Genomic DNA, 140,781 nt, shown 5'->3' on the forward strand with positions numbered 1-140,781 from the left:
TTGGGGGAAGGAGGAGAAGGGGACAACAGAGGATCAGATGGCTGGATGGCATCACTGACTCGATGGAAGTGAGTTTGAGTGAACTCCGGGAGTTGGTGATGGACAGGGAGGCCTGGCGTGCTGCAATTCATTGGGTCGCAGAGAGTAGTACACGGCTCAGTAACTGAACTGAACTGAAAACAAGTCAGCACACACACACCAGCCTGATTGACTTAGAGAACAACAGGAAAGCGGGATATTTTCCTGGAGAGGAGATCTCCCCTCAGCAGAGCTATGGTGACAGCTTTCACTTCTGCATTCCTTAGGCTATAGATGATGGGATTCAGTGAGGGGGTCATGACCCCATAGAACAATGCAATAAACTTATCCAAGTTGGGTTCTTTGGCTTTGGGCTTGAAGTACATGAAGAAGATAGTCCCATAGAAAATCACCACCACTGTGAGGTGGGCAGAGCAAGTAGAGAAGGCTTTGTGCCGGCCGGCAGCAGAGGGCATCCTCAGGATGGCAGTGAGGATGAACACGTAGGACAGGAAGATGAGCAGCAGTGGGGGCAGTGTCACCACAGCTGAAGCCACCATTAATATCAGTGCATTGAGAGAGATGTCCCCACAGGCTAGTTTCAGCACTGCCAAGATCTCACAGAAGAAGTGGTTGATGATATTGTGGCCACAGAAGGGGAGGCTCCAGGTGAGTTTGGAATTGAGAAGGGAGTTGGCCAAGCCTGCCCCCCAGCTCAGCGCCACCATCCACGTGCACGTCTGCCGGTTCATGAGCTCTGAGTAGCGAAGCGGCTGGCAGATGGCCACGTACCGGTCACACGCCATCATGGCCAAGAGCACACACTCCGTGGAGCCCAGTGCCTGGGTCAGGTACATCTGCAGGGCACAGCCAGGGAAGGAGATGGTGCTTTGGGTTTCCAGGAAGTTGACCAGCATGAGAGGCACGAAGGAGGATGTGCCAGAGATGTCCACGAGGGCGAGGTTGCTGAGGAAGAAGTACATGGGGGTGTGCAGGCGGGGGTCCAGCATGTTCAGCCCGATGAGGAGGGCGTTCCCCAGCACGTTCACGGAGTAGATGCCCAGGCAGAGCACAAACAGGACCATCTCTAGGTTGTGGTGGTCGTGTAGCCCCAGCAGGACAAACTCTGTCATGACTGTCTGGTTTGCCCCATTTGTCTCACTCTCCATCCGTCTTGTTCTCCCTCTTTTCCCATCTGCACCAAGAAGGTGTTGGATTAAGCACCAGTGGGCCTGGGAGCCAAGCAACGTGGATGTGTGACCTGGGACGGGTCAGCCCTGCCTCTGGAACTCAGTTTCACCATCAGTACAATGAGAGAGTAGACTTCAGGTCTGCATTCCAGCCCCCTCAGTTCTGTAGTTCTGGTGTAACTTACAGGAGATGCGATCCATTCTAATCATCTAGGCTTCTCTCTTTTCCCCAGGAGGGCTCTGTGGAGACAATAGACTGGTATTCAAGTTACCCCATACTCCTTTTGAATCTACAGTGTTCTTGGCTGTTAAGTGGAAGCACATTTACTAGGTTATGACTTCATGTGACTGAATGATGCCCAAAGGATTTCAGATTCATTCACTCACTGAAGATTTGTTGAGTGCCTACCTTGTGCTGGGTGTTGTTTAGATGTTGGGCTATAGCAGTAAGTAAAATACATGGACAAAAAGATGCCACAATTGTAACAAGTGCTGTTCCTCTTTCTCAAATTAAGTGGGATGAGCTTGGAAAGGCAGGTGGGTGATGAGTGATGGTCACCTCATTCCTTTGGGCATAAAGGTTGAACATTTCTACTGCATAGGATGTACAAGTGTTATTCTAGTATCCGTCCGTAAGATCAGACACCATGCATTGGTTCTTAAAAGAATATACTAGAATATACATATCCCAATAGAGCCACAGGTCACAACATTTAACCCTGGATCTAAAAGTCAAGTGAGTCTCCTCTTGGCTTACATATAGCTTTTTAGGATAGATGATATTGACTATAATATTACACAGAAGGGAAGGGCAGGTTCTAGTCTGGTAGAGGTGTCCTGGGTCACTGACCCTGTCTATAAAGGGAGGGTGGGAAGAGACCACAGTCTTTGCCCAGGAGCCTCCATGTCTCTTCTGAGCTGGTCTCAGCCCCTTGGGAAATGCCAGTGACAGGAGGGAGCCAAGTGTCAAGTGCTGGATGGAAAGCTGTCTTGTGGCCCCTGTGATCCCTGGTCTGAGGGACAAATAGGAGCTGATGGGAAACCTTAACTTGTCAGAAGATCAAATCACCCGTCCCTCAGTCCCTTCAGAGCTACACTGGCTGTGAGGCCAGGTTCCTGTAAGCACTAGAGTCCTACCGTCCTAGTGCTGCATCTTTCCCCGTCATGTGCCTGCTCAGTCACTCAGTCATGTCAGACTCCTTGTGACCCTGTGGACTGTAGCCCAGCAAGCTCTCTGTCCATGGGATTTTCCAGGCAAGAATACTGGAGCAGGTTGCCATTTCCTACTCCAGCTCCCCTCCTCTTGGTCAATGGCATCTATCATCGTGTGGGCTGATGGGCTCTCCCTCTTCTGAATAAACCATGTCTTTTCCCAGAGCTACAGCTTTGCCCACGAAGTTCCCTTCTGTAGGCAGGTCCTTGGTCTCTTACCCAGTGGAGGTGCTGCTTCTCTTCTTCAGAGCATGGTTCATCTCTTCTCCTCTCCCTCTTGAGCCCTGCCGAGTTACCTCTCCCTTCTTCCTCCCACGGCCCTTGGTCATCGTCTTTGTTCCTGTGCTGCACACCTGTCTCCTCTGCCCCACTTGAGAGCAGACTCGGTCACGTTCCTTCCAGCATCTCATACAGTGAGTGCTGCCAAGGGCAGTCCCTCAACAGGTAGTCCACACATGATTCAAAAACCCAGCATTGCGTAACAGGATCAGCACTAACCAGATGTGTGATGTTGACCAAGTCACTTGGTTTGAGACTCAGTTTCCTTTTGAAAAATGGGGATTCTGTGCAGTCCAGATGGGACTCACAGAGGAAAGGTCTGATGAGTCTCCTAGCAATGCTGCAGATCAGAGACGACACCTTCAACCATGGGCTCAAGCTGTATCTGTCTCCCTGCCTCCTAGACAAGACCTCCGATATCTGTCATGACCCCCTTCTGCCCAGAGCCTGTGCTGTTTTTTCCTCTCCAACCTAAGTCAAGATCATTGTTAAGGGAGTTTATGAAACTCACTTATGAAACAAGGGTAGTTGATTAACCTGGGTCAGGCATTAACCATAAATCTAATCCGTGTAAACATTTTAAGGTAGGGATTTTCTTGCTGAAGTTTGGCAAAAAGGAAAATAACTGCCCGAGTGTGATGGCTTATTCATTCAGTCTTTCAGGAAATTATTATTGAGCACCTACTATGTGCTGGGTGCTGGGAACACAGAAGAGGCAGATGTGCCTTCTACCCTCGGAAGTGTACAGTCCTCCGTGTTTACAATCATCCCCTTGTCTGTTGGTGACCTTGGTCATATCCCTCTCTCTGGGCTTTAGAAACATCTAGATTTTCTTTGAATCTGGCATATAAAGACAAAATAAAACTTGAGGTCAGAGAAACAGAAGTTAAAGGAAGCATCTCTCCTAGGTCATGACTTCATGTGGCTGGATTAAGCTTGCAGCTTAATTTAAGATTTCAGTATAAGAACTTGGTGTTTATTGGGTATGTTGCTACAGAAAGAACTGGCAACCTCCAATTGTGACCCAGGATACAGGTGTGGGGAGAGTTTTCAGGCAGATAAAAGGCAGGATACCACCTGACTCTGCTTTTCTCTTCCCCGCTCTTGTCTCCATCAGAGAGACCAGTGGGAATGGCATGGACATCAGAGGGCTTTGTCCTCGGCCTCTGGCCTGTGCCTGCACTCAGCTCCTACACATCCCTTTGTGCTGGCCTGCTGCAGCCTCAGCAGACCACTCCCCGCTGGTGAACAAACCCCACAGGCCCTTGTCCTCTCCCTTTTCTCCTGCTTTCCTCAAGCTGGAGCACCTTTCTCTCTATACTCATCCTCCGCTCAGCTCACACCTACCTCCTTCCTGGCGCTGCCCTCTCAGAGGTCTCCAGAGCACTGGCCATCCTGACACCGTGACGCTCACACAGCCATTAGCACAGTTGGTTTGTTGTGTGTCTCGTTCCCTCTCACACAATAGACCGCGAGCCACGGAAATCAAAGGGCTGTGTCCTATTTACCCCCAACCTATCCACTGCCCAACACAGGAGCCGCCATTTGAGATCTTGTGCTTTCCTTCTGCTAAAATCCTGATCCTAGATTTCTTACCTTCAGATCACCCTCCTTTCCTTTTCCCCACATGCACACACAGGATGTGATTGCTGGGAGGACTAAAACAACAACCTTTCATGAGTGCAGGTTCCCACAGCACTATTGCCAGGATACACTCCATTTCACGGCCCAGGATGCCCATGTGGAGGTCACAGGGTCACAGCCATGGGGGTGCTATCTCCTGCATGCTAGAACACCTCTCTGAAGAGCTAAAAGAGGAGAGCTGTGGGTTCCCTTGCAATGTAAGTGTCTTATAAGAACACATTCATTCAGAAATTAGGAACAGCCCACGAGGCAATGGGCTTATGACCCCAAAGAAATGAGATACTGTGTTTAGGAAATACCATGCTTCCTTGTTACTGACAGCTTGGGCAACATGGGCTCAGTCAGGGATCACAGAGAGCAGCTCTAGTTCATTTAGTCCATCAGTTGAGATGAACTGAGTTTTGCCTGTATTCAAAACGGATAACCAACAAGGACATATTGCACAGTACATGGAACTCTACTCAATGTTATGCGACAGCCTGGATGACAGGAAGGGGTTGGGGGTGAATGGCTACATGTATATGTATGGCCGAGTCACTTCCCTGTTCACCTGAAACTGCCACAGTATTGTTTATAGGCTACACCCCAATACAGAAGTTTAAGGTCTGAAAATAAAATAAGATTTTACAGTGGAGAAAAAAAAGATGAGCAGAGTTTTCCTAGTGTAACACACAACGTCATGATTTTAGTGACTTACCAGGACAGAGGTTTAGTTCTCAGCCTTTGTAGCACTGCAGGTTTTCAGGGGGCTCTGTTCCAGGTTGTCATCCTCAGAGACCCTGGCTCCACCCTCTGGGGCATCACCAGTTCTCACAGCTGGGGAAGAACACAGCAGAACATCTCACACCAGCAGATCACTGCGCTGACCCAGAAGCGAGATGCGTCCCGTCTGTCCACAGCCCACTGCCCTGTGTAAGCCTACCGCACGCCCAGAGGACGAGCAGACACACTGCAGGGCGTTTGGGCACGATGGTGTTTTGCACCAGACTCAGGAAACTACTCTTGCATCTGTCTGCCAGGTCTTACACTCCATCATTTCCTGGATAATCTGGTTTACAGAGTGATAGGATATTGAGTGTCTCTGAGAGTCACTAATTCTCTCCCCAGTTTTACTCCTCCTGAGAGGCAGGCTATGCCATGGAAGGAGCCCCAGCCTGGGAGTGAGGATCCAGGTTTGATTCTTGCCCTTGTTCCCTTTTTCCTGTTTGACCTTGGTTCAGTTTCTCCTTATGTGATATGGAGCCATTCAATATATATGATCTCTGGTACTCTGTACCATCTCCAAAACATTCCCTCATCTTTCTAGGAACCTCCAACCCAGGTAAATATCATGTCAGGTTCGCCAGCTGGGAAATCTAGTTTGAACAATTTCATACTAATTTTAAGCTTCAGACATGATTTTAAAAGGAAGGTGAGGGGCACAAGAAGAATAAGCTCCTGTTACTGTGTCCCAGAAGTGCCCATATCTGGATTCCTATGTCACTCCTCCTCACTGTGATGGCAGAGCCGGTGAGTGTGGGCTTTGGAGTCAGACTGCCAAGCCCAAGTCTGAGATCTGCCACTTGCTAACGGCGTTCTCAGCCTCAGCCTCCTTACCTGTAGAAATAAGAGTAGCATTTTCTTATGGAATGATTGTGAGGATCCAGTGAAAGGTCTTAGCACAGAGCTTGGCACAGGGTGAGTGTTCAGTAAGTGGCAACCGATATTATGAATATCATTATGTTGCCTTCTCCAAGCAGATATTCTGGTTTCTGTATTTTTAGAAAAGATTTCATGAGAATAGTCAACATGTTAGATGGATACTCCTTGCCTCCTACCTGTTGGCCTAGTGACCTTGGTATCAGCAGGTGGCTGAGCAGATGACAGGTGTGGTGACCCAAGGCTTGGGAGAGCAGAGTGAGGGAGTGCTGAGTTTATTACCAGCAGACACACTGTGCTGGCTTGGGGCAGGATAGAAGCCCCGAGCCCCCGAGGCCCAGGGTCCTTGTCCCCTGACACGTAGACATCTCTCCTGCTCCCTGCCCTCAGGGACCTCGCAGTCCCTGCCCAATTTAAAGTTCAGACTCTGCAATGACACAGGTTTGCTGACTTGGCATGATGGGACTTCAGAGACCCTAGGTTTCCTGTGGTGTCCCAGAAGGGCCTGGCTGGGTGATGGGGGCACAGGAGAGACCCTGGACAGGAATCTGAAGACCAGGTCTCACTGCAACCCTGCTCCTTGGACCTGAGGCTCAGGGGCTGTGACCCTCTGTCCTTCAAGTGGGCGTCCTGAACCAGGAAATGGAGTGTGTCCTCGCAAGAGTGCTGTGGGAACCGGCACTCATGAAAGGTTGTTGTTATAGTTTAGTTGCTAAGTTGTGTCTGAGTCTTATGGGACCCATGGATGGTAGCCCACCAGGCTACTCTGTCCATGGGATTTCCTCCACAGAAATACTGGATTGAGTTGCCACTTCCTTCTCCAGGGGATCTTCCCAATCCAGGGATTGAATCTGTGTCTCCTTTATTGGCAGGTGGGTTCTTTACCACTGAGCCATCAGGGAAGGTTAAGGAAAGTGAATGTTATACAGGGTGAGGCCTGGACACTTGTGACAGATGTGGAGTCAGGAGTTTAGCTGGTTGTGTGAGTTTCTGCAGGTCCGCTTTTCTGTTTCCCTTCCCATGCCATTCTCTTTCCTTCACAAGAAACAATGACAGCTTGACACAGCTCAGGGACTAAAGAATAGCCTTAAACAACACAGCAGCTGTTGCAGATTTTCCTGTTATACTATGATTTGTCTCTTGGAATATTTTTCAAGAGCACAGGTCAAAATAAAATATTGGAAGATTGTCACCACTTATTCTCCAGGTGCTCAGGACTGGGGCCGTCTTGCCACCCTGTGGATGCCCCAAACATGCTCTCTCCAGTCCTCCCACCTCCTCCAACCTGCTTGTCTCATCTTGCCCATCTCTCAGAGTGTCTCTCACGGTGGTGCGATATCCACCCAAACAACCCAGAAGCTCAAGCACCAAACCACAGTCTCCTCCTTCCTCAGCCATCTCTGCCATCAGCCCAGTGTCCCCAGGAGGTGTCAGCTCCGCGCTCTCTGCCTGACCGCCCACCTGGGTCAGGCCCCATCCGTGCTTCCTCACTTCCTGCCCTGGGGCATGGGCGCTTCCCCTCTGTGCTGTATCTGGAGCCTGTGATCTTCCATTTCTCAAAAATAATAGTATGTTTTAAGTTCAAAGTCATGTTCATTTTAGAACTATTGAACAATGTTGGAAAGAATAATTAAGAAAACAGTATTTACCTGTAATCCCATCTCACAGAGGAAATAATTGTCAGCTATTATTTTGTCCTATTTTTCTAGGATTTTCTATATACATACTTATTCATATATCCTAAGAAAAATACCTTTAAAATTAGGATTATACTGAGTACAAAGTTACATGTACTACTTTTTTCTATTAATTACTATGTGAGCACTTCAAAATTATCAAATATTCTTCAAAAAGTAAGATTTCTAATGGCTCTGTCACAGTCTATCATGGGGCTCCATCAGGATTTATTTCAACATTCCACTATGGATGCCCTTAAGAGTTACCAATTTTTGTTACCACAAATAACTCTGTGGTTAACATCCATGTATATGCTTTACATAAATCTTTGCACCTCTAGTAATTTTCTCAAAGAAACTCCTAGAAGTAAAGGTGTCAAGTCAAAAGGTATGAAATTTAAAATCTCTTGATTCATACCCATAATTTTAATAGCTGGGATTCAGGACACAGTCAGCAGAGCACAGAAGGCCCTGAAGAGGGAGACAGAGCTGAGAAAGACCCCGCCCAGGAGGGGGGGATCAGAAGGGGCTTTCTGGAAGGGGGCTGGGGTGGAGGCATTGAGTGAGGATTGAATGTGTGGTCATAATGCTACGATGCTGGGGGACTGGTCTCTGTGGTCCCCAGTGTCCCTATTGCATTCCTCACCTGTGATTTCCATCACCCCATCTGATCCCCAGCCAGGAAAGCTCTCAGAACTCTGGCATAGTGCCTAGCCTGGTGTGTGATAAGTGTCCAGTATATGTTACCTAAAGGTCCAGAGGTGTTTGAACATGAGAGACAACAGCAAGGGGGTGACAGAAGCATAGGAAAGACTGATATTCATGAGGGAACTGTGTCTGGAATGTGTGTGTGGGTGGAGTGGGGTGGAGATAAGCAGCCAGTGATGAGGTTGGGCAGGTAGATGGGATCTGGCTTTTATCCTAGGAGAGATGATCAATGGTGACATTTGAGGGATTTAAGCAGATGAGTAGTAATATTGGATTGGTGTGGTTTTTGTCTTCTTTTCTAAGACAGGTTTTTTCTTTTTTTTTTTTAGTTAGTGCAGAGGGTGGATGTTAGAGTCTGGCACAGCTGTTGCACTATCTGAGAGAGAGAGGAGGTGATAGTGGCATCAGAGGAAGGAGAAACTGACCAGGAGCTGCTGTGAGGTGGACGCTCTGGGCCGTGGTGATGGATTGGATGTGTGGGGTGGTGAGTGTCAGATATATACCTCTCTGATGACTGCCCGGTGTCTGGCTTGATGACTTAGGGAGTGCTGGTGCTGTTCCCTGAGAGGGTGACAGACCTTTGTGGGCAGAGGGATGAGTTCAGCTGTGGGTAGTTTAAGTGTGAGGTGCCTTTGGGGTTCCTGGAGGGGAAGGGCCAGCAGGAAGACCTTGCGGGGAGAGCAGCTGGACCAGGTCTGGAACCCTGGTCTCCTGGCTCCACAAATGGTGGTTCCTTGCTGTCTCCTGACTTGTCTCGGTGACTTCCTGGAAGGCAGGGTGTGGCCACAAGACACTGCTGCTCCCCACTCGTGTCCATCCACATGTTTAGACTAAGCCCCTGACTGCCTGGAGCAGTACAGGATCCAGTCCCCAGCGGATGTGGGGACTTAAAAGTGATGGCTTCTGAGTGACAGTTCAGTTCAGTAACCCTCTATCGGGAAAGCTCTGTGTGAGCTGAGGAGACAGGACCCCACAGAGTCCTGCCCTCATAGTTCCCACATTGTTGTGAAATATCATGGATGCAAAGGAGACAGGGATAGATACCAAGGGAAAGTGCTGTGGGACGCAAAGGAGAGAACGCCTTTAAAGGGCCAGGAAACGCTGTATCAGAAAGATGGTGTCGAAGGTGCCTTGAAAAAAAGTCCCAGGTCTCCCCAGAGAACAGCATGAGCAACAAACCAAGATGCGATACAGTATAGACACTAGCGATGGGTCGACTGTATGAGAGGTGAATGGAATATCGGGCTGACAGAGTGGATAGGCGGGTTTTCGAGTTTTGAAGAATCAGCTGAAGAATGTGGTCTTCCTGCTCTGATGATGGGGAGCAAACATATGTTCTTGAGTGGCGAAACAGCCAGGATCTGGCCAAAGAGGCAGGACCAGTGTGAGTGATTAAGGCTTTGTTGTGGAGAACAGCGCTGTCATTCGTGGGAGCTGCAGGAGAAGCCTGTGCCACGCTCGGCCTCTGCACTTGGTGTCGCATCTGAAGCGGCTCTTGAGTGGCGTGAAGGGGCAGGTGGGGACAGACCAGCACCCAGGAGGACACGCTGGAACCCGTGTCTGGCCCTCACTGCCTCGAACTCAGTGACATCATGACCCCAGGAGGAGCTGGCACTCTCTGCATTGGAGCTCCCTTTGCTCGGGCCTCAGAGCGGGTGCAGGTGGCCTGGCAGGAGCCCGAGGGGCTGCACTGACAGCAAGTGAGGGCTCCACCACCTCAGCGTGGCCTTGCCTCTGCCTTTCCATCTCTTCCAGATCTCTCCTGCTCAACCTGAATCCAGAATCTGAGAGCAAAGGAAGCTCTTGGAGGGCCGGTGGAAACCTAGCTGGATACTCCAGTCCAGAGTCACACAGGCCAGCTAACCAGTGCCTCCTGGGTTGATTAACCTGGAAGCAGCCAGTGAGGCACAGCTGGCCAGAGAATGGGAGCTCTAGAAATCTCTTGTAGCTCCTGGGTTGACTGTAGGGTGGTGACATTGTCACCAGGGTCTTCAGGAATTCCTCAGTCCTCCCCCTCCTTCCAGATGTGGGGTAGGTGGGCATCCCCAACCCTTGGTGTTAGCGCTGGCCTGTACCTCACATTGGGCAATGAAGTGAAAGTGGAAGGAAGAGGTCATTTCTGAGTGGAAGCTGCAAGAATCCACACAGGCTTTGTCATCTTCTCTTCTTTTGCTATTTGACCATCAGTGTGCCATATAGCAGATGCTTTGTCATCTTGAGGCCCACAGGATGAAAAAGATGAAGTAGATCCCCGATCCAATCACTGATGGGCCTGCAGCATAAGCAAGAAAAAGAACTTTTGTGTTTTTAAGCCTCTGCAGTTATGAAGTCACACCACACTATAACTAGTTCCCCAAGTGGTGCCTGTGGTAAAGAATCCCCCTGCCAATACAGGAGACTTAAGAGATCCTGGTTCGATACCTGGCTCAGGAAGATCCTCTGGTGTATTCTTGCCTGGAGAATGCCAGGGACAAAGAAACCTGGTGGACTAGAGTCCATAGATTCCCAAAGATTTGGACAGGACTAAAGCAACACTTTATGTTGGCAGAAAGTGAAGAGGAACTAAAAAGCCTCTTGATGAAAGTGAAAGTGGAGAGTGAAAAAGTTCGCTTAAAGCTCAACATTCAGAAAACGAAGATCATGGCATCTGGTCCCATCATTTCATGGGAAATAGATGGGGAAACACTGAAAACAGTGTCAGACTTTATTTTTCTGAGCTCCAAAATCACTGCAGATGGTGACTGCAGCCATGAAATTAAAAGATGCTTACTCCTTAGAAGGAAAGTTATGACCAAACTACATAGCATATTGAGAAGCAGACACATTATTTTGCCAACAAAGATTCATCTAGTCAAGGCTATGGTTTTTCCTGTGGTCATGTATGGATGGGAGAGTTGAACTGTGAAGAAGGCTGAGCACTGAAGAATTGATGCTTTTGAACTGTGGTGTTGGAAAAGATTCTTGAGAGTCCCTTGGACTGCAAAGAGATCCAACCAGTCCATTCTGAAGGAGATCAGCCCTGGGATTTCTTTGGAAGGAATGATGCTAAAGCTGAAACTCCAGTACTTTGGCCACCTCCTGCGAAGAGTTGACTCATTGGAAAAGACTCTGATGCTGGGAGGGATTGGGGGCAGGAGGAGAAGGGGACGACAGAGGATGAGATGGCTGGATGGCATCACTGACTCGATGGACGTGAGTCTGAATGAACTCCGGGAGTTAGTGATGGACAGGGAGGCCTGGCGTGCTGCGATTCATGGGGTCGCAAAGAGTCGGACATGACTGAGCAACTGATCTTATCTGATCTGAAAGCAACATCTGCTGGATCATTGAAAATGCAAGAGAGTTCCAGAAAAACATCTATTTCTGCTTTATTGACTATGCCAAAGATTTGACTGTGTGGATCACAATAAACTGTGGAAAATTCTAAAAGAGATGGGAATCCCAGACCACCTGACCTGCCTCTTCAGAAACCTATATGCAGGTCAGGAAGCAACAGTTAGAACTGGACATGGAACAACAGACTGGTTCCAAATAGGAAAAGGAGTATGTCAAGGGTGTATATTGTCACCCTGCTTATTTAACTTATATGCAGAGTACATTATGAGAAACGCTGGGCTGGAGGAAGCACAAGCTGGAATCAAGATTTCTGGGAGAAATATCAATAAACTCAGATATGCAGATGACACCATCCTTATGGCAGAAAGTGAAGAGGAACTAAAAAGCCTCTTGATGAAAGTGAAAGAGGAGAGTGAAAAATTTGGCTTAAAACTCAACATTCAGAACATGAAGATCATGGTATTTGGTCCCATCACTTCATGGGAATAGATGGGGAAACAGTGGAAATAGTGTCAGACTTTATTTTTTGGGGCTCGAAAATCACTGCAGATGGTGATTGCAGCCATGAAATTAAAAGATGCTTACTCTTTGGAAGGAAAGTTATGACCAACCTAGATAGCATATTCAAAAGCAGGGACATTGCTCTGCCAACAAAGGGCCATCTAGTGAAGGCTATGGTTTTTCCAGTAGTCACTTATGGATGTGAGAGTTGGACTGTGAAGACAGCTGAGCGCCAAAGAATTGATGCTTTTGAACTGTGGCCTGGAGGAGGCTCTTGAGAGTCCCTTGGACTGCAGGGAGATCCAAACAGTCCATTCTAAAGGAGGTCAGTCCTGGGTGTTCTTTGGAAGGAATGATGCTAAAGCTGAAACTCCAGTACTTTGGCCACCTCCTGCGAAGAGTTGACTCATTGGAAAAGACTCTGATGGTAGGAGGGATTGGGGTCAGGAGGAGAAGGGGACAACAGAGGATGAGATGCCTGGATGGCATCACTGACTCGATGGATGTGAGTTTGAGTGAACTCCAGGAGTTGGTGATGTACAGGGAGGCCTGGCATGCTGCAATTCATGGGGTCACAAAGAGTCAGACAGAACTGAGTGACTGAATTGAACTGAAAGCAACTGAGCACACACACACACCTGCCTGATGGACTTAGAGAACAACGGGAAAGCAAGACATTTTCCTGGAGAGATCTCCCCTCAGCAGAGCTATGGTGGCAGCTTTCACTTCTGCGTTCCTTAGGCTGTAGATGATGGGGTTCAGCGAGGGGGTCACGACCCCATAGAACAATGCAATAAGCTTATCCAAGTTGAGTTCCTTGGCTTTGGGCTTGAAGTACATGAAGGAGAGAGTTCCATAGAAAATCACCACCACTGTGAGGTGGGCAGAGCAGGTAGAGAAGGCTTTGTGCCGGCCAGCAGCAGAGGGCACCCTCAGGATGGCAGTGAGGATGCACACGTAGGACAGGAAGATAAACAGCAGCGGGGCCAGCGTCAAGACAACTGCAGACACCACTGTTAGCAGCGTGTTGAGAGAGATGTCCCCACAGGCTAGTTTCAGCACCGCCAAGATCTCACAGAAGAAGTGATTGATGATATTGTGACCACAGAAGGGAAGGCTCCAGGTGAGATTGGAATTGAGAAGGGAGTTGGCAAAGCCTGCCCCCCAGCTCAGCACCGCCATCCACGTGCACGTCTGCGAGTTCATGAGTTCTGAGTAGCGAAGCGGCTGGCAGATGGCCACGTACCGGTCACACGCCATCATGGCCAGGAGCACACACTCTGTGGAGCCCAGCGTCAGGGTCAGGTACATCTGCAGGGCACAGCCAGGGAAGGAGATGGTGCTTTGGGCTTCCAGAAAGTTGACCAGCATGAGAGGCATGAAGGAGGATGTGCCACAGATGTCCATGAGGGCGAGGTTGCTGAGGAAGAAGTACATGGGGGTGTGCAGGCGGGGTCCAGCATGTTCAGCCCAATGAGGAGGGCGTTCCCCAGCACATTCACAGAGTAGATGCCCAGGCAGAGCACAAACAGAACCATCTCTAGGTTGTGGTGTTCGTGTAGCCCCAGTAGGACAAACTCTGTCACGACCGTCTGGTTTGCCCCATTCGTCTCACTCTCCATCCATCTCATTCTCCCTCTTTTCCCCTCTGCACCATGAAGGTGTTGGATTAAGCACCAGTGGGCCTGGGAGCCAAGCAACGTGGATGTGTGACCTTGAGCAGGTCAGCCCCGCCTCTGGAACTCAGTTTCACCATCGGTATAATGAGAGTGCACTTCAGGTCTGCAAGCCAGCCCTCTCAGTTCTGTAGTTCTGGTGTAACTTACAGGAGATGGGGTCCATTCTAATCATCTAGGCTCTTCTCTCTTCTCCCCAGGCTGACCTAGGGGAGACAAGAGAATACATTCTTTTTTCTTGAGCTCCTTTTGAATTTGCAGTGTTCTTGTGTGTTAAGAGGAAGCATGTTTTCTAGGTTATGACTTCTCATGGCTAATGACACCAGTAGGATTTCAGATTCATTCACTCACTGAGGATTTGTTGAATGCCTACCCTGTCAGGGTGTTTAGGTGCTGGGCTATAGCAGTAAGAAAACTACGTGGACCAAAAGATGCCACATTTGTAACAAGTGTTGCTCTCTTTCTCCAATTAAGTGGGATGAGCTTGGGAAGTGAGATGGGTGATGAGTGATGGCCACCTCATTCCTTTGGGCATAAAGGTTGAACATTTCTACTGCATAGGATGTACAAGCCTTATTCAGGTGTCTCTCCATAAGATCAGAGACCATGCATTGATTTTTAAAAGAGTATATAAGAACGTATGTATCCTAATAGAGCCATTGGTCACAACATTTAACTCTTGTCCTAAAGGCCAAGTGAGTCTCCTCTTGCCTCCATTTTTAGGATAAATGATATTGACAATAATATTTCACTGGAGGGAAAGGTAGGTTCTAGTCTGGCAGAAGTGTCCTGGGTCACTGACCAGCTCTATAAAGGGAAGGTGGGAGGCAGCCACATTCTTTCCCCAGGAGCCTCCATGTCTCTTCTGAGCTGGTCTCAGCCCCTTGGTAAATGCCAGTGTCTGGAGGGAGCCAAGTGTCAAGTGTTAGATGGAAAGCTGTCTTGTAGCCCATGTGATCCCTGTTCTATGGGAGGAACGGGAACTGATGGTGAATTTTAACCTTTCAGAAGACATAATTACTCTTCCCTCTGTCCCTTCACACCTAGATGACTTGAGGCCAGTGTCCTGTGAAAATATTAGAGCCTGGTCGCTCCTTCAGGGCTGGCTATATCCCTGAATTCTCCTGCTAGATTGTATCTATCATTCTTGTAGGCCAATGGACCCACCCTTTTCTGAATAAACCATGCCTTTTCCCAGAGCTACATCTTTGCTCAAGAAGTTTCCTTTTGAAGGCATGTCCTTCCTTTCTTCCCCATTAGGGGGTCTTCTCCTCCTCTTCAGAACCCAGTTCATCTCTCTTCCTCTCCCACCTGCCCCCTGCAGAGTTACCTGCTCCCTTCTTCCTCTCATAGCCCTTGGTCATCCTCCCTGTTCCTATGCTGCACACCTTTCTCCTCTGCCACACCAGAGAGCAGACTCTCTCTGTATACCTCCCTCCTGTGTTTCATACAGTGAGTGCTGCCAATGGTAGTCCCACAAAAGTCAACACATGATTCAAAAACCCATTGTTGACATAGAAAACCCTAAAGATAGTATCAGAAAATTACCAGAGCCTATCAGTGAATTTAGCAAAGTTTCAGATATAAAATCAATATGCAGAAATCACTTGCATTTCTATATACTAACAACAAAAAATCAGAAAGAGAATTAAGGAATCAATCCCATTCACCATTGTAAGAAAAAGAATTAAATATCTAGGAATAAACTTACCTAAGGAGACAAAAGAACTGTACACAGAAAATTGTAAGACACTGATGAAAGAAATCAAAGATAACATGAAGAGATGGAGAGATATTCCATGTTCCTGGGCAGGAAGAATCAATATTGTGAAAATTATAATACTACCAAATGCAATCTACAGATTCAGTGTGATCCCTATCAAATTACCAATGGAATTTTTCATAGAACTAGAACAAAAAATTTTACAATTCATATGGAAACACAAAAGACCCCAAATAGCCAAAGCAGTCTTGAGGAAGAAGAATGGAGCAGGAGGAATCAACCTTCCTGACTTCAGATTATATTACAAAGCTACGGTCATCAAGACAGTATGGTACTGGCACAAAAACAGAAATATAGACCAATGGAACAAGATAGAAAGCCCATAAATAAATCCATGCACCTATGGGTACCTTATTTTTTACAAAGGAGGCAAGAATATACAATGAAGCAAAGACAGCCTCTTTAATGACTGGTGCTGGGAAAACTGGACAGCTATATGCAAAAGAATGAAATTAGAACACTTCCTAACACCATACACAAAGATAAACTCAAAATGGATTAAAGATCTAAATATAAGACCAGAAACTATAAAACTCTTAGAGGAAAACATAGGCAGAACACTCGATGACATACATCAAAGCAAGATCCTTATGACCCACCTCCTAGAGTAACAGAAATTGAAATAAGAACAAAAGTAGACAAGTGAACCTGATTAAACTTAAAAGCTTTTGCACAGCAAAGGAAACTATGAGCAAGGTGAAAAGACAACCCTCAGAATGTGAGAAAATAATAGCAAATGAAACAATTGATAAAGGATTAATTTCCAAAATATACAAGCCACTCATACAACTTAATACCAGAAAAACAAACAACCCAAACAAAAAGTGGGAAAAAGACTAAACAGACGTTTCTCCAAAGAAGACATACAGATGGCTAACAAACACATGAACAGATGCTCAACATTGCTCATTATTCAATTCAGTTCAGTTCAGTTGCTCAGTTGTGTCCGACTCTCTGCGACCCCATGAATCACAGCACGCCAGAGCTCCCTGTCCATCACCAACTCCTGGAGTTCACCCAGACTCACGTCCATTGAGTCAGTGATGCCATCCAGCCATCTCATTCTCTGTCGTCCCCTTCTCCTCCTGCCCCCAATCCCTCCCAGCATCAGAGTCTTTTCCAATGAGTCAACTCTTCGCAGGAGGTGGCCAAAGTACTGGAGTTTCAGCTTTAGCATCATTCCTTCCAAAGAAATCCCAGGGCTGATCTTCAGAATGGACTGGTTGGATCTCCTTGCAGTCCAAGGGACTCTCAAGAGTCTTCTCCAACACCACAGTTCAAAAGCATCAATTCTTTGGCGCTCAGCCTTTTTCACAGTCCAACTCTCACATCCATACATGACCACAGGAAAAACCATAGCCTTGACTAGACAAATCTTTGTTGGCAAAATAATGTGTCTGCTTCTCAATATGGTATCTAGGTTGGTCATAACTTTCCTTCCAAGGAGTAAGCGTCTTTTAATTTCATGGCTGCAGTCACCATCTGCAGTGATTTTGGAGCCCCCCAAAATAAAATCTGCCACCGTTTCCAGTGTTTCCCCATCTATTTCCCATGAAGTGATGGGACTGGATGCCACAACCTTCGTTTTCTGAATGTTGAGCTTTAAGCAAACTTTTCCACTCTCCACTTTCACTTTCATCAAGAGGCTTTTTAGTTCCTCTTCACTTTCTTCCATAAGGATGGTGTCATCTGCATATCTGAGGTTATTGATATTTCTCCCAGCAATCTTGATTCCAGCTTGTGTTTCTTCCAGTCCAGCGTTTCTCATGATGTACTCTGCATATAAGTTAAATAAGCAGGGTGACAATATACAGCCTTGATGTACTCCTTTTCCTATTTGGAACCAGTCTGTTGTTCCATGTACAGTCCTAACTGTTGCTTCCTGATCATCCATACAAATTTCTTAAGAGGCAGGTCAGGTGGTCTGATATTCCCATCTCTTGAAGAATTTTCCACAGTTTATTGTGATCCACACAGTCAAAGGCTTTGGCATAGTCAATAAAACAGAAATAGATGTTTTTCTGGAACTCTCTTGCTTTTTCCACGATCCAGCGGATGTTGGCAATTTGATCTCTGGTTCCTCTGCCTTTTCTAAAACCAGCTTGAACATCAGGAAGTTCATGGTTCACATACTGCTGAAGCCTGGCTTGGAGAATTTTGAGCATTACTTTACTAGCGTGTGAGATGAGTGCAATTGTGCGGTAGTTTGAGCATTCTTTGGCATTTCCTTTCTTTGCGATTGGAATGAAAACTGACCTTTTCCAGTCCTGTGGCCACTGTTTTCCAAATTTGCTGGCATATTGAGTGCAGCACTTCCACAGCATCATCTTTCAGGATTTGAAATAGCTCAACTGGAATTCCACACCTCCACTAGCTTTGTTCGTAGTGATGCTTTCTAAGGCCCACTTGACTTCACATTCCCGGATGTCTGGCTCTAGGTCAGTGATCACACCATCATGATTATCTGGGTCGTGAAGATCTTTTTTGTACAGTTCTTCTGTGTATTCTTGCCATCTCTTCTTAATATCTTCTGCTTCTGTTAGGTCCATACCATTTCTGTCCTTTATGAAGCCCATCTTTGCATGAAATGTTCCCTTGGTATCTCTAATTTTCTTGAAGAGATCTCTAGTCTTTCCCATTCTGTTGTTTTCCTCTATTTCTTTGCATTGATCGTTGAAGAAGGCTTTCTTATCTCTTCTTGCTATTCTTTGGAACTCTGCATTCAGATGCTTGTATCTTTCCTTTTCTGCTTTGCTTTTCGCTTCTCTTCTTTTCACAGCTATTTGTAAGGCCTCCCCAGACAGCCATTTTGCTTTTCTGCATTTCTTTTCCATGCTCATTATTATAGACATGCAAATCAAAACTACAATGAGATACCACCCCACACCGGTCAGAATAGCCGTCATCAAAAAGTCTACAAACATCAAATTTGGAGAGGGTGTGGAGAATGCTCTTGCAATGTTGATGGGAATGCAAATTGATACAGCCACTATGGGAAATGATAAGAAGATTCCTTAAAAAAAACTAGAAATAGTACCACCAAATGACCCAGCAATCCCACTCCTAGGCATATACCCTGAGGAAACCAAAATTGAAAAAGACACATGTATCCCATTGACCATTGCAGCTGTATTTACAATAGCTAGAACATGGAAGCAACCTAACTGTCCATCAACAGATGAATGGATAAAGAAGTTGTGGTACATATACACAAAGGAATATTCAGTTCAGTTCATTTCAGTTGCTCAGTCGTGTCCAAATCTTTTGACCCCAAGAACCGCAGCACACCAGGCCTCTCTGTCCATCACCAACTCCCGGAGTTTACCCAAACTCATGTCCATTGAGTCGGTGATGCCATCCAACCATCTCATGCTCTGTCATCCCCTTCTCCTCCTGCCTTCAATCTTTCCCAGCATCAGGGTCTTTTCAAATGAGTCAGCTCTTTGCATCAGGTTGCCAAAGTACTGGAATTTCAGCTTCAACATCAGTGCTTCCAAAGCACATGTTACTCAGCCATCAAAAGGAATGCATTTGAGTCAGTCTTAATGTGGTGGGTGAACCTTGAACTTATTATACAGAGTGAAGGAAGTCAGAAAGAAATATAAATATCGTATTCTAACACATATATATGGAATCTAGAAAAATGGTACTGAAGAATTTATGTACAGAGCAGCAATGGGGAAACAGACATAGAGAAGAGACTTATGGACATGGGGAGAGGGGAGGAGAGAGTGAGATGTATGGAAAGAGTAACATGGAAACTTACATAACCATATGTAAAATAGATGACCAACAGGAATTTGGGTATGACTCAGGAAACTCAAACAGGAGCTCTGTATCAACCTAGAGGGATGGGATGGGGAAGGTGATGGGAGGGAGGTTCAAAAAGGAGGAGATATATGTATACCTATAGCTGATTCATGTTGGAGTTTGACAGAAAACAACAAAATTCTGGAAAGCAATTATCCTTCAATTAAAAAATCATCGCATAACAGCTTCATCACCAGCCTAACTGTGTGATGTTGACCAAGTCACTAGACCTTTGAGACTCAATTTCCTTCTGAAGAAAGGGGATTCTGTGTAGTGCAGATGAGACTCACAGAGAAAAAGGCTGCTGATCCATCCAGCAGCAAGTCTCCAGATCAGAGATCGCGCCTTCAGCTATTGACACCTGTTGAACCTGTGCTCCCTGCCTCCAGGACAGGAGCTCCAGCATCTGCCATGACCCTCTCTCTCCCCAGAGGCAATGCTGATTTTCCCTCCTCCAGCTTAAATCAGGATGATTGTTAAGGGAGTTTATGAAACAGACAGGGGTAGTTGTTTAATCTGTGTTAATCATTGACCATAAATCTTATCCATGTAAACATTAAAGGTAGGAATTCTCCTGCTGAAGTCTGGCGAAAACGGTGAAGAATTGCCTGAGTACGATGGCTCATCCATCCACACATCCAGCAAATTATTACTGAGCACCTCCTATGTGCTGGTGCTGGGAACACAGCAGAGGCAAATAGGGCCTTCTGCCCTCGCAGTGTTTATAGTCATCCCTTGTCCCTTGGTGACTTGGTCATATCCCTTCCTCTCTCAGGGCTTTAGAAACCTCTAGATTCTCTTTGAGTCTAGGATGTAAAGACAAAATAAAACCTGAGGTCTGGGAAGCAAAAGTTAAAAGGGCGCCTGGGTCATGACTTTATGTGGCTAGATTAATCCTGCCGCTTAACTTAATTCATTTATAAGAACTTGGTCTTTGTTGGTGTGTTGCTGCAAAAAGAACTGGTAACCTCCAGTATTGACCCCAGATACATGTATGGGGAGTGTTTTCAGGGAGATAAAAGGCAGGATACCACCTGACTCTGCTTTTCTCTTCAACACCCTTGTCTCCATCAGAGAGATCAGGTGGGAATGGATGGACACCAGAGGCCTTTGTCATCAGGCTGTGGCCTGTGCCTGCCCTCACCTCCTACACATCCCTTTGTGCTGGCCTGCTCCAGCCTCAGCAGACCACTCCCCGCTGGTGGACAAACCCCACAGGCTCCTGTTCCCTCCCTCTTCTCATGCTTGCCTCAGGCCAGAGCACCTTTCTCTCCGACCCATCTTCCAAGGCTCGGCTCACACCCACCTCCTCTGTGGGGTCAGCTTCTGAGACGTCTCCACAGCACTGACCATCCTGACAGCATGATGCCTACAGCTGTTAGCACGATTAATTTGTTGTGTGTGTGTATCATTCTCTCTCACACAGTGAGCTGCAGAAATCACAGGGCTGTGTGCAACTCCCCCCCAAACCTTCCAGCACCCCACACAGGAGCTGCCATTTGAGATGGTTCTTTCCTTTTGCTAAAATCCTGATCCCGGATTTCCTAGTCACCCTCGTTCCCATTTCCCCCATGTACACAAACAGGATTTGACTATAGGGACAAGAGATTTGGGGGTCCATTTTCTCCATGCAAGAACAACTGCTCTCTCTCAAGAGCTAAATGAGGAGACAGGTGGTTTTCCTTGCAATTTAAGCATCTGATCAGAACATTTTCATGGAAATCAGCAGCAGCCCATGAAGCTATAGGCTTGTGACCTCAAAGAAATAAGGCTGTGTCTAGAAAACACCATGCTGCCAGGTTACTGACAGCTTGGACTGCAACATGGGCTCAGGTTGGCGCCACAGACAGCAACTGTAGTTCTCTCGGCCCATCAATGGGATGAGCTGAGTTTTGGGTGTCTCCTGGAAGGAGTGCTATGGGAACCTGTGCTCATGAAAGATTGTTGTTATAGTTTAGTCGCTAAGTTGTATCTGACTCTTTTGTGTCCTCGTGGTTGTAGCCCACCAGGCTACTCTGTCCATGGGTTTTCCTACACAGAAATACTGGAGTTGCCATTCCCTTCTCCAGGGGATCTTCCCAACCCAAGGATCAAAACTGTGTCTCCTGCACTGGCAGACAGGTTCTTTACCACTGAGCCACCAGGGAAGGTTAAGGAAAGGGAATTGCTGTACAGGGTGAGGCCCTGGGCCCCTGTGACGGATGTGAAGTCAGTGATTGCGCTGGGTGTGTGAGTTTCTCCAGGTCCCCTTTCATGTTTCCCTTCCCGTGCCTTTCTCTTTCCTTCACAAGAAACGATGACAACTTGACAGAGGTTAGGACTAAAAACAGCCTTAAATAATGCGGCAGCAATTGCACATTTTCTGAATAAACTGTGATATGTCTCTGGGAATATCTTTTTGTCAACAACACAGGTCGAAATAAAACATTGGAAGACTGTCACCGCTTGTTTTCTAACTGCTGAGGAACGGGACCATCTTGCCACTCCGTGGATGCCCACAGACAAGCTCCCCCCAGCCCTCCCGCCATCTCCTGCCTACTCTTCTTCCTTATCTCTCAGGGCATCTCTCAGGGTGATGCGAATTCCACCCAAAAAACCCAGAAACTCAAGCACCAAACCACAGTCTTCTCCTTCCTCAGCCACCTCTGCCATCAGCCCGATGTCCCCAGGACATCAGCTCCACGCTCTCTGCCTGACCGCCCACCTGGGTCAGGCCCCATCCCCGCTTCCTCACTTCCTGCCCTCAGGCACGGGTGCTTCCCCTCTGTGCTCTATCTGGAGCCACGTGATCTTCCATTTCTCAAAAAGAATACTTCTTTTAAGTTCTAAGTCATGTTCATTTTAGAAGTATTGAACAAGGCTGGAAAGAATAATTCAGAAAGCAATATTAATCTGTAACTCCATCACCTTTAGGAAATAATTGTAAGTTAATATTTTGTCCTAATTTTCCAGGAATTTCTATATACATACTTGTTCATATATCCTTAAGAAAATATCATTAAAAAATTGAGATTATATTGAGTACAAAGTTACTTGTTCTATCTTTTTTATGTTAATTACAGTGTGAGCATTTCCCGTCATCAATTATTCTTCAAAAAATAAGACTTACAATGGCTGGGTCACAGTCCATCATTGGGCTCCACCAGAATTTATTTACACATTCTGCCCCAGTTGGACATTATGAGTCTTAGAATTTGTTGTTACCAAAAATACCTCTGTGATTAATGACATATAGATAGATAAATAGACAAATCTTTGTACCTGTAACAATGTTCTCTAAGTAATTCCTAAAAGTAGAGGTGTTGGGTCAAAGTGTGTGAAGTTTTCAAGTCTCTTGACTGATACCCACAACTTACTTGGCAGGAAGTTCATATAAATTTATTCACACCCTCACCTGCTGTGTATGATATTACCTGCTTCACCGCACTATAGTTAGTGATATATGTTAGAAAAATTCTTTGCCAGTTTCATGGGTGAAGTATGGTGTCTAATCAGTGACCCTGCTAAAAGGAAGTGTGATTGTAAACTCCTGTCCCCACAGCATAAAGTCGAAACTCCTGTCATGCATCAAAGGCCTAGCAGAGCATCTCTGCAGAAGCTTCGCCCAGGCTTGGTCAGCTGTGGGCTGCGGGCTGCGCTGCTCTCCTCTGTGCCTCTGTTCTGACCAGCAGAGGAAGCAGGAAGACAGACTGGAGGGTACCTGAGGGCTCAGACAAGCACTGTGCTTACCTACAGGGCGCAGGAGAGCTGGCCTGCTGCTCGGCGGCTGAGCTCTCCCATCACACAAGATGGTACCACTGAGGCCAGAGGAGGCAGGGAATGGAGATGCTCTCAAGCCTGAGTCCATTTCCTCTGTGTGTTCAAACCTGGGAAGAGGCTGAGCTCCAGGAAGAGGTGGAAATGGCAGGGTCTTAGTAGGTGGGTTGAGGACGGGTGAAGCAGAGTCTCCCCAAGGCCACATGAAGCCTGGACGCTCGGCAGGGAGGCAGTGGAGCGGCTGCTGCTAAAGCGACAGAGGAAGCCAGACCCTCAGCTGCTCCGGTGACCAGCGTCCCAGGGCCTGGGCTGGGCTGGAAATCGTGGAGGCTGGGCCTCGGCACTGCCTCTGCTGTGTGCTCCCCAGGCGCTGGACTGTGCCTGTCATCTATGAACTTCATCTCAGCTCTTCTCGATTTGGGGAGGACCCCAGGCTCTGCCCTACATTGATGTATTTTCTGTTTATTTAAGAAACTGGTGTGGGCTTGGGGTTGGGCAGGGCCAAACCTTGGGACAGAGCGAAATCCGGTATTACTGGCTCTTAGAGCAACACTGAAATAAAGCAGGAGGAGCACAGTGAGAGGTGCAGAGTGGGGAGGCTTCCTGGAGGAGGTGTCATTCAAGATGGGCCTTGAGGTGGGGGAGGGGTAAATCAGGAGTTGGGGATTAACAGATTTACAGTACTCTATGTAAAATAGGAAAACAACAAGGACCTCATGTGTAGCGTAGGGAATTACATTTTAAAAATAAAAAGACAGGCCTCGAGGATCAGACAGTCCTTTTACACAGGGAGCTGTGTGCTGGCTGGGGGCTGCCTTGTGGGAAGAACCAAGAAGGGCACAGAGCTGGGCATTGCTGGGCGCACGAGGCTCCTGCCGGGTTGGTGTGTGCAGCTGACAGGAGGGAATCTGTGGGGTACAGGGCGGGGAAGGGGATTGGTCATGAGCGCAGGGCCAGGTTGCAGGGGTCTGGAATGCCGCCAGTGAAGCCCTTTCACTTCATCCTGAGAGCTCTGGGAGCTATTCAGGGGTTTCAGTCAAGAGAGAGACATGAAGGGCTCAAATAGACTTTTCCGAAATATCCCTCTGGATGACCCTTGGAGGATAGATTGGGAGGAACAAGACTGAAATCTTGAGTCCAGCCAGGAGGCTGGTGTGAAGTAGCGGAGACTGATGCTGAGAGCTGGCCCAGGGCTCTGCCTGGGGAAGGAACAAAGGTGGAATTGTGAGCTCGGATCTGTGGCAGGATCAGTGGGAGGTGGTGCTGCCTTTCTGGATTGAGGATTCCAGACCCCCAACCCTGTGCCCTATCCATCCTCTCTGTAGGCGAAGGCAGACCTGAGCTGCTAACCTGCAGGAGCCCTGGCCTCCCTCATCTGGAGGTCTGTATCCTGCCCCACACCTTCCTGGCGGCCTCCTTCACCTCCTTGTTCCTCAGGCTGTAGATGACGGGGTTCAGCATGGGTGTGACCACAGCATAGAGGACCGTGAAGACCTCGTCAGAGATACGGGCCTCCTTGCTCTTGGGTTTCATGTACATGAAGATGACGGTGCCATAGAAAAGCATCACCACGGCCAGGTGTGCTGAGGAAGTAGAGAAGGCTTTGTGGCGCCCGGCGGCTGAGGGTACCCTCAGGGTGGTGGCCAGGATAAGCGTGTAGGACAGGCAGATGAAGGCCAGGGGCACGGGCAGCAGCAAGATGGCACCCACCAGCAGGAAGACCTCACTGATGGACGTGTCACCACAGGCCAGCTTCAGGATTGCCAGGATCTCACAGGTGAAGTGACTGACCACACGGTGGCCGCAGAAGGGCAGCCTCATGGCGATGACTGTCTCAGTCACTGACATGAAGAGACACAGGATCCATGCGGTTCCCGCCAGCAACCAGCAGAGCCGGTGGCTCATCAGCACGGGGTACCTAAGGGGCCGGCAGATGGCCAGGTAGCGATCATAGGCCATGATGGCAAGCAGCAGACACTCTGTGGAGAGTGTAGACAGACCCAGACACATCTGGAGTGCGCAGCCAAGAAAGGAGATGGTCTTCTGGGCTGACAGGAGGTGGACAAGCATCAGGGGCACAAAAGTGGACGTGTAGCAGATGTCCAGGATGGAGAGGTTGCCCAGGAAGAAGTACATGGGTGTGTGCAGGCGGGCATCCAGCACGCTGACCGCCACGATGCCTGTGTTCCCCAGCAGGGTCACCAGGTACACGGCTGAGCACAGAGGGAAGAGCAGGTGCTCCAGGGCAGGGTAACCTGAAAATCCTTTCAGGAAGAACTCAGACACCTCTGTGCTGTTGACTGGCTCCATATCACAGAGCTCTGGAGGGACGCACGGCTGGGAGGCAGGGAAAGAGGGTGCAGGGTTCAGGGGTGAAGCATATTGCTAGGGCCTTTTTGAGCCCTGACACACTTTCTGAAACTCTGGGCAGTCCCCATACTTCTTCCAGTTTTCAATAGTTCTACGTAAAAAATGAGGAATGAGGTGGGTCAGAATTTCTCTAAGAGAGTGTTAATGGAAATATGGGCAATCTGAAAAAGCAATTTGAAACAACGTTGGATTAATCAAAAGCAAAGAATTTACTGTGGAACTTCTCAGGGTTGTTAACACACCACTGTGATTGTGACTTTCTGAAAGTGCTGCAGAGAGTAGGTGGTTCCCCCACTTATTTGACCATAGATCCTCCTTTTACAGAGCACCCGTTAACCTTCTGCAAATAAGTATTCTAGCAGCATAGTTTTGGGAACAATGGGCTGGTTGGAAGTTTCTCAAATCTTAGAATCACCTGTAAGGATTACATGAGAATCACCTGGAAAGTTTGTGAAACTACAGATCAGATCAGATCAGTCGCTCAGTCATGTCCACTCTTTGCGACCCCATGAATCGCAGCACGCCAGGCCTCCCTGTCCATCACCAACTCCCGGAGTTCACTCAGACTCACGTCCATCAAGTCAGTGATGCCATCCAGCCATCTCATCCTCTGTCATCCCCTTCTCCTCCTGCTCCCAATCCCTCCCAGCATCAGAGTTTTTTCCAATGAGTCAACTCTTCGCATGAGGTGGCCAAAGTACTGGAGTTTCAGCTTTAGCATCATTCCTTCCAAAGAAATCCCAGGGTTGATCTCCTCCAGAAAAGACTGGTTGGATCTCCTTGCAGTCCACGGGACTTTCAAGAGTCTTCTCCAACACCACAGTTCAAAAGCATCAATTCTTCAGCGCTCAGCCTTCTTCACAGTCCAACTCTCACATCCATATATGACCACTGGAAAAACCATAGCCTTGACTAGATGGACCTTTGTTGGCAAAGTAATGTCTCTGCTTTTCAATATGCTGTCTAGGTTGGTCATAACTTTCCTTCCAAGGAGTAAGCATCTTTTAATTTCATGGCTGTAGTCACCATCTGTAGTGATTTTGGGGCCCAGAAAAATAAAGTCTGCCACTGTTTCCACTGTTTCCCCATCTATTTACCATGAAGTGGTGGGACCGGATGTCATGATCTTCGTTTTCTGAATGTTGAGTTTTAAGCGAACTTTTTCACTCTCCACTTTCACTTTCATCAAGAGGCTTTTTAGTTCCTCTTCACTTTCTGCCATAAGGGTGGTGTCATCTGCATATCTGAGGTTATTGAGATTTCTCCTAGAAATCTTGATTCCAGCTTGTGTATCTTCCAGTCCAGCGTTTCTCATGATGTACTCTGCATATAAGTTAAATAAACAGGGTGGCAATATACAGCCTTGACCTACTCCTTTTCCTATTTGGAACCAGTCTGTTGTTCCATGTCCAGTTCTAACTGTTGCTTCCTGACCTGCATACAAATTTCTCAAGAGGCAGGTCAGGTGGTCTGGTATTCCCATCTCTTTCAGAATTTTCCACAATTTATTGTGATGCACATAGTCAAAGGCTTTGGCATAGTCAATAAAGCAGAAATAGATGTTTTTCTGGAACTCTCTTGCTTTTTCCATGATCCAGCGGATGTTGGCAATTTGATCTCTGGTTCCTCTGCCTTTTCTAAAACCAGCTTGAACATCAGGAAGTTCACGGTTCACATATTGCTGAAGCCTGGCTTGGAGAATTTTGAGCATTACTTTACTAGCGTGTGAGATGAGTGCAATTGTGCGGTAGTTTGAGCATTCTTTGGCATTGCTTTTCTTTGGGATTGGAATGAAAACTGACCTTTTCCAGTCCTGTGGCCACTGCTGAGTTTTCCACATTTGCTGGCATATTGAGTGCAGCACTTTCACAGCATCATCTTTTAGGATTTGGAATAGCTCAACTGGAATTCCATCACCTCCACTAGCTTTGTTCATAGTGATGCTTTCTAAGACCCACTTGACTTCACATTCCAGGATGTCTGGCTCTAGGTCAGTGATCACACCATCGTGAATATCTGGGTCATGAAGATCTTTTTTGTACAGTTCTTCTGTATATTCTTGCCATCTCTTCTTAATATCTTCTGCTTCTGTTAGGTCCATACCATTTCTGTCCTTTATTGAGCTCATCTTTGCATGAAATGTTCCTTTGGTATCTCTGATTTTCTTGAAGAGATCTGTAGTCTTTCCCATTCTGTTGTTTTCCTCTATTTCTTTGCATTGATCACTGAAGAAGGTTTTCTTATCTCTTCTTGCTATTCTTTGGAACTCTGCATTCAGATGTTTATATCTTTCCTTTTCTGCTTTGCTTTTTGCTTCTCTTCTTTTCACAGCTATTTGTAAGGCCTCCCCAGACAGCCATTTTGCTTTTTTCCATTTCTTTTCCATGGGAATGGTCTTGATCCCTTTCTCCTGTACAATGTCACGAACCTCAGTCCATAGTTCATCAGGCATTCTATCTATTAGATCTAGGCCCTTAAATCTATTTCTCTCTTCCACTGTATAAGTGAAAACACAGAGTTTCTATCTTATTAAGTCTGAGTGATGCTGTTCTGTTGGTCAGGGGACCACACTTTGAGAATCACTGGGCTAGATGGTCTCTGAGGTTCCTCCTGACTTTCAGGAAGCCTTGAGTTGTATCACACTGTTCCCACGGATGAAGATGCCTGTCTCATTTATCTCCCAGCTTGCAAAACTCTGACTTGCCTCTGCAGTCAGCTCTGGTCTCCATGCATGAAGCACATGTGCTTTGTATTGGAGGGGCTCTGGCCTCTGAGCCTAACAGGGGCTCGTCCACCTGTGAGCCCATAGGTCCTGCTTCATCAGCTACTGTGGACTGACCATCATAATTGATCTTCACCATATTCATTGGACGGACTGATGCTAAAACTGAACTTCCAATACTTTGACCACCTGATGCACAGAGCTGACATTAGCACATTAGCAAAGACCCTGATTCTGGGAAAGATTGAAGGCGGGAGGAGAAGGAGAAGACAGAGGATGAGATGGTTGGATGGCACCACTGACTCAAGAGACACGAGTTTGAGCAAGCACTGGGGTTGATGATGGACAGAGAAGCCTGGCATGCTGCAGTTCACGGGGTCACAAAGAGTTGGACACGACTGAGCAACTGAACTGACTACTGATGTGTTTTTGAGTGAAAGTTTGATGGGCCTTTCAGCCTGCCTCCTATTTTCTCTTAACCTGAGCCAGGGCTCCTTGGGCTTCATGAACTCCTAGGCATCAAATTGCAATAAGCTCTGAGAGATTAATCCACTGGAGCTCCCACTGTACAGGTAGGGAAACTGAGGTTGCACAGCAGGTTCTTGGCAAGATGAGTTGAGAATCCTGTTCTCCTAACAGCATGACAGCTACACTGAGCTCACAGCAGATGTTTGCTTCTGTTAAACCCCAAATATTGGTTGTTCTTTCATCACCCTAGATGGACATCTTTCTCCTAAGTGTCTCCCTCTACTCCCAATCTTCTCAGCAGCTAAGGAGCAGGACTTAAACTTTCCCTCGTGTTTCGGGCTCTTGGAACCCGTGGGACACACTGTTCAAGCCTGGTCTGGGCTGGGCACCAGTCCTCTCAATGCCACCCTTGCGGGAGACAATTTCCTTCTGTTAGTCCTACCATGTTTATTGCTTTCAGAATCGAGAAGGGATTGAGTTCCTCTCACACCCCAGACAGGGTGCTAGGCATTAGTGGAAGGAATGAGAACACATGTGCCTCCAGGCCAGGAAGCCTCAACCATTCCCTGATAAAAATCCTCTCCAGTTCCTAGCTGAGCCTCATCCTGCTTCTGTTGGCATGCCTCTAGTGACAGGAAGGTTACTCCCTTAGACACTTTTCTTTTTGCTGTCAGGCCACTCGACGTGTCACGAAATCCTTCCTGATGTAGACTCTTTTGGGTGTCCCTGGGCCTCCAGCACCCAGTCAGGCCCAGACTGGGGCCCCTGTGGACTATGCCCTCACATGCACAGATGCGGGGTCCTGAGCTTTGCATGCTGCGTCGGAGGCGGACGGGCCTTTCTGCAGCAAAGAGAGCACTGGCCTTGCCCTGGGATCTCAGATAGAATGTCTTGCCTAGGTTTGACTGTGTCTAGAGACATTGCAGAGTCATGAGAGCATGAGGTGGGAGCTCCCTTCAAGTCTCAGCAGAGAAACTCCAGGCTGGCTTCCTGGAGAGGCACCCTGGATGGAGTAGCAGTGGCAGCAGGAGGCGTGCCAGGGTTGGGGAGGCACAGAGGTGGTGGGCACTGTGCTGCAGCCCCAGTGGCTGGGTCAGGCCATAGCCTCCTCCTTTGCGTAGTTCAACGGACCACAGAATTTATCCCCTAAAGTCATTGGCAACTGTCTGCAGTCAATGGCTGCAGACACGCTTGTCAGAAGATACATACGCCCACACAGGCCACCACACAGGCACCTGCCTGCCTGTGTGCACAAACACTTGACTGGCAGCCAGGTGCACACGTTCACCTGTGAGTATACACACCACATCAGGCTCATGTGTGCATGTACAGTCCTTTGCTTGAGTGTATGTGCGGCAGGCACTCACTCTTGTTCTCTTTCACACACCTAATGCACATACACACACACACAACCAGTAGAGCAGGCCCTTGGACCTGTGGCCAGAGCTTCAGAGGACCAGGCAGGACAGAGGAGGTGCATGGAGACCAGGCAGGGGCCCTGGACATATTAGGGGAGAAGCAGCAGCCCTGTGGCTGGGGAGCAATCTCTGCCTGGGATGAACCATGAGCACAAAGAAAGCTCAGACCCGGGACATGGTGAGCAGACCTGCTCAGTGCTTCATCTGCTTTCTGGCCTGAGTGCTGAGAACTTGAGAGTCTGAGCCACTCAGCCTTCTCTCCTGGACTGGGTGCCAAGAAGAGCCGGGAGGAGGGATGTGGCTGCAGGCTGTGGGACTCTGCTTCCCAGAGCTGGGCCAGGGAGCTTTGCAGAGCCCACAGTGTCTTTCAGAGTATCTTCCGGCCAAATACCATCTGAAAACCAGTCCAAGTGCCACTTCCCCTGGGGAGCCTCCCTTTATCCTCTCCTAGCCCACCTGAGCCCTCTGTCCTGTATGCATCATGGCCGTGTGTGTGCACCTGGAGGATGGTGCTCACCTTTCTCATTGGCTGCCAGGCTGTTGCTTAGCCCCACCAGCCCACAGGGAGGTCTCCCTCTCCCCTGCTCACCCAGATTCTGAAGGCCAAGCTGAAGCCCCCAGCCTGGCCACAGCTAACTTCTTCCTGTCCCATTGCCACTTCCTGAGGCACATTTCAAGTGAGCAGCTGGCTGCTCAATCCGAGTGGTTCCTAGCCTGGATGACACCTGTCTGAACTGGGAGGGAGCTTGCAGATCAGCAAGACCACCCCTTGGTATGTATGGGAGAAATGAAACTCAAAGAAGGAAGGGGCTTGCCCAGTGCTGCACAGTGAGTTAGAGGGGAAACCAGGGCTGCAGGAGTTCCCTGGGGCTCCTGATCCCAGCCCTTTCCTCTGCCCCATGTAACCATTTTTTTACTTACCTTCAGCCTCTTCCAGATCCATGTGCCTTGTTTCCTGGAAGATGTTTCTGAGACCAGGAGCCTTCACTGGCTGTAATCAGGAGAAAACAGGTCCAAGAAGTAGGTCTGAGCCTCCTCTATCCAGGGAACCTCAGTGGACAGGACCCGGAGTTTCACATTACTGGAGCTTTCCAAGCTAAGAAGATACACCTAGGCTTTCATAGAGTTTAGTTAAGTGTTTGCAATGTGATACAGTGAAGCGGAGCTCTTAGAATTTTGGAGAAGTAGACCAAGCACTTAGAATTCAGCGCATTCTCTGCAGTCTATCAGGCTTTGTAGAACTAGGAGATTCTGGTGGGCTCAAGGCTGAGCAGGGTGCCCGGTGGTTCATTGTCAGCAGCCAGGGACTGCCCGCCCGAGCAGCTCCCAGCCTCATGCTGACTGACAGCCTCCTGGGGAGCAAGGTCCTTTCAAAGCTCCCTGCACCAGGGGACTGCACCATCCCCAAGGCAATTTAGAGGCAGAAGGGGAAATTCACCCAGCTTAGAAACTTTGGGGTACTTCAGGGATGATGTCCCAAAGACCCAATTACACAGAGTCTACTTAGAGATCTTAATTGGTGTAGAAAAGTTGGAGGAGGTGGCTCAGGGCCAGGAATCCACCCTCACAGGTCAGTCCTCAGTGTGGGACATGAACATGTACAGGATCAATAAACGAATGGATGGATGGATGCAGAATTAAGTCAATGTATAGGCCACTCTTGGTGAATACATTTAAAGACATTGGAGTGACTGAATGAACAATTGATAGGCAGTTTCACCTTTAAGGGAAACTCTGTCCCCATTAATAGTCACACTGCATTTGCACTCAAGCTTCTTCTGGCCCTCAGCTCAGTTCAGTCACTCAGTCATTTCTGACTCTTTTCAACCCCAAGAATCACAGCTTGCCGGGCCTCCCTGTCCATCACCAGCTCCTGGAGTTCATTCAAACTCATGTCCATTCATTGGTGATGCCATCCAACCATCTCATCCTCTGTCTTCCCCTTCTCCTCCTGCCTCCAACCTTTCCCAGCATCAGCATCTTTCCCAATGAGTCAGTTCTTCACATCAGGTGTCCAAAATATTGGAGCTTCAGGTTCAGCATCAGTCCTTCCATGAATATTCAGGATTGATTGCCTTTCGGATTGATTGGTTTGATCTCCTTGCTGTCCAAGGGACTCTCATGAGTCTTCTCTACCAGGGTCCAGCCCTGGTGGATCCCTGGAATTCAAAGGGGAGACAGCTTCGGTGATCAGGATACGATAGAATTAAAGATATAAAGAGTGGTTAAATAAGGATAGCTCAGTGAGAAAAGTCAGTGGAGAAAAGAGGCTGAATAACTTGGTTTACGTGGAAACCCAATAAAATTCCAAGACAAGGAATTTGTGTCACCTACCTAGGCCACAGGCATCCTCCCGTTCTCCCGAAGGAGAGGAGACACTAAGGTCTCCCTGGTCAGATCTTAGAATCCCAGGCAAAATTAGTAGGGTTGACGAGCCTCCACCTTCCAGATGGAAATTCAGCCAGAAGGTGAGAGAAAGAACGACATGGGGAGACCAAGCTTCAGTGAACAAGGCCCTCACTTTATTTTCCAAAGTAGTTTTTATACCTTAAGTTGTGCATACAATATAATGGGAGAAGGGGTAGAGTCAGCAGTAAGCCAGGCTTTCTTCCTGAAAACTTATAATATGCAAAAGTTTAGGTGATTTACATCACCTTCTGGCCAGGAGGCCTGTTAACATTTTATGACCCTTTCTTCAGAAAACTTACTTTTCTCTAAAGGTGATTATTCTAAAGTCAGGCGCCACCCTCCGAAAGCATTAGATAAAGTTGCATTCCTATAGGGCAAAGGTGTGGTGGGCTATAACAAGAAAAGAATTAACTCAAGGGCCAAAGGTTACAAACATTAAAGCTACTACTTACATTCCTATACACCAATTATATTAATCAATACACTCCCAGGGACACAGTAGGTAAGGGATATGGAAACTTAGCAGCAAACTTTGGCCCAACAAGTGAAAAACCCTTCACCAATACAATTTTTAATCAATCTTTTAACTGCTCAAAGGAATCTGTATTTAGACAGTTTAGAACATCTCATGCCTCTCACAGTTGGCAGGCTGTGAACAATCACATGTGGCCGGAAGAACCTGTTCAGGCAGGCTAGAGGACTTCCAAAGGAGTTTGTAGGTTGAAACACTCTTGTCACGCCCAGGAACTTTATTAACTGGAGCTGTAAGTTAACTCTTTTTCAGAGAGAGGTGGTGGGGGACAGCCCCCATAAAGTCAGAGGTGCAGGTGAAAGCACAAAGCAGTAAAGTAGGCAGACTCTGGTTTTGGGGGTAGATGCTCAAGAATTTCCAGGGGGACTCCTGAGGCTCGATCCCACCTTTGCGTATGCCGAGCCTCCTTCCTCATGACCTTTGCCATGGGTGGAGTTCCTCACGCTGGCTCCCGGCACTTCTCCAACACCACAGTTCAAAAGTATCAATTCTTTGGTGCTCAGCTTTCTTTATGGCACAACTCTCACATCCATTGATGACTACTGGAAAAACCACAGCTTTGACTAGACAGACCTTTGTCGGCCAAGTAGTGTGTCTGCTTTGTAATATGCTGTCTAGGTTTGTCATAGTTTTTCTTCCAAGTCGCCAAGTGTCTTTGAATTTCATGGCTGTGGTCAGCATATACAGTGATTTTTGGAGCCCAAGAAAATAGTCTGTCACTGTTTCCATTGTTTCCTCATCTGTTTGCCATGAAGTGATTGGACTGGATGCCATGATCTTTGTTTTTTGAATGTTGAGTTTTAAACCAGCTTTTTCACTCTTCTCTTTCACCTTCATCAAGAGGCTCTTTAGTTCCTCTTCAATTTCTGCCAATAGGGTGGTGTCCTCTGCATATTTGAGTGACAGTTCAATAACCTTCTGTTGGGAAAGCTCTGTAGAGCTGCAGAGACAAGTACCTAATGAGTCCTGCCCTAGAGGCACCCACATTGTTATGAAACATTGTGGACACAAAGCAGAAGGGCTTCAGTTCAGTTCAGTCGCTCAGTTGTGTGCAAATCTTTGTGACCCCAGGGACTGCAGCATGCCAGGCCTCCCTGTCCCTCACCAACTCCTGGAGTTTACTGAAACTCATGCCCATTGAGTTGGTGATGCCATCCAACCATTTCATCCTCTGTTGTCCCCTTCTCCTCCCTCCTTCATCTTTCCCAGCATCAGGGTCTTTTCAAATGTCAGTTCTTTGCATCAGGTGGCCAAAGTATTGGAGTTTCAGCCTCAACATCAGTCAGAAGGGTTTACATAGCAAACAAAATGTGCCAACAAAGTGTGGTGGGACACAAGGAGAGAGCCCCTTTAAAAAGCTAGGAAAGGCTGTGTTCAAGTGATGGTGTCTAAGGTGGCTTGAAAAAAAGCCCCAGATCTTCCCAGAGAACAGCATGAACAACATACAGAGATGGGGGCAGTACAAACAGTGTAGAGAGGGGTTGGTGGTGTGCAGGGGTGAGTAGAACATTGGGCTCAGAAAGCGGGGGCTGTTTTCTGGAGGCCCAAGGATTCAGCTGAAGAATGTGGTCTTCCTTCTGTGGTAAGAGGGAGGCATTATAGGTTCTTGGGTGGTTAATCAGCCAGGGTCTGGCAAAGTAGCAGGACCAGTGTGAGTGATGTAAGGCTTTGTTGTGGAGAACAGAGCTGTCATTTGTGGGAGCTGCAGGAGAAGCCTGTGCCACGCTTGGCCTCTGAACTTGGTGTCATGTCTGAAGCTGCGCTGGGGTGCGTATGGGGCAGGTGGGGACAGACCAGCACCCAGGAGGACACACTGGAACCCGTGTCTGGCCCTCGCTGCCTTGGACTCACTGACACTGGTGACTCACAGGAGGAGCTGGCACTCTCTACATTGGAGGTCCCTTCTCTCGGGCCTCAGAGCAGCTGCAGGTGGCCTGGCAGGAGCCCAAGGGGCTGCACAGACAGCAAGTGAGGGCTCCACCACCTCAGCACGGCCTTGCCTCTTTCTTTCCATCTCTTCCAGATTCTCTCATGGTCAACCTGAACCCACAACCTGAGAGCAAAGGAAGCTCTTGGAGGGCCGGTGGAAACCTAGCTGTATACTCCAATCCAGAGTCGCACAAGTCAGCTAAGCAGTGCTCCCTGGGTTGATTAACCTGGAAGCAGCCAGTGAGGCACAGCTGACCAGAGAATGGAAGCTCTCGAAATCTCTAGTAGCTCCTGGGTTGACTGTAGGGTAGTGGCATTGTCACCAGGCTCTTCAGGAATTCCTTAGTCTTACCCCTCCCTCCAGAAGTGGGGTAGGTGGGCATCCCCAGGCCTTGGTGTCTGCTCTGGCCTGTGCCTTGAATGATTGGCCAAGGAGGTAGAAGTGGAAGCACCAAGTCATTTCTGAGTGGGAGCTGCAAGAATCCTCACAGGCTTTGTCATCTTCTCTTCTTCTTTTGCCATTTGACCAGTAGTGTGCATAAGGCAGATGCTTTATCATCTTGAGGCCCACAGGATGAAAAAGATGAAGTAGATCCCCCATTCAACCTCTGATGGACCTGGAGAGTGAGCAAGAAAAAGAACCTTTGTATTTTTAAGACTCTGCAATTCTGAAGTCACGCCACAGTATAACTAGTTCCCCAGGTGGCGCTAGTGGTAAAGAATCCCCCTGACAATACAGGAAACATAGGAGGTCCTGGTTCAATACCTGGGTCGGGAAGATCCTCTGGAGAGGACCTGGCAACCCACTCGAGTATTCTTGCCTGAAGAATGCCATGGACAAAGAAGACTTGTGGACTAGGGTCCATAGATTCCCAAAGGTTTGAACAGGACTAAAGCAACTCAGCACAGACAACTGGCCTGACGGACTTAGAGAACAGCAGGAAAGCAGGCCATCTGCTTGGAGAGATCTCCCCTCAGCAGAGCTACGGTTGCAGCTTTCACCTCTGCATTCCTCATACTGTAGATGATGGGGTTCAGTGAAGGGGTCACGACCCCATAGAACAATGCAAGAAGCTTATCCAAGTAGAGGTCCTTGGCCTTGGGCTTGAAATACATGAAGGAGATAGTCCCATAGTAAATCACCACCACTGTGAGGTGGGCAGAGCAGGTAGAGAAGGCTTTGTGCCGACCGGCAGCAGAGGGCACCCTCAGAATGGCAGTGAGGATGAACACGTAGGACAGGAAGATGAGCAGCAGCGGGGGCAGTGTCACCACAGCTGAAGACATTGTTAATATCAGTGCATTGAGAGAGATGTCCCCACAGGCGAGTTTCAGCACTGCTAAGATCTCACAGAAGAAGTGGTTGATGATATTGTGGCCACAGAAGGGGAGGCTCCAGGTGAGAATGGAATGGAGAAGGGAGTTGGCAAAGCCTGCCCCCCAGCTCAGCGCCACCATCCCTGTGCATGTCTGCCGGTTCATGAGCTCTGAGTAGCGAAGCGGCTGGCAGATGGCCATGTACCGGTCACACGCCATCATGGCCAGGAGCACGCACTCTGTGGAGCCCAGTGCCAGGGTCAGGTACATCTGCAGGGCACAGCCAGGGAAGGAGATGGTGCTTTGGGTTTCCAGGAAGTTGACCAGCATGAGAGGCACGAAGGAGGATGTGCCAGAGATGTCCATGAGGGCGAGGTTGCTGAGGAAGAAGTACATGGGGGTGTGCAGGCGAGGGTCCAGCATGTTCAGCCCGATGAGGAGGGCGTTCCCCAGCACATTCACAGAGTAGATGCCCAGGCAGAGCACAAACAGGACCATCTCTAGGTTGTGGTGGTCGTGTAGCCCCAGCAGGAGAAATTCTGTCACGACTGTCTGGTTTGCCCCATTCGTCTCACTCTCCATCCATCTCATTCTCACTCTTTTCCCGTCTGTACCACGAAGATGTAAGCACCAGTGGGCCTGGGAGGCAAGCAACGTGGATGTGTGACCTTGAGCAGGTCAAGCCTGCCTCTGGAACTCAGTTTCACCATCGGTACAATGAGAGAATGGACTTCAGGTCTGCAAGCCAGCCCTCTCAGTTCTATAGTTCTAGTGTAACTTACCGGAGATGGGGTCCATTCTAATCACCTAAGCTCCTCTCTCTTCTCCCCAGGCTGGCCTAGGGCAGACAAGAGAATAAATTCATGTTTCTCGAGCTCTTTTTGAATCTGCAGTGTTCTTGGCTGTTAAGAGGAAGCACATTTTCTAGGCTATGACTTCTCATGGCTAATGACGCCAGTGGGATTTCAGATTCATTCACTCACTGAGGATTTGTTGAGTGCCTACCCTGTTCAGGGTGTTTAGTTGCTGGGCTATAGCAGTAAGAAAACTACATGGACCAAAAGATGCCACATTTGTAACAAGTGTTGCTCTCTTTCTAAAATTAAGTGGGATGAGCTTGGGAAGGCAGGTGGGTGATGAATGATGGTCACCTCATTCCTTTGGGCATAAAGGTTGAACATTTCTACTGCATAGGATGTACAAGCCTTATTCAGGTGTCTCTCCTTAAGACCAGAGACCATGCATTGATTTTTAAAAGAGTATATTAGAACATATATATCCCAGTAGAGTCATTGACACAACATTTAATCCTGGTCCTAAAGACCAAATGAGTCTCCTCTTGGCCTCCGTTTTTAGGATAAATGATATTGAGAATAACATTTCACCGGAGGGAAAGGCAGGTTCTAATCTGGCAGAAGTGTCCTGGGTCACTGACCAGCTCTATAAAGGGAAGGTGGGAGGCAGCCACATTCTTTTCCCAGGAGCCTCCGTGTCTCTTCTGAGCTGGTCTCAGCCCCTTGGTAAATGCCAGTGTCTGGAGGGAGCCAAGTGTCAAGTGTTAGATGGAAAGCTGTCTTGTAGCCCATGTGATCCCTGTTCTAAGGGAGGAATGGGAACTGATGGTGAATTTTAACCTTTCAGAAGACATAATTACTCTTCCCTCTGTCCCTTCACACCTAGATGACTTGAGGCCAGTGTCCTGTGAAAACATTAGAGCCAGGTCTCTCCTTCAGGGCTGGCTATATCCCTGAATTCTCCTGCTAGATTGTATCTATCATTCATATAGGCCAATGGACCTACCCTTTTCTGAATAAACCATGCCTATTCCCAGAGCTACATCTTTGCTCAATAAGTTTCCTTTTGAAGGCGTGTCCTTCCTTGCTTCCCCATTAGGGGATCTCCTCTTCCTCTTCAGAACCCAGTTCATCTCTCTTCCTCTCCCACCTGCCCCCTGCAGAGTTACCTGCTCCCTTCTTCCTCCCACAGCCCTTGGCCATCCTCCCTGTTCCTATGCTGCACATCTGTCTCCTCTGCCACACCGGAGAGCAGACTCTCTCTGTCTACCTCCCTCCTGTGTTTCATACAGCAAGTGCTGCCAATGGCAGTCCCACAACAGATAGTCAACACACAATTCAAAAACCCATTGTTAACATAGAAAACCCTAAAGATAGTACCAGAAAATTACCAGAGCCTATCAGTGAATTTAGCAAAGTTTCAGATATAAAATCAATACACAGAAATCACTTGCATTTCTATATACTAACAACAAAAAATCAGAAAGAGAAATTAAGGAATCAATCCCATCCACCATTGTAAGAAAAAGAATTAAATATCTAGGAATAAACTTACCTAAGGAGACAAAAGAACTGTACACAGAAATTGTAAGACACTGATGAAAGAAATCAAAGATGACATGAACAGAGGGAGAGATATTCCATATTCCTGGGCAGGAAGAATCAATATTGTGAAAATTACAATACTACCAAATGCAATCTACAGATTCAGTGCGATCCCTATCAAATTACCAATGGAATTTTTCATAGAACTAGAACAAAGAATTTCACAATTCATATGGAAACACAAAAGACCCCAAATAGCCAAAGCAGTCTTGAGGAAGAAGAATGGAGCAGGAGGAATCAACCTTCCTGACTTCAGATTATACTACAAAGCTACGGTCATCAAGACAGTATGGTACTGGCACAAAAACAGAAACATAGACCAATTGAACAAGATAGAAAGCCCATAAATAAATCCATGCACCTATGGGTACTTATTTTTTACAAAGGAGGCAAGAATATACAATGAAGAAAAGACAGCATCTTCAATAATTGGTGCTGGGAAAACTGGACAGCTATATGTAAAAGAATGAAATTAGAATACTTCCTAACACCATACACAAAGATAAACTCAAAATGGATTAAAGATCTAAATATAAGACCAGAAAGTATAAAACTCTTAGAGGAAAACATAGGCAGAACACTCGATGACATAAATCAAAGCAAGATCCTCTATGACCCACCTCCTAGAGTAACAGAAATAAGAACAAAAGTAGACAAGTCAACCTGATTAAACTTAGAAGCTTTTGCACAGCAAAGGAAACTATGAGCAAGGTGAAAAGACAACCCTCAGAATGTGAGAAAATAATAGCAAATGAAACAACTGATAAAAGATTAATTTCAAAAATATACAAGCCACTCATACAACTCAATACCAGAAAAACAAACAACACAATCAAAAAGTGGGAAAAAGACTAAACAGACATTTCTCCAAAGAAGACATACAGATGGCTAACAAACACATGAAAAGATGCTCAACATTGCTCATTATTCAAGAAATGCAAATCAAAACTACAATGAGATACCATCCCACACCGGTCAGAACGGCCGTCATCAAAAAGTCTACAAACATCAAATCTGGAGAGGGTGTGGAGAATGCTCTTGCACTGTTGGTGGGAATGTAAATTGATACAGCCACTATAGAAAATGGTAAGAAGATTCCTTAAAAAACTAGGAAGAGTACCACCAAATGACCCAGCAATCCCACTCCTAGGCATATACCCTGAGGAAACCAAAATTGAAAAAGACATATGTATCCCATTGATCATTGCAGCCGTATTTACAATAGCTAGAACATGGAAGCAACCTAGATGTCCATCAACAGATGAATGGATAAAGAAGTTGTGGTACATATACACAAAGGAATATTCAATTCAGTTCAGTTCAGTTCAGTTGCTCAGTCGTGTCCGAATCTTTTGACCCCAAGATCTGCAGCACACCAAGCCTCCCTGTCCATCACCAACTCCCGGAGTTTTACCCAAACTCATGTCCATTGAGTCGGTGATGCCATCCAACCATCTCATGCTCTGTCATCCCCTTCTCTTCCTGCCCTCAATCTTTCCCAGCATCAGGGTCTTTTCAAATGAGACAGCACTTTGCATCAGGTGGCCAAAGTACTGGAGTTTCAGGTTCAACATCAGTCCTTCCAAAGCACATGTTACTCAGCCATAAAAAGGAATGCATTTGAGTCAGTCCTAATGAGGTGGGTGAAACTTGAACCTATTATACAGAGTGAAGGAAGTCAGAAAGAAATATAAATATCGTATTCTAACACATATATATGGAATCTAGAAAAATGGTACTGAAGAATTTATGTACAGAGCAGTAATGGAGAAACAGACATAGAGAATAGACTTATGGACATGGGGAAACGGGAGGAGAGGGTGAGATGTATGGAAAGAGTAACATGGAAACTTACATAACCATATGTAAAATAGATGGCCAACAGGAATTTGCTGTATGACTCAGGAAACTCAAACAGGAGCTCTGTATCAACCTAGAGGGATGGGATGGGGAAGGTGATAGGAGGGAGGTTCAAAAAGGAGGAGATATGCAGAGTACATCATGAGAAACGCTGGACTGGAAGAAACACAAGCTGGAATCAAGACTGCTGGGAGAAATATCAATAACCTCAGATATGCAGATGACACCACCCTTATGGCAGAAAGTGAAGAGGAACTAAAGAGCCTCTTGATGAAAGTGAAAGTGGAGAGTGAAAAAGTTGGCTTAAAGCTCAACATTCAGAAAACGAAGATCATGGCATCTGGTCCCATCACTTCATGGGAAATACATAGGGAAACAGTGGAAACAGTGGCAGACTTTATTTTTTTGGGCTCCAAAATCACTGCAGATGGTGACTGCAGCCATGAAGTGCACGATGCTGGATGCTTGGGGCTGGTGCGCTGGGAAGGCCCAGGGGGATGGTATGGGGAGGTTGGGAGGGAGGAGGGTTCAGGATGGGGAGCATGTGATTTTAAAAAAAAAAAAAAATAAATGATCAGCTCACCTCAAAAAAAAAAAAAACAAATAAAAGACGCTTACTCCTTGGAAGGAAAGTTATGACCAACCTAGATAGCATATTGAAAAGCAGAGACATTACTTTGTCAACAAAGGTCCGTCTAGTCAAGGCTATGGTTTTTCCAGTGGTCATGTATGGATGTGAGAGTTGGACTGTGAAGAAGGCTGAGTGCCGAAGAATTGATGCTTTTGAACTGTGGTGTTGGAGAAGACTCTTGAGAGTCCCTTGGACTGCAAGGAGATCCAACCAGTCCATTCTGAAGGAGATCAGCCCTGGGATTTCTTTGGAAGGACTGATGCTAAAGCTGAAACTCCAGTACTTTGGCCACCTCATGTGAAGAGTTGACTCATTGGAAAATACTCTGATGCTGGGAGGGATTGGGGACAGGAGAAGAACGGGACGACAGAGAATGAGATGGCTGGAAGGCATCACTGACTTGATGGACGTGAGTCTGAGTGAACTCCGGGAGTTGGTTATGGACAGGGAGGCCTGGCATGCTGCGATTCATGGGGTCGCAAAGAGTCAGACACGACTGAGTGACTGAACTGAACTGAACTGATATGAATACCTATAGCTGATTCATGTTGAGGTTTGACAGAAAACAACAAAATTCTGGAAAGCAATTATCCTTCAATAAAAAAATAATTAAAAAAAACCATCGCATAACAGCTTCATCACTAGCCTAACTGTGTGATGTTGACCAAGTCACTAGACCTTTGAGACTCAATTTCCTTCTGAAGAAAGGGGATTCTGTGTAGTGCAGATGAGACTCACAGAGAAAAAGGCTGCTGATCCATCCAGCAGCAAGGCTCCAGATCAGAGATCGCGCCTTCAGCTATTGACACCTGCTGAACCTGTGCTCCCTGCCTCCAGGACAGGAGCTCCAGCATCTGCCATGACCCTCTCTCTCCCCAGAGGCAATGCTGATTTTCCCTCCTCCAGCTTAAATCAGGATGATTGTTAAGGGAGTTTATGAAACAGACAGGGGTAGTTGTTTAATCTGTATTAATCATTGACCATAAATCTTATCCATGTAAACATTAAAGGTAGGAATTCTCCTGCTGAAGTCTGGCGAAAACGGTGAAGAATTGCCTGAGTACGATGGCTCATCCATCCACACATCCAGCAAATTATTACTGAGCACCTCCTATGTGCTGGTGCTGGGAACACAGCAGAGGCAAATAGGGCCTTCTGCCCTCGCAGTGTTTATAGTCATCCCTTGTCCCTTGATGACTTGGTCATATCCCGTCCTCTCTCAGGGCTTTAGAAACCTCTAGATTCTCTTTGAGTCTAGGATGTAAAGACAAAATAAAACCTGAGGTCTGGGAAGCAAAAGTTAAAAGGGCACCTGGGTCATGACTTTATGTGGCTAGATTAATCCTGCCGCTTAACTTAATTCATTTATAAGAACTTGGTCTTTGTTGGTGTGTTGCTGCAAAAAGAACTGGTAACCTCCAGTATTGACCCCAGATACAGGTATGGGGAGTGTTTTCAGGGAGATAAAAGGCAGGATACCACCTGACTCTGCTTTTCTCTTCAACACCCTTGTCTCCATCAGAGAGATCAGGTGGGAATGGATGGACACCAGAGGCCTTTGTCATCAGGCTGTGGCCTGTGCCTGCCCTCACCTCCTACACATCCCTTTGTGCTGGCCTGCTCCAGCCTCAGCAGACCACTCCCCGCTGGTGGACAAACCCCACAGGCTCCTGTTCCCTCCCTCTTCTCATGCTTGCCTCAGGCCAGAGCACCTTTCTCTCCGACCCATCTTCCAAGGCTCAGCTCACACCCACCTCCTCTGTGGGGTCAGCTTCTGAGACGTCTCCACAGCACTGACCATCCTGACAGCGTGATGCCTACAGCTGTTAGCACGATTAATTTGTTGTGTGTGTGTATCATTCTCTCTCACACAGTGAGCTGCAGAAATCACAGGGCTGTGTGCAACTCCCCCCCAAAACCTTCCAGCACCCCACACAGGAGCTGCCATTTGAGATGGTTCTTTCCTTTTGCTAAAATCCTGATCCCGGATTTCCTAGTCACTCTCGTTCCCATTTCCCCCATGTACACAAACAGGATTTGACTATAGGGACAAGAGATTTGGGGGTCCATTTTCTCCATGCAAGAACAACTGCTCTCTCTCAAGAGCTAAATGAGGAGACAGGTGGTTTTCCTTGCAATTTAAGCAACTGATCAGAACATTTTCATGGAAATCAGCAGCAGCCCATGAAGCTATAGGCTTGTGACCTCAAAGAAATAAGATTCTGTCTAGAAAACACCATGCTGCCAGGTTACTGACAGCTTGGACTGCAACATGGGCTCAGGTTGGCGCCACAGACAGCAACTGTAGTTCTCTCGGCCCATCAATTAGGATGAGCTGAGTTTTGGCTATTTTCAGAATGGATAACCAACAAGGACATATTGCACAACACATGGAACTCTACCCAGTGTTATGTTCCAGCCTGGATGGTGGGGAGGGGTAGGGGAGAATGAGTCCATGTATCTGAATGACTGAGCCCCTTCCCTGTTCACCTGAAACTACCTCAATATTGTTCATCAGCTATACTCCAATACAAAATAAAAAGCTTAAAGTTTGAAAATATAAAAGATCTTACAGTGAAAAGAAAAAAGATGAGCAGAGTCTTGCTGCAGTAACACACAGCCTTGTGATTTTAGTGGCTCGCCAGGACAGAGGTTTAGTTCTCACCCTTCGTGTAGATTGGAGGTTTTCAGGGGGCTCTGTTCCAGATTGTCAACCTCAGAGACTCTGGTTCCACCCTCTGGGACATCACCAGTTCTCACAGCTGGGGAAGAACACAGCAGAATATCTCACACTGACAGGTCATTCCTCTGACTCAGAAGTGAGATGTGTCCCATCTGTCCACAGCCTGCTGCCCTGTGTAATTCTACCACATGCCCAGAGGAGGAGGACCAGACACGCTGCAGAGCATTTTGGTGCAATGGTGTTTTGCAGTAGACTCAGGAAACCACTCTAGCATCTGTCTGACAGGTCTCTCATTCCATCATGTCCTGAAAAGTCAGGTTTACAGAGTGATGGGAGATTGAGTGTCTCTGAGAATCACTGTCTAATTCTCTCCTCAGTTTTACTCCTCCTGAGAGGCAGGGTGATGCCATGGAAGAAGCCCCAGGCTGAGAGTGAGGGATCCAGGTTTGATTCTTGCCTTTGTTCCCTTTCTTCTGTATGACCTTGGATGAGTTTCTCTTTGTGTGAAGTGGAGCCATTCGATATGTGATCTCTGGTACTCTGTACCATCACCAAAACATTCCCTCATCTTTCTGGCAACTTCCAACCCAGGTAAATATCATGTCAATTTCATTGGCTGGTAATTCTAGTTTGAACCATTTCGTTTTTATTTTAAGCTTCAGAAATGATTTTAAAGGAAGGTGAGTGGCACAAGAAGAAGCTCCTGTTACAATGTCCCAGAAGTGCCTGCATCTGGATTCCTGAGTCACTCCTCCTCACTGTGATGGCAGAGCCGGTGAGTGTGGGCTTTGGAGTCAGACTGCCAAGCCCAAGTCTGAGACCTGCCATTTGTTAATGGTTTTCGCAGTGTCAGCCTCCTTACCTGTAGAAATAAGAGTAGCATTTCTCATGGGATGATTTTGAGAATCCAGTGAAAGGTCTTAGCAGAGAGCTTGACACAGGGTAAATATTCAGTAAGTGGCAACCGATATTATTAATATCATTATGTTCCCTTCTCCAAGCAGATATTCTGGTTTCAGTATGTTTAAAAAAGATTTCAGGAGAGTAGTCAACACGCTAGATGGACTCTCCTTGCCTCCCACCTGTTGTCCAGTGACATTAGTAAAGGCAGGTAGCTGAGCTGCTGCCAGGTGAGGTGACCCAAGGCTTGGGAGAGCAGAGTGAGGGAGTGCTGAGTTCATTACCAGGAAACACACTGTGCTGGGGTGGGCCCGGATCGAGGCCCGAGCCCCCGAGGCCCAGCCCCCTGGTCCCCTGCCACGTAGACATCTCTCCTGCTCCCTGCCCCCAGGGACTTCGCAGTCCCTGCCCAATTTAAAGTTCAGACTCTGCAATGACACAGGTTTGCAGACTTGGCACGATGGGGCTTCAGAGACCCCAGGTTCCCTGTGCTGCCCCAGGAGGGCCTGGCTGGGTGAGGTGGGCCCAGGAGAGACCCTGGACTGGAATATGAAGACTGGGTCTCACTGCAGTCCTTCCCCTTGGACGTGAGGCTCGAGGGTTGTGATTCCGTAGCCTCGCCTGGGTGTCCAGGGTGTCTCCTGGCAAGAGTGCTGTGGGGACCTGCACTCATGAAAGGTTAAGGAAAGTGAATTGCTGTAGTGGGTGAAGTGCTGGACACTTGTTGGGGATGTGAAGTCAGGGATTGAGGGGGTGGGTGAGTTTGTGCAGGTCCCCTTTCATTTTTCCCTTCTTATGCCATTCTCTTTCCTTCACACGAAACAATAACTTGACACAGTTCAGGGCTTACAAAGCAGCCTTAAGTAACACTGCAGCAATTGTAAACTTCCCGTTTACTGTGATTTGTCTCTTGGAATTTTTTTTGGTCAAAATACAGGTCAAATAAAATATTGGCATTCATCACCACTTATTTTCTAGCTGCTCAGGACCGGGCCCATCTTGGCACCCCATGGATGCCCACAAACATCCAAACAAGCTCCTTGACAGCACTCCCTCACCCTCCAGCCTACTTCTCTTTTCTTCCCAATCTCTCAGGGTGTCTCACAGCATAGAGCACTATCGGCCCAAATAACCCAGAAGCCTGTCATGGCCCTACAGTCCCCTCCTCCCTCAGCCACCTCTGCCATCAGTTGACTGTCCCCAAGCTTTCTCAGCTCCACCCTCTTTGCCTGACTGCCCACCTGGGTCAGGCCCCATCGGTGTTTCCTCACTTCCTGCCCTTGGGCGGGGGCCTTTCTACTCTGTGCTCTATCTGAAGCCACATGATCTTCCATTTCTTAAACATAATATTTTTTAAAATTCAAAACCATGTTCATTTTAGAAGTATTGACCATTACTGGAAAGAATAATCAGGAAAATAGTATTTATCGGTAATCCCATCTCCCAGAGGAATCAATTGTTAGCCATATTTTTTATAGTTTTCCATAATACTCTATAGACATACTTATTCATATATCCATAAGAAAAATACCTTTAAAAAGTGGGATTATATGGAATACAAACTTATTTGTTCTGCCTTTTTCTGTTAATTACAGTGTGAACATTTCAAACCATCAAATATTCTTAAAAATATAAGATTTCTAATGGCTGGGTCACAATCTATGATTGGGCTCCACCAGGATTTATTTAAACATTCTGCTATGGTTGCGCTTGAAGAGTTTTACAATTTTTTTTTTTTTTACCGCAAATAACTCTCGGATTAATACCCATATAGAAATCTTTGCACCTCTAGTAATTTTCTCAGAGTATTTCCTAGAAGTATAGGGGTTGGGTCAGAAGGTTTGGTGTTTTGAAATCTCTTGATGCATACCCATAACTTAAATAGCTGGGATTCAGGACACAGTCAGCATAGCACAGAAGGCCCTGAAGAGGGAGACAGAGCTGAGACAGACCTCACCCAGGAAGGAGGGATCAGAAGGGGCTTTCTGGAAGGGGGGTGGGTGTGGGCACTGAGTGAGAACTGAATGAATTTCCATAATGCCAAGATATTGGGGAGGTGGTCTCTCTGGCCCCTAGTGTGCATACTGCATTCCTCACATGAGATTTGCATCATCCCATCTGGTCCCCAGCCAGTAAAGCCCTGAGGACACTAGTACAGTGCCTAGCCTGGTGTGTGATAAGTGTCCAATATAAGTTAGCTAAAGGGCCAGAGGTGTTTGGACATGAGAGGCAACAGCAAGGGGAAGACAGAGAGGCCAGAAGGGGCATGATGTTCATGGGGAAACTGGGACTAGTTTAGTGTGTCTGGAATGTGTGTGTGTGTGGTGTGTGGTGGAAATAAGCAAGCAGTGATGAGGTTGGGCCGGTAGATGGTCTGGCTTTTATCCTATGAGCAATAGTGACATTGGAGGGATTTAAGCAAGTGTGTAGTATGATCAGATTGGTGTGATTTTTTGTTTTCTTTTCTCAGAAAGATTTTTTTTTTTTTTTTTTTTTAGTTAGTGCAGAGGATGGATTTTAGAGTCTGGCACAGCTGTTTCACTATCTGAGAGAGAGAGGAGGTGACAGTGACATCAGAGGAAGGAGAGGACTGACCAGGAGCTGCTGTGAGGTGGCTGCTCTGGGCCGTGGTGATGGATTGGATGTGTGGCGTGGTGAGCGTGAGATATATATGCCTCTGATGACTGCCTGGTTTCTGGCTGGGTGACTTAGGGAGTTTTGGTGCTGTTCCCTGAGAGGGTGACAGACCTTTAGGGGCAGAGGGATGAGTTCAGCTGTGGGCAGTTTAAGTGTGAGGTGCCTTTGGGATTCCTGGAGGGGAAGGGCCAGCAGGAACACCTTGCTGGGAAAAGCAACTGAAGCACGTCTGGAACCGTGGTCTCCTGGCTCCCCAAATGGTGGTCCTTTGCTGTCTCCTGACTTGTTTCAGTGACTTCCTAGAAGGCAGGGCTGTCACCATGAGATACTTTTGCTCCCCACTCGTGTCTGTTCAGACTAAGCCCCTGACTGCTTAGTACAGCACAGGATCCAGTCCCCAGATGTGACATGTGAGGGCTTTTGAGTGACAGTTCAATTCAGTTCAGTTCAGTTGCTCAGTCGTGTCCAACTCCTGTGACTCCACGGACTGTGGCATGCCAGGCATCCCTGCCCATCACCAACTCCCAGAGCTTACTCAAACTCATGTCCATTGAGTTGGTGATGCCGTCCAACCATCTCATCTTCTGTCTTCCCCTTCTCCTCCTGCCTCCAACCTTTCCCAGCATCAGCATCTTTCCCAATGAGTCAGTTCTTCGCATCAGGTGTCCAAAATATTGGAGCTTCAGGTTCAGCATCAGTCCTTCCAATGAATATCAGGATTGATTGCCTTTAGGATTGATTGGTTTGATCTCCTTGCTGTCCAAGGGACTCTCAAGAGTCTTCTCCAACACCACAGTTCAAAAGTATCAATTCTTTGGTGCTCCGCTTTCTTTATGGCACAACTCTCACATCCATACACGACTACTGGAAAAACCACAGCTTTGACTAGACAAACCTTTGTCGGCAAAGTAATGTGTCTGCTTTGTAATATGCTGTCTAGGTTTGTCATAGTTTTTCTTCCAAGTCGCCAAGTGTCTTTGAATTTCATGGCTGTGGTCACCATATACAGTGATTTTTGGAGCCCAAGAAAATATTCTGTCACTGTTTCCATTGTTTCCTCATCTGTTTGCCATGAAGTGATTGGACTGGATGCCATGATCTTTGTTTTTTGAATGTTGAGTTTTAAACCAGCTTTTTTGCTCTCCTCTTTCACCTTCATCAAGAGGCTCTTTAGTTCCTCTTCAATTTCTGCCAATAGGGTGGTGTCATCTGCGTATTTGAGTGACAGTTCAATAACCTTCTGTTGGGAAAGCTCTGTGGAGCTGCAGAGACAAGCCCCTAAAGAGTCCTGTCCTTAGGCACCCACATTGTTATGAAACATTGTGGACACAAAGCAGAAGGGCTTCAGTTCAGTTCAGTCACTCAGTCGTGTCCGACTCTTTGTGACCCCATGGACTGCAGCATGCCAGGCCTCCATGTCCATCACCAACTCACGGAGTTTACTCAAACTCATGCCCATTGAGTTGGTGATGCCATCCAACCATTTCATCCACTGTTGTCCCCTTCTCCTCCTGTCTTCAATCTTTCTCAGCATCAGGGTCTTTTGAAATGTCAGTTCTTTGCATCAGGTGGCCAAAGTATTGGAGTTTCAGCCTCAACATCAGTCAGAAAGGTTTACATAGCAAACAAACTGTGCCAACAAAGTGTGGTGGGACACAAAGAAGAGCCCCTTTAAAAAGCTAGGAAAGGCTGTGTTCAAGTGATGGTGTCTAAGGTGGCTTGAATAAAAGTCCCAGATCTCCCCAAAGAACAGCATGAACAGCATACAGAGATGTGGGGAGTACCGACAGTGTGGAGAGGGGTTGGTGGTGTGCGGGGGTGAGTAGAACATCAGGCTCACAAAGTGGGGGCTCTTTTCTGGAGTCCCGAGGACTCAGCTGAAGAATGTGATCTTCCTGCTCTGATAATGGGGAGCAAGCATAGGTTCTTGGGTGGTGAATCAGCCAGAATCCAGCCAAAGTAGCAGGACCAGTGTGAATGATGTAAAGCTTTGTTGTGGAGAACAGAGCTGTCATTTGCGGGAGCTGTAGGAGAAGCCTGTGCCATGCTGGGCCTTTGCACTTGGTGTCAGGTCTGAAGCTGCGCTCGGGTTGCATGAAGGGGCAGGTGGGGACAGACCAGCACCCAGGAGGACACACTGGAACTCGTGTCTGGCCCTCGCTGCCTTGGACTCAGTGACACTGGTGACTCACAGGAGGAGCTGGCACTCTCTGCATTGGAGCTCCCTTCTCTCGGGCCTCAGAGCGGGTGCAGGTGGCCTGGCAGGAGCCCGAGGGGCTGCACTGACAGCAAGTGAGGGCTCTACCACCTCAGCACGGCCTTGCCTCTGCCTTTCTACCTCTTCCAGATTCTCTTGTGCTCAACCTGAACCCAGAACCTGAGAGCAAAGAAAGCTCTTGGAGGGCCGGTGGAAACCTAGCTGTATACTCCAGTCCAGAGTCACCACAAGCCAGCTAAGCAGTGCTCCCTGGGTTGATTAACCTGGAAGCAGCCAGTGAGACACAGCTGACCAGAGAATGGAAGCTCTAGAAACCTCTAGTAGCTCCTGGGTTGACTGTAGGGTAGTGGCATTGTCACCAGGCTCTTCAGGAATTCCTTAGTGTTCCCCCTCCCTCCAGAAGTGGGGTAGGTGGGCATCCCCAGGCCTTGGTGTCCGCTCTGGCCTGTGCCCTGAATGATTGGCCAAGGAGGTAGAAGTGGAAGTACCAGGTCATTTCTGAGTGGAAGCTGAAAGAATCCACACAGGCTTTGTCATCTTCTCTTCTTCTTTTGCCATTTGACCAGTAGTGTGCATAAGGCAGATGCTTTATCATCTTGAGGCCCACAGGATGAAAAAGATGAAGTAGATCCCCCATCCAACCTCTGATGGACCTGGAGAGTAGCAAGAAAAAGAACCTTTGTGTTTTTAAGCCTCTGCAATTTTGAAGTCACGCCACAGTATAACTAGTTCCCCCAGTGGCGCGAGTGGTAAAGAACCTCCCTGCCAATACAGGAGACATAAGAGTTCCTGGTTCAATACCTAGGTTGGGAAGATCCCCTGGAAGAGGACCTGGCAACCCACTCGAGTATTCTTGCCTGAAGAGTGCCATGGGCAAAGAAGGCTGGCGGACTAGAGCTCATAGATTCCCAAAGATTTGGCCAGGACTAAAGCGACTCAGCACACACACACCTGCCTGATGGACTTAGAGAACAACAGGAAAGCAGGCCATCTTCCTGGAGAGAAGGTCTCCTCTCAACAGAGCTATGGCAGCAGCCTTCACCTCTGCATTCCTTAGGCTGTAGATGATGGGGTTAAGCGAGGGCATCACGACCCCGTAGAACAACGCAAGAAGCTTATCCAAGTAGAGGTCCTTGGCCTTGGGCTTGAAGTACATGAAGGAGATAGTCCCATAGTAAATCACCACCACTGTGAGGTGGGCAGAGCAGGTAGAGAAGGCTTTGTGCCGGCTGGCAGCAGAGGGCACCCTCAGGATGGTAGTAAGGATGAACACGTAGGACAGGAAGATGAGCAGCAGCGGGGGCAGTGTCACAACAGCTGAAGCCACCGTTAATATCAGTGCATTGAGAGAGATGTCCCCACAGGCTAGTTTCAGCACTGCCAAGATCTCACAGAAGAAGTGGTTGATGATATTGTGGCCACAGAAGGGGAGGCTCCAGGTGAGAATGGAATGGAGAAGGGAGTTGGCAAAGCCTGCTCCCCAGCTCAACACCGCCATCCACGTGCACGTCTGCTGGTTCATGAGCTCTGAGTAGTGAAGCAGCTGGCAGATGGCCACGTACCGGTCACACGCCATCATGGCCAAGAGCACACACTCTGTGGTGCCCAGCGCCAGGGTCAGGTACATCTGCAGGGCACAGCCAGGGAAGGAGATGGTGCTCTGGGTTTCCAGGAAGTTGACCAGCATGAGAGGCACGAAGGAGGATGTGCCAGAGATGTCCATAAGGGCGAGGTTGCTGAGGAAGAAGTACATGGGGGTGTGCAGGCGGGGGTCCAGCATGTTCAGCTCAATGAGGAGGGCGTTCCCCAGCACGTTCACAGAGTAGATGCCCAGGCAGAGCACAAACAGGACCATCTGTAGGTTGTGGTGTTCGTGTAGTCCCAGCAGGACAAACTCTGTCATGACTGTCTGGTTTGCCCCATCCATCTCACTCTCCATCCATCTCATTCTCCCTCTTTTCCCGTCTGTTCCACGAAGATGTTGGATTAAGCACCAGTGGGCCTGGGAGCCAAGCAACATGGATGTGTTACTTGGGGTGACTCAGCCCTGCCTCTGGAACTCAGGTTCACCTTCGTTATAATGAGAGAGTGGACTTCAGGTCTGCAAGCCAACTCTCTCTGTTCTGTAGTTCTGGTGTAAGTTATAGGAGATGGGGTCCATTCATACTTCTAGGCTCTTCTCTCTTCTCCCCAGGCTGCCCTAGGGGAGACAAGAGAATAAATTCTTGTTTCTTGAGCTCCTTTTGAATCTGCAGTGTTCTTGGCTGTTAAGAGAAAGCACGTTTTCTAGGTTATGACTTCATATGGCTGAATGATGCCCATAGGATTTCAGATTCATTCACTTACTGAGGATTTGACAGTGCCTACCCTGTGCAGGGTGTTTAGGTGCTGGGCTATATCAGTAAGAAAACTAAGTGAACAAAAGATGCCACAATTATAACAAGTGCTGCTCCTCTTTCTCAAATTAAATGAGATGAGCTTGGGAAGGCAGATGGGTTTTGAATGATGGTCACCTCATTCCTTTGGGCATAAAGGTTGAACATTTCTACTACATAGGATGTACAGCCTTATTCAGGTGTCTCTCCTTAAGATCACAGACCATGAATTGATTTTTAAAAGAATATACAAGAACATACTTATCCCAATAGAGCCACTGGTCACAATATTTAACTCTGGATATAAAAGCCAATTGAGTCTCCTCTTGGCCTCCATATAGCTTTTTAGAATAAATGATATTGACAATAATATTACACAGGAGGGAAATGCAGGTTCTAATCTGGCAGAGGTGTCCTGGGTCACTGACCCACTCTATAAAAGGAGGGTGGGAAGCAGCCACATCTTTGCCCAGGAGCCTCCATGTCTCTTCTGAGGTGGGCTCAGCCCCTTGGGAAATGCCAGTGTCTGGAGGGAGCCAAGTGTCAAGTGTCAGATGGAAAGCTGTCTTGTGGCCCAGGTGACCCCCTGCTCTTAGGGATAAATAGGAGCTGATAGTGAACTTTAACTTGTCAGAAGATCAAATCATCCCTCCCTCCATCTCTTCACTCCTTGATGGACGTGAGGCCAATGTCCTATGACAACATTAGAGTCCTCTCTGTCCTTCAGCAATGGTTCCCTCCCTCTCATTCTTCCTGTAGAATTGCATCTATCGTTCATATCAGCCGGTGAGCTTACTCTTCCTAAATAAACCATGTCTGTCCCCAAAACTATAATTTTTCCCAAGAAGTACCCTTTGGAAGGCTTGTCCTCCCTCTCCTCCCCACTAGGGGGATGCTTCTTGTCCTCTTCAGAGCCCAGCTCCTCTCTCCTCCTCTCCCACCTGCCCCCTGCACAGTTGTCTGCTCCCTTCTTCCTCCCACAGCCCTTGGCCAACCTCCCTGTTCTTGTGCTGCACACCTGGCTCCTCTGTCACACCTGAGAGCAGACTCTGTCTACTTCCTCCAGGCACCTCATATTGCGAATTCTTCTAAGGCCAGTCAGTCAACAGACAGTCAGTTCAAAAACCCAGCACTGCATAACAGCTTCATAACTAAGTATAGCTCTCCAATATTGACCAAGTCACTTGGCCTGGGAGCCTCAATTTCCTTTTTCAAAGTGGGGATACTGTGTAATCGAGATGAGACTCAATTTAAAAGTACCAGTAAAAAAAAATAAAATAAAGTAAAAGTACCAGTAAATCACCTAGCGGCAAGGCTTCAGGTCAGAGAGTGTGCCTTCAACCATGGCACCCGCTGGATCTGTGCTCTCCTCCTCCCAGACAAGACCTCCAGCATCTGTCAGGACTCCCTCTCTCCCCAGAGCTTGTGCTGGTTTTCCTTCCTCCAGCCTAAATCAGGGTGATATTGTTAAGGAAGTTTCTGGATCACATGGGGTAGGTGATTAATCTGGATCAGTCATTGACCGTAAATCTTACCCATGCAAACATTTGAAGGTAGGGATTCTCTTGCTGAAGTTTGGCAAACAGGTGAATAACTGCCTGAGTGTGATGGCTTATTAATTCGCACATCCAGGATATTATTATGGAGCACCTACTATGCACTGAGTGCTGGCGACACAGCAGAGGCTTATGTGCCTTCTTCCCTCGCAGTGTTTGCAGGCATCCCCTTTCTCTTGGTGACCTTGATCCAAGTCCCTCCTCTCACTTGGCTTTAGAAACATCTAGATTCTCTTTGAGTCTGGAATGTAAAGACAGAGTAAAACTTGAGGTCTGGAAAGCAGAAGTTAAAAGGGCAGGTCTCTCCTAGGTTATGACTTCATGTGGCTGGATTAAGTCCACAGCTTCATTTCAGATTCAAGTATAAGGCCTTTGTCTATGTCCAAGAGTCCTGATAACCTCCAATTCCGACACTGGACACAGGAGTGGGGGTGTTTTCAGGCAAGTAAACGGTAGGAAACCACCTGACTCTGCATTTCTCTCCCCAAACTTGTCTCCATCAGAGAGACCAAGTGGGAATGGCATGGACATCGGAGGGCTTTGTCATCAGGCTGTGGCCTCCCCTCAACCCGCCTCACCTCCTGCGCCTTCGGGCATGCCTCCCCACCTCAGCAGACCACACTCCCCATTGGTGGACAAACCCCACCGGCTCCTGTCCCCTCGTTTTCCCGCTGCTTTCCTCAGGCTGGAGCACCTTTCTCTCTGTACTCAACCTCCAAGGCTCAGCTCACACCCACCTCCTCCCTGGGGCTGCCCTCTCAGATGTCTCCACAGCACTGACCATCCTGACACCGTGATGCTCACACAGTCATTAGCACGGTTTGTTGTGGGTGTCATTCTCTCTCACACAATAGACTGTGAGCCACGGAAATCATAGGGCTGTGTCCTATTTACCCCCAACCTCCCCAGCACCCCACACAGGAGCTGTCCTTTCAGATCCTGTGCTTTCCTTCCCTAAAATCCTGATCCCCAATTTCCTACCTTGAGATCACCCTCCTCCTCCTTTCCTCCATGTGCACACACAGGATGTGATCACAAGGACGAGAGCTTTGGGGGTGCCATCTCCTCCATGCAAGAACAACTGCTCCCTCTCAAGACCTAAATGAGGAGACAGGTGGGTTTCCTTGCAATTGAAGCATCTGATCAGAACACATTCATGGAAATCAGGAATAGCCCATGAAGCTGTAGGCTTGTCACGCCAAAGAAATAAGACTCTGTGTAGAAAACACCATGCTGCCAGGTTGCTGCCAGGTTACTGCCAGCTTGGACTGCAACATGGGCTCAGGCTGGCACCACAGACAGCAACTGTAGCTCTCTTGGTCCATCAAGATGAGCTGAGTTTTGGCTATTTTCAGAATGGATAACTAACAAGGACGTATTGCACAACACATGGAATTGTACCCAATGTTACGTGCCAGCCTGGATGGTGGGGAGGGGTAGGGGGAGAATGGGTCCTTGTATCTGAATGACTGAGTCCCTTCCCTGTTCACCTGAAACTACCTCAATATTGTTCGTCAGCTATACCCCCAATACAAAATAAAAAGCTTAAAGTTTAAAATCAAAAAGGTCTTACAGTGGGAAAAAAATGTTGAGCAGAGTCTTGCTGCAGTAACACACAACCTCAGGATTTTAGTGATTTAGCAGGACAGAGGTTTAGTTTTCACCCTTCATATCCATTGCAGGTTTTCAGGGGGCTCGGTTCCAGGTTGTCATCCTTAGAGGCCCTGGCTCCACCCTCTGGGACGTCACCAGTTCTCACAGCTGGGGAAGAACACAGGAGAATCTCACACCAGCAGGTCACTGGTCCAACCCAGAAGCAACATGTGTCCCATCTGTCCACAGCCTGCTGCCCTGTGTAATCCTACAAATGCCCAGAGGAGGACCAGACATGCTGCAGAGCATTTTGGTGCAATGGTGTTTTGCGGTAGACTCAGGACACCACTCTAGTATCTGTCTGACAGGTCTCTCATTCCATCATGTCCTGAAAAGTCAGGTTCACAGACAATCACTGTCTAACTCTCTCCCCACTTGTAGCCCTTCTGAGAGGCAAGGTGATGCCCTGGAAGGAGCCCTAGACTGGGAGTGAGGGGTCCAGGTTTGATTCTTGTTCTTGTTCCCCTTCTGCTTTATGACCTTCGTTGAGTTTCTCCTTGTGTGAAATGGAATTATTCAATATGTGGTTTCTTACACTGTGTACCATCCCTTATATATTCCCTCATCGTTCTAGCAACTTCCAACCCAGATAAATATCATGTCAGTTTCATTGGTAAATCTAGTTTGAACCATTTCATTCTTATTTTAAGCTTCAGACATGATTTTAAAACGAAGTTGAGGAGCACAAGAAGAAGCTGCTGTTAGAATGACCCAGAAGTTCCCGCATCTGGATTCCCACATCACTCCACACTGTAACAGCAGAGCCGATGAATGTGGGCTTTGGAGTCAGACCGCCAAGCCAAAGTCTGAGACCTGCCACTTGCTAATGGCTTTCTCAGTCTCAGCCTCCTTACCTGTAGGGATAAGAATAGTATTTCCTTGTAGGGGGATTTTGAGGATTCAGTGAAAGGCGTTAGCACGGACGTTTGCACAGGGTAAGTATTCAGCAAGTGAGGTGGATATTGTAGTATCACTTTGTTCCCTTCTCCAAGGAGGTATTCTGGTTTCTGTATGATTAAAGAAGATTTCATGAGAATAGTCAACATGCTAGATGGATTTTCCTTGCCTCCTACCTGTTGTCCAGTGACATTAGGGCAGGCAGGTGGCTGGAGAAGCTGCCAGGTGAGGTGATCTGAGGCTTGGGAGAGCAGGGGGAGGGAGTGCTGAGTTCATTACCAGCAGACACACTGTGCTGGGGTGGGCCAGGATCGAGGTCCCGAGCTCCCGAGGCTCAGCCTCCTTGTCCCCTGCCACGTAGCCATCTCTCCTGCTCCCTGCCTTCCGGGACTCGTATTCCTTGCCCAATTTAAAGTTCAGACTCTGCAATGACATAAGTTTGCAGACTTGGCACAATGTGGCTTCAAAGACTCCAGGTTCCCTGTGCTGCCCCAGGAGGGCCTGGCTGGGTGAGGTGGGCACAGGAGAGACACTGGACAGGAATCTGAAGACTGGGTCTCACTGCAGCCCTGCTCCTTGGACCTGAATCTTGGGGGCTATGAAGTGGGGTGTCCCCTGGCAGGAGTTTTGTGGGAACCTGTGCTCATGAAAGGTTGTTGTTATAGTTCAGCCGCTAAGTTGTGTCTGACTCTTTTTGTGAGTTTTGTGACCCTGTGGACTGTAGCCCACCAGGCTACTCTGTCCATGGGTTTTCCTACACAGAAATACTGGAGTTGCCATTCCCTTCTCCAGGGGATCTTCCACCCAAGAATCGAAACTGTATCTCCTGCACTGGCAGGCAGGTTCTTTACCACTGAGCCACCAGGGAAGGTTAAGGAAAGGGAATTGCTGTACAGGGTGAGGCCCTGGGGCCCTGTGACGGATGTGAAGTCAGTGATCGCGCTGGGTGTGTGAGTTTCTGCAGGTCCCCTTTCATGTTTCCCTTCCCGTGCCTTTCTCTTTCCTTCACAAGAAACGATGACAACTTGACAGAGCTTAGGACTAAAAACAGCCTTAAATAATGCGGCAGCAATTGCACATTTTCTGAATAAACTGTGATATTTCTCTGGAAATATCTTTTTGTCAAGAACACAGGTCGAAATAAAACATTGGAAGACTGTCACCGCTTGTTTTCTAACTGCTGAGGAACGGGACCATCTTGCCACTCCGTGGATGCCCACAGACAAGCTCCCCCCAGCCCTCCCGCCATCTCCTGCCTACTCTTCTTCCTTATCTCTCAGGGCGTCTCTCAGGGTGATACGATATACACCCAGAAAACCCAGAAGCTCAAGCATCAATGCATAGTCTCCTCCTTTCTCAGCCATCTCTGCCTTCAGCCCGATGTCCCCAGGACATCAGCTCCACGCTCTCTGCCTGACCGCCCACCTGGGTCAGGCCCCATCCCCGCTTCCTCACTCCCTGCCCTCAGGCACGGGTGCTTCCCCTCTGTGCTCTATCTGGAGCCACGTGATCTTCCATTTCTCAAAAAGAATACTTCTTTTAAGTTCTAACTCATGTTCATTTTAGAAGTATTGAACAAGGTTGGAAAGAATAATTAAGAAGGCAATATTAATCTGTAAATCCATCACCTTTAGGAAACAATTGTAAGTTAATATTTTGTCCTAATTTTCCAGGAATTTCTTTATACATACTTATCCATATATCCTTAAGAAAATATCATTAAAAAATTGAGATTATATTGAGTACAAAGCTACTTGTTCTACCTTTTTTATGTTCATTACAGTGCGAGCATTTTCCATCATCAATTATTCTTCAAAAAATAAGATTTACAATGGCTGGGTCACAGTCCATCATTGGGCTCCACCAGAATTTACTTACACATTCTGCCCCAGTTAGACATTATGAGTCTTACAATTTTTTGTTACCAAAAATACCTCTGTGATTAATGACATATAGATAGATAAATAGACAAATCTTTGTACCTGTAACAATTTTCTCTGAGTAATTCTTAAAACTAGAGGTGTTGGGTCAAAGAATGTGAAGTTTTCATGTCTCTTAACTAATACCCAAACTTACTTGGCAGGAAGTTCATACAAATTTATTCACACCCTCCCCAGCTGTGTATGATATTACCTGCTTCACCGCACTATAGTTAGCGATATATGTTAGAAAAGTTCTTTGCCAGTTTCATGGGTGAAGTATGGTGTCTAATCAGTGACCCTGCTAAAAGGAAGTGTGATTGTAAACTCCCGTCCCCACAGCATAAAGTCCAAACTCCTGTCATGGCATCAAAGGCCTAGCAGAACATCTCTGCAGAAGCTTCGCCCGGGCTTGGTCAGCTGTGGGCTGCGGGCTACGCTGCTCTCCTCTGTGCCTCTGTTCTGACCAGCAGAGGAAGCAGGAAGACAGAGTGGAGGGTACCTGAGGGCTCAGACAAGCACTGTGCTTACCTACCGGGCGCAGGAGAGCTGGCCTGCTGCTCGGTGGCCGAGCTCTCCCATCACACAAGATGGTACCACTGAGGCCAGAGGGGGCAGGGAATGGAGATGCTGTCAAGCCTGAGTCTGTTTCCTCTGTGTGTTCAAACCTAGGAAGAGGCTGAGCTCCAGGAAGAGGTGGAAATGGCAGGGTCTTAGTAGGTGGGTTGAAGACGGGTGAAGCAGAGTCTCCCCAAGGCCACATGAAGCCTGGACGCTCGGCAGGGAGGCAGTGGAGTGGCTGCTGCTAAAGCGACAGAGGAAGCCAGACCCTCCACTGCTCCGGTGACCAGCGTCCCAGGGCCTGGGCTGGGCTGGAAATTGTGGAGGCTGGGCCACGGCACTGCCTCTGCTGTGAGCTCCCCAGGTGCTAGACTGTGCCTGTCATCTGTGAACTTCATCTCAGCTCTGCTCAGATTTGGGGAGGACCCCAGGCTCTGCCCTACATTGATGTATTTTCTGTTTATTTGAGAAACCGGTGTGGGCTTGGGGTTGGGCAGGGCCAGACCTTGGGACAGAGTGAAATCCCGTATTACTGGCTCTTAGAGCAACACTGAAATAAAGCAGGAGGAGCACAGTGAGAGGTGCAGAGTGGGGAGGCTTCCTGGAGGAGGTGTCATTCAAGATGGGCCTTGAGGTGGGGGAGGGGTAAATCAGGAGTTGGGGATTAACAGATTTACAGTACTCTATGTAAAATAGGAAAACAACAAGGACCCCATGTGTAGCTTAGGGAATTTCATTTTAAAAATATAAAGATGGGCCTCGAGGATCAGGCAGTCCTTTTACACATGGAGCTGTGTGCTGGGTGGGGGCTGCCTTGTGGGAAGAACCAAGAAGGACACAGAGACGGGCATTACTGGGCGCAACTTCTGCCGGGTTAGTGTGTGCAGCTGACAGGAGGGAATCTGTGGGGCACAGGGTGGGGAAGGGGATTGGTCATGACCAGCAGGGCCAGGCTACAGGGGTCTGGAATGCCCCCAGTGAAGCCCTTTCATTTCATCCTGAGAGCTCTGGGAGCCATTCAGGGGTTTCAGCCAAGAGAATCATGATCAAATAGACCTTTCCGAAATAACCCTTTGGATGACCCTTGGAGGATACATTGAGAGGAACAAGACTGAAATTTTGAGGACAGCAGGGAGGCTGATGGGAAGACGCGGGGACTAAAGCTGAGAGCTGGCCCAGGGCTTTTGCTTGGGGAAGGAACAAAGGCGGAATTGTGAGCTCGGATCTGTGGCAGGAATAGTGGGAGGTGGTGCTGCCTTTCTGGGTTGAAGATTCCAGACCCCCAACCCTGTGCCCTATCCATCCTCTCTGTAGGGGAAGGCAGACCTGAGCTGCTAACCTGCAGGAGCCCCGGCCTCCCTCACCTGGAGGTCTGTATCCTGCCCCACACCTTCCTGGCAGCCTCCTTCACCTCCTTGTTCCTCAGGCTGTAGATGACGGGGTTCAGCATGGGTGTGACCACAGCACAGAGGACCGTGAAGACCTCGTCAGAGATACGGGCCTCCTTGCTCTTGGGTTTCATGTACATGAAGATGACGGTGCCATAGAAAAGCATCACCACGGCCAGGTGTGCTGAGCAAGTAGAGAAGGCTTTGCGGCGCCCGGCGGCTGAGGGTACCCTCAGGGTGGTGGCCAGGATAAGCGTGTAGGACAGGCAGATGAAGGCCAGGGGCACGGGCAGCAGCAAGATGGCACCCACCAGCAGGAAGACCTCACTGATGGACGTGTCACCACAGGCCAGCTTCAGGACTGCCAGGATCTCGCAGGCGAAGTGACTGACCACACGGTGGCCGCAGAAGGGCAGCCTCATGGCGATGACTATCTCAGTCACTGACATAAAGAGACAGAAGACCCAGGCGGCTCCCGCCAGCAACCAGCAGAGCCGGTGGCTCATCAGCACGGGGTACCTAAGGGGCCGGCAGATGGCCAGGTAGCGATCATAGGCCATGATGGTGAGCAGCAGACACTCTGTGGAGCCTGTAGACAGACTCAGACACATCTGGACTGCGCAGCCAAGAAAGGAGATGGTCTTCTGGGCTGACACGAGGTGGACAAGCATCAGGGGCACAAAAGTGGACGTGTAGCAGATGTCCAGGATGGAGAGGTTGCCCAGGAAGAAGTACATGGGTGTGTGCAGGCGGGCATCCAGCACGCTGACCACCACGATGCCTGTGTTCCCCAGCAGGGTCACCAGGTACACGGCTGAGCACAGAGGGAAGAGCAGGTGCTCCAGGGCAGGGTAACCTGAAAATCCTTTCAGGAAGAACTCAGACACCTCTGTGCTGTTGACTGGCTCCATATCACAGAGCTCTGGAGGGACGCACGGCTAGGAGGCAGGGAAAGAGGGTGCAGGGTTCAGGGGTGAAGCGTATTGCTAGGGCTTTTCGATCCCTGACACACTTTCTCTCTGAAACTCTGGGCAGTCCCCATACTTCTTCCAATCTTCGATAGATCCACGTGAAAAATAAGGAATGAGGTGGGTCAGAATTTCTCTAAGAGAGTGTTAATGGAAATGTGGGCAATCTGAAAAAGCAATTTGAAACAACGTTGGATTAATCAAAAGCAAAGAATTTACTGTGGAACTTCTCAGAGTCGTTAACACGCCACTGTGATTGGTGACTTTCTGAAAGTGATGCAGAGAGCAGGTAGTTCCCAAACTTATTTGACCATAGATCCTCCTTTTACAGAGCACCCGTTAACCTCCTGCAAATAAGTATTCTAGCAGCACAGTTTTGGGAACAATGGGCTGGATGGAAGGTCCTCAAATCTTAGAATCACCTGTAAGGATTACATGAGAATCACCTGGAAAGTTTGTGAAAACAGAGTTTCTATCTTATTCAGTCTGAGTGATGCTGTTCTGTTGGTCAGGGGACCACACTTTGAGAATCACTGGGCTAGATGGTCTCTGAGGGTCCTCCTGGCTTTCAGGAAGCCTTGAATTGTATCATACTGTTCCCACGGATGAAGATGCCTGTCTCATTTATCCCCCAGCCCGCAAAACTCTGATTTACCTCTGCAGTCAGCTCTGGTCTCCATGCATGAAGCACACGTGCTTTGTATTGGAGGGGCTCCTGGCCTCTGAGCCTATTAGGGGCTCCTCCACCTGTGAGCCCATAAATCCTGCTCATCAGCTACTGTGGATTGACCTTCAGAATTCATCCTCACCATATTCATTGGAAGGACTGATGCTGAAACTGAAGCACCAATACTCTCATTCCATCATGTCCTGGAAAGTCAGGTTCACAGACAATCACTGTCTAACTCTCTCCCCACTTGTAGCCCTTCTGAGAAGCAAGGTGATGCCCTGGAAGGAGCCCTAGACTGGGAGTGAGGGGTCCAGGTTTGATTCTTGCCCTTGTTCCCCTTCTGCTCTATGACCTTCGTTGAGTTTCTCCTTGTGTGAAATGGAATTATTCAATATGTGGTTTTTAACACTCTGTACCATCCCTGAAATATTCCTTCATCTTTCTAGCAACTTCCAACCCAGATAAATATCATGTCAGTTTCAATGGCTGGTAAATCTAGTTTGAACCATTTCATTCTTATTTTAAGCTTCAGACATGATTTTAAAGGGAAGTTGAGGAGCACAAGAATAAGCTGCTGTTAGAATGACCCAGAAGTTCCTGCATCTGGATTCCCGGATCACTCCACACTGTGATGGCAGAGACGGTGAGTGTGGGCTTTGGAGTCAGACCGCCAAGCCCAAGTCTGAGACCTGCCACTTGCTAATGGCTTTCTCAGTCTCAGCCTCCTTACCTGTAGGGATAAAAATAGTATTTCCTTGTGGGGGAATTTGAGGATTCAGTGAAAGGCGTTAGCACGGACGTTTGCACAGGGTAAGTATTCAGCAAGTGGTAGTGGATATTGTAGTATCACTTTGTTCCGTTCTCCAAGCAGGTATTCTGGTTTCTGTATGATTAAAGAAGATTTCAGGAGAATAGTCAACATGCTAGATGGATTTTCCTTGCCTCCTACCTGTTGTCCAGTGACATTAGGGCAGGCAGGTGGCTGGAGAAGCTGCCAGGTGAGGTGATCTGAGGCTTGGGAGAGCAGGGGGAGGGAGTGCTGAGTTCATTACCAGCAGACACACTGTGCTGGGGTGGGCCAGGATCGAGGCCCCGAGCTCCCGAGGCTCAGCCTCCTGGTCCCCTGCCATGTAGGCCTCTCTCCTGCTCCCTGCCTTCCGGGACTCGTATTCCTTGCCCAATTTAAAGTTCAGACTCTGCAATGACATAAGTTTGCAGACTTGGCACAATGTGGCTTCAAAGACTCCAGGTTCCCTGTGCTGCCCCAGGAGGGCCTGGCTGGGTGAGGTGGGCACAGGAGAGACACTGGACAGGAATCTGAAGACTGGGTCTCACTGCAGTCCTGCCCTTGGACCTGAATCTTGGGGGCTATGAAGTGGGGTGTCTCCTGGCAGGAGTGCCGTGGGAACCTGTGCTCATGAAGGGTTGTTGTTATAGTTCAGCGGCTAACTTGTGTCTGACTCTTTTTGTGAGTTTTGTGACCCTGTGGACTGTAGCGCACCAGGCTACTCTGTCCATGGGTTTTCCTACACAGATATACTGGAGTTGCCATACTTATTCATATATCCTTAAGAAAATATCATTAAAAAATTGAGATTATATTGAGTACAAAGTTACTTGTTCAACCTTTTTTATGTTAATTACAGTGTGAGCATTTTCCATCATCAATTATTCTTCAAAAAATAAGATTTACAATGGCTGTGTCACAATCCACCATTTTGCTCTACCTGAATTTATTTACACATTCTGACCCAGTTGGACATTATGAGTCTTAGAATTTTGTATTACCAAAAATACCTCTCTGATTAATGACAAATAGATAAATAGACAAATCTTTGTACCTGTAACAATTTTCTCTGACTAGTTCCTAAAAGTAGAGGTGTTCGGTCAAAGGGTGTGAAGTTTTCAAGTCTCTTGATTCATATGCACAACTTAATTGGCAGGAAGTTCATATAAATTTATTCACACCCTCCCCAGCTGTGTATGATATTACCTGCTTCACCGTACTATAGTTAGCGATATATGTTAGAAAAATTGTTTGCAATTTCATGGGTGAAGTATGGTGTCTAATCAGTGACCCTGCTAAAAGGAAGTGTGATTGTAAACTCCCGTCCCCACAGCATAAAGTCCAAACTCCTGTCATGGCATCAAAGGCCTAGCAGAACATCTCTGCAGAAGCTTCGCCCGGGCTTGGTCAGCTGTGGGCTGCGGGCTGCGCTGCTCTCCACTGTGCCTCTGTTCTGACCAGCAGAGGAAGCAGGAAGATGGACTGGAGGGTACCTGAGGGCTCAGACAAGCACTGTGCTTACCTACAGGGCGCAGGAGAGCTGGCCTGCTGCTTGGCGGCCGAGCTCTCCCATCACACAAGATGGTACCACTGAGGCCAGAGGGGGCAGGGAATGGAGATGCTGTCAAGCCTGAGTCCGTTTCCTCTGTGTGTTCAAACCTGGGAAGAGGCCGAGCTCCAAGAAGAGGTGGAAATGGCAGGGTCTTAGTAGGTGGGTTGAAGACGGGTGAAGCGCAGTTTCCCCAAGGCCACATGAAGCCTGGACGCTCGGCAGGGAGGCAGTGGAGCGGCTGCTGCTAAAGCGACAGAGGAAGCCAGACCCTCCGCTGCTCCGGTGACCAGCGTCCCACGGCCTGGGCTGGGCTGGGCTGGAAATCTTGGAGGCTGGGCCTTGGCACTGCCTCTGCTGTGAGCTCCCCAGGTGCTAGACTGTGCCTGTCATCTGTGAACTTCATCTCAGCTCTGCTCAGATTTGGGGAGGACCCCAGGCTCTGCCCTACATTGATGTATTTTCTGTTCATTTGAGAAACCGGTGTGGGCTTGGGGTTGGGCAGGGCCAGACCTTGGGACAGAGTGAAATCCCGTATTACTGGCTCTTAGAGCAACACTGAAATAAAGCAGGAGGAGCACAGTGAGAGGTGCAGAGTGGGGAGGCTTCCTGGAGGAGGTGTCATTCAAGATGGGCCTTGAGGTGGGGGAGGGGTAAATCAGGAGTTGGGGATTAACAGATTTACAGTACTCTATGTAAAATAGGAAAACAACAAGGACCTCATGTGTAGCGTAGGGAATTACATTTTAAAAATAAAAGGACAGGCCTCGAGGATCAGATAGTCCTTTTACACAGGGAGCTGTGTGCTGGCTGGGGGCTGCCTTGTGGGAAGAACCAAGAAGGGCACAGAGTCGGGTATTGCTGGGCGCACAAGGCTCCTGCCGGGTTGGTGTGTGTGGCTGACAGGAGGGAGTCTGTGGGGCACAGGGTGGGGAAGGGGATTGGTCATGTCCAGCAGGGCCAGGCTGCAGTGGTCTGGAATGCCCCCGCGAAGCCCTTTCATTTCATCCTGAGAGCTCTGGGAGCCATTCAGTGGTTTTAGCCAAGAAAGAGACATGATCAAATAGACTTTTCTCAAATATCGCTTTGGATGACCCTTGGAGGATAGATTGGCTGGAACAAGACTGAAATCTTGAGTCCAGCCGGGAGGCTGGGGTGAAGTAGCGGAGACTGATGCTGAGAGCTGGCCCAGGGCTCTGCCTGGGGAAGGAACAAAGGTGGAATTGTGACTTGGATCTGTGGCAGGATCAGTGGGAGGTGGTGCTGCCTTTCTGGCTTGAAGATTCCAGACCCCCAACCCTGTGCCCTATCCATCCTCTCTGTAGGTGAAGGCAGACCTGAGCTGCTAACCTGTAGGAGCCCTGGCCTCCCTCATCTGGAGGTCTGTATTCTGCCCCACACCTTCCTGGCAGCCTCCTTCACCTCCTTGTTCCTCAAGCTGTAGATGACGGGGTTCAGCATGGGTGTGACCACAGCATAGAGGACCGTGAAGACCTCGTCAGAGATACGGGCCTCCTTGCTCTTGGGTTTCATGTACATGAAGATAACGGTGCCGTAGTAAAGCATCACCACGGCCAGGTGTGCTGAGCAAGTAGAGAAGGCTTTGCGGCGCCCGGCAGCTGAGGATACCCTCAGGGTGGTGGCCAGGATAAGTGTGTAGGACAGGCAGATGAAGGCCAGGGGCACGGGCAGCAGCAAGATGGCACCCACCAGCAGGAAGACCTCACTGATGGACGTGTCACCACAGGCCAGCTTCAGGACTGCCAGGATCTCGCAGGCGAAGTGACTGACCACACGGTGGCCGCAGAAGGGCAGCCTCATGGCGATGACTGTCTCAGTCACTGACATGAAGAGACAGAAGACCCAGGCGGCTCCCGCCAGCAACCAGCAGAGCTGGTGGCTCATCAGCACGGGGTACCTAAGGGGCCGGCAGATGGCCAGGTAGCGATCATAGGCCATGATGGTGAGCAGCAGACACTCTGTGGAGCCTGTAGACAGACTCAGACACATCTGGAGTGCACAACCAAGAAAGGAGATGGTCTTCTGGGCTGACACGAGGTGGACAAGCATCAGGGGCACAAAAGTGGACGTGTAGCAGATGTCCAGGATGGAGAGGTTGCCCAGGAAGAAGTACATGGGTGTGTGCAGGTGGGCATCCAGCACGCTGACCACCACGATGCCTGTGTTCCCCAGCAGGGTCACCAGGTACACGGCTGAGCACAGAGGGAAGAGCAGGTGCTCCAGGGCAGGGTAACCTGAAAATCCTTTCAGGAAGAACTCAGACACCTCTGTGCTGTTGACTGGCTCCATATCACAGAGCTCTGGAGGGACGCACGGCTGGGAGGCAGGGAAAGAGGGTGCAGGGTTCAGGGGTGAAGCGTATTGCTAGGGCTTTTCGATCCCTGACACACTTTCTCTCTGAAACTCTGGGCAGTCCCCATACTTCTTCCAATCTTCGATAGATCCACGTGAAAAATAAGGAATGAGGTGGGTCAGAATTTCTCTAAGAGAGTGTTAATGGAAATGTGGGCAATCTGAAAAAGCAATTTGAAACAACGTTGGATTAATCAAAAGCAAAGAATTTACTGTGGAACTTCTCAGAGTCATTAACACACCACTGTGATTGGTGACTTTCTGAAAGTGATGCAGAGAGTAGGTAGTTCCCAAACTTATTTGACCATAGATCCTCCTTTTACAGAGCACCCGTTAACCTCCTGCAAATAAGTATTCTAGCAGCACAGTTTCGGGAACAATGAGCTGGATGGAAGGTCCTCAAATCTTAGAAGCACCTGTAAGGATTACATGGGAATCACCTGGAAAGTTTGTGAAAGCACAGTTTCTATCTTATTCAGTCTGAGTGATGCTGTTCTGTTGGTCAGGGGACCACACTTTGAGAATCACTGGGCTAGATGGTCTCTGAGGGTCCTCCTGGCTTTCAGGAAGTCGAGTTGTATCATACTGTTCCCACGGATGGAGACGCCTGTCTCATTTATCTCCCAGCCTGCAAAACTCGGACTTGCCTCTGCAGTCAGCTCTGGTCTCCATGCATGAAGCACACATGCTTTGTATTGGAAGGGCTCCTGGCATCTGAGCCTATTAGGGGCTCATCCACCTGTGAGCCCATAGGTCCTGCTTCATCAGCTACTGCGGATTGACCTTCAGAATTGATCTTTACCATATTCATTGGAAGGACTGATGCTGAAACTGAAGCACCAATACTTTGACCACCTGATGGAAAGAGCTGACTAATTAGCAAAGACCCTGATTCTGGGAAAGATTGAAGGTGGGAGGAGACAGGGAAGACAGAGGATGAGATGGTTGGATGGCACCACTGACTCAAGAGACATGAGTTTGAGCAAGCACTGGGATTGATGATGGACAGGGAAGCCTAGCATGCTGCAGTTCATGGGGTCACAAAGATTTGGACACGTCTGAGCAACTGAACTGACTACTGATGTGTTTTTGAGTGAAAGTTTGATGGGCCTTTCAGCCTGCCTCCTATTTTCTCTTAACCTTTGCCAGGGCTCCTTGGGCTTCATGAACTCCTAGGCATCAAATTGCAATAAGCTCTGAGAGATTAATCCACTGGAGCTCCCACTGTGCAGGTAGGGAAACTGAGGCTGCACAGCAGGTTCCTGGCAAGATGAGTCTAGAATCCTGTTCTCCTAACAGCATGACAGCTGCACTGAGCTCACAGCAGATGTTTGCTTCTGTTAAACCCCAAATATTGGTTGTTCTTTCATCACCCTAGATGGACATCTTTCTCCTAAGTGTCTCCCCCTACTCCCAATCTACTCACCAGCTAAGGAGCAGGACTTAAACTTTCCCTCGTGTTTCGGGCTCTTGGAACCCGTGGGACACACTGTTCAAGCCTGGTCTGGGTTTGGCACCAGTCCTCTCAATGCCACCCTTGCGGGAGACAATTTCCTTCTGTTAGTCCTACCATGTTTCTTGCTTTCAGAATCGAGAAGGGATTGAGATCCTATCACACCCCAGACAGGGTGCTAGGCATTAGCGGAAGGAATGAGAACACATGTGCCTCCAGGCCAGGAAGCCTCAACCATTCCCTGATAAAAATCCTCTCCAGTTCCTAGCTGAGCCTCATCCTGCTTCTGTTGGCATGCCTCTAGTGACGGGAAGGTTACTCCCTTAGACACACTTTTCTTTTTGCTGTCAGGCCACTCGACGCGTCACAAAATCCTTCCTGATGTGGACTCTCTCTGGGTCTCCCTGGGCCTCCAGCACCCAGTCAGGCCCAGGCTGGGGTCCCTGTGGACTCTGCCCTCACATGCACAGACGTGGGGTCCCGAGCTTTGCGCGCTGCCTCGGAGGCGAAGGGGCATTTCTGCAGCAAAGAGAGCACTGGCCTTGCCCTGGGATCTCAGATAGAAGGCCTTCCCTCGCTTTGACTGTTTCTATGTACATTGCTGGGTCAGCAGAGCGTGAGCTGGGAGCTCCCTTCAAGTCTCAGCAGAGAAACTCCAGGCTGGCTTCCTGGAGAGGCACCCTGGACGGAGTAGCAGTGGCAGCAGGAGGCATGCCAGGGTTGGGGAGGCACAGAGGTGGTGGGCACTGTGCTGCAGCCCCAGTGGCTGGGTCAGGCCATGGCCTCCTTCTTTTGCGTAGTTCAACGGACCACAGAATTTATCCCCTAAAGTCATTGGCAACTGTCTGCAGTCAATGGCTGCAGACACGCCTGTCAGAAGATACATACGCCCACACAGGCCACCACACAGGCACCTACCTGCCTGTGTGCACAAACACTTGACTGGCAGCCAGGTGCACACATTCACCTGTGAGTATACACACCACATCAGGCTCATGTGTGCATGTACAGTCCTTTGCTTGAGTGTATGTGCAGCAGGCACTCACTCTTGTTCTCTTTCACACACACACATGCACACACACAAACACACACACAACCAGTAGAGCAGACCCTTGGACCTGTGGCCAGAGCTTCAGAGGACCAGGCAGGACACAGAAGGTGCGTGGAGACCAGGCAGGGGCCCTGGGCATGTCACAGGAGAAGCAGCAGCCCTGCGCTTGGGGAGCAATCTCTGCCTGGGATGAACCATGAGCACAAAGAAAGCTCAGACCCGGGACATGGTGAGCAGACCTGCTCAGTGCTTCATCTGCATTCTGGCCTGAGTGCTGAGAACCTGAGAACCTGAGCCGCTCAGCCCTCTCTCCTGGACTGGGTGCCAAGAAGAGCCAGGAGGAGCGATGTGGCTGCAGGCTGTGGGACTCTGCTTCCCAGAGCTGGGCCAGGGAGCTTTGTTTGCAGAGCCCACAGTGTCTTTCAGCGTATCTTCTGGCCAAATGCTATGTGAAAACCAGTTCAAGTGCCACTTCCCCTGGGGAGCCTCCCTTTATCCTCTCCCAGCCCACCTGAGCCCTCTGTCCTGTATGCATCATGGCCGTGTGTGTGCACCTGGAGGATGGTGCTCACCTTTCTCACTGGCTTCCAGCCTGTTGCTTAGCCCCACCAGCCCACAGGGAGGTCTCCCACTCCCCTCCTCACCCAGATTCTGAAGGCCAAGCTGAAGCCCCTAGCCTGGCCACAGCCAACTTCTTCCTGTCCCATTGCCACTTCCTGAGGCTAAGACACATTGGGAGTGAGCAGCTGGCTGCTCAATCCAAGCGGTTCCTAGCCTGGATGACACCTGTCTGAACTGGGAGGGGGCTTGCAGATCAGCAAGACCACCCCATCAGCAAGTATGGGAGAAATGAAACTCAAAGAAGGAAGGGGTTTGCCCAGTGCTGCACAGTGAGTTAGAGGGGAAACCAGGGCTGCAGGAGTTCCCTGGGGCTCCTGATCCCAGCCCTTTCCTCTGCCCCATGTCACCATTTTTTTACTTACCTTCAGCCTTTTTCAGATCCATGTGCCTTGTTTCCTGGAAGATGTTTCTGAGACCAGGAACCTTCACTGGCTGTAATCAGGAGAAAACAGGTCCAAGAAGCAGATCTGAGCCCCCTCTAGCCAGGGAACCTCAGTGGACAGGACCCGGAGTTTCACATTACTGGAGCTTTCCAAACTAAGAAGACACACCTAGGCTGTCGTAGAGTTTAGTGAAGTGTTTGCAATATGATACAGTTAAGTGGAGCTCTTAGAATTTGGGAGAAGTAGACCAAGCACTTAGAATGCAGCGCATTCTCTGCAGTGTGTCAGGTTTGGTAGAACTAGGAGATTCTGGTGGGCTCAAGGCTGAGCAGGGTGCCCAGTGGTTCATTGTCAGCAACCAGGGACTGCCCGCCCGATCAGCTCCCAGCCCCATGCTGGCTGACAGCCTCCTGGGGAGCAGGGACCTTTCAAAGCTCCCTGCACCAGGGGAACGCACCATCCCCAAGGCAATTTAGAGGCAGAAGGGGAAATTCACCCAGCTTAGAAACTTTGGGGTACTTCAGGGATGATGTCCCAAAGACCCAATTACACAGAGTCTACTTAGAGATCTTAATTGGTGTACAAAAGTTGGGGGAGGTGGCTCAGGGCCAGGAATCCACCCTCACAGGTCAGTCCTCAGTGTGGGCCATGAACGTGTACAGGATCAATAAATGAATGGATGGTCGGATGCACAATTAAGTCAATGTATAGGCCACTCTTGGTGAATACATTTAAAGACATTGGGGTGACTGAATGAACAATTGATAGGCAGTTTCACCTTTAAGGGAAACTCTGTCCCCATTAACAGCCACACTCCATTTCCACTCAAGTCTCTTCTGGCCCTCAGTTCAGTTCAGTCGCTCAGTCATGTCTGACTCTTTGCGACCCCATGAATCACAGCATGCCAGGCCTCCCTGTCCATTACCAACTCCTGGAGTTCACTCAAACTCATGTCCATTCATTGGTGATGCCATCCAACCATCTCATCCTCTGTCTTCCCCTTCTCCTCCTGCCTCCAACCTTTCCCAGCATCAGCATCTTTCCCAATGAGTCAGTTCTTGGCATCAGGTGGCTAAAATATTGGAGCTTCAGGTTCAGCATCAGTCCTTCCAATGAATATTCAGGATTGATTGCCTTTAGGATTGATTGGTTTGATCTCCTTGCTGTCCAAGGGACTCTCAAGAGTCTTCTCCAACACCACAGTTCAAAAGCATCAGTTCTTTGGTGCTCAGCTTTCTTTATGGCACAACTTTCACATCCATACATGACTACTGGAAAAACCACAGCTTTGACTAGACAAACCTTTGTCGGCAAAGTAATGTGTCTGCTTTGTAATATGCTGTCTAGGTTTGTCATAGTTTTTCTTCCAAGTCGCCAAGTGTCTTTGAATTTCATGGCTGTGGTCAGCATATACAGTGATTTTTGGAGCCCAAGAAAATAGTCTGTCACTGATTCCATTGTTTCCTCATCTGTTTGCCATGAAGTGATTGGACTGGATGCCATGATCTTTGTTTTTTGAATGTTGAGTTTTAAACCAGCTTTTTTGCTCTCCTCTTTCAACTTCATAAAGAGGCTCTTTAGTTCCTCTTCAATTTCTGCCAATAGGGTGGTGTCATCTGCGTATTTGAGTGACAGTTCAATAACCTTCTGTTGGGAAAGCTCTGTGGAGCTACAGAGACAAGCCCCTAAAGAGTCCTGCCTTCGAAGCACCCACATTGTTATGAAACATTGTGGACACAAAGCAGAAGGGCTTCAGTTCAGTTCAGTCACTCAGTCGTGTGCGAATCTTTGTGACCCCATGGACTGCAGCATGCCAGGCCTCCCTGTCCATCACCAACTCACGGAGTTTACTCAAACTCATGCCCATTGAGTTGGTGATACCATCCAACCATCTCATCCTCTGTCGTCCCTTCTTCTCCCACCTTCAATCTTTCCCAGCATCAGGGTCTTTTCAAATGTCAGTTCTTTGCATCAGGTGGCCAAAGTATTGGAGTTTCAGCCTCAACATCAGTCAGAAAGGTTTACATAGCAAACAAACTGTGCCAACAAAGTGTGGTGGGACCCAAAGGAGAGAGCCCCTTTAAAAAGCTAGGAAAGGCTGTGTTCAAGTGATGGTGTCTAAGGTGGCTTGAAAAAAAGTTCCAGATCTCCCCAGGGAACAGCATGAACAACATACAGAGATGTGGGGAGTACCGACAGTGTGGAGAGGGGTTGGTAGTGTGCAGCGTGGGTAGAACATCAGGCTCACAAAGCGGGGGCTGTTTTCTGGGGGCCCAAGGACTCAGCTGAAGAATGTGGTCTTCCTTCTGTGTAAGAGGGAGGCACCATAGGTTCTTGGGTGGCGAATGAGCCAGGATCTGGCCAAGAGGCAGGACCAGTGAGTGATTAAGGCTTTGTTGTGGAGAACAGCGCTGTCATTTGTGGGAGCTGCAGGAGAAGCCTGTGCCACGCTCGGCCTCTGCGCTTGGTGTCGCGTCTGAAGCTGTGCTCCGGTGGGTATGGGGCAGGTGGGGACAGACCAGCGCTCAAGAGGACACGGTGGAACCCATGTCAGGCCCTCATTGTCTTGGGTTCAGTGACACTGGTGACCCACAGGAAGACCTGGCACTCTCTGATTGGAGCTCCCTTCGCTCGGGCCTCACAGCAGCTGCAGGTGGCCTGGCAGGAGCCCGAGGGGCTACACTGACAGCAAGTGAGGGCTCCACCACCTCAGCGCGGCCTTGCCTCTGCCTTTCCATCTCTTCCAGATTCTCGTGCTCAACCTGAACCCAGAATCTGAGAGCAGAGTAAGCTCTTGGAGGGCCGGTGGAAACCTAGCTGGATACTCCAGTCCAGAGTCACACAAGCCAGCTAACCAGGGCTCCCTGGGGTGATTAACCTGGAAGCAGCCAGTGAGGCACAGCTGGCCAGAGAATGGAAGCTCTAGAACTCTCTAGTAGCTCCTGGGTTGATGGTAGGGTAGTGGCATTGTCACCAGGCTCTTCAGCATTCCTTAGTCTTACCCGTCCTTCAAGAAGTGGGGTAGGTGTGCATCTCCAACCCTTGGTGTCTGCTCTGGCCTTTGCCTTGAATGATTGGCCAAGGAGGTAGAAGTGGAAGCAGGAGGTCATTTCTGAGTGGGAGCTGAAAGAATCCACACAGGCTTTGTCATCTTCTCTTCTTCTTTTGCCATTTGACCAGCAGTGTGCATAAGGCAGATGCTTTATCACCTTGAGGCCCACAGGATGAAAAAGATGAAGTTGATCCCCCGTCCAAAATCTGATGGACTTGGAGAGTGAGCAAGTGCACTGGGATGACCCAGAGGGAGGGTATGGGGAGGGAGGAGGGAGGAGGGTTCAGGATGGGGAACACAGGTATACCTGTGGAGGATTCATTTCGATAATTGGCAAAACTAATACAATATTGTAAAGTTTAAAAATAAAATAAAATTTAAAAAATAATAAAATAAAATAAAATTAAGCAGAGAGAAAAAAAAGAAAGAAAAAAAATTAAAAAAAAGAAAAAGAACCTTTTTATTTTTAAGGCTCTGCAATTTTGAAGTCATGGCCACAGTATAACTAGTTCCCCAGGTGGCGCTAGTGGTCAAAAAAATCCCCCTGCCAATACAGGAGACATAAGAGACCTTGGTTCGATACCTGGGTCGGGGAGATCCCCTGGAAGAGGACCTCACAACCCACTCGAGTATTCTTGCTTGAAGAATGCCATGGACAAAGAAGCCTGGAAGGCTAGAGTCTATAGGTTCCCAAAGATTTGGACAGGACTAAAGTGACTCAGCACACACACACCTGCCTGATGGACTTAGAGAACAACAGGAAAGCGGGCCATCTTCCTGGAGAGGAGATCTCCGCTCAGCAGCTTTCACCTCTGCATTCCTTAGGCTGTAGATGATGGGTTTCAATGAGGGGGTCACGACCCCATAGAACAATGCAAGAAGCTTATCCAAGTAGAGGTCCTTGGCTTTGGGCTTGAAGTACATGAAGGAGGTAGTCCCATAGAAAATCACCAGCACTGTGAGGTGGGCAGAGCAGGTAGAGAAGGCTTTGTGCCGGCTGGCAGCAGAGGGCACCCTCAGGAGGGCAGTGAGAATGAACCCTTAGGACAGGAAGATGAGCAGCAGTGGGGGCAGTGTCACAACAGCTGAAGACACCGTTAATAGCAGTGCATTGAGACAGATGTCCCCACAGGCTAGTTTCAGCACTGCCAAGATTTCACAGAAGAAGTGGTTGATGATATTGTGGCCACAGAAGGGGAGGCTCCAGGTGAGAATGGAATGGAGAAGGGAGTTGGCAAAGCCTTCCCCCCAGCTCAGGGTCGCCATCCACATGCACGTGTGCCAGCTCATGAGCTCTGAGTAGGGAAGAGGCTGGCAGATGGCCACAAACCGGTCACACGCCATCATGGCCAAGAGCACGCACTCTGTGGTGCCCAGCGCCAGGGTCAGGTACATCTGCAGGGCACAGCCAGGGAAGGAGATGGTGCTCTGGGTTTCCAGGAAGTTGGCCAGCATGAGAGGCACGAAGGAGGATGTGCCAGAGATGTCCATGAGGGCGAGGTTGCTGAGGAAGAAGTACATGGGGGTGTGCAGGCGAGGGTCCAGCATGTTCAGCCCGATGAGGAGGGTGTTCCCCAGCACGTTCACGGAGTAGATGCCCGGCAGAGCACAAACAGGACCATCTCTAGGTTGTGGTGGTCGTGTAGCCCCAGCAGGACAAACTCTGTCACGACCGTCTGGTTTGCCCCATTCGTCTCACTGTCCATCCGTCTCGTTCTCCCTCTTTTCCCATCTGCACCATGAAGGTGTTGGTTAAGCACCAATGGGCCTGGGAGCCAAGCAACATGGATGTGTGACCTAGGACGGGTCAGCCCCGCCTCTGGAACTCAGGTTCACCATCAGTATAATGAGAGAGTGGACGTCAGGTCTGTAAGCAAGCCCCCTCAGTTTTGTCGTTCTGGTGTAACTTACAGAAGATTGGGTCCATTCTAATCTCCTAAGCTCTTCTCTCTTCTCCCCAGGCTGACCTAGGGGAGACGAGAGAATAAATTGTTGTTTCTTGAGCTCTTTGAATCTGCAGTGTTCTTGGTTATTAAGAGGAAGCACGTTTTCTAGGTTATGACTTCATATGGCTGAATGATGCCCATAGGATTTCAGATTCATTCACTTACTGAGGATTTGACAGTGCCTACCCTGTGCAGGGTGTTTAGGTGCTGGGCTATAGCAGTAAGAAAACTAAGTGAACAAAAGATGCCACAATTATAACAAGTGCTGCTCCTCTTTCTCAAATTAAGTGGGATGAGCTTGGGAAGGCAGGTGGATGATGAATGATGGTCACCTCATTCCTTTGGGCATAAAGGTTGAACATTTCTACTGCATAGGATGTACAAGCCTTATTCAGGTGTCTCTCATTAAGATCAGAGACAATGCATTGATTTTTAAAAGAATATACAAGAACATACTTATCCCAATAGAGCCACTGGTCACAACCTTTAACTCTGGTCATAAAAGCCAGTTGAGTATCTTCTTGGCCTCCATATAGCTTTTTAGAATAAATAATGTTGACAATAATATTACAGAGGAGGGAAATTCAGGTTCTAATCTGGCAGAGGTGTCCTAGGTCACTGACCCGCTCTATAAAGGGAGGGTGGGAAGCGGCCACAGTCTTTACCCAGGAGCCTCCATGTCTCTTCTGAGGTGGGCTCAGCCCCTTGGGAAATGCCAGTGTCTGGAGGGAGCCAAGTGTCAAGTGTCAGATGGACAGCTGTCTTGTGGCCCAGGTGACCCCCTGCTCTTAGGGATAAATAGGAGCTGATAGTGAACTTTAACTTGTCAGAAGATCAAATCATCCCTCCCTCCATCTCTTCACTCCTTGATGGACGTGAGGCCAATGTCCTGTGACAACGTTAGAGTCCTCTCTGTCCTTCAGCAATGGTTTCCTCCCTCTCATTCTTCCTGTAGAATTGCATCTATCGTTCATATCAGCCGGTGAGCTTACTCTTCCTAAATAAACCATGTCTGTCCCCAGAGCTATACCTTTGCCCAAGAAGTTCCCTTTTGAAGGCTTGTCCTCCCTCTCCTCCCCACTAGGGGGATGCTTCTTGTCCTCTTCAGAGCCCAGCTCCTCTCTCCTCCTCTCCCACCTGCCCCCTGCACAGTTGCCTGCTCCCTTCTTCCTCCCACAGCCCTTGGCCATCCTCCCCGTTCTTGTGCTGCACACCTGGCTCCTCTGTCACTCCTGAGAGCAGACTCTGTCTACTTTGTCCAGGCACCTCATACTGTGAATGCTTCCAAGGCCAGTCAGTCAACAGATCGTCAGTTCAAAAACCCAGCACTGCATGACAGCTACATAACTAAGTATAGCTCTCCAATATTGACCAAGTCACTTGGCCTGTGAGCCTCAATTTCCTTTTGAAAAGTGGGGATTCTGTGTAGTCCAGATGAGACTCACATAAAAAAGTACTGGTAAATCACCTAGTGGCAAGGCTTCAGGTCAGAGACTGTGCCTTCAACCATGGCACCTGCTGGATCAGTGCTCCCCTCCTCCGAGACAAGACCTCCAGCATCTGTCAGGACTCCCTCTCTCCCCAGAGCTTGTGCTGGTTTTCCCTCCCCCAGCCTAAATCAGGGTGATATTATGAAGGAAGTTTCTGGATCATATGGGGTAGGTGATTAATCTGGATCAGTCATTGACTGTAAATCTTACCCATGCAAACATTTGAAGGTAGGGATTCTCTTGCTGAAGTTTGGCAAACAGGTGAATAACTGCCTGAGTGTGATGGCTTATTAATTCGCACATCCAGGATATTATTATGGAGCACCTACTATGCACTGAGTGCTGGCGACACAGCAGAGGCTTATGTGCCTTCTTCCCTCGCAGTGTTTGCAGGCATCCCCTTTCTCTTGGTGACCTTGATTCTATTCCCTCCTCTCACTTGGCTTTAGAAACATCTAGATTCTCTTTGAGTCTGGAATGTAAAGACAGAGTAAAACTTGATGTCTGGAAAGCAGAAGTTAAAAGGGCAGGTCTTTCCCAGGTTATGACTTCATGTGGCTGGATTAAGTCCACAGCTTCATTTCAGATTCAAGTATAAGACCTTTGTCTATGTCCAAGAATCCTGATAACCTCCAATTCCGACACTGGACACAGGAGTGGGGGTGTTTTCAGGCAAGTAAATGGTAGGAAACCACCTAACTCTGCATTTCTCTCCCCAAACTTGTCTCCATCAGAGAGACCAAGTGGGAATGGCATGGACATCGGAGGGCTTTGTCATCAGGCTCTGGCCTCCCCTCAACCCGCCTCACCTCCTGCACCTTCAGCATGCCTCCCCACCTCAGCAGACCACACTCCCCATTGGTGGACAAACCCCACCGGCTCCTGTCCCCTCCCTTTCCTCCTGCTTTCCTCAGGCTGGAGCACCTTTCTCTCTATACTCATCCTCCAAGGCTCAGCTCACACCCACCTCCTCCCTGGGGCTGCCCTCTCAGACGTCTCCACAGCACTGACCATCCTGACACCATGATGCTCACACAGTCATTAGCACGGTTTGTTGTGCATGTCATTCTCTCTTATGTAATAGACTATGAACCACGGAAATCAAAGGACTATGTCCAGTTTACCCCAACCTCCACAGCGCCCCACAGAGGAGCTGCTGTATAAGATCCAGTGCTTTCCTTCTGCTAAAATCCTGATCCCCGATTTCCTACCTTGAGATCACTGTCCTTCTCCTTTCCCCTACGTGCACACACAGGATGTGATCACAAGGACGAGAGCTTTGGGGGTGCCATCTCCTCCATGCAAGAACAACTGCTCCCTCTCAAGAGCTAAATGAGGAGACAGGTGGGTTTCCTTTCAATTTAAGCATCTGTTCAGAACACATTCACAGAAATCAGGAATAGCCCATGAAGCTGTAGGCTTGTCACCCCAAGGAAATAAGACTCTGTCTAAAAAACACCATGCTGCCAGGTTACTGCCAGCTTGGACTGCAACATGGGCTCAGGCTGGCACCACAGACAGCAACTGTAGCTCTCTTGGTCCATCAAGATGAGCTGAGTTTTGGCTATTTTCAGAATGGATAACTAACAAGGACGTATTGCACAACACATGGAATTGTACTCAATGTTATTTGCCAGCCTGGATGGTGGGGAGGGGGAGGAGGAGAATGGGTCCTTGTATCTGAATGACTGAGTCCCTTCCCTGTTCACCTGAAACTACCTCAATATTGTTCATCTGCTATACCCCAATACAAAATAAAAAGCTTAAAGTTTAAAATCAAAAAGATCTTACAGTGGGAAAAAAAAGATGAGCAGAGTCTTGCTGCAGTAACACACAACCTCAGGATTTTAGTGACTTAGCAGGACAGAGGTTTAGTTTTCACCCTTCATATCCATTGCAGGTTTTCAGGGGGCTGTGTTTCAGGTTGTCATCCTCAGAGACACTGGCTCCTCCCTTTGGGATGTCACCAGTTCTCACAGCTGGGGAAGAACACAGGAGAATCTCACACCAGCAGGTCACTGGTCCAACCCAGAAGCGACATGTGTCCCATCTGTCCACAGCCTGCTACCCTGTGTAATCCTACAAATGCCCAGAGGAGGACGACCAGACATGCTGCAGAGCATTTTGGTGCAATGGTGTTTTGCAGTAGACTCAGGAAACCACTCTAGCATCTGTTTGACAGGTCTGTCATTTCATCATGTCCTGGAAAGTCAGGTTCACAGAGAATCACTGTCTAATTCTCTCCCCACTTTTAGCCCTTCTGAGAAGCAAGGTGATGCCCTGGAAGGAGCCCTAGACTGGGAGTGAGGGGTCCAGGTTAGATTCTTGTTCTTGTTCCCCTTCTGCTCTATGACCTTCATTGAGTTTCTCCTTGTGTGAAATGGAATCATTCAATATGTGGTTTCTTACACTCTGTACCATCCCCGAAATATTCCTTCATCGTTCTAGCAACTTCCAACCCAGATAAATATCATGTCAGTTTCATTGGCTGGTAAATCTAGTTTGAACCATTTCATTCTTATTTTAAGCTTCAGACATGATTTAAAAGGAAGTTGAGGAGCACAAGGAGAAGCTGCTGTTAGAATGACCCAGAAGTTCCCTCATCTGGTTTCCCGGATCACTCCACACTGACGGCAGAGACGGTGAGTGTGGGCTTTGGAGACAGACCGCCAAGCCCAAGTCTGAGACCTTCCACTTGCTAATGGCTTTCTCAGTCTCAGCCTCCTTACCTGTAGGGATAAAAATAGTATTTCCTTGTGGGGGAATTTGAGGATTCAGTGAAAGGCGTTAGCACGGACGTTTGCACAGGGTAAGTATTCAGCAAGTGGTAGTGGATATTGTAGTATCACTTTGTTCCGTTCTCCAAGCAGGTATTCTGGTTTCTGTATGATTAAAGAAGATTTCAGGAGAATAGTCAACATGCTAGATGGATTTTCCTTGCCTCCTACCTGTTGTCCAGTGACATTAGGGCAGGCAGGTGGTTGGAGCAGCTGCCGGGTGAGGTGATCTGAGGCTTGGGAGAGCAGGGTGAGGGAGTGCTGAGCTCATTACCAGCAGACACACTGTGCTGGGGTGGGCCAGGATCGAGGCCCCGAGCTCCCGAGGCTCAGCCTCCTGGTCCCCTGCCACGTAGGCATGTCTCCTGCTCCCTGCCTTCCGGGACTCGTATTCCCTGCCCAATTTAAAGTTCAGACTCTGCAATGACACAAGTTTGCAGACTTGGCACAATGTGGCTTCAGAGACTCCAGGTTCCCTGTGCTGCCCCAGGAGGGCCTGGCTGGGTGAGGTGGGCACAGGAGAGACACTGGACAGGAATCTGAAGACTGGGTCTCACTGCAGCCTGGGTCTCACTGCAGCCCTGCCCCTTGGACCTGAAACTTGGGGGCTATGAAGTGGGATGTCTCCTGGCAGGAGTGCCGTGGGAACCTGTGCATGAAAGGTTGTTGTTATAGTTTAGTCGCTAAGTTGTGTCTGACTCTTGTTGTGAGTGTTGTGACCGTTGTGACCCTGTGGACTGTAGCGCACCAGGCTACTCTGTCCATGGGTTTTCCTACACAGAAATACTGGAGTTGCCATTCCCTTCTCCAGGGGATCTTCCACCCAAGAATCGAAACTGTGTCTCCTGCACTGGCAGGCAGGTTCTTTACCACTGAGCCACCAGGGAAGGTTAAGGAAAGGGAATTGCTGTACAGGGTGAGGCCCTGGGGCCCTGTGACGGATGTGAAGTCAGTGATTGCGCTGGGTGTGTGAGTTTCTGCAGGTCCCCTTTCATGTTTCCCTTCCCGTGCCTTTCTCTTTCCTTCACAAGAAACGATGACAACTTGACAGAGCTTAGGACTAAAAACAGCCTTAAATAATGCGGCAGCAATTGCACATTTTCTGAATAAACTGTGATATGTCTCTGGGAATATCTTTTTGTCAACAACACAGGTCGAAATAAAACACTGGAAGACTGTCACCGCTTGTTTTCTAACTGCTGAGGAACGGGACCGTCTTGCCACCATGGATGCCCACAGACAAGCTCCTCCCAGCCCTCCCGCCACTTCCAGCCTACTCTTGTCTTCCTTATCTCTCAGGGCGTCTCTCAGGGTGATGCAATATCCATCCAAAAACCTCAGAAGCTTAAGCATCAAACCACAGTCTCCTCCTTCCTCACCACCTCTGCCTTCAGTCCGATATCCCCAGGACATCGGCTCCACGCTCTCTGCCTGACCGCCCACCTGGCTCAGGCCCCATCCGTGCTTCCTCACTTCCTGCCCTCAGGCACGGGTGCTTCCCCTCTGTGCTCTATCTGGAGCCACGTGATCTTCCATTTCTCAAAAAGAATACTTCTTTTAAGTTCAAAGTCATGTTCTTTTAGAAGTATTGAACAAGGTTGGAAAGAATAATTCAGAAAGCAATATTAATCTGTAACTCCATCACCTGTAGGAAACATTTGTTAGTTAATGTTTTGTCCTAATTTTCCAGGAATTTCTATATACATACTTATTCATATATCCTTAAGAAAGTATCATTTAAAAAATTGAGATTATATTAAGTACAAAGTTACTTGTTCTACCTTTTTTATGTTAATTACAGTGTGAGCATTTCCCTTCATCAATTATTCTTCAAAAAATAAGATTTACAATGGCTGTGTCACAATCCATCATTGGGCTCCACCAGAATTTATTTACACATTCTGCCCCAGTTAAACATTATGAGTCTTACAATTTTTTGTTACCAAAACTACCTCTGTGACTAATAACATATAGATAGATAAATACACAAATCTGTGTACCTGTAATAATTTTCTCTGAGTAATTCCTAAAAGTAGAGGTGTTCGGTCAAAGGGTGTGAAGTTTTCAAGTCTCTTGACTGATACCCACAACTTACTTGGCAGGAAGCTCATATAAATTTATTCACACCCTCACCAGCTGTGTATGACATTACCTGCTTCACCGCACTATAGTTAGCGATATATGTCAGAAAAATTCTTTGCAGTTTCATGGGTGAAGTATGGTGTCTAATCAGTGACCCTGCTAAAAGGAAGTGTGATTGTAAACTCCCGTCCCCACAGCATAAAGTCCAAACTCCTGTCATGGCATCAAAGGCCTAGCAGAACATCTCTGCAGAAGCTTCGCCCGGGCTTGGTCAGCTGTGGGCTGCGGGCTACGCTGCTCTCCTCTGTGCCTCTGTTCTGACCAGCAGAGGAAGCAGGAAGACAGACTGGAGGGTACCTGAGGGCTCAGACAAGCACTGTGCTTACCTACAGGGCGCAGGAGAGCTGGCCTGCTGCTCGGCGGCTGAGCTCTCCCATCACACAAGATGGTACCACTGAGGCCAGAGGGGGCAGGGAATGGAGATGCTGTCAAGCCTGAGTCCGTTTCCTCTGTGTGTTCAAACCTGGGAAGAGGCTGAGCTCCAGGAAGAGGTGGAAATGGCAGGGTCTTAGTAGGTGGGTTGAAGATGGGTGAAGCAGAGTCTCCCCAAGGCCACATGAAGCCTGGACGCTCGGCAGGGAGGCAGTGGAGCGGCTGCTGCTAAAGCGACAGAGGACGCCAGACCCTCCGCTGCTCCGGTGACCAGCGTCCCAGGGCCTGGGCTGGGCTGGAAATCGTGGAGGCTGGGCCTCGTCACTGCCTCTGCCGTCAGCTCCCCAGGCGCTAGACTGTGCCTGTCATCTGTGAACTTCATCTCAGCTCTGCTCAGATTTGGGGAGGACCCCAGGCTCTGCCCTACATTGATGTATTTTCTGTTTATTTGAGAAACCGGTGTGGGCTTGGGGTTGGGCAGGGCCAGACCTTGGGACAGAGTGAAATCCGGTATTACTGGCTCTTAGAGCAACACTGAAATAAAGCAGGAGGAGCACAGTGAGAGGTGCAGAGTGGGGAGGCTTCCTGGAGGAGGTGTCATTCAAGATGGGCCTTGAGGTGGGGGAGGGGTAAATCAGGAGTTGGGGATTAACAGATTTACAGTACTCTATGTAAAATAGGAAAACAACAAGGACCTCATGTGTAGCTTAGAGAATTTCATTTTAAAAATAAAAAGAAGGGCCTCGAGGATCAGGCAGTCCTTTTACAGAGGGAGCTGTGTGTCAGGTGGGAGCTGCCTTGTGGGAAGAACCAAGAAGGGCACAGAGTCAGGCATTGCTGGGCACACGAGGCTCCTGCCGGGTTGGTGTGTGGGGCTGACAAGAGGCAGTCTGTGTGACACAGGGCGGGGAAGGGGATTGGTCATGAGCAGCAGGGCCAGGCTGCAGGGGTCTGGAATACCCCCAGCGAAGCCCTTTCATTTCATCCTGAGAGCTCTGGGAGCCATTCAGGGATTTCATCCAAGACAGACACATGATCAAATAGACTTTTCCGAAATATCCCTCTGGATGACCCTTGGAGGATAGATTGGCTGGAACAAGACTGAAATCTTGAGGCCAGCAGGGAGGCTGGTGTGAAGATGCGGGGACTGATGCTGAGAGCTGGCCCAAAGCTCTGCCTGGGGAAGGAACAAAGGTGAATTGTGAGCTCGGATCTGTGGCAGGATCAGTGGGAGGTGGTGCTGCCTTTCTGGGTTGAAGATTCCAGACCCCCAACTCTGCGCCCTACCCATCCTCTCTGTAGGCGAAGGCAAACCTGAGCTGCTAACCTGCAGGAGCCCCGGCCTCCCTCACCTGGAGGTCTGTATCCTGCCCCACACCTTCCTGGCAGCCTCCTTCACCTCCTTGTTCCTCAGGCTGTAGATGACGGGGTTCAGCATGGGTGTGACCACAGCATAGAGGACCGTGAAGACCTCGTCAGAGATATGAGCCTCCTTGCTCTTGGGTCTCATGTACATGAAGATGACGGTGCCATAGAAAAGCATCACTGTTGGGGGCCAGAGTGAGGTACTCCGCCCATGACAAAGGTCATGAGGAAGGAGGCTCGACATACGCAAAGGCGGGATCGAGCCTCAGGAGTCCCCCTGGAACTCCTCGAGCATCTACCCCCATAACCAGAGCCTGCCTACTTTACTACTTTGTGCTCACCTACACCTCTGACTTTACGGGGGGCTGTCCCCCACCACCTCTTTCAGAGAAGGAGTTAACCTAGAGCTCCAGTTAATAATAATTCCTGGGCGTGATAAGAGTGTTTTAACCTACAAACTCCTCTGAAGGTTCTCTGGCCTGCCTGACAGGCTTGTCCGGCCACATGTGATCGCTCACAGCACAAGATGCTTTAAACCTTCTAAAAACAGGTTCCTTAGAAAAGTTAGAAAACTATTAGTATAAGTATAATGGGCTAATTAGAAATTGTGCTGGTGAAGGGTTTTTCATTTGTTGAGCCAATGTTTGTTGCTAAGTCTCCATATCCCCTGCCCTTACACACATTAATGAATATATAGAATTAACCTTTGATATTAATCACGTTAGACCTTAGGCTAAGTAAATTCTTTCCTTAACTAAAACCCACTACACCCTCACCCTGTAGGAATGTAACTTTATTTGGGTGGCGTCTGTTTTGAGAATAATCAGCCCTGGAGAAATAAGTGTCCTGATTGACTGACCGCTGTCACAAGGAGAGGGTCGTAAATTGTCAGCAGGCCGCCCTGGCCAGAAGATGATGTAACACCCCTAAGACCTCTGTATACATTTGTGTGAAGCACCTGACTTTAATAAAAGTCAGGACTGCTGTCCCCACGTGACTTTTGCATAACATCTCAGTGTATAAAAGTAGACCATGGAAAACAAAGAATTGGGATCAGTTTCTCGAAATACTGGTCTCCCCATGTCGCTCTCTCTCTCACTCTGGCTGAGTCTCCATCTGGAGCGCGGAACCCACCATGCTTACTAATTATGCCTGGGCTTCTAAGATCCGACCGGGGAGGCCTCAGTGTCTCCTCTCCTTCGGGAGAACGGAAGGACGCCTGCGGCCTACGTAAGTGGTGCAAACTTCTTGTCTTGAAGTTTTATTGGTCTCCCGCATAAACCAAGCCACTCAGCCTCTTTTCTCCACTGAATTTTCCTACTGAGCTATCCTTATTCTATTACTCTTTATATCTTTAATTAATATCTAATTGAAGCTATTGTATCCTGATCCTCGCCTACGCCGTCTCTCCTTCGAATACCCTGGATCAGCCGAGGCTGGTCCCCGGCACATCACCACGGCCAGGTGTGCTGAGCAAGTAGAGAAGGCTTTGCGGCGCCCGGCGGCTGAGGGTACCCTCAGGGTGGTGGCCAGGATAAGTGTGTAGGACAGGCAGATGAAGGCCAGGGGCACGGGCAGCAGCAAGATGGCACCCACCAGCAGGAAGACCTCACTGATAGACGTGTCACCACAGGCCAGCTTCAGGACTGCCAGGATCTCGCAGGTGAAGTGACTGACCACACGGTGGCCGCAGAAAGGCAGCCTCATGGCGATGACTGTCTCAGTCACTGACTTGCAGAGACCAAGGACCCAGGCGGCTCCCGCCAGCAACCAGCAGAGCCGGTGGCTCATCAGCATGGGGTACCTAAGGGGCTGGCAGATGGCCAGGTAGCGATCATAGGCCATGATGGCGAGCAGCAGACACTCTGTGGAGCCTGTAGACAGACCCAGACACATCTGGAGTGCACAACCAAGAAAGGAGATGGTCTTCTGGGCTGACAGGAGGTGGACAAGCATCAGGGGCACAAAAGTGGACGTGTAGCAGATGTCCAGGATGGAGAGGTTGCCCAGGAAGAAGTACATGGGTGTGTGCAGGCGGGCATCCAGCACGCTGACCGCCACGATGCCTGTGTTCCCCAGCAGGGTCACCAGGTACACGGCTGAGCACAGAGGGAAGAGCAGGTGCTCCAGGGCAGGGTAACCTGAAAATCCTTTCAGGAAGAACTCAGACACCTCTGTGCTGTTGACTGGCTCCATATCACAGAGCTCTGGAGGGACGCACGGCTAGGAGGCAGGGAAAGAGGGTGCAGGGTTCAGGGGTGAAGCGTATTGCTAGGGCCTTTTTGAGCCCTGACACACTTTCTCTCTGAGACTTTGGGTAGGCCCAATACTTCTTCCAGTTTTCAATAGATCCATGTGGAAAACGAGGAATGAGGTGGGTCAGAATTTCTCTAAGAGAGTGTTAATGGAAATGTGGGCAATCTGAAAAAGCAATTTGAAACAACGTTGGATTAATCAAAAGCAAAGAATTAACTGTGGAACTTCTCAGTCATTAACACACCACTGTGATTGGTGACTTCCTGAAAGTGATGCAGAGAGTAGGTAGTTCCCAAACTTATTTGACCATAGATCCTCCTTTTACAGAGCACCTGTTAACCTTCTGCAAATGAGTATTCTAGTAGCAGAGTTTCGGGAACAATGAGCTGGATGGAAGGTCCTCAAATCTTAGAATCACCGTAAGGATTACATGAGAATCACCTGGAAAGTTTGTGAAAACACAGTTTCTATCTTATTCAGTCTGAGTGATGCTGTTCTGTTGGTCAGGGGACCACACTTTGAAAATCACTGGGCTAGATGGTCTCTGAGGGTCCTCCTGGCTTTCAGGAAGTCTTGAGTTATATCACACTTCCCACTGATGAAGATGCCCGTCTCATTTATCTCTCAGCCTGCAAAACTCTGACTTGCCTCTCCAGTCAGTTCTGGTCTCCATGCATGAAGCACACGTGCTTTGTATTGGAGGGGCTCCTGGCCTCTGAGCCTATTAGGGGCTCGTCCACCTGTGAGCCCATAGGTCCTGCTTCATCAGCTACTGTGGATTGACCTTCAGAATTGATCTTTACCATATTCGTTGGAAGGACTGATGCTGAAACTGAAGCACCAATACTTTGACCACCTGATGCAAAGAGCTGACTAATTAGCAAAGACCCTGATTCTGGGAAAGATTGAAGGAGGGAGGAGAAGGGGAAGTCAGAGGATGAGATGGTTGGATGCCACCACTGACTCAAGAGACATGAGTTTGAGCAAGCACTGGGATTGATGATAGACAGGAAAGCCTAGCATGCTGCAGTTCATGGGATTGCAAAGTTTTGGACATGTCTGAGCAACTGAACTGACTACTGATGTGTTTTTGAGTGAAAGTTTGATGGACCTTTCAGCCTGCCTCCTATTTTCTCTTAACCTGAGCCAGGGCTGCTTGGTCTTCATGAACTCCTAGGCATCAAATTGCAATAAGCTCTGAGAGATTAATCCACTGGAGCTCCCACTGTGCAGGTAGGGAAACTGAGGCTGCACAGCAGGTTCCTGGCAAGATGAGTCTAGAATCCTGTTCTCCTAACAACAAGACAGCTGCACTGAGCTCATAGCAAATGTTTGCTTCTGTTAAACCCCAAATATTGGTTGTTCTTTCATCACCCTAGATGGACATCTTTCTCCTAAGTGTCTCCCCCTACTCCCAATCTTCTCACCAGCTAAGGAGCAGAACTTAAACTTTCCCTCGTGTTTCGGGCTCTTGGAACCCGTGGGACACACTGTCTAAGCCTGGTCTGGGCTGGGCACCAGTCCTCTCAATGCCACCCTTGCGGGAGACAGTTTCCTTCTGTTAGTCCTACCATGTTTATTGCTTTCAGAATCGAGAAGGGATTGAGTTCCTGTCACACCCCAGACAGGGTGCTACGCATTAGGGGAAGGAATGAAAACACATGTGCCTCCAGGCCAGGAAGCCTCAACCATTCCATGATAATAATCCTCTCCAGTTCCTAGCTGAGCCTCATCCTGCTTCTGTTGGCATGCTTCTAGTGACAGAAAGGTTACTCCCTTAGACACACTTTTCTTTTTGCTGTCAGGCCACTCGATGTGTCACAAAATCCTTCCTGATGTGGACTCTCTCTGGGTCTCCCTGGCGCTCCACCACCCAGTCAGGCCCAGGCTGGGGCCCCCTGTGGACTCTGCCCTCACATGCACAGATGCGGGGTCCCGAGCTTTGCGTGCTGCCTCGGGGGCGGAGGGGCCTTTCTGCAGCAAAGAGAGCAATGGCCTTGCCTGGGATCCCAGATAGAAGGTCTTGCCTCACTTTGACTGTGTCTAGAGATGCACCTGTCTACCTGTGTGCACAAACACTTGACTGGCAGCCAGGTGCACATGTTCACCTGTGAGTATACACACCACATCAGGCTCATGTGTGCATGTACAGTCCTTTGCTTGAGTGTATGTGCCGCAGGCACTCTCTTGTTCTCTTTCACACACACATATACACACACACACACACACACACACACACAACCAATAGAGCAGGCCCTTGGACCTGTGGCCAGATCTTCAGAGGACCAGGCAGGACAGAGGAGGTGCATGGAGACCAGGCAGGGGCCCTGACGTATCACTGGAGAAGCAGCAGCCCTGCAGTTGGGGAGCAATCTCTGCCTGGGATGAACCATGAGCACAAAGAAAGCTCAGACCCGGGACATGGTGAGCAGACCTGCTCAGTGCTTCATCTGCCTTCCGGCCCGAGTGCTGAGAACCTGAGAATCTGAGCCGCTCAGCCCTCTCTCCTGGACTGGGTGCCAAGAAGAGCCGGGAGGAGGGATGTGGCTGCAGGCTATGGGACTCTGCTTCCCAGAGCTGGGCCAGGGAGCTTTGTTTGCAGAGCCCACAGTGTCTTTCAGTGTATCTTCTGGCCAAATGCTATCTGAAAACCAGTTCAAGTGCCACTTCCCCTAGGGAGCCTCCCTTTATCCTCTCCTAGCCCACCTGAGCCCTCTGTCCTGTATGCATCACAGCCATGTGTGTGCACCTGAAGGATGTGCTCACCTTTCTCACTGGCTTCCAGCCTGTTGCTTAGCCCCACAAGCTCACCCCTCCTCACCCAGATTCTGAAGGCCAAGCTGAAGCCCCCAGCCTGGCCACAGCCAACTTCTTCCTGTCCCATTGCTACTTCCTGAGGCTAAGACACATTGGGAGTGATGAGCTGGCTGCTCAATCCGAGCAGTTCCTAGCCTGGATGACACCTGTCTGAACTGGGAGGGGGCTTGCAGATCAGCAAGACCACCCCTTGTTATGTATGGGAGAAATGAAACTCAAAGAAGGAAGGGGCTTGCCCAGTGCTGCACAGTGAGTTAGAGGGGAAACCAGGGCTGCAGGAATTCCCTGGGGCTCCTGATCCCAGCCCTTTCCTCTGCCCTATGTAACCATTTTTTTACTAACCTTCAGCCTCTTCCAGATCCATGTGCCTTGTTTCCTGGAAGATGTTTCTGAGACCAGGAACCTTCACTGGCTGTAATCAGGAGAAAACAGGTCCAAGAAGCAGGTCTGAGCCTCCTCTATCCAGGGAACCTCAGTGGACAGTACCTGGAGTTACACATTACTGGAGATTTCCAAACTAAGAAGACTCACCTAGGCTGTCGTAGAGTTTAGTGAAGTGTTGGCAATGTGATACAGTTAAGTGGAGCTCTTAGAATTTTGGGGAAGTAGACCACGCACTTAGAATGCATCGCATTCTCTGCAGTGTGTCAGGTTTGGTAGAACTAGGAGATTCTGGTGGGCTCAAGGCTGAGCAGGGTGCCCCGTGGTTCACTGTCAGCAGCCAGGGACTGCCCGCCCGATCAGCTCCCAGCCCCATGCTGGCTGACAGCCTCCTGGGGAGCAGGGACCTTTCAAAGCTCCCTGCACCAGGGGAATGCACCATCCCCAAGGCAATTTAGAGGCAGAAGGGGAAATTCACCCAGCTTAGAAACTTTGGGGTACTTCAGGGATGATGTCCCAAAGACCCAATTACACAGAGTCTACTTAGAGATCTTAGTTGATGTAGAAGAGTTGGAGGAGGTGACTCAGGGCCAGGAATCCACCCTCACAGGTCAGTCCTCAGTGTGGGCCATGAACGTGTACAGGATCAATAAATGAATGGATGGATGGATGCACAATTAAGTCAATGTATAGGCCACTCTGGGGAATACATTTAAAGACATTGGGGTGACTGAATGAACAATTGATAGGCAGTTTCACCTTTAAGGGAAACTCTGTCCCCATTAACAGCCACACTCCATTTCCACTCAAGTTTCTTCTGGCCCTCAGTTCAGTTCAGTTGCTCAGTCGTGTCTGACTCTTTGCGAGCCCATGAATCACAGCACACCAGGCCTCCCTGTCCATCACCAACTCCTGGAGTTCACTCAAACTCATGTCCATTCATTGGTGATGCCATCCAACCATCTCATCCTCTGTCTTCCCCTTCTCCTCCTGCCTCCAACCTTTCCCAGCATCAGCATCTTTCCCAATGAGTCAGTTCTTGGCATCAGGTGGCTAAAATATTGGAGCTTCAGGTTCAGCATCAGTCCTTCCAATGAATATTCAGGATTGATTGCCTTTAGGATTGATTGGTTTGATCTCCTTGCTGTCCAAGGGACTCTCAAGAGTCTTCTCCAACACCACAGTTCAAAAGCATCAATTCTTTGGTGCTCCGCTTTCTTTATGGCACAACTCTCACACCCATACACGACTACTGGAAAAACCACAGCTTTGACTAGACAGACCTTTGTCGGCAAAGTAATGTGTCTGCTTTGTAATACGCTGTCTAGGTTTGTCATAGTTTTTCTTCCAAGTCGCCAAGTGTCTTTGAATTTCATGGCTGTGGTCACCATATACAGTGATTTTTGGAGCCCAAGAAAATAGTCTGTCACTGATTCCATTGTTTCCTCATCTGTTTGCCATGAAGTGATTGGACTGGATGCCATGATCTTTGTTTTTTGAATGTTGAGTTTTAAGGCAGCTTTTTTGCTCTCCTCTTTCACCTTCATCAAGAGGTCCTTTAGTTCCTCTTCAATTTCTGCCAATAGGGTGGTGTCATCTGCGTATTTGAGTGACAGTTCAATAACCTTCTGTTGGGAAAGCTCTGTGGAGCTGCAGAGACAAGCCCCTAAAGAGTCCTGCCTTCGAGGCACCCACATTGTTATGAAACATTGTGGACACAAAGCAGAAGGGCTTCAGTTCAGTTCAGTCGCTCAGTTGTGTCCGACTGTTTGTGACCCCATGGACTGCAGCATGCCAGGCCTCCCTGTCCATCACCAGCTCCCGGAGTTTACTCAAACTCATGCCCATTGAGTTGGTGATGCCATCCAACCATCTCATCCTCTGTCGTCCCCTTCTTCTCCCACCTTCAATCTTTCCCAGCATCAGGGTCTTTTCAAATGTCAGTTCTTTGCACCAAGTGGCCAAAGTATTGGAGTTTCAGCCTCAACATCAGTCAGAAAGGTTTACATAGCAAACAAAATGTGCCAACAAAGTGTGGTGGGACACAAAGGAGAGAGCCCCTTTAAAAAGCTAGGATATAATAGCCAAGACATGGAAGCAACCTAGATGTCCATCAGCAGATGAATGGATAAGAAAGCTGTGGTACATATACACAATGGAGTATTACTCAGCCATTAAAAAGAATACATTTGAATCAGTTCTAATGAGGTGGATGAAACTGGAGCCTATTATACAGAGTGAAGTAAGCCAGAAGGAAAAACATAAATACAGTATACTAACGCATATATATGGAATTTAGAAAGATGGTAACAATAACCCGGTGTACGAGACAGCAAAAGAGACACTAATGTATAGAACAGTCTTATGGACTCTGTGGGAGAGGGAGAGGGTGGGAAGATTTGGGAGAATGGCATTGAAACATGTAAAATATCATGTAGGAAACGAGTTGCCAGTCCAGGTTCGAAGCACGATGCTGGATGCTTGGGGCTGGTGCACTGGGACGGCCCAGAGGGATGGTATGGGGAGGGAGGAGGGAGGATGGTTCGGGATGGGGAACACATGTATACCTGTGGCGGATTCATTTTGATATTTGGCAAAACTAATACAATTATGTAAAGTTTAAAAACAAAATAAAATTAGAAAAAAAAAAAAAGCTAGGAAAGGCTGTGTTCAAGTGATGGTGTCTAAGGTGGCTTGAAAAAAAGTTCCAGATCTCCCCAGGGAACAGCATGAACAACATACAGAGATGTGGGGAGTACTGACAATGTGGAGAGGGGTTGGTGGTGTGCAGCGTGGGTAGAACATCAGGCTCACAAAGCGGGGGCTGTTTTCTGGGGGCCCAAGGACTCAGCTGAAGAATGTGGTCTTCCTTCTGTGGTAAGGGGGAGGCACCATAGGTTCTTGGGTGGTGAATGAGCCAGGATCTGGCCAAAGAGGCAGGACCAGTGAGTGATTAAGGCTTTGTTGTGGAGAACAGCGCTGTCATTTGTGGGAGCTGCAGGAGAAGCCTGTGCCACGCTCGGCCTCTGCGCTTGGTGTCGCGTCTGAAGCTGTGCTCCGGTGGGTATGGGGCAGGTGGGGACAGACCAGCGCTCAAGAGGACATGGTGGAACCCATGTCAGGCCCTCATTGTCTTGGGTTCAGTGACACTGGTGACCCACAGGAAGACCTGGCACTCTCTGATTGGAGCTCCCTTCGCTCGGGCCTCACAGCAGCTGCAGGTGGCCTGGCAGGAGCCCGAGGGGCTACACTGACAGCAAGTGAGGGCTCCACCACCTCAGCGCGGCCTTGCCTCTGCCTTTCCATCTCTTCCAGATTCTCTCGTGCTCAACCTGAACCCAGAATCTGAGAGCAGAGTAAGCTCTTGGAGGGCCGGTGGAAACCTAGCTGGATACTCCAGTCCAGAGTCACACAAGCCAGCTAACCAGGGCTCCCTGGGGTGATTAACCTGGAAGCAGCCAGTGAGGCACAGCTGGCCAGAGAATGGAAGCTCTAGAACTCTCTAGTAGCTCCTGGGTTGATGGTAGGGTAGTGGCATTGTCACCAGGCTCTTCAGCATTCCTTAGTCTTACCCGTCCTTCAAGAAGTGGGGTAGGTGTGCATCTCCAACCCTTGGTGTCTGCTCTGGCCTGTGCCTTGAATGATTGGCCAAGGAGGTAGAAGTGGAAGCAGGAGGTCATTTCTGAGTGGGAGCTGAAAGAATCCACACAGGCTTTGTCATCTTCTCTTCTTCTTTTGCCATTTGACCAGTAGTGTGCATAAGGCAGATGCTTTATCATCTTGAGGCCTACAGGATGAAAAAGATGAAGTTGATCCCCCGTCCAAAATCTGATGGACTTGGAGAGTGAGCAAGTGCACTGGGATGACCCAGAGGGAGAGTATGGGGAGGGAGGAGGGAGGAGGGTTCAGGATGGGGAACACAGGTATACCTGTGGAGGATTCATTTCGATAATTGGCAAAACTAATACAATATTGTAAAGTTTAAACATAAAATAAAATTAAAAAATAAAATAAAATAAAATTAAGCAGAGAGGAAAAAAAAAGAAATAAAAAAAAAGAAAAAGAACCTTTGTATTTTTAAGCCTCTGCAATTTTGAAGTCACGCCACAGTAAAACTAGTTCCCCAGGTGGCGCTAGTGGTAAAGAATCCCCCTGCCAATACAGGAGACATAAGAGACCTTGGTTCGATACCTGGGTCAGGAAGATCCCCTGGAAGAGGACATGGCAACCCACTCGAGTATTCTTGCCTGGAGAATACCATGGACAAAGAAGCCTGGAAGACTAGAGTCCATAGGTTCCCAAAAATTTGGACAGGACTAAAGTGACCCAGCACACACACACCTGCCTGATGGACTTAGAGAACAACAGGAAAGCGGGCCATCTTCCTGGAGAGGAGATCTCCGCTCAGCAGAGCTACGGCAGCAGCTTTCACCTCTGCATTCCTTAGGCTGTAGATGATGGGGTTCAGCGACGGGGTCACGACCCCGTAGAAAAATGCAAGAAGCTTATTCAAGTAGAGGTCCTTGGTCTTGGGCTTGAAATACATGAAGGAGATAGTCCCATAGTAAATCACCACCACTGTGAGGTGGGCAGAGCAGGTAGAGAAGGCTTTGTGCCCGCCGGCAGCAGAGGGCACCCGCAGGAGGGCAGTGAGGATGAACCCATAGGACAGGAAGATGAGCAGCAGTGGGGGCAGTGTCACAACAGCTGAAGACACCGTTAATAGCAGTGCATTGAGACAGATGTCCCCACAGGCTAGTTTCAGCACTGCCAAGATTTCACAGAAGAAGTGGTTGATGATATTGTGGCCACAGAAGGGGAGGCTCCAGGTGAGAATGGAATGGAGAAGGGAGTTGGCTAAGCCTTCCCCCCAGCTCAGGGTCGCCATCCACATGCACGTGTGCCAGCTCATGAGCTCTGAGTAGGGAAGAGGCTGGCAGATGGCCACATACCGGTCACACGCCATCATGGCCTAGAGCACGCACTCCGTGGTGCCCAGCGCCAGGGTCAGGTACATCTGCAGGGCACAGCCAGGGAAGGAGATGGTGCTCTGGGTTTCCAGGAAGTTGACCAGCATGAGAGGCAGGAAAAAGGATGTGCCAGAGATGTCCATGAGGGCGAGGTTGCTGAGGAAGAAGTACATGGGGGTGTGCAGGTGGGGGTCCAGCATGTTCAGTCCGATGAGGAGGGTGTTCCCCAGCACGTTCGCGGAGTGGATGCCCAGGCAGAGCACAAACAGGACCATCTCTAGGTCATAGTGGTCGTGTAGCCCCACCAGGACAAACTCTGTTTCGGCCGTCTGCTTTGCCCCTTTCATCTCACTCTCCATTCGTCTCATTCTCCCTCTTTTCCCATCTGCACCATGAAGGTGTTGGTTAAGCACCAATGGGCCTGGGAGCCAAGCAACATGGATGTGTGACCTGGGGAGGGTCAGCCCCGCCTCTGGAACTCAGGTTCACCATCAGTATAATGAGAGAGTGGACGTCAGGTCTGTAAGCAAGCCCCCTCAGTTTTGTCGTTCTGGTGTAACTTACAGGAGATCGGGTCCATTCTAATCTCCTAAGCTCTTCTCTCTTCTCCCCAGGCTGACCTAGGGGAGAAGAGAGAATAAATTGTTGTTTCTTGAGCTCTTTGAATCTGCAGTGTTCTTGGTTATTAAGAGGAAGCACGTTTTCTAGGTTATGACTTCGTATGGCTGAATGATGCCCATAGGATTTCAGATTCATTCACTTACTGAGGATTTGACAGTGCCTACCCTGTGCAGGGTGTTTAGGTGCTGGGCTATAGCAGTAAGAAAACTAAGTGAACAAAAGATGCCACAATTATAACAAGTGCTGCTCCTCTTTCTCAAATTAAGTGGGATGAGCTTGGGAAGGCAGGTGGGTGATGAATGATGGTCACCTCATTCCTTTGGGCATAAAGGTTGAACATTTCTACTGTATATGATGTACAAGCCTTATTCACGTGTCTCTCCTTAAGATCAGAGACCATGCATTGATTTTTAAAAGAATATACAAGAACATACTTATCCCAATAGAGCCACTGGTCACAACATTTAACTCTAGTCATAAAAGCCATTTGAGTCTCTTCTTGGCCTCCATATAGCTTTTTAGAATAAATGATATTAACAATAATATTACAGAGGAGGGAAATGCAGGTTCTAGTCTGGCAGAGGTGTCCTGGGTCACTGACCCGCTCTATAAAGGGAGGGTGGGAAGCGGCCACAGTCTTTGCCCAGGAGCCTCCATGTCTCTTATGAGCTGGTCTCAGCCCCTTGGGAAATGCCAGTGTCTGGAGGGAGCCAAGTGTCAAGTGTTAGATGGAGAGCTGTCTTGTGGCCCAGGTGACCCCCTGCTCTTAGGGATAAATAGGAGCTGATAGTGAACTTTAACTTGTCAGAAGATCAAATCATCCCTCCCTCCATCTCTTCACTCCTTGATGGACATGAGGCCAATGTCCTGTGACAACGTTAGAGTCCTCTCTGTCTTTCAGCAATGGTTCCCTCCCTCTCATTCTTCCTGTAGAATTGCATCTATCATTCATATCAGCCAGTGAGCTTACTCTTCCTAAATAAACCATGTCTGTCCCCAGAGCTATACCTTTGCCCAAGAAGTTCCCTTTTGAAGGCTTGTCCTCCGTCTCCTCCCCACTAGGGGGATGCTTCTTGTCCTCTTCAGAGCCCAGCTCCTCTCTCCTAGTCTCCCACCTGCCCCCTGCACAGTTGCCTGCTCCCTTCGTCCTCCCACAGCCCTTGGCCGTCCTCCCCGTTCTTGTGCTGCACACCTGTCTCCTCTGTCACACCTGAGAGCAGACTCTGTCTACTTCGTCCAGGCACCTCATACTGTGAATGCTTCCAAGGCCAGTCAGTCAACAGATAGTCAGTTCAAAAACCCAGCACTGCATGACAGCTTCATAACTAAGTATAGCTCTCAATATTGACCAAGTCACTTGGCCTGTGAGCCTCAATTTCCTTTTGAAAAGTGGGGATTCTGTGTAGTCCAGATGAGACTCACATAAAAAAGTACTGGTAAATCACCTAGCGGCAAGGCTTCAGGTCAGAGAGTGTGCCTTCAACCATGGCACCTGCTGGATCTGTGCTCTCCTCCTCCGAGACAAGACCTCCAGCATCTGTCAGGACTCCCTCTCTCCCCAGAGCTTGTGCTGGTTTTCCCTCCCCCAGCCTAAATCAGGGTGATATTATGAAGGAAGTTTCTGGATCATATGGGGTAGGTGATTAATCTGGGTCAGTCATTGACCGTAAATCTTACCCATGTAAACATTTGAAGGTTCTCTTGCTGAAGTTTGGCAAACAGGTGAATAACTGCCTGAGTGTGATGGCTTATTAATTCGCACATCCAGGATATTATTATGGAGCACCTACTATGCACTGAGTGCTGGCGACACAGCAGAGGCTTATGTGCCTTCTTCCCTCGCAGTGTTTGCAGGCATCCCCTTTCTCTTGGTGACCTTGATTCTATTCCCTCCTCTCACTTGGCTTTAGAAACATCTAGATTCTCTTTGAGTCTGGAATGTAAAGACAGAGTAAAACTTGAGGTCTGGAAAGCAGAAGTTAAAAGGGCAGGTCTCTCCTAGGTTATGACTTCATGTGGCTGGATTAAGTCCACAGCTTCATTTCAGATTCAAGTATAAGGCCTTTGTCTATGTCCAAGAGTCCTGATAACCTCCAATTCCGACACTGGACACAGGAGTGGGGCTGTTTCCAGGCAAGTAAATGGTAGGAAACCACCTAACTCTGCATTTCTCTCCCCAACTTGTCTCCATCAGAGAGACCAAGTGGGAATGGCATGGACATCGGAGGGCTTTGTCATCAGGCTCTGGCCTCCCCTCAACCCGCCTCACCTCCTGTGCCTTCGGGCATGCCTCCCCACCTCAGCAGACCACACTCCCCATTGGTGGACAAACCCCACCGGCTCCTGTCCCCTCCCTCTTCTGCTTTCCTCAGGCTAGAGCACCTTTTTCTCTGTACTCATCCTCCAAGGCTCAGCTCACACCCACCTCCTCCCTGGGGCTGCCCTCTCAGACGTCTCCACAGCACTGACCATTCTGACACCATGATGCTCACACAGTCATTAGCACGGTTTGTTGTGCATGTCATTCTCTCTCACATAATAGACTGTGAGCCACGGAAATCACAGGGCTGTGTCCTATTTACCCCCAACCTCCCCAGCACCCCACACAGGAGCTGCCGTTTGAGATCCAGTGCTTTCCTTCTGCTAAAATCCCAATTTCCTACCTTGAGATCACCCTCCTTCTCCTTCCCCCATGTGCATACACAGGATGTGATCACAAGGACGAGGGTTTTAGGGGTGCCATCTCTTCCATGCAAGAACAACTGCTCTCTCTGAAGAGGTAAATGAGGAGACAGGTGGGTTTCCTTGCAATTTAAGCATCTGATCAGAACATTCATGGAAATGAGGAATAGCCCATGAAGCTGTAGGCTTGTGACCCCAAAGAAATGGGACCATCTTGCCACTCCATGGATGCCCACAGACAAGCTCCCCCCAGCCCTCCCGCCACCTCCAGCCTACTCTTTTCTTCCTTATCTCTCAGGGCGTCTCTCAGGGTGATGCGATATCCATCCAAAAACCCCAGAAGCTCAAGCATCAAACCACAGTCTCCTCCTTCTTCAGCCATCTCTGCCATCAGCCCGATGTCCCCAGGACATCAGCTCCACGCTCTCTGCCTGACCGCCCACCTGGTTCAGGCCCCATCCATGCTTCCTCACTCCCTGCCTTCAGGCACGGGTACTTCCCCTCTGTGCTCTATCTGGAGCCACGTGATCTTCCATTTCTCACAAATAATACTATCTTTTAAGTTCTAAGTCATGTTCATTTTAGAAGTATTGAACAAGGCTGGAAAGAATAATTCAGAAAGCAATATTAATCTGTAACTCCATCACCTGTAGGAAACATTTGTTAATGTTTTGTCCTAATTTTCCAGGAATTTCTATATACATACTTATTCATATATCCTTAAGAAAGTATCATTAAAAAAATTGAGATTATGTTGAGTACAAAGTTACTTGTTCTACCTTTTTTATGTTAATTACAGTGTGAGCATTTCCCTTCATCAATTATTCTACAAAAAATAAGATTTACAATGGCTGTGTCACAATCCATCATTGGGCTCCACCAGAATTTATTTACACATTCTGCCCCAGTTAAACATTATGAGTCTTACAATTTTTTGTTGCCAAAAATACCTCTGTGATTAATAACATATAGATAGATAAATAGACAAATCTTTGTACCTGTAATAATTTTCTCTGAGTAATTCCTAAAAGTAGAGGTGTTGGGTCAAAGGGTGTGAAGTTTTCAAGTCTCTTGACTGATACCCACAACTTACTTGGCAGGAAGTTCATATAAATTTATTCACACCCTCACCTGCTGTGTATGATATTACCTGCTTCACCGCACTATAGTTAGCGATATATGTTAGAAAAGTTCTTTGCCAGTTTGCTGGGTGAAGTATGGTGTCTAATCAGTGACCCTGCTAAAAGGAAGTGTGATTGTAAACTCCCGTCCCCACACCATAAAGTCCAAACTCCTGTCATGGCATCAAAGGCCTAGCAGCACATCTCTGCAGAAGCTTCGCCCGGGCTTGGTCAGCTGTGGGCTGCGGGCTGCGCTGCTCTCCTCTGTGCCTCTGTTCTGACCAGCAGAGGAAGCAGGAAGACAGACTGGAGGGTACCTGAGGGCTCAGACAAGCACTGTGCTTACCTACAGGGCGCAGGAGAGCTGGCCTGCTGCTCGGCAGCTGAGCTCTCCCATCACACAAGATGGTACCACTGAGGCCAGAGGAGGCAGGGAATGGAGATGCTCTCAAGCCTGAGTCCATTTCCTCTGTGTGTTCAAACCTGGGAAGAGGCCAAGCTCCAGGAAGAGGTGGAAATGGCAGGGTCTTAGTAGGTGGGTTGAGGACGGGTGAAGCAGAGTCTCCCCAAGGCCACATGAAGCCTGGACGCTCGGCAGGGAGGCAGTGGAGCGGCTGCTGCTAAAGCGACAGAGGAAGCCAGACCCTCCGCTGCTCCGGTGACCAGCGTCCCAGGGTGCGGGGAGCTGCCCGTGAGAACGGGGTCCTTTGTCTGAAGGACACAGCTCTGGGAGCTGCCTCAGTCTTTGAGGGTTTGCTTGCAAACATAGCTCTCTGTCCCGCCACCCCAGAGATTAGGCACTTATTTACTGCAGGCACCTGGAGTTTTGTGCAAACTTCTCATGCACAGAGAAATGTTATCTGGTGTAAGAAATAATAACAGGGAGCCATTCCCATGCTCTCAAGATTTCTTGTGACTGTTTGTAAGATGTATAGGCCAACCAAGAAAAAATGTCAACTGTTTTGTCTCTCTCACGCTTTTCTGTATAAATATGAGATGTTGAATAAAGTTGGTGTCAGACTGCGTCCCTTCGTGGTGACGTGTCTGAACCTCTTGACCCCATCTTTGTAGTCTCTTGTTTTAGTTTCTTTCTTAGCCCCGCCGTGCACGTTCTCGGGACCTGATCGACTTTGCCGGCTGGCTCCGGCAGGTGGCGCCCGAACAGGGACTCGAGAATCAGAGTGCGACGACGGCCGCTGCCCGCCAAGATTGAGGTAAGTAAAGAAGAATTCCTAAGTAATTAAAAGTAAAGGGCAGGGAGGGTAATTGTCGAGAGTAATAAATCATGGGACAAGGCAATAGCCGCCAGTTATTTGTACATATGTTGAAAACTATGTTAAAAGGTAGGGGAATTCATGTAAATAAGTTACAGCTAGAAAAGTTTTTACTTTTTATTGAAGAGGTTTGTCCTTGGTTTCCAGAGGAAAAAACAGTTAGTCTGGAAACTTGGAAAAAGGTAGGAAAACAATTGCAGACATATTATTCCTTACATGGTCCCAGTCGTGTTCCTGTGGATGCTTTTTCTTTGTGGACTCTCATAAGAGACTGCCTGGATCCTGAACATGAGGGACATAAAATTCAAACGGCTCTCAGAGATTCCACAGGACCCGAAGTTACAGAGCCTTCTGCCCCTCCACCTGAGCCGCTTTATGCTGTGCCTGAGGGAACAGCTTATAAGGCTGGAGGGAGTGATGATGTGTTAAGCTCTGATGAACAGAAAGAGTTAAATGAACAAGCGGCTCAGTACCATAGAGAGGATATGCCTTGGGAGATGATGGTTAACATGGAATCCCCCCCGGAAAAAGGGGAATTAAAGCATTCAGGGCTTTCTGAAGAACAGCTAGAAAATTTAATTCAGAAGATTGTTATAGCAGTAAAAAAGGATGCACAGAGAGACTCCCACTCCAGCCAGCCTGCGCCTCCAGCATATCCTCCCTCGGTTCTTGCTGGACTCGATCCACCTCCGCCTTTCGTAGAACCGTGAGAGCTTATATCTATCCCTGCTTCTTTGCCCGGTAAAAACATAAAAATTAAAAGTGAGATATTATTATCTCCTCTTCAACAAGCAATTAAGCGAGCTAATGAAGAAAGAAAACGTATTCCCGGGTTTTCAAAAATCTATCCAGTGTTTGAAAATACTCAACAACAGAGGTATTATGAGCCGCTGCCCTTTAAGCAACTGAAAGAGTTAAAAATGGCTTGTGCACAATATGGCCCGACTGCGCCGTTTACTCAGGCTATTATAGAGGCTTTAAGAAATCAAAATCTGCCACCTAATGATTGGAAACAGGTTGCTCGAGCTTGTTTATCTGGAGGAGATTATTTCCTATGGAAATCTGAGTTTGCTGAGCAATGTGGGATCACAGCCGATATCAACCGGCGACAGGGACTGAACACCACTTATGAAATGATGGTGGAAGAGGAAAAATATCGAGACACTAATAGTCAACTTAATTATTTACCTGGAGCCTACCCTCAAATTAGTGCTGCGGCTCTACAAGCATAAAAAAAGCTTCCAAATTCTGATAAAAAGACTGAAGATTTATCTAAAATTCGCCAGGGGCCGGATGAGCCATATCAGGATTTTGTTGCCCACCTGCTTGAGACAATTGGTAAAATGATAGGGAATGAGCAGGCGGGGATGGTGTTGACTAAACAGCTTGCTTATGAGAATGCCAATTCGGCTTGTCAAGCTGCCCTGAGACCTTACAAGAAAAAGGGAGGCTTATCTGACTATATACGGATTTGTGCTGATATCAGCCCTTCATACGTTCAAGGCATAACTTTGGCCACTGCATTACAAAAATTATTGCCTTAGCTGGTTTTAGTGGACGGCTTGATAATCATTATCCCTCAGATAAAATTTTGCAATTTGCTCATTATCACCAATTTCTCTTCCCAAAAATCATTGTTTCTCAGCCCCTTGCCAACGCCCTAACTGTATTTACTGATGGCTCTTCTAATGGAATAGCTAGTTTGATTATACAAGACAATACTACCACCTGGCATACTAATTATAAGTCTGCTCAAGAAGTAGAACTATTTGCCGTTTTTCAGGCTTTATTACAAATTTCTGCTCCATTTAATTTATATTCTGGCAGTCAATATATCATAAGAGCCTTAAACACTATTGAGACTGTTCCTTTTATTGGTACCCTGAATTCTACTATCCAAACTCTTTTTCGTGATATACAACATTTAATTTGCTCCAGAGTTAACAAATGCTATTTTGGTCATATTCGTGCTCACTCTGGACTTCCTAGACCTTTAGCACGAGGCAATGCTTTGGCTGATGAAGCTACACGTATGATATTTCCTTCATTGGAACAAATGGCAAAAACTTCCCACAGCTTACACCATCAAAACAGCAATAGCTTAAGACTTCAATTTGGCATTACTTGAGAAGCTGCCAGACAGATTGTTAAACAATGTCAAACATGTCCTCAGTTTTTTAGCGTCCCCCACTATGGAGTTAATCCTCGAAGATTGTTGCCAAACGATATATGGCAAATGGATGTTACCCATATTCCTGAATTTGGTAAACAAAAATTTGTTCATGTTACTATTGACACCTTCTCCGGCTTTTTACATGCCTCTCTACAATCCGGAGAAGCTAGCAAACATTGTATAGCTCATTGCATTAAATGTTTTACTGTTATGGGAACCCCTAAAACCATAAAAACAGACAATGGTCCAAGATACACTGGAAAAAATTTTCAATTATTTTGTACGCAATTGTCTATCTCACATAAAACAGGTATCCCTTATAATCCTCAAGGTCAAGAAATTATTGAACGGGAACATCAAACTCTCAAACATCAATTGCAAAAACTAAAGAAGGGGGAATTGTATCCCAATACCCCCTCCAACTCTCTAAACTATGCTTTATTTGTTCTAAATTTTTTACAATTGGATATAAGTGGCCGTTCAGCAGCACAGCGATTTTGGAACTTTGATGCACAAACAATAGAACCTAAAGTCTTTTGGAAAGACCCACTTGTGGGAATAATGGTATGGACCAGATCCAGTACTAATCTGGGGACGAGGGCATGTTTGTGTTTTCCCACAGGATGCCGAAGCGCCGCGCTGGCTGCCGGAAAGGTTGGTACGCACGGCGGAGACAGTCTCTAGCAAATCAGATGAAGAGATTGACAATTCAAGAGCATGATGAATTACCATCTCGGCAACAACTTCAGGCATTGATGCGAGAGGCACAGAATCGTGTTGTGGTGCAGGGCGATCCGATATCGCCTTTAAGCTTCCTGATAACCTTATTAATTATCTTAAATCAGATTAACACTGCACACTCTGAAGAATATTCAAATGCTTACTGGGCTTATTTTCCTGACCCTCCCCTTCTCCAACCTGTGGGCTGGGAGGGTCAGTCCATTCCCATATACACTAATAAAACTGTTTTATTTCTTGCACCTTGTTTAATTAAAAAACTGATTGATGATCTATGGATCATAAAGGCTTCCATCTATGGAAATGCTCTGCGGTTAAAGGAACATAAGTATGTGCCTATATAAAAAGAAAGGGGGAGATGCGGGGAGCTGCCCGTGAAAACGGGGTCCTTTGTCTGAAGGACACAGCTCTGGGAGCTGCCTCAGTCCTTGAGGGTTTGCTTGCAAACATAGCTCTCTGTCCCGCCACCCCAGAGTTTAGGCGCTTATTTACTGCAGGCACCTGGAGTTCTGTGCAAACTTCTCATGCACAGAGAAATGTTATCTGGTGTAAGAAATAATAACAGGGAGCCATTCCCATGCTCTCAAGATTTCTTGTGACTGTTTGTAAGATGTATAGGCCAACCAAGAAAAAATGTCAACTGTTTTGTCTCTCTCACGCTTTTCTGTATAAATATGAGATGTTGAATAAAGTTGGTGTCAGACTGCGTCCCTTCGTGGTGACGTGTCTGAACCTCTCGACCCCATCTTTGTAGTCTCTTGCTTTAGTTTCTTTCTTAGCCCCGCCGTGCACGTTCTCGGGACCTGATCGACTTTGCCGGCTGGCTCCGGCACCAGGGCCTGGGCTGGGCTGGAAATCGTGGAGGCTGGGCCTCGTCACTGCCTCTGCTGTCAGCTCCCCAGGCGCTAGACTGTGCCTGTCATCTATGAACTTCATCTCAGCTCTGCTCAGATTTGGGGAGGACCCCAGGCTCTGCCCTACATTGATGTATTTTCTGTTTATTTGAGAAACCGGTGTGGGCTTGGGGTTGGGCAGGGCCAGACCTTGGGACAGAGTGAAATCCCGTATTACTGGCTCTTAGAGCAACACTGAAATAAAGCAGGAGGAGCACAGTGAGAGGTGCAGAGTGGGGAGGCTTCCTGGAGGAGGTGTCATTCAAGATGGGCCTTGAGGTGGGGGAGGGGTAAATCAGGAGTTGGGGATTAACAGATTTACAGTACTCTATGTAAAATAGGAAAACAACAAGGACCTCATGTGTAGCTTAGAGAATTTCATTTTAAAAATAAAAAGAAGAGCCTCGAGGATCAGATAGTCCTTTTACACATGGAGCTGTGTTTCGGGTGGGAGCTGCCTTGTGGGAAGAACCAAGAAGGGCACAGAGTCGGGCATTGCGGGCACACGAGGCTCCGGCCGGATTGATGTGTGCGGCTGACAAGAGGGAGTCTGTGCGACACAGGGCGGGGAGGGGATTGGTCATGAGCAGCAGGGCCAGGCTACAGGGGTCTGGAATGCACCCAGCGAAGCCCTTTCATTTCATCCTGAGAGCTCTGGGAGCCATTCAGGGATTTCAGCCAAGACAGACACATGATCAAATAGACTTTTCCGAAATATCCCTCTGGATGACCCTTGGAGGATAGATTGGCTGGAACAAGACTGAAATCTTGAGGCCAGCAGGGAGGCTGGTGTGAAGATGCGGGGACTGATGCTGAGAGCTGGCCCAAAGCTCTGCCTGGGGAAGGAACAAAGGTGAATTGTGAGCTCGGATCTGTGGCAGGATCAGTGGGAGGTGGTGCTGCCTTTCTGGATTGAAGATTCCAGACCCCCAACTCTGCGCCCTACCCATCCTCTCTGTAGGCGAAGGCAAACCTGAGCTGCTAACCTGCAGGAGCCCCAGCCTCCCTCACCTGGAGGTCTGTATCCTGCCCCACACCTTCCTGGCAGCCTCCTTCACCTCCTTGTTCCTCAGGCTGTAGATGACGGGGTTCAGCATGGGTGTGACCACAGCATAAAGGACCGTGAAGACCTCGTCAGAGATACGAGCCTCCTTGCTCTTGGGTTTCATGTACATGAAGATGACGGTGCCATAGAAAAGCATCACCACGGCCAGGTGTGCTGAGCAAGTAGAGAAGGCTTTGCGGCGCCCGGCGGCTGAGGGTACCCTCAGGGTGGTGGCCAGGATAAGTGTGTAGGACAGGCAGATGAAGGCCAGGGGCACGGGCAGCAGCAAGATGGCACCCACCAGCAGGAAGACCTCACTGATGGACGTGTCACCACAGGCCAGCTTCAGGACTGCCAGGATCTCACAGGTGAAGTGACTGACCACACGGTGGCCGCAGAAGGGCAGCCTCATGGCGATGACTGTCTCAGTCACTGACTTGCAGAGACAGAGGACCCAGGCAGCTCCGGCCAGCAACCAGCAGAGCCGGTGGCTCATCAGCACGGGGTACCTAAGGGGCCGGCAGATGGCCAGGTAGCGATCATAGGCCATGATGGCGAGCAGCAGACATTCTGTGGAGCCTGTAGACAGACTCAGACACATCTGGAGTGCACAGCCAAGAAAGGAGATGGTCTTCTGGGCTGACAGGAGGTGGACAAGCATCAGGGGCACAAAAGTGGACGTGTAGCAGATGTCCAGGATGGAGAGGTTGCCCAGGAAGAAGTACATGGGTGTGTGCAGGCGGGCATCCAGCACGCTGACCGCCACGATGCCTGTGTTCCCCAGCAGGGTCACCAGGTACACGGCTGAGCACAGAGGGAAGAGCAGGTGCTCCAGGGCAGGGTAACCTGAAAATCCTTTCAGGAAGAACTCAGACACCTCTGTGCTGTTGACTGGCTCCATATCACAGAGCTCTGGAGGGACGCATGGCTGGGAGGCAGGGAAAGAGGGTGCAGGGTTCAGGGGTGAAGCATATTGCTAGGGCCTTTTCGAGCCCTAACACACTTTCTCTCTGAGACTTTGGGTAGGCCCAATACTTCTTCCAGTTATCAATAGATCCACGTGGAAAACGAGGAATGAGGTGGGTCAGAATTTCTCTAAGAGAGTGTTAATGGAAATGTGGGCAATCTGAAAAAGCATTTTGAAACAACGTTGGATTAATCAAAAGCAAAGAATTTACTGTGGAACTTCTCAGAGTCGTTAACACACCACTGTGATTGGTGACTTTCTGAAAGTGATGCAGAGAGTAGGTAGTTCCCAAACTTATTTGACCATAGATCCTCCTTTTACAGAACACCCGTTAACCTCCTGCAAATAAGTATTCTAGCAGCACAGTTTCGGGAACACTGGGCTGGATGGAAGGTCCTCAAATCTTAGAAGCACCTGTAAAGATCACATGAGAATCACCTGGAAAGTTGGTGAAAACAGAGTTTCTATCTTATTCAGTCTGAGTGATGCTGTTCTGTTGGTCAGGGGACCACACTTTGAGAATCACTGGGCTAGATGGTCTCTGAGGGTCCTCCTGGCTTTCAGGAAGTCTTGAGTTATATCACACTTCCCACTGATGAAGATGCCTGTCTCATTTATCTCGCAGCCTGCAAAACTCTGACTTGCCTCTGCAGTCAGCTCTGGTCTCCATGCATGAAGCACACGTGCTTTGTATTGGAGGGGCTCCTGGCCTCTGAGCCTATTAGGGGCTCGTCCACCTGTGAGCCCATAGGTCCTGCTTCATCAGCTACTGCGGATTGACCTTCAGAATTGATCTTCACCATATTCATTGGAAGGACTGATGCTGAATCTGAACCTCCAATACTTTGACCACCTGATGGAAAGAGCTGACCAATTAGCAAAGACCCTGATTCTGGGAAAGATTGAAGGCGGGAGGAGAAGGGGAAGACAGAGGATGAGATGGTTGGATGGCACCACTGACTCAAGAGACACGAGTTTGAGCAAGCACTGGGATTGATGATAGACAAGGAAGCCTAGCATGCTGCAGTTCATGGGGTCACAAAGATTTGGACACGTCTGAGCAACTGAACTGACTACTGATATGTTTTTGAGTGAAACTTTGATGGGCCTTTCAGCCTGCCTCCTATTTTCTCTTAACCTTTGCCAGGGCTTCTTGGGCTTCATGAACTCCTAGGCATCAAATTGCAATAAGCTCTGAGAGATTAATCCACTGGAGCTCCCACTGTGCAGGTGGGGAAACTGAGGCTGCACAGCAGGTTCTTGGCAAGATGAGTCGAGAATCCTGTTCTCCTAACAGCATGACAGCTACACTGAGCTCACAGCAGATGTTTGCTTCTGTTAAACCCCAAATATTAGTTGTTCTTTCATCACCCTAGATGGACATCTTTTTCCTAAGTGTTTCTCCCTACTCCCAATCTTCTCACCAGCTAGGGAGCAGGACTTAAACTTTCCCTCGTGTTTCGGGCTCTTGGAACCCGTGGGACACACTGTCCAAGCCTGGTCTGGGCTGGGCACCAGTCTTCTCAATGCCACCCTTGCCGGAGACAGTTTCCTTCTGTCAGTTCTACCATGTTTATTGCTTTCAGAATCGAGAAGGGATTGAGTTCCTGTCACACCCCAGACAGGGTGCTACGCATTAGGGGAAGGAATGAGAACACATGTGCCTCCAGGCCAGGAAGCCTCAACCATTCCCTGATAAAAATCCTCTCCAGTTCCTAGCTGAGCCTCATCCTGCTTCTGTTGGCATGCCTCTAGTGACGGGAAGGTTACTCCCTTAGACACACTTTTCTTTTTGCTGTCAGGCCACTCGACACGTCACAAAATCGTTCCTGATGTGGACTCTCTGTGGGTCTCCCTGGGCCTCCAGCACCCAGTCAGGCCCAGACTGGGGCCGCTGTGGACTATACTCTCACATGCACAGACGCAGGGTCCTGAGCTTTGCGTGCTACCTTGGGGGCGGAGGGGCCTTTCTGCAGCAAAGAGAGCACTGGCCTTGCCCTGGGATCTCAGATAGAAGGTTTTGCCTCGCTTTGACTGTGTCTAGAGACACACCTGCCTGCCTGTGTGCACAAACACTTGACTGGCAGCCAGGTGCACACCTTCACCTGTGAGTATACACACCACATCAGGCTCATGTCTGTGCATGTACAGTCCTTTGCTTGAGTGTATGTGCAGCAGGCACTCACTCTTGTTCTCTTTCACACACATACATGCACACACACACACATACACACACACACAACCAGTAAAGCAGGCCCTTGGACCTGTGACCAGAGCTTCAGAGGACCAGGCAGGACAGAGGAGGTGCATGGAGACCAGGCAGGGGCCCTGACGTATCACTGGAGAAGCAGCAGCCCTGCGGTTGGGGAGCAATCTCTGCCTGGGATGAACCATGAGCACAAAGAAAGCTCAGACCCGGGACATGGTGAGCAGACCTGCTCAGTGCTTAATCTGCCTTCCGGCCCGAGTGCTGAGAACCTGAGAATCTGAGCCGCTCAGCCTTCTCTCCTGGACTGGGGGCCAAGAAGAGCCGGGAGGAGGGATGTGGCTGCAGGCTATGGGACTCTGCTTCCCAGAGCTGGGCCAGGGAGCTTTGTTTGCAGAGCCCACAGTGTCTTTCAGCGTATCTTCTGGCCAAATGCTATGTGAAAACCAGTCCAAGTGCCACTTCCCCTGGGGAGCCTCCCTTTATCCTCTCCTAGCCCACCTGAGCCCTCTGTCCTGTATGCATCATGGCTGTGTGTGTGCACCTGGAGGATGGTGCTCAGCTTTCTCACTGGCTTCCAGCCTGTTGCTTAGCCCCACCAGCCCATAGGGAGGTCTCCCTCTCCCCTCCTCACTCAGATTCTGAAGGCCAAGCTGAAGCCCCTAGCCTGGTCACAGCCAACTTCTTCCTGTCCCATTGCCACTTCCTGAGGCTAAGACACATTGGGAGTGAGCAGCTGGCTGCTCAATCCGAGCGGTTCCTAGTCTGGATGACACCTGTCTGAACTAGGAGGGGGCTTGCAGATCAGCAAGACCACCCCTTGTTATGTATGGGAGAAATGAAACTTAAAGAAGGAAGGGGCTTGCCCAATGCAGCACAGTGAGTTAGAGCAGAAACCAGGGCTGCAGGAGTTCCCTGGAGCTCCTGATCCCAGCCCTTTCCTCTGCCCCATGTCACCATTTTTTTACTTACCTTCAGCCTCTTCCAGATCCATGTGCCTTGTTTCCTGGAAGATGTTTCTGAGACCAGGAACCTTCACTGGCTGTAATCAGGAGAAAACAGGTCCAAGAAGCAGGTCTGAGCCTCCTCTATCCAGGGAACCTCAGTGGACAGGACCCGGAGTTTCACATTACTGGAGCTTTCCAAGCTAAGGAGACATACCTAGGCTGTCGTAGAGTTTAGTGAAGTGTTGGCAATGTGATACAGTTAAGTGGAGCTCTTAGAATTTGGGAGAAGTAGACCAAGCACTTAGAATGTAGCGCATTCTCTGCAGTGTGTCAGGTTTGGTAGAACTAGGAGATTCTGGTGGGCTCAAGGCTGAGCAGGGTGCCCAGTGGTTCACTGTCAGCAGCCAGGGACTGCCCGCCCGAGCAGCTCCCAGCCCCATGCTGGCTGACAGCCTCCTGGGGAGCAGGGACCTTTCAAAGCTCCCTGCACCAGGCGACCGCACCATCCCCAAGGCAATTTAGAGGCAGAAGGGGAAATTCACCCAGCTTAGAAACTTTGGGGTACTTCAGGGATGATGTCCCAAAGACCCAATTACACAGAGTCTACTTAGAGATCTTAATTGGTGTACAAAAGTTGGAGGAGGTGACTCAGGGCCAGGAATCCACCCTCACAGGTCAGTCCTCAGTGTGGGCCATGAACGTGTACAGGATCAATAAATGAATCGATGGATGGATGCAGAATTAAGTCAATGTATAGGCCACTCTTGGTGAATACATTTAAAGACATTGGAGTGACTGAATGAACAATTGATAGGCAGTTTCACCTTTAAGGGAAACTCTGTCCCCATTAACAGTCACACTGCATTTCCACTCAAGTTTCTTCTGGCCCTCAGTTCAGTTCAGTCACTCAGTCGTGTCTGACTCTGCGACCCCATGAATCACAGCACGCCAGGCCTCCCTGTCCATTACCAACCCCTGGAGTTCACTCAAACTCACGTCCATCGAGTTGGTGATGCCATCCAGCCATCTCATCCTCTGTCGTCCCCTTCTCCTGCCCCCAATCCCTCCCAGCATCAGAGTCTTTTCCAATGAATCAACTCTTCGCATGAGGTGGCCAAAGTACTGGAGTTTCAGCTTTAGCATCATTCCTTCCAGAGAACACCCAGGACTGATCTGCTTTTGAATGGACTGGTTGAATCTCCTTGTAGTCCAAGGGACTCTCAAGAGTCTTCTCCAACACCACAGTTCAAAAGCATCAATTCTTCGGTGCTCAGCTTGGCCCAGGCCACCACTAATCTACTTTCTCTATATATAATTCTATTCTGGTCATTTTATATCAATGAAATTATATGATATGTGTCCCTTCGTGACTAATTCTTTCATATATTAACAGCGTAATGCTTTTAAGTTTGAGCTATATTGTATAGCATGGATCAGTACTTAATTTGTCAATTAAATTCCATGGTGTTTATATATCTTCCTCTATGTGGGCTGCTAGAACAGAATACCATAGATTGGGCAGCTTATAAGCAACAGAAATTTATTTTTCATAGTTGTGGAGGCTTGGCTATTGTAAATTATGCTGCAATGAACATTGGAATCTTTTCAAATTATATATAGTTTTGTCTAGATATGTGCCCCAGAGTGGGATTGTTGGATTATGTGGCAACTCTAGTTTTTTGAGGAACCCCCATACTGTTTTCCATAGTGACTGCATCAATTTACATTTCTGGGGTCTATTTTATAGAAGCACTAATCCCATTCATGTTGCTTTTGAACTGTGGTGTTGGAGAAGACTCTTGAGGGTCCCTTGAACTGCAAGAAGATCCAACCAGTCTATCCTAAAAGAGATCAGTCCTGGGTGTTCATTGAAAGGACTGATGTTGAAGCTGAAACTCCAATACTTTGGCCACCTGATGCGAAGAGCTGACTCACTGGAAAAGACCCTGATGCTGGGAAAGATTGGGGGCAGGAGGAGAAGGGGATGACAGAGGATGAGATGGTTGGATGGCATCACCAACTCAGTGGACATGGGTTTGGGTGGACTCCAGGAGTTGGTGGTGGACAGGGAGGCCTGGTGTGCTGCAGTTCATGGGGTTGCAAAGAGTCGGACACGACTGAGTGACTGAGCTGAACTGAACTGAATCCCATTCATGAGGGCTTAACCCTTTTGACTTAATCATCTCCCAAAGGCCCCACCTCCTATGATCACATTAGGGTTAGGATCACAACATGTGAATATTTGGAGGATACAGTATTGTCTACGACAATGGATGTTTTCATTCATGTATTCATCAGTTGAAGGACATTGAGTTCCCACTTTTTGACTGTTATGGATATTATCGCTATGAACATTCATATAATACAAGTTTTTGTATGGATATATGTTTTCATTTCCTTGGGTACATACCTAAGAGTGGGATTGCTGGGTCATATGATAACTCTCCTTAATCTTCTGAGGAATTATCAGACTGTTTTCCAAAATGACTGTACCATTTTACATCCCATCAGCAATCTGTTGGGGTTCTAATTTCTCCAGAACCTCACGAACACTTGTTATTATCTGCCTTTTTGGTTATAACCATCCTAGTGGGTGTGATCTCATAGTGGTTTGCATTTCCTTTATGATAAGTGACGTAGAGCATTTCTCACATGAATATTGGCCATTTATATATCTTTTCTGGTGAAACAGTTATTCAGATCCTTTGCCCTTTTTAAAATTGGGTTATTTGTCTTTGCATTACTGTACACTGTTTCCTGGGGCATGTTTAGGATTAACTTCTACTCACTCTGTTTCAGATGGAGTCAGTTCCTTTGAAGGAGAGCTTTGGAATTTTCCCTTCTTATAGACTTCCTCTTCCCCTGGATGAAGTCTCTGAGCCACTGCTCTGGGTGCTGGGTGAAGAGTAGTAGGTAGTAGCCTCTTGTCATTTTAGCTTGTCTCTCCCAGCACCCTGAAAGCTGGGGTGAGTGAGATTGGGGCCCAAGTATCCTCTGCTGCTCCATCTGGTGTAGAGCCTCCACCCTACAAGAGGGGACTCTGGGGAGAAAGGGAACCCCTAACTTCTCAGCTGCACTGACCATAAATTTATCCTCTGCGACTCAGAGTTGGAGGGGATGAGAAATATTGGTGGCCTGCCCTACCTCATGATAAATGTTTTCTATGCATTTTGAAAAAAAGTGTGTATCCTGCTGTTACTGGATAAAGTGTTTTATAAATATCAAGTTAGAGGAGAATGTTGTTCAAATCTTCTCTGTCCTTCCTCACTTTCTATTTTTTTTCAATTATTGAAGGAGAGGTCATGAAATCTACAGCTCCAATGACAGATTTGTCTATTTCTCTTTCTGTTCTGTCAGTATTTGCTTCATTTACTATGAAGTTCTACCATTAGATTCATGAACTGGTAGGATTGTTATGTGTGCTTGATGAATTGATCCCTTTGTCATTTTCAAATGATTCTGTTTATCACTGTTGTTTTTAGTCACTAAGTTATGTCCAGCTCTTTTGTGATCCCATGGACTGTAGCTCGCCAGGCTCCTCTGTCCATGGGATTCTTGTCCATGGCAAGTATACTGGGGTTGGTTGCCATTTCCTTCTCCAGGGGATCTTCTCAACCCAGGAATCGAACGCAGGTGCCCTCCACTGGCAGGCAGGTTCTTTACCACTGAGCCACCAGGAAAGCCCTTTATCATTGTTAATATTCTTTAAAATCGACTTTATACACTATTAGGATAGATTTGGGTCTTTAAAAATTCAATCTGACAACCTCTGCTTTTTAATTGGGATGTTTAGACCATTTATATTTTAAATGATTATGAATATGGTTGGGTTTAAATCTTCCATCTTGCTTTTTATTATCTATTGTCCCATCTGTTATTTTCTCCCTTTTAAATTGTATTCTGTATTCTTCTGGATTAACTGAGTATTCATTATGATTTCATTTTATCTCGTGTATTGGCAGGTGGTGTGTGTGTGTGTGCTCAGTCACTCAGTCGTGTCTGACTCTTTGCAATCCCATGGAATGTAACCCACAAGGCTTCTCTGTCAATGAAATTTCCCAGGCAAGAATACTGGAGCAGGTTGTCATTTCCTACTCCAGGGGATCTTCTCAACCCAAGCTTTGAGTCTGCATCTCTTTTATCTCCTGCATTGGCAGATGAGGTCTTTACCACTGTGCCACCTGGGAAGCCCCGTAGCAGCATACTAGTGATCATTTATTTTTAGTGGTTGCTTTAAGTATAACCTATCAGTTTAGCTTTAATTAATACTGTATCACTTCACCAATAGTGTATAAACCTTTTAACAATGCACTTTTATTTCCCCTCTCTTGGGCTTTGAGCTATTGTTGTCATATATTTTCATTTCACATATGTTACGTATCCTGCAGTATTGTACTACTTTTGCTTCAAATAGTCAACTAGTTTTAAAAGAAGTTTAAAAATTAGAGGAAAAAACTGCTATATGTATTTGTATATAATATTACAATCTTTTATATGTATTTATATATAATATAAAAATCTTTTATATTATATGTATTTACACTTCCAGGTCTAATTGCTTTGTATAGATCTAGGTTTCCTTCTGGTATCACTTTTCTTTTACTTGAAGGAATTCTTTTAACATTCTTATGGATATGGTCTACTGATGATAAAGTATTTCAGCGTCTGTGTATCTGAAAATATTTTTATTTTGCCTTCATTTTTGAGAAGTAGTCTTGCTTGGTACATAATTCTGATGGTATTATCTCCCTAACCCCTCCACCCCCATATTTTAAAGATGTTTCACAACTGTCTGGCTTACATGGTTTCTAGAAGGAAGTCTACTGCCATCCTTATGTCTGTGCCTTTGCATAATGTGCCTTTTTCTCTGGCTGCTTTTAATATTTTTTTTATCATTGGTTGTAAGCAATTTGATTGTGATGTGCCTTGGTGTAGGTGTTTTCATGTTTCTTCTGCTTGAGGCTTGTTGAGATTTTTGGATCTGTGGGTTGGTAGTTTTCATCATATTTGGAAAAATGTCAACCGTTATTTTTTTACACTATTTATTCTGTCACCCTTTTCCCAGTTGTACTTATCTTAGGGCACTTGAGGTTGTCCCAAAGATCACTGATACTCTACTCTTTCTTTTCTTTTTCAGTTTTTTCCTCTCTATGTTTTATTTTAGATAGTTCATATTGCTATGTCATCAAGTTAACCAAATATTTTGTTCTGCAGGTTTTGGTCTGCCATTAATCCCACTCAATATATTTCAAAGAAACCTATAAAATGTTTTAGGTTGGCAGAAGAATTCCAGAACAGTACCTAGGTTTCCTATATACCCTTCACCAAGCTTTCTCTAATGTTAACACCTTATATAAACATAGTACATCCATCAAAACTAAGAAATTAACACTAATACAATACAATTAAACTACAGGCTTTACTCAAATTTCACCAATTTCCCACCAATGTCATTTTTATTTTCTGGAGCCAGTCAAGGGTACTATGTTGCACTGAGTCATCTAATATAATTTTTATCTCAGAAATAATATTTTTCATCTTTAAAATTCTATTTGGGTCTTTAAAAAAAATTCTGTCTTTCCTTAACATGTGAAGCTTGCTTTGTAACAAATCACAATATAGACATTTACAATGTAGACATTTCCATATACTTACTTGTTTCTTGATAATATGGTGCTTAATAATTTATTGTATAAATATACTAAATCTTACTTGACCATTTCCTGTTTTTATCTCCAGCGTTTTTCTTTTTGCCATGCAAAACAATCTGCACAGAATGATTCTATGTGGCTCTTTAACACACACATCTGTTTCTCTAGGATAGATATCTTGGTAGGAAATTATTAGGTCAAAAGTATAATTATTTAAATTTTTGAAAGATGCAACCAAATTGCCCTCAAAAATGCTGTCTTAATTTAGATCTGCACGTGTGCAACAGTACTCATTTCTCCATACCCTGACAGATATTGTGTGTTACTAGCCTTTTATATTTTGCATTATGAAGGTGTAAATGGATATCATTGTTTTACTTTGCATTTTTCTTATTACTAATCCTGTTAAACATAATTTTATACATCAGTTTTTGCTGTTAAATATTTTCCTTTTGTTAATTGTCTTCATATTTTATGCCCATTCTTCTAATTTTGAAGACTACTGATTTCTAAGAGTCCCTTATGTATTCTCTACGATACCCTTTGTTTATTATATGTGTGGTGAATATTTTCTGTCATTTGGCCTTTTTGTTTGTTTATGGTGCCTTTTGTTATATAGAAGTTTAATGATTTGGAGTAATTAAATTTCTTTCTCTTGCTTCATATCTCCAAACTTTTAAATACATTTCTGTTCTATATTTTATCCTAGTACTTTTAAAAAGTTTTGTTTTTCAATTTCACTCTTATTTTATCTGGGTTTATTTTCTAGTTATTTACTTGCAAGATAGGGTAAGTTTGTTTACTTGCCCCAACAGAATTTATTGTAAAGGCTATCCTTTTCTCAATATTTAAAAGGGCTATTTTTATCAATACTAATTTTTCATACATGTATGAGTCTCTTTCTAGACTCACTGTTTTGTTCTAAAGAAATATTATTGTTTTTGTTTTTGTTTTTTACTGTCCCCATACGCACTGTTCAGTTGCTATAGATTTGTAGGGTGTACTGATATCCTTTAGGGCAAATTTTCTCTTACTAGCCTATTCAATAATATATTGGCTATCCTTGCAAATTTTCTTTTTCAGAAAAATTTTGCAATAAGCTTGTCAAATTTCATAAAAATCCTGAGATTTTGCCTTTCATTTATTGACTAACTTGGGGGCAAAATGACATTTTCGTGAAATCAGGCTTTCCCCTTTAGGAACACTGCTGCTCAGTCGCTTCAGTCGTGTCCCACTCTTTGTGACCCTAAGGGCTGTAGCTCACCAGGCTCCTCTGCCCTTGAGGATTCTCCAGACAAGAATGCTGGAGTGGGTTGCCATGCTTTCCTCCAGGGGATCTTCCCCACCCAGGAATCAACCCGCATCTCCTACATTGCAGCCGAATTCTTTATCACTGAGCCACTAGGGAAGCCCTTCAGAAACATTGTTTCTCCATTAATCCAGGTCTTTTACTGATCACACAGCTCTTTTGTAACCTGTTAATGAAGTGATTCCCATCCATATTGTTACCATATTGAACTCTCCTTGTATTTCTGAGATAAACCCATCTTCCTCATGATAATTCATTCTTGTCTGTTTAGGATTGCCTTGGGTTGAGCTGAAGGGCTCCAGCTCCTGGGCTCCACCTTGTGGACAACAGGCTATTCTTCTGGACTTCTGGGGCTGGGGAGTTGGAGTGGCTGTGAGACCTTGAATTACAGGGCTCAGGCCCAGGCAGATCTCTATGGCAGTAGAATGATGGATCTAAGAATCTGGTAGAAAGAAAATCTGTGTACCCCAGCTCTGTGGCTCTTTATCTGGCCACCGTGGGCTTTGCTAGTTTCTTACTGCTTGGAGACTCTGAGAGAAGAGAACAAATCTGTGTTAAAACAATCTATTCTCTTAGAATCCAGCCGTCTGTTCACTGACATGTTCTTTCTTTAAGCTTTATATTTATCTTTATGCCATTTTCAATGAGAATAATCCCTCAAATATAATTTCATTCTTATAAATCTGGATGGCTTTTCACATCAACAAATTCAAAAATCAGAAAACTATGTCCCAACTTTGGTCCAGAAAGTAAGATCCTGAGTCTTTGGTACCAGCCTAGTGGTAACTTTGTCTGACTTTGGTATCAGGGTGATGTTAGCCTCATAACATGAGTCTCTAAGTGTTCCTGCTTCTTCTATCTTTTTCTTTTTGGAAGAGTTTTAGAAGGATTGGTTTTAATTCTTCTTCGAGTGTTTAGTAGTTATCACCTGTGAAGCCAACTAGTCCTGGGCTTTCTTGTTGGAATTTTTTGGTTACTGATTCAGTTTCCTTATTTGTTATTGGTCTATTCAGGCTTTCAAATTTCTTCTCAATTCAGTTTTGGTAGGTTTCTAGGAATGCATCCATTTCTTCTAGGTTATTAAATTTTTGTGTTCAATTGTTCATAATAATTGTTAATACTCCTTTTTATTTCTGTGTGATCACTTGCACTGTCTCCTCTTTCATTTCTGATTTGAGTCTTTTCACTACTTTTTCCTTAGTTCTATTAAGAAAAAAATTAACTTGGTTTTGTTGGCTTTTTCTATCATTTTTCTATTCACTGATTTATTTCTGCTCTACTCTCCATTATTTTCTTTCTTCTGCTAACTTTGGGCTTCTTTTTTCTCACTTTTAAAATCTCATTAAATTACAGACTTTCTTTTTTCTAATATAAATGCTCTTTTCTTTTCATGCCACAAGTTTTGATATATACTATTTTTGTTTTTGTCTGGTTCTAAATAATTTCCAACTTTTACTTATTATTTCTAGTTATTATTTTCTAGTTTCTTAATTTCCAAGCAAATGGAAGTTTTTAGGTAAATCTTTCTAATTTTTACAATTGATCTAAGCTTGATTTCTAATTTAATTTCATTATAAAAATTAATTTCATTGTAGTCAGCAAATGTGGTATATATGATATCTATTTATTTAAAATATGTTGTGATTTGTGTTATGACCTACTCTCTGAACGTTTTTCATAAATATTATCTGAGTGTTTGAAAATAATGTGTCTTCTCTGTGTTTCTATATATGTCCATTTTATCAAGTTTTATAATTCCTTTGTTCAAATCCAAATCCCTACTGATTGTTTTGTCAGCTTCATATCTCAGTTACTTACATATATACACTATAACCATGGTGGGCTACAGTCCATGGGTCGCAAAAAGTCAGACACGACTGAGTGACTTCACTTTCACTATATGCTATATCCATTTTCTTCGTTATGAATTTATCAATTCTGGTTACAGTTCTATAAATTTTTAATTTATATATTTTGAGACTATGTCATCAGGTACACACAAGACTGGAATTGGTATATCCTGCTGGTGAAAATAATTTTTTAACATTTATTTTTATTTATTTGACTGTGTCGGGTCTTAATTGCAGCACTCAGGCTTAGTTGCCCACGGCATGTGGGATCTTAGTTCCTGGCCAAGGACTGAACCTGCATCCCCTGCACTGGAAGGCAGATTCTTAATCGCTGGACCACCAGGGAAGTCCCCAGAAAACAATCTTTTGTGTGTATGTAGAGATCCTTTTCAGGCTTCCCCTGTGGCTCAACGGTAAAGAATCTGCCTGCAATGCAGGAGATGCGGAGACCTGGGTTTGGAAGATCCTCTGGAGGAAGAAATGGCAACCCGCTCCAGTAATTTTGGCCAGAAAACCCTGTGAACAGAGGAGCCTGGTGAGCTACAGTCTATGGTGATGCAAAAGAGTGGGACATGACTGAGCAACCGAACAACAAGAAATCCTTTTAAGTAATCATTTTTGCTTGAAAATTTTATCTTGTCTGTTATTAATATTATACCATCTTTCTTTTGCTTAACATTTGATTAACATATCTTTTTCTATCCTTTTGCTTTTTTTAGACTTTTATAATACATAGCACATACCTTAAAATTTAAAAATGTGGGCAGGAAGCAAGAGCAAGCAAGCCCAAGGGGGAATAAGTTCAAGTATCTAGTTGACTGGACTCATGACATCAGACCCTGAGACCAGGACTCAATCTAAAAACATCCCACTTGATCCTATCCCTGGTCCTAATCCTTCTCTTTCTCAGGAACCTCATTTCATGAGTTACTCTTCTCCCCTAGTGACTCCTCTGAGAGCATAAAGCTTAACCTTGTTGTATCTTTAAAATAAAACCTGCTTTGACATATTGTTTTTTCCCTCCAGCTGCCGCCTCATCTCTCTCTTCCCTTCACTAACAGGTTTCTTGAAGTTATTCCTGTCCGATTCACCACTCAGTAGGTCATTCCAGATACTTAAGAGATATACTTGACTCCTTAATTTTCCACATCAAAGAGTTAGAATGTCCGCTCAAAAATATACTTTACATCTGTCCATCTGTTCCTCTCCCTAATACTGCCTTAATGCAGGCACCCGTCATCTCTTGTCTGGACTTCTGCACCTTTTTCTAAGAAGGAATTTCTTTCTTTTTTACTTTTTTGGGCACAACATATGGCATGTGGGATCTTAGTTCCCCGGCCAGGGGTCAAACCCATGCTCCCTGCAGTGAAAGTTAGGAGTCGTAACCCCTGGACCACCAGAGAAGTCCCTATAAAGGGATTTCTGAGCTTCTCAAAAGCTGGCTGTGATTCTCCCTCTTCCTCTGAGTCCTTCCACATTTACCAGTTCCTCAACTAAGGCCCTCTGTGGTTTGTGGAATGTTGAGACTCCATGTCCTTCAACCTGAGTTATGTGGGACACCCCTTCACACTCCCCATCTCCCATAGGTCCAGCCCCTGAGATCAGACCAAAAAGATGACTCATTATCCCCGGGCACCACTCCAGAAATATTCTGTGCCTGTGGCATCTTAGGGCTGATGCTGGAGGTGGTGCCCTGACTCTGGAGACAGGCTCTCAGAAGGCTAAGTAGGCTGGGATAATTGAACGCTGTCTATTGGCAGTCTTTATAATCAGACAGGTTTCCTGCTGGGAGCCAAGCCCTTGGGCTTCCCTGACTATCCCTGGGTGTTTTCCCTACCCTTAAGGAACAGGAATTGGATTATGTGATTCAGGAGCCCAGGAAGTTCCTTGTTCTTGCCACCACAGAAATAATGGTGCTGCCCTCTGTGGTTTGGAGAACAGGCCTCAGAGCCCTTATCCAGAGGGCAGGAACAGATGCGTTACTCTTTCTTTACTTCTGGGTTTCTCAGCAGGTACCCTACTGGTGTTTTGGATAGAAAAATTCTTCCTGGACTATCTCTGTCACTGCGGTAATTACTATACTACACCCTACTTGTGAGATGCTGACCGCCACCCCGGTCAACCTGACAACTGCTCATACCCCAACATATTTCCAAATGTTCTCTTGGAAGATTCAAATGGACACCTACAAGCAGGGAAGTCAGTGAGATTCCTAAGGTGCTGAAATTGTGAAATTATCTGATGTTTTCCAATCTGTGTTGGCTTGTGCCCAGGACTACGACCTTCAGCTCTCTGTGACTGTTCGATTCAGCTTCCCTGGCACAAGGCTTGGTCCAGAGCAGGTGTGAGTAACAAAGGACCAGGACCAGCGGTGACTGGACGCTCTAGACGGCTCTGTCCATTAGAAATGTAACACGAGTTGCATATGTAATTTTTGTTGTGGGATTAAGTATGTAAAAATAAATAGGTGAAATTAATTCCAATAACATTTTATTTAACCCAATATATCAAAATGATCATTTCAACATATAAAAAAGATAAAAATTAATCATGAGCTAGTTTCCATTCTTTTCTGTATTAAGTTTTTGACGTTTAAATTACTTATATAGAAGCTCTCAACTCAGACTAGCCATAGTTTATGTTATGTGCTCATAGCCATGTGGCTAGTAGCTACCATATGGGACAGTGCTAGGAAAATCTATTCTCCTACTGCCCCCTCAACTATTGCTTAATTTCCCCTGCCTCCAACATTTGTGTGTGTGTGAAAATATTCAGACACATAGAATTGAAAAAATTGTAAACAGCCATATATTTAAAGTCTAGTCTCCACAGTTGTTAACCGTCTGCTAACATTTGCTCGATCCATCTATCCAACCATCTAATTTTTTTTTAATTGCCTACTTTTTCCTTCCATTTTTTGGCCATGGTACATGGCATGCAGGATCTTAGCTCCCTGACTAGGGATCGAACCTGTACTCCCTGCAGTGGAAGCATGGTATCTCAACCACTGGACCACCAGGAGAGTCCCTATTATTGTTTCCGTATTTACTTATTATAGCTATCCTGGGTCTTCATCGCTCTGCATGGGCGTTCTGTAGTTGTGGCGAGTGGGGGCTGCTCTCTGCTGCAGCGTGCAGGCTTCTGTTTTGGTAGCTTTTCTTGTTGCAGAGCACAGGCTCTAGAGCACAGTCTCAGTAGTTCTGGTGCACATGTTTAGTTGCTTTGTGGCATGTTTTTCAAATTTTTAGAGCAAAAGTCCTTGAAAGAGTCTTCCTTTTTCCTCTCTGTCACCCCCTCATTTCCTCCTTTTCCCTTTCTGTGGATCGTCAGAGGCACAATTTCTATTTCCAAGGGAGGCATCATGCCTTAATGGGTTCCATCTCTCAGTCTAGCACAGTGCCGCCAGGGATTCAATGTAGGCTTTGGGGTCAGGCAGGCCTGGACTTGATTCTGGCTCTGCCATTTCCTAGCTGTGTGACCCAGAGCAAGTGCGTTAATTCTGTAAGCCTGATATGTGACATGGGGATAATGGAATTGTGAGGATTAAGTGAGATAAGTTTAAATGTGTATTAAAATAGTGGGTTGGAGAGGAAAAGGAAAGGAGTTTATTACTTATAAATGACCCTCTCCTTTGCACTTTCCTGGGGCCTTGAAAACACTCGGGTTCCAGAATTTACCTAGCATCTCGTAATCATTTGTATTTCTGTCTCCCATTCAAGGTAACAAGCTCCTAGAGGGCAAGGGCTGTGTCTGTCTTCTCCCTAGCCTCAGCACCAAACACAGGGCCTGGCTACATGAATGTTAATTAAATAAATGAATAGAATTCTAAGTCACAATTACACTATTATAATTACAGTATTAGAAGGTATACAGTATATACCTTATCTGTGTTGTTGCTTTCTATGGTTTCAGTTACATGTGATCAAATGAGGTCCAAAACTATTAGATGAAAAATTCCAGAAATAAACATTTCATGTTTTAAATTGAATGCTGCTCTCAGTAAGAGGATAAAATCTTGCCAGGGTCATAAGGCCCTTAGTAGCTATCTAGGTTATTCAGATTGACTGTCTGGGACAGCAGTACTTATGATCAAGTAACTCTTATTTTACTTAATAATGGCTCTGGAGCGCAAAAGTAGTGATGTTGGCAATTCAGATGCACCAAAGAGAGGCCATAAATGCTTCCTTGAAGTGAAAAGATAAAAGTTATTCTTAGTAAAGAAAGAAAAAAATCGTATGCTGAGGTTGCAGAGATCTACAACACACAGAAGAATCTTCTATCTGTGAGATTGTGAGGAAAGAAACAGAAATCACCTGGAGCAGTCAGGTCATGGTAGCCTAACACCGTATCACAGTGCCTCCATCATTCCCCTCACTTCATCTCATCAAAGGCATTGTGTCATCTCCTGTCATCACAAGAAGACGGGTGAGTACAGAACGCTAAGACATATTGTGTGTGTGTGTGTGTGTGTGAGACAGAGAGAGAGAGGAGTACATTCACATAATTTTTTATATTTATATATTTAGTATATATTAGTATATTGTTGCTGCTAAGTCACTTCAGTCGTGTCCGACTCTGTGTGACCCCATAGACGGCAGCCCACCAGGCTCCCCCTTCCCTGGGATTCTCCAGGCAAGAACACTGGAGTGGGTTGTAATTTCCTTCTCCAATGCATGAAAGTGAAAAGTGAAAGTGAAGTCGCTCAGTCGTATCCGACTCTCAGCGACCCCATGGACTGCAGCCTACCAGGCTCCTCCGTCCACGGGATTTTCCAGGCAAGAGTATTGGAGTGGGGTGCCACCGCCTTCTCCGAGTATATTGTTAGAATCATTCTATTTTATTATTCAGTTCAGTCGCTCAGTCGTGTCCGACTCTTTGCGACCCCATGAATCGCAGCACACCAGGCCTCCCTGTCCATCACCAACTCCCGGAGTTCATTCAAACTCACATCCATCAAGTCAGTGATGCCATCCAGCCATCTCATCCTCTGTCATCCCCTTCTCCTCCTGCCCCCAATCCCTCCCAGCATCAGAGTCTTTTCCAATGAGTCAACTCTTCGCATGAGGTGGCCAGAGTACTGGAGTTTCAGCTTTAGCATCATTCTTTTCAAAGAAATCCCAGGGCTAATCTCCTATAGAATGGACTGGTTGGATCTCCTTGCAGTCCAAGGGACTCTCAAGAGTCTTCTCCAACACCACAGTTCAAAAGCATCAATTCTTCAGCGCTCACTTTCTTCACGGTCCAACTCTCACATCCATACATGACCACTGGAAAAACCATAGCCTTGACTAGATGGACCTTTGTTGGCAAAGTAATGTCTCTGCTTTTGAATATGCTATCTAGGTTGGTCATAACTTTTCTTCCAAGGAGTAAGCGTCTTTTAATTTCATGGCTGCAATCACCATCTGCAGTGATTTTGGAGCCCCCCAAAATAAAGTCTGACACTATTTCCACTGTTTCCCCATCTATTTCCCATGAAGTGATGGGACCAGATGCCATGATCTTAGTTTTCTGAATGTTGAGCTTTAAGCCAACTTTTTCACTCTCCACTTTCACTTTCACCAAGAGGATTTTTGGTTCCTCTTCACTTTCTGCCATAAGGGTGGTGTCATCTGCATATCTGAGGTTATAGATATTTCTCCCAGCAATCTTGATTCCAGCTTGTGCTTCTTCCAGCCCAGTGTAATGATAATAATATTTATTATTAGCTATTGTTAATCTCTTACTGTGCCTAATTTATGAATTAAACTTTATCATAGGTACAAATATACAGGAAAAGATATAGTGTATATAGAGTTCAGTACTATCCATAGTTTCAGGCATCTGCTGGAGGAGGGGATTTTAGAACCATATCCTCCTCCTGGATGTGGGGGCAGGAACTCCTGAAAGCCCGGATCTTATCAGTCAAATCCATTCCACCTGCCTTCAATAAGCAAGGTTATTTTAAGACTGGTAAACAGAAAGTAGCCCAAACAAGATGTTTGCCCGAGTTGTTTTCCAGGAACTTGAAGTCAGCTGTGTCTAGTTCAAGCTGAGCCAGTTAAGACTGGGGTGGACCATTGAGCCTCCAACTGGGTGTCTGCTTGGTAACCTCTTGATATCAGAGGGCCGAAAACTCCACCCTTAGATCATGCTAAGCCTCTCCATTTGTGAATGTTTAGAACCTGTAGCTTAGTTATACCTGCGAGGAATGATGGTGACCACAGCTTTTCCCAATCACCTTACCCCACACTCCCCACGCTCCCCAAGCCTCAGACCACCCTGTTGCTGTATTCTTTATCCCATAATTATCCCGAACCCCTTGCCTTTGGGAGGCACACCTGAGACTTGTTCTCCACACTTGGCTGCCTTGTAAATAAACCTCTTTGCTGCAAATCTCAGCATTTTCTCATCTCAGCATTTTCACTGGGCTTCTGAGGTGGCTCTAGTAGTAAAGAACCTGCCTGCCAATGCCGGAGACTTAAGAGATGAGGGTTTGATCTCTGGGTTGGAAAAATCTCCTGGAGGACGGCATGGCAATCCATTCCAGTATTCTGGCCTGGAGAATCCCCATGGACAGAGGAGCCTGGCGGGGCTCCAGTCCATAGGGTTGCAGAGTCGGACTCGACTGAAGCGACTTAACACACACGTTGGGCAAAACATTGTGTATGTTTTTCTAAAGAATAGAAATGTATTCTCTCACGTTCAAAAGGCTACCAGTTCAAAATTAAAGTGACAGCAGGGCCGAGCTCCCTCTGAAACCTATAGAGGAGAATCCATCTTCCCTCTCCGCAGCTTCTGGCGGCTGGTGGGGGACCCCAGCTCACAGTGCAGCACTCCAGTTGCTGCCTCCGTGGTCATAGGGCATAGTTGTCTGTATCTCGGTGTAAGGACACAACTCATATTGGATTAACAGCCCACCCTTCTCCAGGATAATCTAACCTTTGCTGATTATACCTGCCATGAAGCACTGCTTTTTTATTTTTTGGCAGAGCCATGTGGCTTATGGGATTTTAGTTCCCAGATAGGGGACTGAACCCTGGGCCTTGGCAGTGAGAGCACAATGTCCAAACCACTGGACCACCAGGGAATTCCTGACCCTATTTCCAAATAAGGTTACATTCTGAGGTTCTGGTTCAATGTATCATCCTTGGGGAAGCCAGTTCAAACCATAACACTTGGGGTTGTTTTCTAGTCCTCTGTCAGTTCCCTGAGCCCTGCCCCTAGCTCTTTAAAGTATCTTTTCATGGAAACTTCTTTAATTACCCCCTTTGTATATGCTCTGAAGTCAATCCTTGCTCTGACCCTTATGAGCTGTGTGACCTTGGGCAAGATAGCTAACCTCTCTGAGCCATGGTCGCTTCACCTCTAAAGTGGAAATAATTGTCATACCCACTCTATGTACTTTTCCGTGTTGCTGAAAGTGCTTGATAAACCAAAAAGGCCCATAGCAATGACTGGGGTCACAATTATCCCGTGTGTGTTGCAAGGTACAGTTGGAAAAGGGCTGTGTCTATACTTCCCTCGTGGTCCAGTGGTTAACACTCTGACCTCACAATGCAAGTGGCCTGGGTTCGATCCCTGGTCAGGAAACTAGATCCCACATGCTGCAACTGAGTTCTCACACCGAAAGTAAAGAACCCTCCATAACTGAAAAAAAAAAAAAAGAGGAGGCAAGTCTTCCCCTGGCCCTGGGTAGCATGGCCTTCATCTTCCTTAGAGTTTCACACCTCTGCTACTTGGCTGTCATTTGTGGGACGGGGTGGTTTCTGCATTATCAGGGAACATCATGGGCTGGTCCTCAGCTTGTTTCTTCATTCAGTATATTGAAAGGGGGAGGAAAAAGGATTTAGATCCTCTCAGGAAAATGGCTTGACCTGAAAGACAAAGCCCTACTTTAAATGTCAGAGATTGCATGTTAACCCCTCTTTATATACTTTCTGTAATAATTAAAATCTCTCTCCAGATGGATGCCCTGATGAAGGAGGAAGAAGTTCACATGTTTGCTGCTGCTGCTGCTGCTGCTAAGTCACGTCAGTTGTGTCCAACTCTGTGCAACCCCATAGACAGAAGCCCACCAGGCTCCTCTGTCCCTGAGATTCTCCAGGCAAGAACACTGGAGTGGGTTGCCATTTCCTTCTCCAATGTTTAGAAAGGCAAAATAAAACAGCACATTCATATGTTGCAAAAAACCACCTTTATCACATGTAACAACTAATCCAACAGATGCCAGTGAATGTTGATCACATGACTGGTTTTCCCCCCGCTTAGCGTGGACTTATAACAGGGGTCATGCTTGTTAGACACATGTGTGTTGTTCCGGTTCCTCACGTTTTCCTTCACAGCCCTCAGGAATACGGTGTCTTTTTTTCCTGCCCATTAGTAAGTACTCTTGTTAATTTTATTGTAAGACATTTTTTAATTTTTGTTGCTGATTTATTTATTCTCTGAAATTTTGAATTAGTTATTTCTGTTATACAGGAAAGCACTGCTCTTTGTATTTTTATTTAAAACTTTTCTTCACTAAACTCTTGTTAGTGTGAATAGTTTTCCAGCATATTCTTTTAAATTTTCTACCTTTTATTTTATGCTCTTATTTAACTATACTAAGCTAAGTAAAAGTGGTGATAGGTAGCATGCTTGCTTGTTCCTGATTTTAATGGGAATGCCTGTGTTTTCATTAATCATGATATTGGCTATTGGTCTGAGATATTTTTCTTTTTAGTCACGTTAAGAAAGTATCCTATTTTTCTGTTCATTTGCAAAATTTATCAGGAATGCTTAGTGAACTTCATCAAATGTGTTTTTGCCATCTGTTGAGATGATTATATGGTTTTACTTTTTTCTTCTCTTTATTTAAGTAATTACAATAGATTTCTAAAATTATCAAACCACCTGACTTTCCTGGAACAAACTTTACTTGTTTATGGAGTATTAGTCTCTCAATATTCTGCTGGGCATATAAATATGTTATTTATTTTTTAGGATTTTGAGGTTTGTTTGCAGTGTTTTTGTACTGTGGTGAGGGTGTCTCAGGGTTATGCTAGTTGTATAAAGCAAATTATATACATTAAAAAAAAATTTTTAAGGTCTCTTTCTTTCTCTAATCTTTGACACAGTTTAAACAGTTCCTGCTGTTTCTAGAATTATTCCCTTAATTCTTTTTATTATTTTTAAAATTGTGTTTGTTTATTTAAGGCTGTGCTGGGTAGTCACTGCTGCACGCTGACTTTCTCTTGCAGCAAGTGGGGCCACTCTCTAGTTGAGGCGCGTGGATGACTCATGACTGGTTTCTGTTGTTCAGAGCGCAGGTCTTAGGTGCAGATCTTCAGTAGTTGCGGCACGTGGCCTCAGTAGTTGTGGTCCACAGGTTTAGTGGCTTCATGGCATGTAGGATCTTTCTGGGGCTGAACCCATGTGCCCCGCATTGGCAGGTGGATTCTCAACCACTGGACCACCAGGGAAGTTTCCCCTTTTTCTTTTTTAAAGTAGACTTTATTTTTAGAGCAGCTTATATTCACAGCAAAATTGAATGGAAGGTAGAGAGAGTTTCTGTATACTTCCTGCCCCACATACAGATAGACTTCCCCACGATTAACATCTCTGTTTGTTACAATTGATGCACCGACACTGACAGAGCCCCAGAGTCCCTAGTTAACTTTAGGGTTCACTGTTGCTGCCATACATTCTAACGGTTTACCAATGTATGATGACATATATCCACATTGTGATGACCTACAGAATAGTTTCTTTGACCTAAAAATCCTTTATGTTCTACTTATTCATCCTTTCCTCCTCACTCCCTCCTGGCAACCACTGATTCTTTGTCTCCATAGTTATGCCTTTTCCAGAATGTTATATAGTTGGAGTCACATAGTATGTAGCTTTTTCAGATTGTCTTCTTTCACTTAGTAATATATATTTAAGATTCCTCCGTGTCTATTCATGACTTGACAGCTCATTTTTCCTAGTGCTGAATAGTGTTCCATTGTTTGAATATACTTAGCTTTTCAATCCATTCACCTACTGAAGGGTATCTTGGTTGCTTTCAAGTTTTGGAAGTTATGAATAAAGCAGCTACAAACATCCATGTATAGGTGTTCATGTGGACATACGTTTTACCTTTGGGTAAATACCAAGGAGTGTGATTACTGGATCAGCTGATAGAGTGTGTTTAGTCTTGTAAGAAACTGCTAAACTCTTTCCAGAGTGGCCTACCGTTTTGCTTTGTTATATATTTTTTTCACATACACTTCTACTATTCAAATTTCACCTGGATATACCTTGCTGGTTTGGCTTGGCCTGGCCTCTTCAAATAGTTTGCCTAGTACTCAGGGCAACTTTTGATCAAAAGACAATGCTTCAGATAGGAAATTTTCTTTATTTCTTTAACAATTGTTTCTCCACAGGCTCTGTTCTCTACTTCTGGAATGTCTATTATACAAGAATGCAGTTGACCCTTAGACAACATGTATTTGAACTGCATGAATCCATTACACGTGTTTTTTTTTTCAGTACTAAATACTACAATACTACACAATGCATGGTTGCTTGACTCACAGGTAGAGAACCCCAGATATGGAGGGCCACCTACAAAGTTGATTTTCAACTGCCTGGGGGTTGGTGCCCCTGTCCCCCCACTGTTGTTTAAGGGCCAGCTGTGTTTCATTTCCTAGGCATTTCTTTCTTTAGTCTTTTTCAGAGTTATAGGGAAAGTTCTCAAAGCAGTCTTTCTTGATTTGGTTTTTAATTTGAAAGTAAGATTTTGCATATTTTTCCAAACTTGTATATGAATTGACTTTTTGAATATTATTTAGAACATAAATTTGGAAATTTTACTAAGTCTCCATTTTCAAGATTTTAGCAACTCTTGTAATAAGGATACAATACCTTATATCTTTTCATGTGTCTAGTAATTTTTCTTTATTTGTTCACTTTACAGAGGGACCTACCTAGATCTATGTTTGGGATTGGAATTTGAAGTGGTTCTAGAAAAGATTATGCAGATTATTTTCAAGCATATTGGTTCCAGGCCCACTTTTTAACGGTTTAGTTTTCTAGGTGGGGGCATCCAGTTGGCCATGATTAATGCATGGGAGGGCTCTTGAGAGAAGTTTGCTGCTGTGTTGGGCAACTTTGCTTTCAGGATTTATGGAGGCAGCTCAAGTTTAGCTGGAGGAGTGTCTCCTTTCTCTAAGTGAGCGTACAGGTTAGGAATCTTCTGACCAGTGTGTCTGCTTTTATGTGCAAACCAAATGTTGGGCTAAGTCTTGGCCAACTTATTTGCAAGCAGACACTTGTGCAGTTCCCAGCATCACCAAAATTACTTCCTGCCTGCGCCAACCTCACCCTAATGCATAGCCCTGGCATCTATCATGGGGCTTAGAGTGGCTCTGCTGGGGCAGCACCCCCATCGGGCTTCCCAGGGATGCCCTTCCATAGTCAAGACATCCATTGTACTGCTTCCATCTGCACTGTGTATTGCAGAGATTCCTTACACATTCTTGACCAGAATTTGGAACAGAGGAGAGTTAAGTGGATGGTTTCAAATTATGATCTATAAGCAAAGATCAGGGAACTATAGTTTTTGACAAGTCTGAATACAAAACTGGCTTATTTACAGTGTCACCACTAGGTGGTGCCACCAATTGGTGAAAACAATGGTTACTGTTGTGGGCTGACCAAAATCCACTTGCAGCTGGTACCAGCACAAGTTTGTGAGCTTTTAAGGAGCTTGTGTGTACTTGTGTGTAAGTGTGTGTACACATAGTTCTTGGTGCATGAATTTGCTTCAGTGCAATGTTGGTTTACAAGTGTTCACACGCATGCAAGTATATGCAGAGATTAGGGTTAGGGTGCACCTTCATATCATATCAAGAAGCTAATGATATGAACTCCAAAAGGCTGCCCCATCAGCCATATGTATTGTCTGGAACTCTGTTCCCTCAGCTTGAAAGGCTGCTAGTGGAGTGTGCAGAAGCCCCAACCTTAAGGGAGAAATACAGTGACAACGCCACAGGAAAGTTTTTTCGGGGCAGGGAACCCACAGTCACATATCCTCTAAGGTCATCTGTCCTGCAGCCCCTCCAAGAAAGTCTCAGTCACTTGTAATATCCTGGAGGACCATGGTCTCAATATCTCCCTGAATACCCAAAGCTTCAAATCAAATGCCCACATTAGGACTGCATCTTCTGTCCAGATAGTGAGTGACTCTGCACTTGAGAAAATAAATGTGGGGGTGGGGGTGGGGAAGGCCCCAAATCCCTTCCCCACCAGAGTCATCCATATCAGCACATCCTTTCCCTGTTATCACTATGGGCAGTCCCCAGCTGATCTCAGACTCTCACTCAGGAGACTGGCCCCCACTCCAGGAATCTTGCTGCCTTGATTACATGCTGTACAGAATAGCCCATGAGGCTGGGAAACTTAGACAAGCCTCTTCCCTTCTCTGGCATCAATTTCTCTAGCTCTCAGTGAGGGCTGAAGCTGCATGATTCCAAGGGGCCCTTTGTGCTGATGGGAGTTCTGCCAGTTGCAGGGCCTTGCCCTCCTCCCATGGCTGGTATGCAGTGGGAGTCTCCTTGGAGAAGCTCCCAAGTAGAAGAAAGTTCTGCTTGCCTTCCTCCTCCTCCTTCCAGCAGACTTCCCTCCTTAACAGGCCCCCAGGGGAGGCAGTTGGCCTCCCAGGCCTCCAGAAGCTGCAGGAGGGAGTGCTCACTTGAGCATCATTAAAAGTTCAAGTGGCTTCCTCCCTCCACCCTGCACCCCATGGGGTGCATTAAACCCCAGGACTCATTAAACCCTCTGCCCCCAGAGCCCAATTTGGTTGAAGGGAATGTTTGATCTTTTCATCCAGAGGAGGTCTGAACTAAGGGTTTGGGGCCTCCCTGAGACAGCTCATTTTAGATCCAGGTCAGAGAGGGAGGGTCCCCAGAGGTCACCTCTTGCCCTGGCACTTTTCCAGAGGAGGAAACAGGCTGCAGGGAAGGGGTGTGTCCAAGGTCACACAGGAGGCTTGCTGCTGGAAGCATTCCTCTGGGTGGCAGAGAGTTGAGCGGGGGCGGGGTGGGGGCTCTCTGTGGAGTGTCCCCAGGGAACTCATGGTCTCAAGATCGAGGTGCAGAGCTGTGGCTTTGGGAGAGACCCTGAAGCATGTGAGGAAGGCCTGTAAGAACAGCCTGACAAGCCCACAGTGGGAGGGGCTGCCTGGAAAGATAGCGAGCAACTGTCCCTGGCCCCCTGGCCATGTGGTGGGGTGGATAAGTGCTTATCTAGATGAACAGAGGGTTCTGGACTGGATGGGCAGAGGGATCTGCAACTGTTCAGGTCCTGCCTGCTCTGTGAATTCTCCCCCAAGCAGGAATGGTGTGTCTTGACTGTTGAGCGGGGAGGCTCGGGTGGAGTGGAGAGCCTGCTGTGTATGGGCAGTTGAGCCTGTTGACTGGGAGCCAGGAGGCTGACCCTGGGGCCTGACCTCAGCGGCCACCGTCCTGCCTCCTGCAGCCCTACACTGACACCCGGCTCCCAGACCCAGCAGTACTGAGGATGCAGAGACAGTTGTTCAGCTTTCCTGCCTGCTGGGCTGGCCTGAGCTTCTGAAGTGTGAGGCAACTGCAGGACAGAACGTGACTCAGTCCCCGTGGCCTCTGTGGGCTGCAGGACAGGGAGCCGCAGTCTCTCAGATGACGCTCGGTCCCCCCAAGTCAGCCGGTCCAAACTCCACGGCCTTAATATCAGTGGCTTCCCTGGTGGCTCAGGTGGTAAAGAATCTGCCCGCAATGCAGGAGACCCAGGTTTGATCCCTGGGTTGGGAAGATCCCCTGGAGAAGGGAATGGAAACCCACTCCAGGATTCTTGCCTGGAAGATTCCATGAACAGAGGAGACTGGTGGGCCACAGTCCGTGGGGTCGCAGCATCCGTCTGATACGACTGAGTGACTTTCACTCACTGACTCAATATCAGTGGCAAACATGTGTCAAGACCTGGTTTAAGTGCCTTATAAACACTAATTCCTTAAATCCTTAGAAAACCCTACTAGGAAATATACTCTAATGGGCCCTTTTACACATGAGGAAACTGAGGCAGAGGGTATAGGAAACTTGTGCACAATCACAAGCCTGGAGAGTCATGTGGTTCTAGAACCCACGATCTTAGCCGCTGTGCTGTACTGTCTCTAAGAGAGCAGGGCCCTGAGGCCCAGGGAGGGGACCGGGCTGGCCCAGTCACTTGGCTAGGTGGCAGGGATGCGGGCCCAGACTCTTATCTCTAGCCTCTGGGCTCTCCCCCCGCCCCGAGTCCCCTCCTTCCAGCTCCTCTCTCCCCACCTAGCCTCACTTGGGCCTCCCCAGAGTTAACAGTTGCTGGGCCTCCCCTCAGCTGGCAGCTCCAACCCAAAGAGGCTGCACCCACATTCCCTGGCTGCTCTCCAACCCACAGGAGCTGAGAAAACAAAGTCCAGTGACTGCGAGGGCCGAGCAGAGGCTGCTGAAGGGGAGGAAGCAGCGAGAAGCCACCAAGTGGAGGCCACTGTCAGCTCCCAGATGCTGGACCTCCTGGAGAGCACGACCCTCGTGGGCTTGATCATAGGCACTGCGGCGGCCTTTCTACTGCTGTTGCTGCTGCTGGCTGCCTGCTTGTACTCCAGACAGGAGGAGCCTGACGTGGAAAGGAACCGCCCCGCCGCAAGGAGAAACAGAATCAGGTGGGCCCAGCCTTGGATCTCCTCAGGCCGGGGCCATCTAGGACACTTGCACCATTTCCGTCATGCTGGCCATGTGTCTCACATGCCCCATGTGAACCTCCACCACCACCACCACCTCGCCCACCACCATGCCCACCATCATGCCGCCCACCACGCCGCTCGTGCCCACCGAGGCCACCATTGATGCCCGTGCAGGGCAACCACTGCCTTCCCTGCCATCACCAGACGAGTGGACCTGCCAATGCTCCCATGCAGAAGGGCACCTCCCTGCAGTGAACACCGGGTCCTGCTTGGGCTTCATCTACCTACTACGCCCAGTGTGCTGTGGAGGAGAACTGAGGAGCGCCAGGGCTGGCCCTGCACACACAGGAGGGTGACAGGGCTGAGCACAGGGGGTGCTGGTGGTCCTTTGGGGGAAGACACCACCCTGTGACCTTAACTCCAAAGGGTACCAGAGTGGACAGCCAGTCCGGTCGGTGCAGGTGTGCTGGTATGTGCAGATGTGCAGGTGTACCCTGCTCTCTCTCAATGACCAGGCCTCTGGCTGGCAAGGTAGCTGGGAGGGGCCCTGGCAATGCCCCTTTGTTTGAAGGAAGTCGTGAGGCTGCACAGTCAAGTCAGTGGTGCCTTAATCCAAGAAAATAAAAACCATTAAGAAGCTTTGTGAAGAGGCTCTTGATTGTAACTCAAGTGGGAGGGAGGGAATGGCCAGGACTATTTCTGCCTTTCCCTGGACCTTCTTCTCTGACGGGAAGTGAATGTCTGAGTGGGCCCTGCCGTGGGGGAGACTGGACGGCTGTGCTGGGCTCCGTGGACAGTAGGTGAGAAGGCCTGGGGCCTGAGGTCTGACGGTGGGGCATGGTTAGGATTTGCAGGCAGCCCTGCACAGACAGGGCTCTCTGTGTACCGGTGGGGCTCAGAGAGAAGGAGCGAGGCCATCCAGGCTCGCCCCCAGGGCTCTTTCCGGTCCACCTCTAGGGCAGACTATGCTCTGGGCCTGAAGAAGCCCCCTGCGTGGCTGTGCTGAATGAATGTTTCTTTGGTAAACTGGTCAGGGTTTCTGATCCAGATGTTGCGTCTCAGCCAGACTGACGCCACCGATGCGTGCGTGTGTGTGTGTGTGGCTGGCTGGAGTCTGTGTGTATGGCTGTGAGGTTAGGAGGGACGATGTGGTGCTGGGTGGCCCTGGAAGAGGGCTTGCCTCCTCGGAGTCTCAGTTTCCCCTTCCCTAAGATGAGATAGGTGACAGACACTTCTTGCCAAAGCCTGCTCCCAGCTACCCCAGAGCAGCTGATGGGATTCTGCAGCCAGGGCGGAAATCTAGTTCTGAGGCCTTCAGTGAGGAAGGAAGTCCTGTGAACTGGGGTGGGGAGTGTGGGGGAGAGGCTTGAGGGCCAGGCGAGGTGGTGGGGAGGGGCCGGAGAACAGGCCATAAAGTCAGGGGCCTCGTGACTGACTCACTGGAACAGAATGTCCTGTTTCTTTTCTATTTCCCGGTGGATTCTCTATGAGGTCTGGGGTGGGAGGCAGGGAGAGGGAGGCAAATTCACTGATAGCAGGGCCAGATTTCAGGCTTGGGAAAGAGGATCCAGGGTCTATAGCATTCTTTGAATCTGCCTCCCCTCCCTTACCCCTATGGTTGCCCTTAGTTCATCCCTGATCTGGATTTCTGCCACAACCCCTCCAAGTCTGCGCGCCTCCAGCCCTGCCACTTTGCGAAGCCTCTGCACACTGCAGCCTCCTCATTGCCCTTGGGACCAAGTCTCTGCCTCTTGGCTGGCCACCCAAGGCCCCTGTTCTGATTCCTGCCTACTCATGTTCCTTTTTTCCTGTCCACGCTGCTCCAGTCCTCAGGCTCAGAAAACACCTTGCACGTTCCCCTCTCTGTGTCTTTGCCCAAGAAGAATTTGTCATTCACTCCTATGGGTTTCTAATTTATTATTATTGTTGTTGTCATTTCTGCTGGTGCACTCAAATCTCTTTCCCTAGAGATTCAAAGGCCCCTGTCCTCCTAGATTAGAGAACTCTTGAGGGCCACCCCATGCCCAAGTGTGGAACCAGCCCACATGACAGATGCTCGAGAAAGGTTTCCAGAGCTTCATGCTCTCTGGAAAAGTAAATGTACTTGGAATCATCACTGCCCAAAACTTAGGGCTTGAGGGCTTCCAAGTATAGTAGTGGGGCATTGCAGGGATTAGTCCTTTAAGCTTCTAGGGCCTTGCTGAGAGAGCTCCTGCCTTAGTACCCCATCTGCTCAGTGTTGAGGTGTGTGGAGGTCAATAGCCTGCTGGCCTGGACCTCCCTCATCCCTCTGCAGAGCCCAATGTGAGCCTTGGATGGCCTGCCTTTCCTATGTGCGGCCTCGAGCATCCTCTGGGAGGACCAGGATGCTTGCCATCACCTTCCCCTTCTTAATGTAAATGGAATCTATGAAGGACTTCTCTGGTGGTTCAGAGGTTAAAACTCCATGCTTCCACTGTAGAGGGTGATGGTTCGACCCCTAATGGGTAACTAATATCCCACATGCCATGTGATAAGGCCAATATCACATATATATATATATATATGTAATATGAATATATATATTTATATGTGTGTGTGCATGTATATGTATATGGAATATGCAATGTATGGGCCACAGTCTTTTCTCTTACCAGTTGACAGTGATGGATGCTGGGAGGACAGATCTATGTTTAAGTGGTAGACATCTTTCAGAGCCCCATTGTGTCTGGGGCTCATGGATAGGGGCTGTTTGTCATAAGATTACAAAATCCACAAGAAAAGAAAATATCTGGAGAAACCCTTAGGACAAGAAGTCCCCCTGGTGCCCTCCACCTCCCAAAATGACTGACATTGATAATTCAATCTGAAACCATAGGCCCCACAGAGTGGTTCATCATATTTCCTGACCCCTGCTTCTGGTCACTCCAGTTAATACAAGTAATTCAAGATGTCCAGCTTTCTGTTGCAGCCCCAGCTGGCTCTGGGCTCCTCCTCTGTGTGGGTTGTCCAGTTATCTTAGAAAGGGGAAGAGAGAGAATTTGGCAGAGTATCGTTTACTCCAAATAATCACTCTCCCATTCTGTGCATAAGCAGTTTCCTAACACTAGTACCAAAGAAAGTTCACTGGGCCTTGAAGAAATTGAAAAGGATCCAGGCTGTGTGGCCCTGGGCTAGCCCTTGGCCCTCTCTGGGTCTTCACACTCTGATCAGTAAATCTATAGAAGGAGACAATTGCCCTGTGGAGTGGTGGTACCTGGAGAGAGCTCTGAACTAGGAGAAAAAGAAGGGAAGCCCCTCCTTGGCTATTTGGTGCTCTAGTTATCACTGCTAATAGCAATAGGCCATGGGCTAGGACTATCCCTAAAATGGGGAAAATGCTACTTCGCAGTGTTGCTGGAACCATTATATAAGATAGTGCCTGGCTGTGTCTGATACCTGAAATTATTGTCTGTTATGACACCCTTTCTCAGGGTTTGGATGAAGTATGGTTAATAATTCAGCCTCCTTTCTGGAAGTGGTGGTGGTCTTAGGAGGTGCTGGCTGTGGAAAGGCTGAGATCAAGTGAGGATGGGAGACAGAGTGGCCTGGATCTGGCTCACCCCTGCTCCCCTGACCCAGTGAAGCAGAGAGCTGGCAGGGGGCAGGGCTGGAGTGGCATGGGTGTACATGGGGGGTGGGGTGAGTGCAGTCACCAAGGGGGCCGGCAGCTGTGCAGGTCCTGGGCCCTCACTCACAATTGGAGGAAGGAATTCAGGAAGTGCTCACAGCTGCTCAGACATCTCAGAGCTTCGTCCCAGGCAGCACCAAGGCTGAGGCACCCAGGGATGAGCGTTCCATGGCCTGGGCCCTGGGGTAGCCATCAGGTCAGGAGACCCCGGCACTGCATACAGCCACAGCTGCCCCTCTGGAAGCCAGGGGTAAGTTTTCACAGCACCTGAGTGTGAGCAGCAGGCACGAGCAGGCAGCAAGTTGTGGGTGGGGGGGGTCGGGGGCAGAGAATGGGACTAAGGAGCCCTCAGGAGTTACTGAAGGGCTCAGGTATCCCACCCGGAGAGTGACCTGCCCCATCTAAACAGCACTCTCCCAGTATGTGCAGAAAAGGAGGCCAATGAGACGGGCGCTCGTGGTGACCCTGTGTCTGGTTCAGAGCTGACATTGCCTCCTCCCCTCCTTCGGGGGAGAGGTTCGAGAGTCAGCAGTGGGGCTGATTCAAGGACTGATCTAAGGTTCCTCCAAGGGAGGAGCCTGGGCTCATCCCGGATCCACAGGAGGAGGAGTGTTGGGTCTTTCGTCCGAGTGTACAAACACTCCTGAAATCCGTAGGCGTCACCAGAGGGCTGAGCGGGGCTCCCTCTGAACAAAGACTTCTGCGCTCTCCTTCCAGCTTCCGCATCCAAGAAGTCTTGAGCTTACGTCTTTCAGGACAGCGCTTCTTCCAGAGCTGCCAGTGGAGTTGCCCACGGCTCTTGGAAGCCTGGCCCAAGGCTGAGAAAACAGTGACAGAGACCCAGTGAGGTCGAAATAGAGCCGTGTGGGGTGCCCAACAGCCCAGAGTGGGTACCAGCCAGGGCCTCAGACCAGTATCTCCTTAGAAGACCACAGGGAGAGCAGCCGGAGGAGCAAGGGTACCTGCCATCACCAGCAGCTCCTCGCTTCAGATGGGGAGCGAATGAGGTCCAAAACACACCCTGGGTTGCTCAGTGGGTTAGTGGCCATACGGGGCCATGGAAACAGCAGTGATTGGAGTGGTGGCTGTGCTATTCGTGGTCACCGTGGCCATCACCTGTGTCCTCTGCTGCTTCAGCTGTGACTCAAGGAGCCAGGATCCTCAGGGGGCCCCGAGCCCCAGCTTCACAGTAGCCACGTTTCGCAAGGAGGCTTCTCTCTTCACTGGGCCAGATCACAATGCTCAGCCAGTGGCAGGTGCCTGGGACTTCTGGACCTTCATGTGAAATATACCAGCCCCCCAGGATTTGCTCTTGTTGTTTAGTCGCTCAGTCGTGTCCAACTCTTTGTGACCCCATGGATTGTAGCCTGCCAGATTCTGCTGTCCATGGAATTCTCCAGGCAAGAATACTGGACTGGGTAGCCATTCTCTTCTGCAGGGGATCTTCTTGACCCAGGGACTGAACCCAAGTCTCCTGTATTAGCAGGCGGATTCTTTACCATGAAGCCACCAGGAAAGCCCAAGATTTCCTCTGCTGCTGGTCAGACTCCTCTTCCCCCAGCAAGCCTTCTCTGGTGACCCACTCCTCCAGCCTGGCATTTCTGTCCCATCCAGCCTGTATCCAGCAGACTCCTGGCCCATCCTATCCTGGTTTGCCATGCCCTCCAGCCTGGGAGATCTATGGTGATGGGACCAGGTAGGAGTTAGCTCTGACCCCTGAGAGTTCAGCTGGACCCTACCCACAGGGTGGGGCTTACGAGAGGTTGAGAGTGAGTGACCAGGCAATATTGGATGGCATGGTGGGCCAGCTCTTCTGATCTACAAGGTGCAGTGAAATATCACTGGACTTTATTGTGAAAAGAGTGTTGATTATCTCAAGTTGTCCCTGTGAAACTGGTTCTATTGCCACCAGAGGAAGCAGCGCCCTCAAGTGGACAGTTTTAGAAACCACTTTTTATCTCTCAAGTGAGTCATTTTGCTATTTGCCTGCGCATGTACTGCAGAGCCCACTTCTGAGACCTGCCTCCTACCTGTTACCTGAAATCCGCCCTGAAATTCTGAAACCAAAGGGCTGCTTCCTGGGAACTGGCGATTCATTTTATAATTGAAAATGCATATCCTTTTATGGGTCTCCCAAGAATCAGGGCTGGGAAACCACAAAAGGAAACAAAGAAAAAAAGTCACAGAAAGTACCAGATGTTTTATTAATAGGAAAGCCAGAAAGAAGACTTTGAAACATATTTGCATGAGACTTTGTTTCTATATTCTTATGGGTCACTTCTATTCTTAGAGACTGTGACTTGCATCACTCAAGAATGATGGAAAAATCACCAACTGAAAGGTAATTTCGAATAAGTTAAAATGTTATATTGTATTGACAGTATGTAACAAAGCTCTTGTTTGCATCACAAATAAAGAGATGTTCTGCTTTTATTTATGGAAGAGCCGTTTTCTCTGTACCCATGAAATGCATGCCAGACCATATTTAGCAAATTGTTTGAAGGATGCAGAATTGAGTCTCCTGACTCATGTCTCCATCCAGCACTGAAGGAATGACTCTCCCAGGACCTGCCCTTGAAGGGAGCAGGACTGACCTAGAGAGGAGGTCTGGTCCCTAAGGGTGCCTGGATGGGCCACCCTGGCCATGTGGCTGCCATAGAAGGACTCGCAGAGAGAGATGCTTGGGGCTGTGAAGGTGCAGAGGTGTAAGGAGCCAGGGAGAGAGTCAGGCTGGTGGAGAGGGGTGAGTATGGCAAGGGGAGAGGCACAACACAGGGAGGGCCCGGAGCGCCTAAGGACCCTGTATCGGTCTCTCTGGACCCTAGAGCCCGCAAGCAGAGCCTTCACAGATGCATGTGGAGCGCTACAGGGAGGACCCGGAGGGCCTCAGCGGAGTGGAGTGAACGGTTCGGTTCACGTTCTCTGAAAGCGAAGCCCAGACAGAGTTTGGGGTGTGAGATGTTTGTAGGGATCAACAGCTGTGAGGGGAAGGAGGGGGAAGCAGGATTAGATAGAGGAAGGAGTCAGAGATGATGCAGGCCCTTAATATCCCCCCATCTTTGCTCTTCTCTGGGTGCCCCCACCCCCTGAGGTTTGACCTCAGGCAAAGTGGCTCTGGAGCAGAGGCTGGCCCTGAAGTCCTTCCTTGGAGGGGTCCTGTGTGGCACGTCTCCACAGGAGCTCAGCAGTGGCCTGTTCTCAGAGTTGGGTGAGGGTGTCCAGGCAGAGAGAAACACCGGGCACAGGAACTCCAGGTGGGCAGAGCTGGTGGTACAAGGCCTGGGAGGAGACAAGAGTGGGCCTCAGCCTCTCTCTGTCCTCAAGCAGAGTTAGCTCTGCTGGAGGTCCAGCACCTTCAGCTGGACCCAAGTGTCAGGACCCTGGGTCCAGGGCTTTGCCTCTGTGTGGTGTGGTCACATTCTTCCCTGAGTCCATGGAGGAAGGGTCTGTAGGCTGGACTCAGCTCTGAGAACAAGCAATGGTGAGGGGACAGCCTCGCTCTGTGGGTGGGCAGTCTGTCAAGCCCCAGGTTCTCATGTGCTCACTCACTCATCCACCCACCTACCCACCCATCTGTCCATCTGTCCACTGACTCCACCTACTTGCTGAGCCTTACTTCCTTACCTACTCATGCATGCATTCATTCATTCCATCACTCATTCACTCCTCCATTTAATAAACACTGGCTGAGCACCGACTGTGCACCAGGCCCCACCCAGGGAATGTGAAAGTCACCAAGACCCAGTCCCAGCAATCGATGAACACCCAGTTTAGTCATCTGGACAAGGGTGCTCAGGGGAGAGAGAGCTGGGAGTCCCCGGGGAACCCGGGAGGAGTTGGACTTGAGTTGGACTTGAAGAAAAGTAGGCACTTCAACAAGAAGAGTTTGGGGGAGGGCCCCCCAGAGGGACTGGCAGGATTGGAGATTCAGAGAATGTGTGCGGCAGGGCGTAGGGGGTCAGACTGAGTGGGGGCCAGGAGACGAAACACAGCCAGCTCCTGTGGGAACCCCTTATTGCCACACTTGTCCAGTATGTTTCTGGGCAAGCGAAGGCAACGAAAAGGCAGCCTGGCTTGTTAGTCTGGGCAGGAGAAGTCTTTCCCAGCACACACACATGGGCACTGCAACCTGCCGTTGCTACAGGGGAGTGGTAGCTTCTGCAGTAAGAGCTGGAGGAAAGGTCCCGGGAGACTCAGAGGGTGGCCAGCACTGGGCGCAGGTGGAGCTGAGGGCTAGGGAGAGGATGTCCCAGGAAAGCAGGGCATTTGAGAAAGGCAGGCAGTCAGGCCAGCACCCTGGAGCTGGCTGACAAGAGGGAGAGGGGACCAGGAGGAGAAGCTAGAGAAGGGGCAGGAAGGTTGGGAGTAGGGTTCCAGATTTAGCAAATAAAAATATAGGGCATCTGGTTAATTTTAATTTCAGGTAGACAACAAATAATTTTCAGTATACACACGTCCCAGGCAGTACTGGGAATATACTTACACTAAAACATTACTCGTTGTCTATCTGAGGCTCAGATTGAACTGGGGTGTCCATATTTTGTCTGGCAATCCTACGAAGGTGGGAGTGGTTCTCAGAGAGGGGGGTTAACTGGCTGAAGCTTCAGGGAGGTGAAGGTGAGCATCCGGAAGAGGCCTCAAATTTTGCAATGGACTGTCGACAATGACCTTGGTGAGAACAGCTTGAGTGGAGTGAAGGGAGCAGCCCTATGGGCAGTGTGCAAGTGTACACGTGTCTGCAGTGTGTGTGTGTGTTCAGGTGAGTGTGTGTGTTCACATGTGTGTGTGTGCTCAGGGGCAGTGGAGTCAGTGGGAGCTGAGTCAGCAGAGGATAAGGACTGAAGATAATCTGAAGGGAAGAAGGGCGAGGTATTGTGGCCCGAGGGGCATGGCCTTGAAGGAGAGTTTATTATTGGTGTTTTTAAGCAGGGGAGGGAGGTTGAGCATGCGGAAGACCTGAAGGAGAAGGATTGCAGAGGGAGACAGTGACAATTTTCAGCAAGGAGGAGCCCCACGGAAGGGGTGGGGTGGGAGTCAAGGAGTCAGGCAAGTGGGGGCAAGGGAATGCTGCTGGAAAAGATGCTCAAGAGTACGGGTAAACGCTCATGTTGTGTGTGTGGTGGGGGAGGAGGGAGATGAGGGCATCATGCCAGATGGTTTGTTTACTCAGTGAAGCAGGAGCATCTGCTCAGAGATGGGTTTGGGGACCTGAGGTCAAGGAGAGCCTGGACTGATGACCCAGAGCAGAGAGGAGCAGCCGTCCTGCTGTTCTCACGTGAGGAGTATGTGTGTGGCATCTCTGTGTGTATGCTGTATGGTGTGAGTGTACATGTTGTGTGGTATGTATGTTGTGCATGTGTGCATGTTGTGTGGTGTATATTTATGTTGTGGTGTGTGTTGGCCTGAAGTGCTCTGCCCTTTCACCCAGGGCAGCCCATCATGTAAAAAGGGGGTGGGGAACT

At 47.9% G+C, this 140,781-nt stretch overlaps 10 protein-coding genes and 3 pseudogenes across 13 annotated transcripts; 2 read left to right on the top strand and 11 right to left on the bottom strand.

The window, feature by feature from the left end:
* Window positions 1-208: 208 nt before the first annotated feature.
* LOC147367138 (olfactory receptor 2S2-like) lies at window positions 209-1,187 on the bottom strand. Its single transcript, XM_086414158.1, has one exon. The coding sequence runs from the start codon at window positions 1,185-1,187 to the stop codon at window positions 213-215; it is 975 nt and encodes a 324-aa protein (XP_086270284.1). The 3' UTR covers window positions 209-212.
* Window positions 1,188-12,853: 11,666 nt separating this feature from the next.
* On the bottom strand, window positions 12,854-14,036 carry LOC147367139 (olfactory receptor 2S2-like; annotated as a pseudogene).
* Window positions 14,037-24,382: 10,346 nt separating this feature from the next.
* Window positions 24,383-25,622, bottom strand: LOC147367140 (olfactory receptor 13J1-like). Its single transcript, XM_086414159.1, has one exon. The coding sequence runs from the start codon at window positions 25,535-25,537 to the stop codon at window positions 24,599-24,601; it is 939 nt and encodes a 312-aa protein (XP_086270285.1). The 5' UTR covers window positions 25,538-25,622; the 3' UTR covers window positions 24,383-24,598.
* Window positions 25,623-36,002: 10,380 nt separating this feature from the next.
* LOC147367141 (olfactory receptor 2S2-like) lies at window positions 36,003-37,014 on the bottom strand. Its single transcript, XM_086414160.1, has one exon. It carries the CDS (start codon window positions 36,981-36,983, stop codon window positions 36,003-36,005), a length of 981 nt encoding a protein of 326 aa, XP_086270286.1. The 5' UTR covers window positions 36,984-37,014.
* A 13,670-nt stretch (window positions 37,015-50,684) lies between these two features.
* LOC147367142 (olfactory receptor 2S2-like) lies at window positions 50,685-51,668 on the bottom strand. Its single transcript, XM_086414161.1, has one exon. It carries the CDS (start codon window positions 51,666-51,668, stop codon window positions 50,685-50,687), a length of 984 nt encoding a protein of 327 aa, XP_086270287.1.
* Window positions 51,669-58,996: 7,328 nt separating this feature from the next.
* On the bottom strand, window positions 58,997-61,403 carry LOC147367143 (olfactory receptor 13J1-like). Its single transcript, XM_086414376.1, has one exon. The coding sequence runs from the start codon at window positions 60,978-60,980 to the stop codon at window positions 60,042-60,044; it is 939 nt and encodes a 312-aa protein (XP_086270502.1). The 5' UTR covers window positions 60,981-61,403; the 3' UTR covers window positions 58,997-60,041.
* Window positions 61,404-65,040: 3,637 nt separating this feature from the next.
* LOC147367144 (olfactory receptor 13J1-like) lies at window positions 65,041-66,821 on the bottom strand. The gene has a single exon (XM_086414378.1). It carries the CDS (start codon window positions 66,351-66,353, stop codon window positions 65,415-65,417), a length of 939 nt encoding a protein of 312 aa, XP_086270504.1. The 5' UTR covers window positions 66,354-66,821; the 3' UTR covers window positions 65,041-65,414.
* A 6,901-nt stretch (window positions 66,822-73,722) lies between these two features.
* On the bottom strand, window positions 73,723-74,893 carry LOC147367145 (olfactory receptor 2S2-like; annotated as a pseudogene).
* Window positions 74,894-83,051: 8,158 nt separating this feature from the next.
* On the bottom strand, window positions 83,052-86,262 carry LOC147367146 (olfactory receptor 13J1-like). Its single transcript, XM_086414377.1, has 3 exons — window positions 84,524-86,262; window position 84,489; window positions 83,052-83,248 (listed from the first exon to the last, which is right to left on the bottom strand). Exons 1-3 carry the CDS (start codon window positions 85,262-85,264, stop codon window positions 83,052-83,054), a joined length of 939 nt encoding a protein of 312 aa, XP_086270503.1. The 5' UTR covers window positions 85,265-86,262.
* Window positions 86,263-92,876: 6,614 nt separating this feature from the next.
* Window positions 92,877-93,860, bottom strand: LOC147367147 (olfactory receptor 13C7-like; annotated as a pseudogene).
* An 8,426-nt stretch (window positions 93,861-102,286) lies between these two features.
* On the bottom strand, window positions 102,287-105,848 carry LOC147367148 (olfactory receptor 13J1-like). Of its 4 annotated transcripts, none has more exons than XM_086414380.1 (2): window positions 104,053-105,848; window positions 102,287-103,830 (listed from the first exon to the last, which is right to left on the bottom strand). In XM_086414380.1, exons 1-2 carry the CDS (start codon window positions 104,938-104,940, stop codon window positions 103,690-103,692), a joined length of 1,029 nt encoding a protein of 342 aa, XP_086270506.1. In that variant the 5' UTR covers window positions 104,941-105,848; the 3' UTR covers window positions 102,287-103,689. The 4 variants fall into 4 exon arrangements, with proteins under 4 accessions (XP_086270506.1, XP_086270508.1, XP_086270505.1 ...); XM_086414382.1 differs by having other exon boundaries at window positions 104,341-105,846; XM_086414379.1 differs by having other exon boundaries at window positions 104,006-105,844.
* A 25,572-nt stretch (window positions 105,849-131,420) lies between these two features.
* HRCT1 (histidine rich carboxyl terminus 1) lies at window positions 131,421-132,311 on the top strand. Its single transcript, XM_086415844.1, has one exon. It carries the CDS (start codon window positions 131,489-131,491, stop codon window positions 131,831-131,833), a length of 345 nt encoding a protein of 114 aa, XP_086271970.1. The 5' UTR covers window positions 131,421-131,488; the 3' UTR covers window positions 131,834-132,311.
* Window positions 132,312-136,239: 3,928 nt separating this feature from the next.
* Window positions 136,240-136,753, top strand: SPAAR (small regulatory polypeptide of amino acid response). The gene has a single exon (XM_086415845.1). It carries the CDS (start codon window positions 136,377-136,379, stop codon window positions 136,602-136,604), a length of 228 nt encoding a protein of 75 aa, XP_086271971.1. The 5' UTR covers window positions 136,240-136,376; the 3' UTR covers window positions 136,605-136,753.
* Window positions 136,754-140,781: the final 4,028 nt, after the last annotated feature.

Source organism: Bos grunniens, chromosome 8, assembly GCF_055505025.1.
Source record: "Bos grunniens cultivar Pamir isolate PY7600 chromosome 8, Bosgru_T2T1.0, whole genome shotgun sequence".
NCBI classification, from domain to species: Eukaryota; Metazoa; Chordata; class Mammalia; order Artiodactyla; family Bovidae; genus Bos; species Bos grunniens.

Coding starts and splice junctions, on each gene's coding strand:
- LOC147367138 (XM_086414158.1), bottom strand. CDS start 1,187: ATGGAGAGTGAGACAAATGGGGCAAACCAGACAGTCATGACAGAGTTT.
- LOC147367140 (XM_086414159.1), bottom strand. CDS start 25,537: ATGGAGCCAGTCAACAGCACAGAGGTGTCTGAGTTCTTCCTGAAAGGA.
- LOC147367141 (XM_086414160.1), bottom strand. CDS start 36,983: ATGAGATGGATGGAGAGTGAGACGAATGGGGCAAACCAGACAGTCGTG.
- LOC147367142 (XM_086414161.1), bottom strand. CDS start 51,668: ATGAGATGGATGGAGAGTGAGATGGATGGGGCAAACCAGACAGTCATG.
- LOC147367143 (XM_086414376.1), bottom strand. CDS start 60,980: ATGGAGCCAGTCAACAGCACAGAGGTGTCTGAGTTCTTCCTGAAAGGA.
- LOC147367144 (XM_086414378.1), bottom strand. CDS start 66,353: ATGGAGCCAGTCAACAGCACAGAGGTGTCTGAGTTCTTCCTGAAAGGA.
- LOC147367146 (XM_086414377.1), bottom strand. CDS start 85,264: ATGGAGCCAGTCAACAGCACAGAGGTGTCTGAGTTCTTCCTGAAAGGA.
- LOC147367148 (XM_086414379.1), bottom strand. CDS start 104,940: ATGGAGCCAGTCAACAGCACAGAGGTGTCTGAGTTCTTCCTGAAAGGA. Junction 103,831..104,005: donor GGCAGGATACAGACCTCCAG/GTGAGGGAGGCT, acceptor TTCCTTCCCCAG/GCAGAGCTTTGGGCCAGCTC.
- HRCT1 (XM_086415844.1), top strand. CDS start 131,489: ATGCTGGACCTCCTGGAGAGCACGACCCTCGTGGGCTTGATCATAGGC.
- SPAAR (XM_086415845.1), top strand. CDS start 136,377: ATGGAAACAGCAGTGATTGGAGTGGTGGCTGTGCTATTCGTGGTCACC.